The 123,638-nt window shown below is 48.0% G+C and overlaps 3 protein-coding genes and 1 pseudogene across 4 annotated transcripts; 2 read left to right on the top strand and 2 right to left on the bottom strand.

The window, feature by feature from the left end:
• Positions 1-4,728: 4,728 nt before the first annotated feature.
• Positions 4,729-5,735, bottom strand: G0S2 (G0/G1 switch 2). Its single transcript, XM_060130649.1, has 2 exons — positions 5,594-5,735; positions 4,729-5,434 (listed from the first exon to the last, which is right to left on the bottom strand). The coding sequence occupies exon 2, from the start codon at positions 5,401-5,403 to the stop codon at positions 5,092-5,094; it is 312 nt and encodes a 103-aa protein (XP_059986632.1). The 5' UTR covers positions 5,404-5,434; positions 5,594-5,735; the 3' UTR covers positions 4,729-5,091.
• Positions 5,736-30,928: 25,193 nt separating this feature from the next.
• On the top strand, positions 30,929-73,219 carry LAMB3 (laminin subunit beta 3). 2 transcript variants are annotated; one of them, XM_060130627.1, is made up of 23 exons: positions 30,929-32,876; positions 34,806-34,870; positions 35,676-35,830; positions 46,570-46,684; positions 47,209-47,282; positions 53,603-53,794; positions 54,817-54,880; positions 55,230-55,423; positions 57,308-57,428; positions 58,199-58,387; positions 59,422-59,577; positions 59,941-60,137; positions 60,445-60,556; positions 61,288-61,666; positions 62,831-62,991; positions 63,092-63,312; positions 63,594-63,791; positions 64,111-64,255; positions 67,926-68,133; positions 68,540-68,681; positions 69,058-69,234; positions 69,947-70,100; positions 72,698-73,219. In XM_060130627.1, the coding sequence occupies exons 2-23, from the start codon at positions 34,843-34,845 to the stop codon at positions 72,832-72,834; spliced, it is 3,519 nt and encodes a 1,172-aa protein (XP_059986610.1). In that variant the 5' UTR covers positions 30,929-32,876; positions 34,806-34,842; the 3' UTR covers positions 72,835-73,219. The 2 variants fall into 2 exon arrangements, with proteins under 2 accessions (XP_059986610.1, XP_059986619.1); XM_060130636.1 differs by lacking the exons at positions 30,929-32,876; positions 34,806-34,870; positions 35,676-35,830 and adding an exon at positions 40,982-41,052.
• A 2,019-nt stretch (positions 73,220-75,238) lies between these two features.
• Positions 75,239-94,320, bottom strand: CAMK1G (calcium/calmodulin dependent protein kinase IG). The gene is made up of 11 exons (XM_060142114.1): positions 94,214-94,320; positions 88,266-88,394; positions 84,551-84,625; positions 82,331-82,469; positions 81,571-81,694; positions 80,129-80,204; positions 78,946-79,058; positions 78,112-78,190; positions 76,570-76,657; positions 75,909-76,333; positions 75,239-75,329 (listed from the first exon to the last, which is right to left on the bottom strand). Exons 1-11 carry the CDS (start codon positions 94,303-94,305, stop codon positions 75,239-75,241), a joined length of 1,431 nt encoding a protein of 476 aa, XP_059998097.1. The 5' UTR covers positions 94,306-94,320.
• LOC132515760 (small ribosomal subunit protein eS25-like) lies at positions 88,725-89,125 on the top strand (annotated as a pseudogene).
• Positions 94,321-123,638: the final 29,318 nt, after the last annotated feature.

The raw sequence follows: 123,638 nt of genomic DNA, 5'->3' as shown, positions 1-123,638 counted from the left end.
ATTACTATTGCTAGCTCTGAACATGCCAGAGGCACACCAGGCAGAACCCCTGTTCCACCCTTAGCAAGCGCTCACTCTCAGATTCCTGGCTTTGCCTCAAAGGAAATAATTAAAACAAGAACTGGGTTTGGGCAGATTTTCCTTTCCCACCCAGAGAGACCAGCAACCTAATGTACTCTGTGAGGCTGCGTGTCTACGCGTTTCTTAGTTATAAACTGCTTAGGAATCATCGAGATGACTTATAGACCATTACGGTGATCACATCAGGGGGAGTGTGGAGTGGACGGCAGTGGGGAGACGGATCCACATGGGGTAGGGTCTCCACAAGTAGGGACAGTAATGCCAGCCTGATTCACACCAACTAATGATGGAGGGTCACATCCCAATTCAGAGGTTTCCATTCTTTTGGACTAAAGGCACGGATAACAATGGGTCATCAAAAAGTTTACTTTCTTCATCCATTTACTTATTGTATATTCAACAAATATTTAATGAACACCTGCTCCTTGCCAGGTCCTGGGTTAATACTTCAACTGCTGGGTTTACTCCAGAATGCTCTTTGAAAGTTTCCTGAAGTCTGTTTTCATTTTTAACTTATAATTTTGAATTTTTGTCCACTGTATCTTTAAAAGAAAGCCTTCTAGAATTGTCTTTTTTTTTTTTTTTTTTTTGCGGTACGTGGGCCTCTCACTGTTGTGGCCTCTCCCGTTGCGGAGCACAGGCTCCGGACGCGCAGGCTCAGTGGCCATGGCTCACGGGCCCAGCCGCTCCGCGGCATGTGGGATCTTCCTGGACCGGGGCACGAACCCGTGTCCCCTGCATCAGCAGGTGGACTCTCAACCACTGCGCCACCAGGGAAGCCCTAGAATTGTCTTTTGTACTGTGTTTTCTGTTTTTTTTCTTGCCCCCCTTAAAACACTTTTTTTTTCGTTTTACACAGCTGACTTATTTAAAATGTTCCTTTCTAACCCTGCTGCTTTTAAATATTTTTCTCCAGCTGAAGGATTAACAATTCACTGAACTAGCTGGTAAAGATCTAGTCCAGAAGAATAAGTACCAAATAGAATCCTAAATTATGTCAAACTTTTTTACCTGGCTTCCTGAGATTTAGGAAGAGCCTTAATTTTAACTCTTAATATGGCTCCAGATCAGGGTTTAAATTTCACTTCTTTAGGGATGCCTTCTGGTTTAGCAGATTTACAATGTAAATTGCATCTTTTCTAAAGAAAACTCTGAAAAAAAGGGTGTTTCATATAGAAGGTCGGAGAAAGGTGGGTGGAAGAGAGAGAAATGAAATTAGGGTGGACCTCAGAAAGTACTAGAGTCTTTGCGGGAGACCATGTTGGAATTAGAATTTTGTTTTTTAGACCTCAGCATACCAATCAAAGAAGCTAACTACTGACTCTTTAGATTTCTGGGGTTCCTCTTAAATGTATTAATTTATTTGGGGGTTCCTCAAATGAATTAATTTATTGATTTTGATATGTCAAAAGTTCCCCCATGTTGACGATCGTTATTCTAAACTCAGTTTTTGCGCTTTATGGAAGTAAGTGCAAGAACTGGGATTATAGTGCAACAGGAAGTAGGAGTTCTTCCAAGAGGAGTTTGCAGATTAGAAGAACCCAAGATAGACAAGAAAGGCTACTTAGTAAGAATGTGTGCCTGTGAATGGTATCTTGGGTTCCCTTTCTATGCAAAAGTTAGGAAGGGGCCATGTAATCAATGACCTGACAATCTTTGACCTCAGAATACAGACTAAAAGTGACCTTCTTTTACACCTTGGTGAGATAGATAGAGAGCGGCTCTCAACAAAGTTTTAAGGAGACCCAAAGCCAAGTTTGATCATTTACCTTTTCCTGAATTGGTCACAATCTAATGGAGCTCCAACTGTTGTCCCCTAGGACCAGCTTGGATTGGATTGTTGACTTACTGGGCCATTCCATATGGAACACTTCTTTATCTGTGTATCAGAAATAAGGCTTTTCAGTACAAAACAAAAACACATAAAATAAAACTTTACAATATAGATAAACAAAAGCAAAAAGCAAAGTGAGCAGCAGGGGATTAGCAGTTTAACGGCAAATGCAGTTATCAAATGGTATGCCTCCAATAAAAGAGTCTAATGAACTTATACAAGACCTATGTCTAATTACTCAATAGTATACCTCCCAGACAAAATGTCTAATGGCCATATACAAAGGCCTAGGTATAATTATTTACCAGAATGTACATCTGTAAACTAAAATTTCTATTTACTTTACACAAAGACTGAGATCTAATGATTTTATACAAAGACGTACTTGGTTAGAAATTTTAGAAGCCGTGAGAACTCGGTGAAACTCATCAGATTCAGACTATAGTTGAGACTGACTTATCTGGCAGCAGATCTGAAGGACAAATAGAGTCTGAACACAAGGAACCCGGTAAGTATATCTTTTGGTTTTGGGAAAGCAGGAAGTTCAGAGTTTGGTGTACTTTCCTGGTCATAGGTGGGCTGATATCTGTAGAAGCATATTTATTTGTTGATTGGTTGGCACTCTGAAATATATTTATGGGGTTGAGTCACTTCATGGTTAAATGACCCTTAGAAGTGAGGGAATGTTACTGATTGGTTGGCTTGTAAAAGTGTGTTACCTGAGGAGAGTTGTGATTGATTGAGCCAATGGGTTTAAAACTGGTTCTGGTTACCACGATTACACAACAATCAAACTTTTCCTAAGAAAGTGTGAAACTTTTAAATGTTCTCACAGTTGATACCTAGTATCTGTTTTCACTAGAAAGTAGTACAAGTTCACATCTGATCACCTCCATAAAACAACTGGGACAAAAATGTCCATTACTGCGTGATCCAGTATGAGACCCAGACTGAATGTCCTGTAGGAATTCAGAGAAGTGAAAAGATCAGTGAGGACAGAAAAGATTTCTATAGCTTGGATTTGATTGGGTTGGGTAGTTTGTACACGTATAGGTAAAAGGCATACCCTTCGAAACTAAAATACACAGGCATTTCCTATATATTTAGGCAAATATGTAAAATATATATAGTTTTACATATAGGCAAACCAAAAAATATAGGCATTACCTTCTAAACCAAAAATTGGAGTACATGATTTGATATACAGTTTGACAAGAGGCAGAATATTTGAAATTATCCCTCTCTTGGAGAATCTGAGGTCTATGGCTTCAGAAGGTGTGGCGATTGTGGATGGACGGGCATTCAGGTGGGAAGAGTAATGTGAAAAAAGGTGTGAAAGACCAGAAGGGACTAGGAAGATCCTGGGTTCATGCGGAACATCAGGTGGGAGGGCTGAGATGCAAGCAGATCATGGAGACACTGGAAAACCTGGACAGGGGTCTTAGGCGCTGACATTTTTGAGGGAGGAGCAGCAGGATGAAAGAAGGTCACAGTCCCCAGTCTGGCAGGGATGTTTTGGGGTGAATGTGCTAGAGAGTGCAGGAGGCGGTTTGAGAAGCTGACAGCTGGATCAGAGGGTGGCTGCATAGGTGGAAGAATAATAGACATAATAGGAGAGGCACTTGGGAAAGAAAACTGAAGAATAAGATGGGGTGAATTCCTGAGAAGTTTTTTGGTCATTTAAGGTGAGGTTATGTCACCTTAATATAGGGTCGAGTTTCCCATTTTGGTAACTGCGAGATCAGTGGTTCCACTGATATTCTTCTTTTCCTTTAAATACATGTCTTTTCCCTTGATTAATCTCACCCCATTCCGACGGCTCTCTTGTCTGGAGTGATAAGGATAGGTATCAGACAGAGATGGCACTAGATCAGGGCCAGGAACACTGGGTAGGATTTGAGTTGGCAGAAATAAAATGGAAGGGCGTGTGTGAGGGAAGAGGGTGGTGGTGGAGAGCGAGTCTGGTCGGAGGCGAGGGCACGAGCCTTGCTATGTTTGGCAAAAATGCATAGCCATGGATGGAGAGAGGGAAATGTCTGTACCCGGTTAGGGCAGGAGACGTATTAAAATCACTAGGGGAGTGGCATCAGGCCTATGCCCCTAACTACTTCTTTAAGAGCCATTGTTTAAAATTCCCTATGCTGAGCCCCATAGAGCCACTGGACTAGCTATTACCACAGAGCAAGTTCTGTCCCTGGAGGAAGATGACTCAGGACTGTGACAACCGGTCTTTTCCCCTCCTAGCCTAGAACTTCTTACTGTGATTCAGTTTGTGAGGAGAAGGGCTTGGTAGAGCTAGACATCCAATTAAATGTTCTTGGGAGATTGCCTTCCCTCTTTTCCTACCAGCTAGCTAGTTTCCTCCCTCCCTCCACCCCTCCTTCCCCCTCACTGTCCCCACCCCCCTCCACTAAAATACAGTTAGGAAGAAAGAGGTATCAACCACGAGACCCTCTGGTGCACAGGTCTGAGATGGCAAACAGGCTTTGCGCCCTGGAATTAATCAGTATCGCTCATTCACTTACTCTAGCCCAGAAGTTGATTTATCGTCTGATCTTAAAATGCTGAGTCTGGTGGGACTTAGAAAAGTTTCTCTCTTGCCACTCCTCACACAAAGCAAAAACAAATCCTTAACAGACTTATAAGCATGTAACATCAATATGAGTCCAGAGCCCTGAAGCAAGTGTTGCCTGACCTTCAGGAAACTGCTCTCTCCGCTGGGCTCACGTTAAGAAGACCCCCTCCGCCAAAATGCCCGCCCTCCCTGCTGCCCACCCCAGAAAACCGTGCCCCTTAGGAATCAGATGCTGAGATATAATTACAAAACGTTTTTTATTTCAAAATGCAAAATGGTGGTCACTGTAATAATAATAACAATAACAACAATAATAATATAAAAAGCATTTCTCCTCCGTTCACCCTAGTGCAAAATGCTGGATGCAGTCAGATAGCTGGAAGGTTTTGGACATGTCATCTTTCTGCAGTGCTGCACAGCAGCAAAACTCAATCCCAAACGCCTTTTGGTGGATCCACGTGGTAGTTCAGTTCTAAAATCAGTAGCTTCTCGTCAGTCCAAACAGCACGAGACGCCCACTCGAGCCCGACCCTCGCGCTCTGCCTCACTCTCCTCTCCCTGTGTGTCTCTCTCCCCCTCCCTCCGCCGGCCCCCAAGGTTCCTACGAGGCGTGCAGCCGGTTGGTCGTGGCTCGGCAGCCCTGGACGGCCTCCAGCTGCTTGCTTTTCTCCAGCAGGGCCCGCGCCCGGAGGGCCTTTCGCTCCCGGGCGGCCTGCAGCTCGGCCACCGCTGCCTCCCGCTCCCGCTCCCGCTCGGCGGCCGTGAAGGGGCTGCACAAGGTCTCCATCAGGCCGAGCACGGCGCCGAAGAGAGCCAGCGCGCCGCCCAGCACGTACAGCCTCACTAGACTCCGTCTGGGCTTCTGCGCCATCAGCTCCTTGGCCAGAGGAATCAGCTCCTGGACAGTTTCCATCTCGGCTCCGGGCTCTCGGGGTGGGAGTGATCTGCGGGAGAAGCGGAGCAGAAAAGGGGGCTTTTAAGCCACCGAAAGACGGATGCATCCTCCCGAGCAGCCCTCACTCGGCTCTCTCGGGGTAGGCCTGCAGAGAGGGGAGCCAACCCGGGACTCCGCGCCCCGCCGCGCTCTTCCCCGCCGGACTCACCTAGGGGCGTCGAGCGAGCAGCAGGCAGCGCAAGCCGGGTGGGCGGTCACGGTGTGCGTGGGTCCCGCGGCTCTGCGTTCTCCTCCTCCTCCTCCGCCTCCTTCTCCCCTTCCTCGGTAGCCGCGGGTCTTCCGGATGGAGATTCCGCAACTGACACCTGGTCAGCGCCCCGGGGCCACTTATATGTTTTTCTCCGAGCCCCGCCTCCTGGGCTCTTTGGGCTGGTGCCAGTGCTGCACCGGCCAGAGAGTGGAGGGGGCGGGAAGAGGAGGGTGGAGGAGGAGCGGGGCAAGGACCCTGGGGGAGTCAGCCACGAGACGTGCACGTCGCGCCGGCTGTGTGAGCCCGGGGTGCGGGGGAGGGCGGGCCTGGATGTACAAGGGTGAGGACCCAGAGCCCAGGGAGGTATCCACGTCCATTTCTGACCTCTTTCTTTCTTTTTCTTTTTTTTTTGGTACGCTGGCCTCTCACTGTTGTGGCCTCTCCCGTTGCGGAGCACAGGCTCCGGATGCGCAGGCTCAGCGGCCATGGCTCACGCGCCCAGCCGCTCTGTGGCATGTGGGATCTTCCCAGACCGGGGCACGAATCCGTGTCCCCTGCATCGGCAGGCGGACTCTCAACCACTGCGCCACCAGGGAAGCCCCTGACCTCTTTCCTAATCGTGTGGGTGGGTGCTTCCCTCGTCCGGGGCAGCCTGGAAGGACCCCTTATAAGGACACCTGGGGTTCTACCAAACTGAAAAATTAGTTTTTATTCAGGAGGTTTGTCGTCTTCCCACACGTATAGGGATCCGAGGTAGAAGGCAAGGGGGAGGGATCCGGGTAATGATCAGAACGGGTCTCCAGGCTCTGCATAATGCACTTTGTGCTTATACTGTTTATTTCTGGTCTGACTGGTTTTATTCATAGGTGCTTGCATCGCTAGGGTCACTTGATAGATAACTATTCATTGAGGGCGCCCTTTATGCACAGATGGGGCGTGTGTGTGTGTGTGTGTGTGTGTGTGTGTGTGTGATGTCAGTCTCTGTGCCTGTAGGTGTTTGTATCTGTACTTTTGTGTATCAGGCAACTGCCGTTAAAATTGTCCCCACTCCCACTTGAGAAGTGAAGTTGGGGGCTAGGGAGAGGTGAACATGGAAGGGGGGCCGTTGGTAAAAGTTTGTCTCCTGGTCTGAACTGCAAATATTTCATACTTTCCTCAATAATTATATGCCACTTCCCTGTATCTGGGGGGGCAACGCCACCGTACCAGCTCCACTTAGCATAGAAACAGTTTAGGGACAGAAGAGTGAGAGTAGGCAGCTTGGGTAAGAAGCTGAAGAGTAGAGAGTACTCTAGGAAGCATGAGGAGGGTAGGGTTGATTTCAACTAGGATTAAACTTCATCACCTTTGCGGCGGGTGTTCTGGTTTAGCTTTGGTTATCCATACACAAGAGTTAGTTAGCAAGTAGGGGAAAGGAGAGACCTTGGGCTAAAAGCGCTTCAAGCAGAGAAAGGGAGAGGGCAAAGAGAGGAGGGGGAAATTGGACTGGCCAGAAAAATTGCAAAAGTCAGTGATGCAATCTTGCAACAGCAAAGTCGGTCAGGCTGAGCCTTGCGGGGAGGGACCAGGAACGGCTGTTGCAGGGCTCACGTATTGGGTCCTTGGAAATTTTAACAGTAATCTTTCTTTGGGGTCTGAGGCAATTTCCTAGACAATTCATTTTAAAAAGGCAACAGTTACGTCTACCCTTCACCTTGGCTATTAGTAGTTCAGTTAGTAGGATTTGTGTGTGCACATTGGGCAAGGATACCTAAAGAACTTATTTGAAATTCTACATTTTAATACGTACACAAGCAGTCAAGGTGACAAAGGGCCAAAGAGGGATGATTCCTGGAGGCTTGTGTCCCCTGCTTATTTATTCTTTTCACCTCGTGAGGCAGGAAAATTCTGTAACAAGGGGGGATGAATATCAGTCTTGGCATTTTCTTTGAACCTTCCTTATAATTTTGGAGAAGCCTCTAATAACCGGCGGAAATGATCTGTGAGCTTACCCAAGATCTGTATGAGTTTCAAATACTACGGCTTCTGAATGAGCGTATGCTGTACACCTTAATACCAGGGCTTTCACGTGATTTCTGCTCTGACGGTGAGTCAGCCCTTTGGAGCTTTGGACCCAAAACTCCGAAATGGACTGTTCAGTGAGCATTTCTAGTATTTCTGTAACTCAAAGACGCAAACTGCACGCCTCCCGACGTCAGCAGACTGTAATGTATATGGGGTTCCCCTTTCTTGTGATTTGCTGCGGTACAGCACGTCACCATCTCAGATGGGTTCTCCTCTGTCCCTCTCTGATAATCCGACTTTGTCCACCGCCCCAGGCCCTACCAGCTTGCTGGCCAGGGCTGGGCGGAGAGGGTGGCCAGTGCCATGGACTGGGGTCACTGGTGGATTTGGTGTTCCTTGTTTAGGTGGTAGCTGCAGCTGAGTGTGAGATGGTGGGAATAGAAGGCTGAGGAATCCAGGGTCACCACATGCCTAGAAATTTCTGACACAGCTCCTCTGTCTGGGTAGGAAAGAGTACCCAGTTCCTAGGGTAGCAGTTTGGCGAGGGCTTGGGAAACTAAGCACGTGATTTGACTGCGCTGTTGTCTCTTTAGAGATGTAAAGCCTTGTGTTGCATCATGCGTGTCAGACATAGGGTATAGCGGTCAAGGTCATACCAGTTGTAGGGTGACCAGCCATCCCAGTTTGCCTAGGGCTGAGGGGTTTCTCCAAGATACGGGACTTACAGTGCCGAAACTGGAACTGTTCCGGGCAAACTGGAGCCTGAGTCTGTCCCAACGTTAATTCCTGCCATTTCTAGGAAAGCAGGATTGGTCAGTTTAAAATTTGTTTATTTTGCTTGCCAAATCCCTTTCTCCCAAACATTAAAACATTCAGAAGTATCAGCAGAAGAAGCAATCACAAAGGGGCAACATATGGTCCGAGCAGTCAGTTCAGAAGAGGGATAGAGCTATCCCAACAACCGTGCTTAGGGGTTTGAAGGAACAGGGGACAGACGGCTTTTGGATGGTTGGTTGTGTATGAGCCTCAATTATAGTATTATTATTTTGTTACTAGCTTGCTGCCTATCAAAGTCACTGCCCAATTCCTGAGGTTCCAGGAGGCTAGAGCATGGGGATCATCACAGGAGATATGATAAAACTATTTGTGTATATTATACTCCAGTTTTTTCAGTCCTTGAGTTACTTTCATTTCATGTAAATTAGTTTTGGAGAGAAGGTTCTTATCTCTGAAATATCAATGGATGATTTTAAAATCTACATGGCTAACCTAATTTATCTTCCTCTGATCTTGTACATTAGAGTTCTAGTGTCCTGACATTTCTGTGTGGATATCCTGCTTTTAACACAAGCCTGCCGCACTTGAAACAAGACTCCCCACTTTCTCTGTACTCTTCCAAACTGAGTCACCTTCTCAATATTCTTATTTCTAGCGGTGGCATCTACATTTTGCCTGTTCTCTGGGTTTGAAATATTGTGACATTTTCTTTTAGAGGTCTTCCCTGACCTGTTTATCACACCATTCCCTGCCCAATGCCCTGCTTTATTTTCCTTCCTAGCACTTCGTACCTGGCTTTACATTGATGTAATTATTGGTTTGCTTTTGTGTTGTCTTCCACACCCACGTGAAGCTAACCTTTATGAGGGCCAGAGTTTTGTTTTATTCTTCACTGTGTCCCCAGGACCCAGTATAATCCTTGGCACATAGCAGGTCCTTAATAGGTAACTATGGGACTAATGAATGTCTTCCCCATTGGACTGGCAGGGGATAGACTATGTTTATTAAGTTTGCATGCAGTCAGACTTTCAGTGGATACTCGAGAAGCATTCAGGGTTTATTTGTTTTTGTTTTTTTTGGACAGTTTTTTTTTGTTTTTGTCTTTAGTCCTTTTGTCTCTAATCCATCTCAAACACTACCACCAAATAAATCTCCCTAAAATTAAATTTTTATTCTTTTTTTTTTTTTGTGGTATGCGGGCCTCTCACTGTTGTGGCCTCTCCCGTTGCGGAGCACAGGCTCTGGACGCGCAGGCTCAGCGGCCATGGCTCACGGGCCCAGCCGCTCCGCGGCATGTGGAATCTTCCTGGACCGGGGTACGAACCCGTGTCCCCTGCATCGGCAGGCGGACTCTCAACCACTGCGCCACCAGGGAAGCCCTAAATTTTTATTCTTAATTGCCTTTTTCAAAGCCCGGATGATTTCTCATTGCCCACGTGACGAACTTTTGGATTCTGCACGTTAAATTTACTTGATCAATATTCTTGGATCCGAGACCTCTATCATCTGATCTTCCCTACTCATCTAACTTCAGATACTACTATTCTCCAACAAGAATCCTTTGTTTCACAGATGGGTTTCATACAGCCCAAGAAACCATTCCTTCTCATTGCTGCCGCCTCACCTTTGCTCCCCCTCTTCCTCCTACCCGAAAAGCTCTTCTCTTCTACTCTGTCTTCCTCCTTTCAGGTCCTGTGCTCCAAGAAGCCCCCGCTGCCTGTGCCGGCACACTCTGCTCTGCCCTTTCTGCGAATTGCAGCTGGCTTTGTGGCTGGGACCGCACAGGTTGACACTGCATTATGTATTGTTTTATACAGCGCTCTCATTGTGTCCTGTGCGCTTGCCCTGTCTCTGCAGAAGACCAGGTCTTTGTACCTTTCACGGTGCTAACGTAAAATAGGGGTCCAGTCAATGCGAATGACATTGACCTAAAAGTCAGAACTGGGATCATGATTACAAAATGGTCAGTTAAGACTCTCTTGGGAGGTTATTTTAGGCACAGTGGCTTGTCCTTGGCTCAGAGCCTTGGGCTTGAAATTGCCCAAGACCTGGCAACTTGGCTCGATCCTCTCCACTCTGGCTCCCTCACCTTTTACTTCCATTCCCAACTTCGTGTCTGACATTGCAGTGACTGGCTTACCCTTTGGAATCCCTCCTACCTGCCCCCGCGACCCCAGCGCCTTGACAAATCAATACCAAGGGATAGACCCTTCACAGACATTTTGCTTTTGTCCCTCACAGCTTCTGGCCAAGCAGAGACACTAGCTGCTGGAGCAGGCAGCATGGGCTGGGAGCAGTGGCGCCCTGCTGCCCACATAGCACAAGCCCAGTACTGTCCTTCACAGGTTTGAATCAGTGCAAGGAACTTCCTTCAAGCTCAGGTGCTAGCTGGACTTAAGAGTATGGGGCTCTGGAGTCAAACACACTTGGGTTCCTTCAAGTCCTGGTTCCTCTTGCCGGGGTCTGACCTTGGATGAGTGACTTAACTTCTCTAGCCTCCATTTCCTTATCTGTAAAGTGAGGATGATGCTAACACCAACTAAGGGGTGTGGTGAATACTGAGCTAGGGCACTATGAAGGGCTTAGTGGTCTGGTACCAATGAAGCAGTTGGTTCAGTTATTATTTGGTTATGCTTCAGTTGTCTTTGCTTTCTGCTCCATGTCAGCAATTCCCGTGGTCCTTTATCCTAGCCCGAGACATTTGCATTCCCTAGGTGGTATAGGCAGCAATAAGGTCCAGAGCCTTTGTTGAAGCCAGCTGTGTGTCTGATACTGTGTCATGTATAGCTATAAAAAAAGCAGAATACAAAGTTCTCCTTGCCCTCAAGTAGCTCATAGTCAAATAGAGGACACAAACATTAAATAAGTTATGACAATATATTGAATACTAGGATAAGCACAATCATAGAACTGTATACCAGGTAAACAAATAGAATGAGAAGTGTATTGATTCAATTTGGGGAGGAGGTGGTCAAAGAAGGCCTAAGAGTGGATGTCTGAGCAGCTTAGGGTATTAAAGGATGGATAGTGTTCACTGATTCTGGGAGGGAAAGGAGGTGTTCAGGGTTGGGGATTCAGGAATGAGAGAGGACTTCACACGAAAAGGGGAGGATGCATGAGAGTACACTGCATGGTCCAAGAGAAGTTAGGCAAGATTGGTGTTAGAGCATAAAGGATGGGTTTGGGGAAATGGCAGGAAATAGTATGCAGGAGGCAGGTGTTTAATCCTAACTATCAATTTGTCTTATATTGAATTGATTATCCTGTAGGCAATGGGAAACACTGATGAATTTTAGGCAGCAAAAGAGTTCAACAAGGTTACCATTTTAAGTAGATAACTATGGTAGAGTGAAGAATACATGAGAATGGAGCAAGCTAGAGGCAGCGAGTGGGGCATTGTTAGAATAATTCAGGCAGGAAGCGGTGAGGGAGTGGACCAAGACAGAGGCAGTGGGGACAGAGGGAAAGATCTGAGTGATAAATTATAGGTGAAACTGGCAGACTGTGGAAGAGAGAGGAGTTGGAGGTAACTCCCAGGCTTGGAGAAGAGAAGAGGAAAAACACATTTGGTGAGGAAGAGAATGAGTTCCATTTTGAATGTATTAAGTTTGGGCTGTTTATGGGACATACAGGCAATGATGGTCAGCAGAGAGTTGTATGTAAACCATGAATCTGGAGCTCTGGAGAGAGGGTAGGTCTGGAGTTGAAGATTTGAGAGGTTTCAGTGAGTTGGGGATGGGTGAGATCTTGGGAATGGGAGAGATCACCCATGAAGGGACAGAGAGAAGAGGGAAAGGTTGAAAGTCTGGAGATTGAGGAAACTTTGATGCTTGCATAAGGCTGGTAGTGAAGCAGAGCAATAGGTCTTATTTCCTAAATCAGCTTCCAGAGTAGTTCAGTTCTAGGGGTATGTATCACAAAATCTGATTTTCTCCCTTCATATCCAGAATCTAGGTCAGAAGCCCTCTTGTGATAAAGTACTCTTTTCTTTCCTTTCTTTCTTCTTTCTTTCTTTCTTTCTTTCTATCTTTCTTTCTCTTCCTTCCTTCCTTCCTTCTTCCTCCCTTCATTTTTTCTTTCTTTTTTCTTTTTTTTTTTTAGTAAAGCCAATACTTTATTCACATTTCCTTAGTTTTTGCCTAATTTCATTTTTCTGTTCCAGGGTCCCATGAGAATATCACAATACATTTAGTCATTATATGTCTTCAGGCTCCTCTAAACCGCGACAGTTCCTCAAACTTTCCTTGTTTCCACTGACCTTGACAGTGTTGAGAGTACTGGGCAGGTATTTTGTAGAATGTCCTTCAATTTGGGTTTGTCTGATGTTTTTCTCATGGCTAGACTGGGGTTACGGGTTTGGGGGAGGAAGATCACAAAGGTAAGATGACATTCCCATCACAGCATATCAAGGGTACATGACATCAATGTGACTTATCACTGTTGACATTGACCTTCAGGCTCAGGTAGTGATTGTCAGGTTTCTCCAGTGTACTCCTTAAAAGGAAGTCACTGTGTATGGCTCACATTTCGGGGGCAGAGAGTTATGTTCCATCTCCTGGAGGGGAGAGTATCTACATTATTTGGGATTCTTCTGTCAGGTTTGTCTATTCTCCCCCATTTAAAAGGACTCTTTTCTAGTGTGGTAGGCAGAATTCTAAGATGGCCCAAAGATTCCTGCCCCTGGTGAACAAGCCCTGTAAAATCCCCAGGACCTGTGAATATGATTGGATAGGCACTCCCATGATTCGGTTATGTTACATGGCACAGCTAATTTTAAGAAAGGGAGATTATCCAGGTGGACCTGATCTATCATGTGAGCCCTTAAAAGGAATTGGGCTGTTCTTGAAGAAGAAATTCAAAGTGTGAGAGGGATTCAAAGTGAGGGAGAATCTCCCTTGTTAACTTTGAAGATGGAGGAGGCAATGTGGCAAGAAATGTGGGTGGCCTCCCAGAGTGGCTCCCAGCTAACAACCAGTGAGAAAATGGGTTGTCTGTCCTACAACCATGAGGAACTAAGTTATCCTGCAACTACGTCAACTTGAAAGAAGACCCTGAGCTCCAGATGAGATTGTAGCCCCCTGGATATTAGCCTTGGGAGACCCTGAGCTGCTGTGCCCAGACTTCTGACTTACAGAAGTGAAAGCCTATAATTGAATATTGTTTTAAGCTACTAAGTTTGTGGTAATTTGCTATGCAATAATAGACAACTAATACAAGCAGTATGCTTGGAGCTCCTGCTGGGATGCCAGGAGAAAACCCAATCAAAACTTGATGAGGATTGGGGAAGACTCCCCGGGATGAGGAGAATCTGGCTTTGATTCTGTGGTCCATCCTCATAAGCACTTCTTTGAAGACACCTTGTCCTTCCTTGTCCTTCTCTGTTTCTTTCATGTTTACCCAGAAAGACTTAACTGTGGTAGAGTCAGCTGTCTGCTCTATATCAATCAACACCCAAGAAATTGGAGAAATTTGTCAAACTAGGCTGCCTGCTTATTTTCTATAAATTTAAGATCACAAATCTCAAATGAACAGTTAGCTATAACTTATGTTTTCCCAGTCAGTTATTTTTATTATTCTCTAAAAAGACTTTTCCACACTTTCTCCCCACCTCTTAAACAGGCTGTATCCTCTTCTTCCCTGATACCTCCTGCCCTGGTAAGATAGAAGGAATCAGCCGGGAGCTACTTCATTTTTCAACCACCAAATCTATCTGCATCAGTACCCACACTCTCTACCTTCTGTCACGTTACCAGGGAGGAAGCATCCTCCGTTCTTTCTATATAGAGGTGCCCCTAAATCTCATCCTGACTTCTCTATTTAAGGTCTTGGGAATGTACACAAAACTTAGGTTGCTTTGGGTTGCAAGTAAGAATCTAATTCAAAATGATTTAACAATAAGACAAGTATATTATTTCACAAGACAGGGTTTCCAGGATTAATTCAGTAGTGTAACATTATTAAAAAGCAAACAAACCTGGTTCTTTCCATCTTCCTAGTCTGATATCTTCAGCATCTTGTGGAGATTGCCACAGTCTGGCTCACATGATGTTTCTAAGATAGCTGCCACTGTTCTAGGCATTGCATTCAATATGATAACATCTGGTGAAAGGAGAGAGACTGTTTTTCTTTTTTTCTTTTATCAGCAAAGAAACCTTTCTTAGAATCTTCCTAGAGACTTCCTTTCATTGGCCAGAAGTGCATTAAATTCCCATCCCTAAGACTACTTATGAAGGAAAGGATAACCTTCATGAACTTGGACCAGTGGTTCTCAAAGATTCTTCCTGGGACCAGAGCAGTAACGTTACCTGAGAACTTGTGAGAAAAGCAAATTCTTGAGCCCTACTCCAAGCCTACTGAATCAGAAATTCTGGATGCAGGACTAGTTGTGTTTTTAAAAGTGCTGTAGGTCATTCTGACACATGCTAAAGTTTGAGAACCACTGGCTAAGGCTAATCTTTGAACTGGGGAAAGGACAACAGCCCTGAAGACTTGAGAAACACTGGGGATCTTTAAGCAAGGAGGAAGGTGGGTAGGGATTTTGGATAGGAAGTCAACTTCCTGCCAGATCCTTCCTCTTTCCTGAATAATCATTTTCTCCTTTATTATAGTATCCCTCAGCATACAAGCATACTCTAATATCTGTGTCTTAAAAAACCTAGTCCATGACCCCAAATCACTATCCTGCTGCTGCCAGCATTCTTTGCTCCTCTTCATAACTGAAACTGTGTATTAACAGTTGTCTACAATCACTGTATTTATTTCTTCATCAACCATTCATTCTTTTACCCACTCCCATCTGGCTCCCATTAGCACCACCCCAACAAAATCCAATGGGATGCTTATTAAATGAACTGAATTTTAGTATTCAACAGATAGAACCATTTCTTCCTTCTAGAAACACTTTTTTTCTTTTTGCTTCAGGGACACTGCACTCTCTTGTTTTTCATTGTACTGCATTATTTTATTCTTCTAAGCTCTTCTTCATTACACCTTTCTCCTCTATCAATCAGTGGTTCTCAGCCTTGAATGTCCATTAGAATAACTGGGGAGCTTTTAAAGTTTCTGAAGACCAGGCTGCACTCTAGACCAATTAAATCAGAAATCTCTCCAAGCAGGACCCAGGCATTAGTAATATTTAAAGCTCTAAAGGTGATTCCAATGTTCAGCCAAGATTGAGAATCATTGCCCTTAATATTGGGGTACCCTAGAGCCCTACCAACATTATTTTCTTAGATCAGTGGTTCTCAGCTCTGGCTCCACTTTAGAATCATCCTGGGAACTTTAAAAAACTACCGTTGCCTGGGAGTTCCCCAAGATGAATTGATTCTGAATCCCTGGGTTGATTCTAATGTGTAGCCAGAATTGTGAACCACTTCATAGATGATTTCCTATAGTTCCATGGATTGAGACTCAGTACTTTCCTATAGAACTTTCTGCAATGATGGAAATGTTCTGTATCTGCGCTGTCCAAGATGGTAGCCACTAGCTTCTTGTGGCTGTTGAGCACTTGAAATGTGACTAGAGTGTCTAATAAACTGAATGTGTACTTTTATTTAATTAATCTAAATTTAAATTAAATAACCTTATAAGTGTGGCTAATGTCTAGCATATTGGACAGCACAGCACTATATGTTAATGACTCTGAAATTTATTCCTCTCTCCTGAGCTCCAGGATTACATATTAAGCTGTCTAATAGGTATCTCTTCTTGGATATCTAATAGAGTGTCTTTAAGTTAATACATAAAAATGAAATTCCTGATTTTCTTCTTCAAAATTTGTTCCTCTTCTAGTCTTCCCAATCTTGGTAAAATGTTACCACTTCAATTGCTAAAGTCCCAAACATGGAAACCATCCTTTATTCCCTTCTTTCCTCATCTTTGTCAGCCAATTTTCAGCAAGTCCCATTTGTTCTACTTCCAAATATACAATTTGACTCTGTCTTTTCACCTCCAGCACCTCCAACCTGGGCCAAGCTGCCATTATCGCTCACATAGAGCAGCCAAAGCTAGAAGTCATTGCATCCTTAATACATGCTTTCTAAGACCGTTGTATGTATTAGCTTGTTAATCCTACAAATAACTCTGCAGAGTAGGTAAACTACTGTCCCCATTTTGCTTAAGTAATGTGCTTTGGATCGCACAGCTAGTCAGTGGCAGAAATGGGATTCAAAACTAGATTGTCTGATTCTAGGGTCCATATTCTTCACCATTCACTTTTCTGTCTCTCTGACTGTCTATAAGGCCCCATGTCAGTGGTTTTTCATCCTGGCTGCAAGTTGGAATCATCCAAGGAACTTTAAAAAATACCAGTTTCACAACCCCACCTCAGACCAGTTAATTCTCTTGGGGTCAGACCTGGGCATCAGAAATTTAAAAAAAAAAATCAGGGAATCCTACATAACCAGTGTTTAAAACCACTCCCTGTCTGAGACCAGGCCCCTGCCCACATGTCCCACCCATTTCAGCTCCCACCTCAATCATACTGTTCCTGTCCCTTCTTCCTACCTGTAGAAGAAGCTAAGCTCTTTCCTGCCACAGGACCTTTGCACTTGCTCATTCTTTGCCTGGAACCCCCTTTTCAGGTATCTCCTAGGACTTGAGTAAGCCTTCAGAGGTTCTAATCCCTGAAAATATTGAATGCTGTAAATCATAAAGATCAGAGCAGAAATAAATGAAGTAGAAATGAAGAAAACAATAGCAAAGATCAATAAAACTAAAAGCTGATTCCTAGAGAAGATAAACAAAATTGATAAACCTTTAGCCAGGCTCATCAAGAAAAAAAGGGAGAGGACTCAAATCAGTAAAATTAGAAATTAGAACAGAGAAGTTACAACTGACATCATAGAAATACAAAAGATCATAAGAGACTACTACAAGCAACTATATGCCAATAAAATGGGCAACCTGGATGAAATGGACAAATTCTTAGAAAAGTACAACCTTCCAAGACTGAACAAAGAAGAAATAGAAAATATGAACAGACCAATCACAAGTAATGAAATTGAAACTGTGATTAAAAATCTTCCAACAAACAAAAGTCCATGACCAGATGGTTTCATAGGTGAATTCTATCAAACATTTAGAGAAAAGCAAACACCTTCTCAAACTCTTCCAAAAAATTGCAGAGGGTGGAACACTCCCAGACTCATTCTACGAGGTTACCATCACCATGATACCAAAACCAGACAAAGATATTACAAAAAAAGAAAATTACAGGCCAATATCACTGATGAACATAGATGCAAAAATCCTCAACAAAATACTGGCAAACAGAATCTAACAACACATTAAAAGGATCATACACCATGATCAAGTGGGATTTATTCCAGGGATGCAAGGATTCTTCAATATACGCAAACCAATCAATGTGATACACCATACTAATAAAGAATAAAAACCATCTGATCATCTCAGTAGATGCAGAAAAAGCTTTTGACAAAATTCAACACCCATTTATGATAAAAACTCTCCAGAAAGTGGGCATAGAGGGAACTTACCTCAGCATAATAAAGGCCATATATGACAAACCCACAGCACGCATTATTCTCAGTGGTGAATAACTGAAAGCATTTCCTCTAAGATCAGGAACAAGACAAGGGTGTCCACTCTCGCACTGTTATTCAACATAGTTTTAGAAGTCCTAGCCATGGCAATTAGAGAAGAAAAATAAAAGGAATCCAAATTGGAAAAGAAGAAGTAAAACTGTCACTGTTTGCAGATGACATGATACTATACATAGAGAATCCTAAAGACGCCACCAGAAAACTACTAGAGCTGATAAATGAATTTGGTAAAGTTGCAGGATACAAAATTAATACACAGAAATCTCTTGCATTCCTGTATATTAATAAAGAAAGGGCAGAAAGAGAAATTAAGGAAAAAATCCCACTTACCATTGCAACAAAAAGAATAAAATACCTAGGAATAAACCTATCTAAGGAGGCAAAAGACCTGTACTCAGAAAACTATAAAACACTGATGAAAGAAATCAAAGATGACATAAACAGATGGAGAGATATACCATGTTCTTGGATTGGAAGAATCAATATTGTGAAAATGACTGTACTACCCAAAGCAATCTACAGATTCAGTGCAATCCCTATCAAACTACCAATGGCATTTTGCACAGAATTAGAACAAAATTTTTACAATTTGTGTGGAGACACAAAAGACCCCGAATAGCCAAAGCAATCTTGAGAAAGAAAAACAGAGCTGGAGGAATCAGGCTCCTTGACTTCAGACTATACTACAAAGTGACAGTAATCAAGACAGTATGGTACTGGCACAAAAAACAGAAATATAGATAAATGGAACAGAATAGAAAGCCCAGAGATAAACCCACATACCTATGGTCACCTAATCTATGACAAAGGAGGCAAAAATATACAATGGAGAAAAGACAGCCTCTTCAATAAGTGATGCTGGGAAAACTGGACAGCTACATGTAAAAGAATGAAATTAGAACACTCCCTAATACCATACACAAAAATAAACTCAAAATGGATTAAAGACCTAAATGTAAGACCAGACACTATAAAACTCTCAGAGGAAAACATAGGCAGAACACTCTTTGACATAAACCACAGCAACATCTTTTTTGACCCACCTCCTAGAGTAATGGAAACAAAAACAAAAATAAACAAATGGGACCTAATTAAACTTAAAAGCTTTTGCACAGCAAAGGAGACCATAAGACGAAAAGACAACCCTCAGAATGTGAGAAAATATTTGCAAATGAAGCAACTGACAAAGGATTAAACTCCAAAATATACAAGCAGCTCATACAGCTCAATATCAGAAAAAACAAACAACCCAATCCAAAAATGGGCAGAAAACCTAAATAGACATTTCTCCAAAGAAGATGTACAGATGGCCAACAAACACATAAAAAGATGCTCAATATCACTAATTATTAGAGAAATGCAAATCAAAACTATAATGACGTACCACCTCACACCGGTCAGAATGGCCATCATCAAAAAATCTACAAACAATAAATGCTGGAGAGGGTGTGGAGAAAAGGGAACCCTCTTGCACTCTAGGTAAGAATGTAAATTGAGCAGCCACTATGGAGAACAGTATGGAGGTTCCTTAAAAAACTAAAAATAGAACTACCATATGACCCAGCAACCCCATTACTGGGCAAAACCATAATTCAAAAAAACACATGCACCCCAATGTTCATAGCAGCATTATTTACAATAGCCAGGACATGGAAGCAACCTAAATGTCCATTGACAGAGGAATGGATAAAGAAGATGTGGTGTATATATATATATATATATATATATATATATATATATATATACAATGGAATATTACTCAGCCATAAAAAGGAATGAAATTGGATCATTTTTCGAGACGTGGATGGACCTAGAGAGTGTCATACAGAGTGAAGTAAGTCAGAAAGAAAAAAGCAAATATCATATAATAACGCATATATGTGGAATCTAGAAAAATGGTATAGATGATCTTAGTTGCAAAGCAGAAATAGAGACACAGACGTAGAGAGCAAATGTATGGATACCAAGGGGGAAAGGGGTGGGGTGGGAGAATTTGGGAGACTGGGATTGACACATATATATTATTGATACTATGTATAAAATGATGGGATCCCACTGATGGCATCATGCTGTATAGCACAGGGAACTCACCTAGTGCCCTGTGGTAACCTAAATGGGAGGGAAGTCCAAAAGGGAGGGGATATCTGTATGTGTATGGCTGATTCATTTTATTGTGCAATGGAGGCTAACACAGAATTGTAAAGCAACCATACTCAGTAGAAGTTAATTAAAAAAAAAAAGATTGAATGCTCTAATCTGCCCTAGTAAATCAAAATAAAAACGGTATTAAACTTTAAAATATGTGTAAGGGAGGGTTTCCCTGGTGGCGCAGTGGTTGAGAGTCCGCCTGCGAATGCAGGGGAGACGAGTTCGTATCCCGGTCCGGGAAGATCCCACATGCCGCGGAGTGGCTGGGCCCGTGAGCCATGGCTGCTGAGCCTGCATGTCTGGAGTCTGTGCTACGCAACGGGAGAGGCCACAACAGTGAGAGGCCCGCGTACCGCAAAAAATAAATAAATAAAATAAAATAAAATAAAATAAAATAAAATATGTGTAAGGGAGACATACAGTATTCTAATTCTGCCCAAGGTGTCTATTGCAATGTCTTTAAAAATATATTAGATATAAAATTTTTCAGAAGAAATTTTGTTGCCTCTCCTTTGCTGGTGCCTTAAATACATGTTTAGGCTGCCTTGTAATGTTCAGCCCTAAATCTCTCAGGCTTATCCCAAGGGTCACATCCTCAGAGAGAATTCTCTTACCCATCCTTTCTGAAGTGGTACTCCCAACATCCTGAGACCCCCATCTATCATGTCATCCTGGTTTTTAAAAATATTTCATAAAAATCATTGAAAGCTGTAATTGTCAGAGTTAGTTTCTAGTTTACTTCTTTATTGTTTGTCTCCTCCATAAAGGCAGGGTCTATCTAGTCTGTTTTGTTTGCTGCTGTATATTTTTGTCCTAACCTAGCACAATGCCTGGTATAAAATATATGTTCAGTAATTATTTCTGAAATGAAAGAGTGAATGAATGCAGGCTGATGTATGACAAGTAGCAGTGAGTAGATTAAGTGTAAGGTAGATGGGCCAGCTTGGGTTGTTACCCTGTATACGGCTATCTTCATGGGGTGAGATGGGAGAAGTGAGTTCACAGAAAGGGAGTTCTCCTGACTGGTTGCTCCCCAGGAGGGAGGACCCTGGTTCCAGCAACCTGGGGAAGGCTTAGAGCTAAGGAGGGAGATGGCAGCAGGAACAGGCTATGATGCTGGATGGATTCTGGAGACAGCGGGAGCTAGTATTTATTGTTAGGTTGTAATTTCCCTGTGTCACCTTCAAACTTTCAGTAAAATTTCTCAAGCTCAGCAGTTATGTCTTTTGTTCTTAGGAGAATGGAGAAAGGATCATACATTTGTGTTTGGGGCCAAAATAGGCTGGAGAGATCAGGACAGCATGGGGAAATGGTAAAAAGGGAGCTAGGATTGTTTGAGGACAAGCAATTACTGGAATGAATTTGCATTATCTGTTAGCATCTCCTTAGAATCCTCGGAATTACGGTTATTCACATAATAGAGGAAAGAGTGACTTGGATGGCTAAAGAACTTGAGGTCACTCTGGTTGCATAATTAATGAATTATTTGGCAATTATGTGTTTAATGTCTGTGTTCCATGAGACAGTAGTCTCCCTCTGGACAGGGATGTATGTGTCTGACTTGTTTACTACTAGGTCAGTGGATGCCTGGCATTGAGTGGGTGCTCAGTAAATATTTATTTTGTGAATGAATGGTTCGGGATGTTTTTGAGTTTCTTGGTCAGCAGTCAGAAGGGTTTGCTGAGATGTGAGGAGAAACTGGAAGAAAAGCCCAGGCTCTGAGGATGACGACCGGGCAGAAGCTGTGGGTGGAGGGGTGTCAATGTGCAGGCTGATTTGCTGGGAGGATTCAGACCTAAGCTCGGGCCTCAAGGACAACTGGAGGGAGAACAGGTCCTGTCAGAGACCCAGGCAGAAAGGCCAGAAAAGCAGCAGACCAGATACACAGAGGGGTGTAAATGAGAGAAGCCCCTCTCAGTGCTCATGCCAGCTCCTGGGACACTGCTGATGCCCAATAAATGGACTTAGACAAGCAGATACACCTAGACCCATTTGGCTGTGGGACAGAGTTCTTAGTGTACCAGACTTGGCCCTCATTGGCCAAGGGTTGGGATGGGCCTGAAACTCCTAGCAGGACACATTTTCATTGGCAGCACAAGGACAGGCAAGGACCGAAAGACCTTTTGCTACATATCTCCCGATTATCTGGGAGTGACCAAGAGTCCTTGAGTCATGTTTAGGAAATCTTGCTTCCCAAGACTCTCTCTCCGTTTGTGCCCTCCTCTCCCCTGGACCCACATTTACACCTTTCCTCACCTCTCAGGCTTCTAAAAGCTTGGGCTTGAACATCTTGAGGACCTGGATCCGTGACTGATCCCACAAGTATTTCAGTTCCAAACACCAGAAGTACAGACAGTTTGATTTCTGGCCTTTCTGTCCCCAAGTACCAGCCATTGTGGATGCGACTGGGAGCACAGCCTTGGAAGTCTGCTCATCAGGGGATCAACTCATCATGAATTTTCTCAGGTTCTAATTCTTAAGGGAAAAAAAGGTATTTCTTTTTCTGGATGATTTTCTGTCTATGTTGTCTTGAGAGGGAGTTATAGGTATCAGCTCATGGTTGTGCAGTATCAACTCATGGCATCATATACTTTGAACACTTTTTGGTAGATTTCTCCTTGCCCCAAGGATTCATACTAATAAATCAATATGTGTTCATTGAGCACTTAACTCTGTGCAGACAGTCGGTGATGCACTCATTAGCAGATAAAAAGAGTGGCCAAGGGTTGCCCCTGTCCTCAAGGAGTTTGCAATCCAGGTTTGGGAGCAAATCACAAAATAACTAAATGTTGAATAGCTGTAAGTATGTAAATTTGAGGTAGAAGGGATCTACAAGACAGAACAGAACTGGTTGCTACTTGAATTGTATCGGTGAGGTCTGCTGATGGAGTTTGGGAAGAATTTACAGAAAATAACAGAGAAGCCATCACCTATCCAGTAATCTGATCTGAGTCTTGGATTTAGCATTTGGCCAAGTACGCAAGGGTGGAAAGGGTGGTGTAGACAGTCAGAGCCAGATGAATGAAGCCTAAGTGTGGTCAAGGGAATGAAACGGCAGGATCAGAGCACTTGTGCGAAGCGGGGCTGTGTGAATTAGGGCCAAAAAGACAGCCTTTTTTTCAGCAGAACTCCAAGAGCCTGGCTGTGGACTCTGGACTTTAACCCAGAGATGACGGAGAGTGTATAGGTCAAAGTACTTGCCAAATCCAACTTTGTAAATGGAGTGCTTAGCCAAAATTTACAAGACGAAACGCAATAGGAAAAAGTGCAAAGGCTTGTGTGTCCTGTGTGTGTGCATTTGTGAGTATACGCATGTCAAGAATAGCACAAATTCAAGACGCCACCGACCTATTTTAATGGCATTTGACTTGAAAAAGATAGAGGTATTAATGTATCTATAAACTCAGTATGAGTCCTTGATGTGATCTGGCTGGCAAAAGCCTCCTGCACATCATGCTGCAGCGGTAGGAGCAGAGTCATACTCTTTTCTTCCCCCAAGTCCTCGAAGAGGACTACTGTGCTGAGGTGAGCCAATACCCATACAGGAGCTTCCTGAGCTCTTTCCCGTGAGAGAGTTTTATTCTCATGTGCTATTTCCACCCAGGTTTTTCTTGGGCTCAGGGCCAACTTCACTTTCTCAGATCACTGTGCATCTGCGCTCAAAGTTTACTGAGCCACTTGAGATGACACCTTCAAAAGTTGTCAGGGTGAAAAAGTATCGATGTACAACCAGGTGACCAAGTATTTGTCTGGGACTGAAGAGTGTCCTGGGAAGTGGAACTTTCAGGGCTAAAGCGAGAAAAGCCCCAGTGAACTAGGCTGGTTTGTCACCTTACGACATACCAGAATCTTCTCATTGAAGATTTGCTCTCACCACCAGTGGTTTTTCTCTTAAAGACTGGAGTGGTGTATATGTCTCATAGATATTTACCGTCTGGGTACAACCTACAGAGATCTCACTGTGTTTAAGGTTTTCCATGAGGCAATCTTGTGATGCTTTAGGCTTTGCAAATCTAAAACATTCACTATGGGCATTTTTCCTACCAGTATCCTTGAGCAGTCATATTCTACACATTATCCTATCATGAAATTTTTTTTAAATGAAAAACAAATTCTCTCAATTTTGGGAGGCCAAATGTTGTAGTGGAAAGAGCATGGATTTTGGAAGCTTAAAGATCTGCTGTTGAATTCTGGTTTCACCATATACTAGTTGTGGTGGACAGTGCTATGTGTTCACAAAGTCCTACTTCATTTTCCTCTTTTGGGCATGTAGGAAGGTCACTTAGGAGCCCTCTGAGTAGATCTGCCCAGTAGGTTGTAAGCAGCATGACTGTGAACCCTGGAGTAACTGGGGAGAGTTCCTCCGTGCCCCTATAACCTTGCTGCCGAGGCCACTAAGACCATGTGTCCTGGCTGGTGCAGATGCAGGATGGCGGAAGTCCCTGAGGGACTGCATGGAACAGAGGACCTCTTCCCTCACCATTGTTCTGCATCATACTCTGTGCAAGCAACAAATAATCATTTGTCAGTTGTGTTAAGCTGCTGAGATTTTGCGGTTAGTTTATTACTGCAGCATAGCCTAGCCTAACTTGACTAAAACGCTAGTTCTGTGTCTTCATCACTTCAGGCTGCTCTAACAAAATACCATGGTTGGGTGGCTTAAGCAACAAGACATTCATTTTCACAGCTCTGAAGGCTAGAATTCCAAGATCAAGGTTCCAGTAGTTTGGGTTCCTGGTGAGAACTGGCTTCTTGACTTGCAGATCACTGCCTTCTGACTGCGTTCTCAACATGGTGGAGACAGAGTCCTGGTGTCTCTTCCTCTTCTTATAAGGGCACTAATTCCATTATGAGGGTTCTACCTACATGACCTCATCTAAACCTGATTATCTCCCAAGGCCCCCACCTCCTAAGACCATCACAGTAGGTGTTAGAGCTTCAGCATATGAATTTCTGAGGGTCCATATTCAGTCAGTAACACTCGGAAACCTTGAACAAGTTATCAAATAATGCTGAGGCTGCAAAAAAGTTATAATAATGAGTCCTTTCAAAGAGCCACCTTAAAGGGCTGCTGTGATGCTTAAATGAGATATTGTAGATGTGGTGTTTAGAGTGATGCCTTACTTTCTTACACATTTACTGAGGAACTGTGTTAAGTGCTTTCTTGACATAAACCTAACAGCCCCAATAAGCAATACTTCTTAAGAAGGGGAAACCACACCTTACAAAATCTACAATGATGTAGAAAACTTGTAGAACTCTGGGGCAGTCTGTGGGTTTAGTGGACAGGTTCAGGACAAAGGAGGGAGCAAAGAGAAGAAAGATTAATCACTTGTAGGTGGACAAAAATCACTCTCCTCCTCCTGAAACTTTTTGCTTTATTTATACTGATTATTCTAGCAAAATATCCTCATTGTGGAAGATGAGAACACACAGAGGAATATAAAGAGATGGGAAATGTAGCATTTTGGATATTCTCTCCCTGTCCTCTCTCTATTATTTTTTCTTTTTCTTTAAATTGAAGTATAATTGATTTACAATATTGTGTTAAGTTTCTGGCGTACAGCAAAGTGTATATACATATATATACATACCTATATATATACATATATATTTATATTCTGTTTTTGACTCTTTTCCACTATAGTTTATTACAAGATATCGAATATAGTTCCCTGTGCTATTAAGTAAATTCTTGTTGTTTTTCTATTTTATATATAGTAGTGTGCATGTGTTAATCCCATACTCTCAAATTATCACTCCCCCTTCCTTCCCCTTTGGTAACCATAAGTTTGTTTTCTATGTCTGTGAGTCTGTTTCTGTTTGGTAAATAACTTCATTTGTCCTATTTTTTAGATTCCACATATGAGTGACATCATATAATATTTGTCTTTCTCTGTCTGACTCACTTCACTTAGTATGATAATCTCCGAGTCCATCCACGTTGCTGCAAATGGCAATATTTCATTCTTTTTTTTATGGCTGAGTAATATTCCATTGTATATACATATGACATCTTCTTTATCCATTCATTTGTTGATGGACACGAGTATTATTTTGTCTTTAGAGTTAAGTAGATTTTATGCACGTTTGTTTTCATATTTTTTTCCCCCAGAAAACCATATCTCGTAAACATTTGCCCAGGCTATTAAAACCTCTTTATCAGTATTTTAGATCCGAAGAGGGTCCATTTTGAATGACGTTTTAAAGGGAAGGAATTAGATTAGATAAGGTCTCATCACCCTTGTCTGATAGAACATAGACCGGAATTTAATCCGTGTAAGCAGAAGCCCCTGGGAAAGAAAGCACCTTTTCTCTATAGCCCTCAGACTTGCCGGGCAATTGCCCCGAGGTAAGTAACAAACTGCTGTCCAGACCAGCTTTGACTCCTCTCTTTATCAGGGGTTGGACTCTTGGTTTTGTTAACTCTTGGAGGCCATAAAACAATACGTCTGTCATGCTTCAGCTTGCTCCTCTGCCCTCTGTCCTCCGTAAACACCCCACACCCCGTCTTTCCCTGTCTAGGTAGGCCGGAAGCACCACGCTGCTCTCAAGGAGCTTAGCTCGTCTGGCCCGCCGAGTGCCCCCTCTTCCCTTCTCGTCCAGATCACTGCTCTTCAGGAATTTGCAGCCCTAAGGAGCTGACTGGGGCCTCCCTGGGGGAGATGGAGGGGGGCAGCCCAGGTTGGCCCACTGCCTGGTAAGTGAGTTGTGAGACATCTGGGTGGAACGGTATTTGCTTTCTGTTAAGCACAGCTGCAAAGACTGCTGCTCACGCCCCAACGCCTGTGTGTGTGACGCACACGTGGTGACAGACATTTTATAGAGCACGTTTCTATCCAGGTACCTGGCTGAGAGTTACCTATGCATTGTCCCCTTTGATCTTTACACGGATCCATGAGGTAGACTGTTATTACTCCCATTGGAGTAGTAGCAACGCAAGTAGCTTTGGCTGTGCTAAGTCATGTGGCTGGTGAGTACAGAACCAAGACTTGCACCTTCATCTCCCTCACTCTAAAGTCTAGGCTTTTAACTGCTGTCCTAAACTACCACCCCTGAGAGCAGAGCATCTTAAAGCTGGAGGGGGCTTCAGGGGAGGTTTAAAAGCATTTTCAATATCCCTGTCCCTCTGCCATCCAATTAAATCTCTGGCTGGGGCCTGGCCTAAGATATTGTAAGTTCTGCAAGTAATTCTGAGGGCAGCTTGGGTTGAGAACCAGTAAAATCCAGCACCTTTATTTACAAATGATGTAACTGTGGCTCAGTGGGGGGTTCTCCCAAGTTTATGCTTCTATTGAGAAACAGAGCTGGAGCTAGGTCTTGGATTTCAGAGCTGTTCAAGTCCATAGAGACCCGATGTGGCCACACACATTGCAGGGAGGTGCTGCTTCAAGGCTGTTAGGTGGGGTTGATTCCAGGCAAGAAGCCAGACTCACCCATGCTTCTCCCTCAAACCACAGGAGGCTCATTTCTCCATACTCAGCCCTCAAATGCCAATTTGAACATTAGGAAATTGAGTGGCCCTTTTAGGGATGATATTTGGAAGTTTAAAGTCCCGTGAGGCAACCCTCCGCTAGCACGGGGAGCAGACCACCCACCCCCCGACCTCCGCTGCCAGGTCCCTCTCAGGCATTCCCAGATGCTCCTGACCTCACCTGTGGCCACAAGTTGCCCCCTTCAGGTGTGTGTCTCTCTCCTCTCAGGCAACATGGCCAGCTCCACATGGCAAATCTGTGGCCAGAGGTTACAGAGGTTGGACTTGGGTCCCAAGAAGCTAGTTCCCAGAGGCAATGGTAGAGAGGGGGTGTGGTCTGAGCCAGCCTGTCCCCCCGGAAGGTCGGGGATTTGGGAGGGCAGTGAAAGTGGCAGAATGGTCAAGATATTCCTCCCTCTTTTCTGGGGAGCCACGAGCCAGCGTTAGTTCCCCTCAGGAGGGAGGTGACATTTGGAGGTGCACCCTAGGACCTAAGAGATAGAAGAAACTGGGGCCCCTGACCCAGAAGCCTGACCTCTGGGGAGGGGATCCCCTTCCTTCGGTGAAGGGGAAGTTGTGTCATCCTGTTCAATCTTTTTTGTTTAATCTTGTCAGCTCTCCGTGATGTTTTTCTGGTCACCTCCCCTGTCTTCCTACCCCTTGTAGGTTGCTCACATCCTCACTCAGAGCAGCTTCCTGTTGGTATGAGGGGGAAACCCTGCTGGTACGTATGTGCTGGAGTCTCTGAGAAGGGGCATCTGGAGGCCAGCACCGTCTGCATCCATCTCCATCTCCAACACAAAAGAGGTTGTCTACGTGGAAACAAACAGGAAGGCACCGAATGCTGTCTGTTCTGGATGTTTCTATAGCATCAGTGTCTCCCCAGGAGTCTCCAGTCGACATTCGTGCTCCAAAAACACCCTTTTGCAGTTGCTGGGTCTTGATTAGGTTTGGGAAACATAAAATTCAGAGTCTGGTGGACTCTGGTCAAGGATTACCAAGGGTGGAGGCAGGGAGTTTAGGCCATCTTAGGCCCAAAGTAATGGTTAAGAACTTAAGTGCCAAGCAAACTGGTCTGGGTTCAAATGACCATGTATTAGCTGGGACCAAGTTCTTGAAAGTGTGCCTCATTTTCCTAATCTGCAAAGGAAGGATAATTAAGCGTCTACTGCACAGAGATGTAGTGAGTATTAAATGAGGTAATATGTATAAAGGTCTTAGAACAGTGCCTGGCACACTGCGAGCTCTCCAGAGAATGTTAGCTGTGCTTAGTTTAGGCTGACTGCCTGATTTCTCCCAGACCTCAGACCCAGGCTGATGTGCACCGCTGTCAGTTGGATGGACATTCAGGATGGGAAGGGGAGGGTCGGGGGAGACAGACTCTATGGAATAGAGTCATCCCATGATGGCAGCCCAGGCTCCCGTTGTCTTTCTCCTGGCCCCCACCCGAGGCTGGGCTCCCGCCTGAGCTCATAAAGCCCCACCTTCTCTCTCTGGTGCTCGGAGAGGTGCACAAAGAGTGACCGCTTGTCTGGGCAGCCGAGCGGTTGTGCAGAAGGGGAGACACGCCAGCTTTAGTCACGTGACAAATCCCCAGAACCCTTCCTGGAGCCCACCCAGTCCCACAGACAAGGACTCAGCCATGACTCACTGGATCTGGGTGATGCCCAAGCCTTAGTCACCCAGCGCCCCTTCCTCCAACACCTGGGATTTGGCATCCACAGCCTGGACCAGGTTCTCTTATCCTAACTTCTCAACCTCTCTCCTCCTTTCCACCCTCCTTCCCTCCTTTCTTTTCTCCCTATCTCTTGATCTCTCGTTGATCAGATCTTGGCTGATTTCCCTGGCAACATGGATGGTTTGAGCCTGAGAGATGGGTAATGGAGATGGTAGCTTCTCAGGCCACCCCCCCTCCCCCCGTCAGAGATATTGTGAGGGACAACGGACAAGCAGGCAGAGAGGGAGACTGCCTGCACTGACATGGTGCATTTCTGTAATCTGGGGGTAGGTGTCTCCAAAGAGACCTTCCCCACCCCGCCCTCTGCAGCTGACTGATGCAGGAATTTCCACTATTAGTCATCCATTCTGGTGAGCAAAAGCCCAGACTGTGCCCTTTGAGAATGCAACTGTACCTACAGGGCATGAGGAACTCTTTAAATTATATCAATGATTTCCACAGTGTGTGAATCCATTCATTCCACAAGTATTGAGCACCTCCTATGAGCCGGACACTATTTCTAGGTACTCGGAAAATAGTAGTGAACAAAATGGACAAAAATCTCTGCCTTCTGGGGCATTACATTCCAGTGGGGGGAGAGAAAATAAACATGATAAATAGATAAATTGTATAGTTGGTTAGAAATTGGTAAGTATTGCAAAACAAAACAACTCATCCATAATGTAGGGTAGGTGGGGTTGGGAATGCTAGGGGTGGGGGACAGGGAGGGGCAGGGAAGTTTGTTGTCATTTTAAATAGGGTGGTCAGAGTGGGCCTCCTTGAGAGGGTAGCATTTGAAAAAAGAGTTCAAAGAGGTAAGAGAAGTAGGCTTGCCAATGTGGGGGAAGAGCATTCCAGGCAGAGAGAGCAGCTGGGGCAAAAGGCTTAACTCAGAAGCAACCTGGTAATTTGGAGGCAGAACAAGGAGGCCATGTGGCTGGAGGGAGAGGATTTGGGGGGGAGAGTAGTGGTAGAGGTGAAGAAACGGGCAGTGTCAGATCACATGGGGCCTCAAGACTCTGACTGAAATGGGAGCTGGTGCAGGGTTCTGAGCAGGGGAGTGACAAGACCTGGTTGTGTGACTAGACAGTTAGGAGTTAGGGGGCTGTTGCAGAAGCCTGGGGTAGACGGGCTCAGGCCAGGAGGATGGAAGTGGATTCAGGTTGCCTTTGGAAAGGGGAGCTGACAGAATTGCCAGATGGATTGATGTAGGTACGAGAGGAACGAGGGTCAAGGAGGGCCACATTCCTGAGCACCACTTTCCTTGTTCTAACAAGCCAAGGCTCGGAGAGAAATGAGAGTGCAGAGCTCTGGAACAGGATGGCGGGCAGTGGGAGAGGAAGGGGGCACGCAGGGGATGGTGTTGGAGCAATGCTCCCACCTTGCCTTTAGCCAGGTCCTACTCTAGCCAGGTCCTACTTTAGCCAGGTCCTACTCTAGCTTCTGTCTCTACATTAGGCTTCTTGTCTCTGAAGTTCAAACCCTGTGCCTGGGGCCCTGCAGTCCTGGGGGGACTAGATTCCCACTGGGGAGTGCTTAGTGTCCTGAGGAGTGGGCTGGCTGGGCCCTCCTTGAGGTCTGCAGAAACAAAGTCCTGGACTTGGCCGGGAACGCGGGGGTGGGGTGACGAGCCCACACAGAGCAATTGCCTTTCCCTCTACGAAGCCAAACTGCTCTGGGATCTGCCCCAGCCTGTGAAGTCTGAGATAGCTATTTACCTGGGCTCCTGGCCTCATAATGGGAGAGGAGGAGGGGGGTTTAAAGGGCCCAGCCTCCCATCGCACTCCCGCCCCACCTGTCTGAGGATGTGGCATCGCAACGGCTGCTTCTTCTACTGAGTTAACTATTCATGAGTTCTTTGTCACATCCTCTTCCTGGTGGTGGGCAGAGGATGGACAGCCCCATGAGGGGCAAGCTTCCTGGAAGCCTTGCGTTCAGGGAGTTGGGGAGTTGGAGAGAAAGAGAATAGATGGGTGGGCTCAAAGCTCGAGGGTGTGAGCAGTAACCTTTCCCTGTGGGGGACTGGAGGGGTGTGTGTCTGTGTTCTTACTGCAGAAGCAGGGCCCAGGAGGGCCAGCTACTGATCCTGGCTCATTAGGCCACATTTCACTGGAATGTTTACAGGGGTCAAGACACGAACATTTAATGGAATGTCCGTTTGCATCCAAACAACTTATTGCCCATTTGCTAATTATAGTATTTTTCCTGCCCATCTAAACTTCTTGGGCTACATTAGAATCTGAGGGTTAGAAATACCCAGGTTACCGTTTAATCCACAAAATCCTACGTTTCCCCCTTAAGCGTTCTCAAACCAGTTTCTTGGACTTAACCCTTCAATTGTAGAGAATTTCCTGCTGAGGAGACACTGACAGGCTGGACTGGCTCGTTAAGAGTCTCCTTTAAATGGAAACTTTGAGGCAATAATGTCCAAACAAGGCCAGTGTAGGCTCTCTGGGGCCAAGATCTGAAATGGGTGACCTTCCAGATGTCTCTAAAAGCCCTCTGACCCTAACCTGGGGGGAAGACTGTCCTCCAAGACCAACCCCTTGATATGGGCCATTTACAGAAGCTCTCAGCCCAAAGCCGTAAGCCAGGAGCACGCCCAGGGTCCTACAAAGGAAGCTGTGTTCTCAGGCCTGGCAGGAGGTCAGGGGAAGTTGGTCCAATTATACCTCAGCCTTCCTTTCCATCCCTTAGGAGGGTCAGGTCTGTTTTCTGGCCCTCCAGGCAGGCATTCTTGCCCAGGGTGGGAGGGGCTAGGAGGGCAGCCCTTCCTGAGCTGAGAGCCATGACTCACAGGTAGTTACCTGTCCTTGGGCTCCCTGCCAAGGCTGCGAGGGAGCCTGAAGGGAGATATTTAGAGTTCATTCCTGTTTATTCCTCTTAAGCTTTTTCTTGGGTGAGTTGGGCTTTGACCTCTTCCTGATGAACCATAGCGTTTTAATCCCCCAAGAAGCAGGGATTTTCCATTTTTTTGTTTTCCCTTGGGAGGGGTCTGGTGCTTTCCAGGGTCCTGGATGTTTGCATCTTCTTCCCTTCCAGCTCAGTGACCGGTCTGGGGCTATGACACCTTATAGAGAAGCCCTGATCGTTGTGTTCTCTGCTTGGTCTTCTGTCCAGGGTGGTCCAGGACACCAGAGGAGGCTGACCTCTACGGGCCTTGGGAAAGTACCAAGTGCAGTGCCTGTCACAAATGCCAGTGTCCTTCCCCGACCCCCCACCCCTCCGCCAGGAATCCTGGTCTCCAAAGATCACTAACATTGCCCCCACAAGGCACCCACAGGCAGGCGGGTGCTGCCCAGCTTGCTGTGAGGCCTCTGGGACCGACCCCCCTGCCCAGTCCTGTCTGGGGGTGAGGGTGAGGGCGCACGACTACAGATGGGCGTGCCAGCTGCCGGATTCCTGAGTCCCGCCCTGCAGTGGGTGGCGCCCAGCCAGGACGTCTCCAGAGGTGAGGCCGTTGTTTAAAACCTAGGAGCCAGGAGAGGGGACTCCCACATTCAAGGCGCGCTCTCGGAGAGGCGATCTGGAGAAAGAACCGCGGCAGCACGGAGTGAGGTACGTTACCTGCCTTCACCTGCCTGGTGGGGGCTGGATGCGGGACAAGGGTTGTGTATCTGGGTGCCTGGGGCCTGGTTGCAGGGCCTGATTCATTCCTCTTCCTGGGAACTCAGCTGAGCCAGCTAAGATCGAAAGGCTAGGTTTAATGTCTGCCACTGTTTGGATTTCTTTTTCACAACTGATAAGCATCTCAGTGACTTAGAAGAAAGCAGGTTCAGAGCTGGGGCTGAACACAAAGAGACAAGGAGAGGGTGGGCTGGCCCCACTAGAGCTCTTCTAAGGTCTGCCCAGAATGCCTAGTTCTGGGTGTGGGTGTGGTTCCAGCCCCTGGATGGGAGAGCAGAGATAGCGCTGGAGGAAGCCAGAAGATGGGTCTCCCTCTTAGGCCCCAATTGGCTGTGTGACCTCAGGCCACCTGTCTCTTCCCTGGGCCCCTGACTCCTCTGGTAGGGGATTGGAAGGAAAGATTTTGAAGTGTTAGGATATGGGATTTAAAGATGTAGGAGTGTCCCTGGTCCCCCCTTGCCCCTGCCTTTCCAACCCCCCATCCTTCCATCCCAGCCAGAGGAGTTTTGGGGCGTCATTGGAGCAGAGTGAGCATCTGATCCAAGGTAGAGGTGGGCGCTGCATGAACAGGGTGGGGCATTTGCCTCTAGGACCCTTTGAGTATCCACCCCTAGCCTCCTTCAGAATCCTTGTTCTGTGGCCTCCCAACCCCCATGTCTCCTGTACAGCCCCAGCCCATCACTGGAGACATTTTGGGTTGCTTCCAGTTCAGATGAAATCCTCACTCACTTTTTTTTTTTTAAATTTTCTTTTTTAAAGTTTTTATTAGAGTATAGTTGCTTTATAATGTTGTGTTAGTTTCTACTGTAGAGCAAAGTGAATCAGCTATCCGTATACATATATCACCTCATTTTTGGATTTCCTTCCCATTTAGGTCACCACAGAGCACTGAGTAGAGTTCCCTGTGCTATTAGTTATCTATTTTATACATAGTCTCAATAGTGTATATATGTGTATATATGTCAATCCCAATCTCCCAGTTCATCCCACCACACCCCTTTCCCCTTGGTATCCATACGTTTGTTCTCTACATCTGTGTCTCTATTTCTGCTCTGTAAATAAATCGTCTATACCAGTGTTTTCAGATTGCACATATATGCGTTAATACGTGATATTTGTTTTTCTCTTTCTGACTTACTTCACTCTGTATGACAGTCTCTAGGTCCAACCACGTCTCTACAAATGACCCAATTTTGTTCCTTTTTATGGCTGAGTAATATTCCATTGTGTATATGTGCCACATCTTCTTTATCCATTCCTCTGCTTACCCAATTTTAAAGACTGCTAGGCCTGCCTTTCCATCATTTCCATCATGCTCAGCCCAGAGATGTGGCCACCACAGCCTCACTCTTGGGGTGGCTCTGTGTGGTACCAAAGACCATGCCAATAGCAGGAGAGGGCTCAGCTCTAGGTCCTCAGCCTCTTTGACCCACTCATCGTTGCGCCTGTAGGTGGTCCAGGCCCTGAGAAAGGACACTTCTCTTTCCTGGGGAGGCATCAAGGCCCCGGACTTCTCCTGCAAAGGGTCCAGCTCTTTCCTGCTCCCCACGTTGTCCTTCTGACCATGTGGGGTAGGGCAGTGTCAATCCTCCTCCTCTCTATTTCAGAGGGGGAAGCTGGAGTCAGGGAGGGGGTGGCGTTATCCCAGGGCACCCTGGGATTCACATGCCAGCTGGGACGGGGGCCAGGTCTCTGGCATTTTCCAAGTTTTTGGCTACAGATGCACCTGCTGCTCAGAAGTGTCCTAGGTCAAGACCCTAGGTAAAGGCTTCTGAGAAAACATGAGTCCAGAAACAGAAAAGGGCTGGTGCACCCTAGGGATGTGCATGGTTTCACCCAGGCTCCTTTGCTCTGTTCCAGGTGAGGTCCTGGGTGGGGATCATCCCATTGACTGAAGATGAGGCCGCTCCTTCTCCTGTATTTTGGTAAGTATCCCTTCCCATCCTTCCAGGTGCTTTCATATACCAGGGAGGGGACAGCCATGGGTAGGAGGACGGTCTACCACAGTGTGAGCATCACCGGTCACCCTGGGGCCTTTGGGTTTGGGACACTTGTCTACCGGGATGTCCATGAGGTTTCTCTGTCCTGGGGGCCTTTGAAGAAGATGATTTGAGAGGCTCCCAAATGTCTTCTTGCTACCTGAGGGTGGTTTGTGGCTCCCCCAGTGCCCTGCATGGTTTATTTCCCATCCTGTCACTCTCAAGCTGGTCCCAGAGCCATCAGGGCTTGAGTTCTTGATGCTCAGTGAATTGCAGCTGGGTACTCCCAAAGCATGGCAGGGTCACCTTTACAGATAAAGGAGCAGACAGAACGCAGGTATCTCCCAGTGCTCCACAAACAGCCAGCAGCCAGCGCTACTCTGGGCTGTTGACAGAGGCCACGCTGCAGGTGAGAAGAGTTGTGGGCCATATCCTGGTGGCTGAGCGTGTGACTGCAGCTCTGTTCTAGAAAGCCACATGTGGATGCTACATTTCAGGATCATCCGGGCTTTTTAGTTGTCAGTGTTTCTCCTTTCTATTTAGATTGGGGGCTACAGGCTATAAAATCAGCTTTTTTAGCAAACAGCATCAGGATTGCGATTATTCCCACAACCAGCAGGTGGGAGCATGAAGAAGGTGGAGAAGAGGGTCTATTCTTGCCGATCGACGTCGGCTTCCCGGAGGCACACTGGGGTGGCCGGCTAGACCCTCTTCTCTCTAGGCTGCACCCCTGTACCCCCTGTGATTTCAGTCTTGCCCAGCGTCCTGTGTGCCCAGGAAGCCTGCTCCCGTGGGGCCTGCTATCCACCCGTTGGGGACCTGCTCATTGGGAGGACCCGGTTTCTCCGAGCTTCATCTACCTGTGGCCTGGCCAAGCCTGAGACCTACTGCACCCAGTATGGAGAGGTAGGCTCTTCCTCCATGGCTTCCGGGGGCTGGAAGAAGGCGAGCTGGGGCGGGGGTGGGGAAGCCTGCCATCTGTTCACTGAATACTTAGAGTGGACTTGCTATCAGCTTAGATCCACGCGCTGTGGGGAGTGCAAGAAAAGCATTAAGACCGGATCTCTGCCTCTAAGGAATTTTCACCTTTGTTGGGCAAGAGAAAATGTACTCAGAACTAGCGGAATAGCTCCTTTCTCTCTTTTGCTTGATAAAGCTGGAGTTTTTCTCAGCCCTTGGGCCTGGGCAGGACAGTTTTCCAAGTCTCGGGAATAAGCAATCAGATAGATGGGGATCCTTTAGGTGTGTGGAGTGTAAGGCGCCATCTTTGGTGGACAGCGTCAAGGCTGGTGGAGCACAGAGGCTGGGATGTGTGCAAGGCTTGTGTTCTTGCTGAAGGGGGAACCGAGCTGTGCCATGGCCCCTCCCTTGCTGCCATCTCTTTGGCTAGTGTTGGGGAAAGGGTGTGGCTGGAGCTACCGAATGATTATAGGCTGGAGTTTATCCTTCTATGTTTTGCAGTCATCACGTATGACTTACCTCTCAGCCTCTGCATGTTTGGTCCACATGTTTCACCACTCCCGGAGAAGTGGGAGACGTTTTTTTTGTAGAATTTTTTTTAATTAAAAAAAATTTTTTTGAAGTATAGTTGACTTACAATGTTGTATTAGTTTCAGGTGTATAGCAAGGTGATTGAGTTATATTCTTTTTAAGATTCTTTTCCATTGTAGGTTATTATAAGACATTGAACATAGTTCCCTGTGTTATACAGTAGGTCCTTGTTGGTTATCTGTTTTATATATAGCAGTGTGTATCTGTTAATCCCAACCTCCTAATTTATCCCTCCCCCTCCTGCGCTGGGGAAATATTCAAATTAAAGGGCACAGATCAGTGAGACAAACAAGGAAGTGACTTGAGGTTAGCAAGGAGGTTCAGTGGCTCAGCTGATAGGAAACGAGCTGAGCAAATCCAGGCACTGGAACTCTTTGACCTACGTCAATTATCATCACCCGTTTAGGCAACTGATTTTTTTCAAAGATCCATTGTGATTCTTCTTCTACTTTGCCTCTGGACCTTTCTGGTAGGAACTTTGGTTTTCTTTTCTTTTCCCTTCAACAAGGTTGGGGTCTTTCCTTGCTCCTTGTGTTTACCAAGGTGGAAATCACTCAGTGTTTTCTTGTTTCCCAGCTGCCTGTCTCATTTGGCCATTTTTCTGCCCTCAAAACACAGGTTTGGACAAAGGGAAGAGTGAGGGAATGGTTTTCCCTTGAGCCTCTGCTTCTCTTGGGGTAATAAGACAGAGAGAGAAAGGGAGTGAGAGAGATTAATGGCCATGAAGGAGGCTTGGGTTGTCTGTGGTTTCCTCCTTCTGGGTCCTTGTCCTCAGGACCATGAAGATGGTATCTGATCCCATCTCTGGCCTCACTGTCCTTCCAGTCCCCAGTGTCCTTTTGGTCACTTTTTAATCATAGGTGGTACTGCATAGTGGCTTTGGAGGTGCTGAGCAGAGATGGCTGTGGTTTCTGCATCTCACCCACTTGGATGTGGGAAAGCCCATTTGACAGCGTTGGGTAAGATGGCCAGCATCAGGCGAGTCCTCCCTGTGAGCCCAGATTACTCCACAAGCATCAGGAGACCTGGCAGTATTGAATTTCTAGGCAACAGAATGGTTTTAGTTGCTGCCTTCCCACACATACTCCAATCTTGTGCCACTGAGCCATGTCTAAAATTTTCAGGGAGTCCTCTGCTGATTCCCTTCCTTGGGCTGATCCGTCTTCTGGGATGGGAAGCAAGGAGAGATCATACACATCCCCTGTGTTGGGATGTTCCTCGGCCACAGCCCTGTCTGGACAGCCTCTTTCCCTCTAGGCTGGGCTTTTGGCTTCATCCTGACCTGCCCTCTGCCTCTCTCAAATGCCCCAGGGAGCCAACTGCTTCCCTTGCTCTTAAGCAGCCCCTTGAGAGAAAAACTGGGTGCTTGCAAAAGAGAAGTCTAGACTTTTGAAACCATGGGGATGGATAAATCTCAGCTATTTTGGTGCTGTGAAAGTTGAGAAGCATTGGTTCTTTTCTTCCTTTTTCTATGAGGGGGAATAAATCCATGTAACCTCTTGGAAGAGTGGAGGATAGGGCATCTTGAGTGCAGTGTGTAGCCCCAGGTCTGCCACTAACTTGTGGTGCGATCTTGGGCAAAATATTACCCCTCTCTAAGTCTTGCTTTCCTCTTCCATGAATGAGTGTTAGAGAAATGGTCTTTAGGGTCGCTCTTTGCTCCAATTTTCGTTGGGAATGAGCTGCCTGCTGAGACCCAACTTCTCTCCCCCACCTGTCTCCTCTCTGCCTTTTCTGATTTCTCTTTCCTTCTCCCTTCCCCACCTAACCACCTAGAGGCCACTGGTTGCCAACAGTGAAGACACACGCTAAAGGCACAGATACCCCTCTGTACAGGTGTACCCTGAACCCTCACTTGGTGCAGGGGCAGCTGTGTGATGAAAATTAGGAATCCAGATTTAACTCTGATGAGTTCCAATTTCAGTTTTTAAGTTTATTTTATTATTAAATGATATTATAGTAACTATAACTTATTAAGCACATATTATATGTCTCAGGCACTATACTAAGAGTTTTATATAAATTATCTCAATTAATTTTCACAATACTCCATCAGGTGGCTCTTATTATCCCTGTGAGCTATTGGGAAAGTTTGGGTGTGTGCTGGGACCCCCAAACTTCTGATGGAAACACATAGGTATTGAGTTTTCTCAGTAGTTAGAGATGGGGGTGCAGTGGCCAGCCTCAGCTGGAAGGGAAGGTGGCATGGTGCAGAGCTGCATTCCTAGGGCCTGCCCCTTCAGTCCCCCTGTATCCCTGTCTACCAGCTCCCACCTCCACATACATACCTTCCTTAAGTCATAGCCTCTGGTTACTGCCTCTGTTCTATTTTCATGCAGGGGTGACATGGTGAGCCCTGAGCCCAGTAAAAATCACCCAACACCTGTTGCCTGCCTGCCTACTGGTATGGCATGAATGTAAGTGCATTAGGGATTTATGACTCTTGGACATTTTAGCATTGCTCGCTGCCCCCTGCCAACCCTGAAGAAACTCAGGAGCAGTGGGGACTCCTTCCTGTTCCAAAATTGTCTCTCCCAGCTCCTGATCTCAGAGTGTGGCTCCTTTCTCGTGGGTCAATCTTAGCCTGTTAGTATGTCACCTCTTCTGCCTAATTTTGTCTCACTGGCTCAATCCTATTGGCCTTGAGGGCCGGCTTCTATGGGTTTTGGGTCCATATTGCAGCCTTGACAATGGACATACGACTCGGCCAGCTTTGCCTTGTGCGCCCACCCCAACCCAGCTTTGCCCTTCTGGGCCTACCTGCCTTGACTACCCGTTAACTGTCCAGGCTTGAACCCAGGCTGGACTTTATCAAAATGGCCCGAGGCTGCAGTCCCACCCTGTCCCCTGGCTCTCTCTCTTCCAGCTCCTAGGTAACCTCTGAGTAAACTCACTGCACCGTTTTTTCCCTAAAACCCAAGGCATGAATGAAAATGTCTGTGATGTCTCCCTACCCTCATTCTCGTCTGTGCTTCCTCTGAGCCTTAGTTCTTCATTTGAAAAATAGGAATAATGACAGCACCCACTTCAAACAGTTGTTGTGAGGACTGTATAAAGGAAGAAGCCAAGTGACCACTGGGCTGGTGTCTGGAAGATGCTAAATGTCCCATCCCCCTCTCCCCACCTCCCGGGGACCTGTGTCCGCATGCAGGGGCCTCCGCATCTGTGAATCATGCTCCTGAGCTCTTCTTCCTGGATCAGGACACACACTCGCATACTTATTGATTTTTTTGTTTTTTGTGGTACGCGGGCCTCTCACTGCTGTGGCCTCTCCTGTTGCGGAGCACAGGCTCCGGACGCGCAGGCTCAGCGGCCATGGTTCACGGGCCCAGCTGCTCCGCGGCATGTGGGATCTTCCCGGACCGGGGCACGAACCTGTGTCCCCCGCATCGCCAGGTGGACTCTCAACCACTGCGCCACCAGGGAAGCCCTCGCATACTTATTGAAATCAAACTGCCCTTGGGCCAGCCCACTTTCTGCTTCCAAGGTGACCGCTGCCCATCTGATTTGCAGTGGGCTGCTGGGAAATCTGGAAGTGATCATGGTTAATGAAGTCACCCGACTGGGGGTAAAGACTCTCTAGGTCTTGTCCTGGCTCTGACACTTAAAATAGGAACGTGACCTCAAGAAGGTCATGGTTTCTGTCTAGACCACCATTTCCCCATTCATGAAATGAAGGAGTTGGGTTAGTCAGCCTTTGTTTGTTCAGCTCTAACATCTCTGCCAACTTCTGGCTGGGCTGTATGTGACCCTGAGGGTTGGCCATTGTCTCTGTCAGGTGGGTGCTGGCAGAGGCTGAGCCATGACCTTCAGTCATCTCTGGGCTGGTGCACGCTCCCTGGGAACCAGTGGGTTTCGCCAGGAAGTTTTCCAGCCCTGATTTCTGCTCCTGACAATGTCTTCTCCAATGTTGTGTCTGTTCCCTTAAATGCTTTATTTATCTCCCACTCCCTCCCTTTCTGGGGAAAAACTTAATTACCCAGCTGCCTTCATAACAGTCTTACACAGTGCATTCCTCAGGTTAATTAGCTGTGTAAACCAAACAGCTGTCATTTTTATCTCTTGGAAACAAGCTAAGGAGCAGTAGCCAGTTGACGTCCCCTCCTCCACACACACACACGTGCACACACACACACAGACATGCACAGAAGCACACTCACACCCACAGGCACACACCCCGACAACCACTGCCTTTCTGTGTTTGAAAGTCATCTGTTTTCTTGACGTTTAGCATGGCTAATGTGTAGGCAGAGGATGTGACGATGTGAGGATGTGTTTATATCCATCCTGAGGTCCTTGTCCTCCGCTCACAGAGGACTTTGAGCCTGTCTCTGACCAGAATATCTGCCCTCCTATTTCCCAGAAGTTCTTAGCATGTATGAAACTTTCAAAGCTCCTACCATTGGGGATTTATTCTTTTGGATGAAGCATCGTTGAGCTCTTTGTTTAAAATGCAGACACCCTTGGGGAAGGCATCTTGTTAATCTATCATCATTTATATTTCAGGAAGGGTTTGCTTATCAGAAAATTAGCTGTGGCTTTTGCAAAGGGCCCTAAGAGAATAAGACCCAGAATGAGTAAGTTTTGAGGGGATAGAAGAAAAGGGACACTTAGAGAAAGAGTTGGATCAGAGGGAAGCAAAACTTGGGCTGTGAAATGTGAGATTTTTGGGTCCTGGTTGTTATGGGTTGGGGATTGTGGCTTGTGGGGTTAAAAGAGGGAAGAGAGTGGAAAAGTGAGATGGAAACCTGGAAACAAATGTGAGTGGCCTCATGACTTTGCTGGCCTGGCTTCTCACCCCCTTGCTCCTTGGGTCAATTTCCTAGAAGCTCTCTGGGTAGTGTCTTGCAGACCTACCTTGCTTCTTTGCTCTCAGGGGCTATAGGAATCATTGTCACTGGTAGAGCTTTCAGAGGTGCAGGAATGCAAACCATCTCTCTGCAATCAGGTCTAGGGGGATAATTCTGTTTCTGTAGAAGTCTGGGCTGAGGTTGAGGCTGCCCTTACTAGGGGAGAAGAGAGGGAACATCCTGAAAACCAACTCTAGACCCTGCAATTTCCCATGGTTGCCTCGTGACCTCTGTGTCTCTTGAAGCAGAATACGATGAGAAGGTTTGGAGGCAGAGAGCCTGGGAGAGGAATCCCTCCTTCTTCTCTTCCTAGCCCTGTGGATTTGGACACATTTCTCAGCTTCTCTAAGACTTGCTTTCCTAATCTGTCAGATGAGGATACCCACCATTTAATATAATATACCTACCTCAGAGATTTTAGAAGCATAAAATGAGATAATGTATGTATAGTGCTCAGGACAGAGCCTGGTGCAGTGTAATTTTGGGGTGTGTGGCATTCATCATCTCTGTCATCAACTTTAGAATTGAGCTATCTAAATTTAGTTTAGATGGAGACGAGGGCTCTGTTGAGTTAAGGCTTTGGTCAAGATGTGACTTCAGGACAGTGCCTTCTAGCACTGGGGACCTCCTCCCACCTGGCACCGTAACAGGTCTCGATTTTTAAAATTCCCTGGCAATATCCACTGACATAGAAATGGTAAGGCTTGTGGATCATAGTGGGGTCTAATGGAGGCCTTGCTGACCAAGGTCTGAGGGTCCCCTCTTCCCCTGCCCACTTTGCTGGGAAGAATGTTTCTCTAGTACAGTGTTGGGCCAATGTCTTATTTTTCTCTTGCTTCTTTTGCATTCTTGTTTGGAGTGTGTTTAACCTCTGAGCAGATAAGCTGGAGTGGGGGAGAATTGTAATAGCACGTTAAAGCAAGAAGGAGCTTCGTTATCTCATCCCCCCCCTGCATTTTACCAATGAGGAAGGTGAAGCAGAGGGAATGCCCTTCTTGTAGGCAGCTGCATTTTTTTCTTTTTTTGGCGCTGGCTTTCTTTTGGCCCTGGCTGGCAGCCATGACCCTGACTACAGCTCCTTAGATAGACACAGGCAGTCTCTGACTTGCTTGTGGGAGGGAGTTGGACCACGTATAACCAGAGCCTGTTTTCCTATTTTCCCCCAGAATTAGCTCCATGTTCTGCAAAAGCACAGAGCTTTGATTTGCATTGCTTTCCCTTTTCCACCCTCTCCATTGTGATTCGGGCTCCCACTGGCTCTTGCTCTCTCCTTTGCCCCTGCCATAGCTCTCTGGGAGGGTTTGTCTTCCGGCCAGACGGCTGAGCTTCTAGAAAGCTCCAGGATAAGGGAAAAGGCCCAGTCTTTCCAGACTGAGGGGAACAGGAGCCAAACTGGCTGGAAGCCTGACAGGCTGAATTGATAACAATGCTGTGTCTCTGAAGTAGCACAGCCAGGGGGATGCTGGCCAAGTGACCCCAGAGAGAGAGGCAGCTGCAGCTGGGAGAGACAGAGGAATGTAACACATATGAAAGGAGGAGCCTCATGTTGAGAACCACACACACACACACACACACACACACACACACACACACACACACACATACTTTTATACACATACTACCTATAGACATACAAGAATAAAAAGGAAGGGAAACTGAGGCCCAGAGAAGAGAGGGAAGAAATTGGCAGATTGCCTTCATGTGGGCTTCTCCCATAAGCCACCCTATTTCAGGCCTCCATCCCTCTAGCTGGTTGACACGCAGAGCTCCTTAAAATACCTGTCCCAAGCCTTATGGCTTAGCCTGTTTCTGAGGATTGAGATAATCCCTCCTCTAGCTATGTTACTGTGATAAGTGGCACGTAGATGTTAAGCTCATGAGGCCATCTGATCCCTCCATCATTGTCTGAGCACGTGGAAGGCAGGTGGAGAAGGCGTGGGATACCCCTGACTGGCTGTGAAGACAAGGTGCAGGCAGGGTAACAAGCCCACGCTGAGTACCCTGGGCCTTTTTAGTTTGTTTTGCTTTACAATAATGCCTGAATATAAAAGTTAATATATATCCAAGGCATCAAAGTTTAAAATTATTTAAAAAAGAACAAAGAAAAAAAGTTACCCATAATGCCATTTCCCAGAGATATTAGGTTAAAACTGTATGCAGCTGCCATTTTTGTTGGTCAAGATGGCTGAATGTCAGCCATTTCATTTGGTTCAACCTAAGATATTGGTGTATTTCCTTCCACATATTTTCTATTCCTTCAAGAATATATATTTGTGATCATGACATGTATACAAGCTTATGCCCAACTTTTTTTCAGAGAACATGATATTTTTTTTCGTAAAACATTATAATGTAAACATTTCCCCCATGCAATGAAAATCTTTCTCTCAACAGTCTTTTTAATGGTACGTAATATTGCATCATTTGGGAATATCAACGGCATTTCCCCAGTCCCAGGTTGAGCTGTTCTAGCTCCTGTGTCCCATGGCCCAAGGGAAGAAACTGGGCCTTGTTTCTGGCATTCTCTTGGCCAGGGAACAGGCTGGGATCAGTTCCCAACAGAGCAGGGGGGTCTCCGGTGACAGGTCGCCGGAAGGCAGCTGGCCCTCGTCTCTCTGCAGGACGTGCTGAGTGCAGATGGAGGATGGGCAGTGGAAAAGTTTGCCTCTGAGAGGCTGGCCAGAATGGGGAGAAGGGCATGCTTGCTGCCAGGGACCAAAATAGGATTCTAGAGGAGACTCAGATTCCAGCAAGAGGTGTCTTTTGCCCAGACAGGATTATTTTAAGTGCTCAGGTATTTATTTTAGCCACTGACACATCTGCAGTCTCCGAGTTAACTGAACTAGGTTAGCCTGACAAGCCAGCTTTCTTCCCAGAATGCTTTCTCTGTCTGAGGCTCTGCCATGGTCAGCCTCAGGGTCAGACCAAGCCCTTTGGGTGAGACAGAGATTGTCACCCTTTACCGTGTTTCCCACAATGTCTGTGCATCCAGGTGGTTTCCTAGTGGAAATGAGAGGATGACAGAGAAGGAGGGAGGGAGAGAGAAAGAGAAGAGCAAGGAAGGGGTGGGGATGGGAGGGGAGGAGGAGAAGAAGAGAAAGATGTAAGGAGGGATCCTGTCTGGTGCTGGCGCTGGCTATCAATCAACAGGAAAGTCACATAGCCTCTTGGAACCTCAGCTTTCTCACATGTGAAATGGGAATAATATTACCACGTACGGTGGTTGTGAGGCTTAAATAGGTTATTGCACTGAAACCCCTGATACAGTACCTGGCACACGGTAAGTGCGCCAATCACTTAATACTGATGTTTGTCACCTCCTCACTCCCTCGCCCCGCCTTTTAAACTCCCAGGAAGGGAGAGTCTAGTAATAATGTAAATGAAAATGCCAGCTTTTACTGAGCATTTACTATTCATTCAAAAAGTATTTATAGAGGGCCTACTAAGTGCTGGGCACTTTGCTAAGCACTGGGATACAGCATAAAGGAAAGTAAGTTCTGCCCTCTTGGAGTCTACATTCTAACAGGGGGAGGCAGACAGTAAACAAACACTGTGAGCAAATAAATTGACAGTAAAAGAACAATACGCCAAGTGGGGATAGTACTATGGAGAAAAATGTAGCAGGGCAAGGGATGGACAGTGGGTGCTGTTTTATATAAGGCATATGTGCCAGCCATTATAAGAACATTGAACATCCCCCCAATATTGTCTTTTTATATTTCATAATCATTTTTCATTCTTTTTCACATTATTTTCCATTATAGTTTATTACAAGAGATTGACTAGAGTTCCCTGTGCTGTACAGCAGGACCTTGTTTACCTAGTTTACATAGAGTAGTTTGTATCTGCTAATCCCAAACTCCTAATTTATCCCTTCCCCTCCTTCCCCTCTGGTAACCATAAATCTGTTTTCTATGTCTGAGTCTGTTTCTGTTTCGTAAGTAAGTTCATTTATATCACACCAAAAATTATTGTTTAATAAAGCACTTTGGGACATGACAAGGACACCTCCAAGTACCAGGAAGGGTGACAATCCTCTTGTTTTGCAGATTGGAGGTGGGAGCTGGAAAGGAGTGGGAAGCAGAGGCTCACAGAGCCAGGACTCCTGACTCCCCTCCTGCATCCTCCACTGTTCCAGGGTTTGCCAACAGCGCAGGGGGAAGAGTGGTGTCGGGTGAGGAGTTTCTATAACTCAAGGCACAGACTCAGCCTGTTAACTCAATCCCTCTGGGACTGAGCTGTCAGCTTCACCAGTTCGGCAGACATCACTCGTTCTGAACATTGGCTTCCTTAGCTTAGTGCCTTCCCTGGACAGGGCAGAGGTTCAGGGGCTAGAAGGCCTCAGAGAAGGCTGCCTGAGCTTTCCCCTGGTTCTGGTGGGTGGAGGCTTCGGGGAACACAGAGGCAGGAGGTGTGGGGAGGTACACTGGTCCTTATGCAAAGGAACTCACAGGTCAGGGAGGTTCTCGTCCAAGCCTTGCTTTTACATGTGGGTCAATTGGGAGCCCTCTGAACAGTATTCTTTCTCCTGGGCACAAGGTTTGGGACCATGGTTACTCAGGGAAAATAGGTTTGATGTGTGTTGCATGAGGGACCTCGGGTAAGGTCATGGTGTCTCTGTGAGGTGTGCACGTGTGCACACGTGCACACACATTTGCACACGTATGTACAAACTGAAAGAACAAGGGCCATGTTCTCTGGCTGTATTCTTCTTCTTGGTCATCTCTGCCCTGCTCTGGAGCCCATGGGGTTCAGTTTTTTCCCTTGTTCTTTTCTTCTGTCCCCTCTTCCTAATCCTTAGAAACTTGACTTTCCCCAGGCTGCCAGAATTAAGTGAGATGAGCTATAAAACTCTCTAGCCTACACATAGCACATAGCAGATGTTAAATTAATGTGAGCTTCTCTTTCTTTCTTCTTTTTGCTCTTGGCACCCTTTTCAAATTTCTCTTTGGGGCAATGTCACATACGAAAATTATTTTTTCTCTACCATCGCATACCACTTTCCCAATTACAACCTCTATTTACTATTTACTTAGCTATGTTTTGGGGGGACCCAAAGGACGTAAATGAAAAGATGAACAGTAGTCTTGTTTTGAGAGGTTGATCCTTCCAAGTGTATTAATGAAATCAATGGATCCCCAAGGGTAGCATTTCCATGGAGAGAATGTTCTGGGCTCTCAGGATACAAGGGGGGAATTCTCACTGGCCCTACCTCTTAGTCTCTGGCATCTCTTTGTCCCACAGTGGCAGATGAAATGCTGCAAGTGTGACTCCAGGTTGCCTCACAATTACAACAGTCACCGAGTGGAGAATGTGGTCTCGTCCTCGGGCCCCATGCGCTGGTGGCAGTCACAGAATGGTAAGGACCTGCCACAGCCTCCAGGGGCCTAAACATGTGGAGGCTCCCACAGGATGGGGAGGGTGCGCAGGAGCCCTTTGGGGTTCCCAGGGCTTTCTTATTGTAGTGGGACGTGGGTGGTTGACAATCAGAACCTTCTCTCTTTGTATTTGAGGTCTTTCAGATGCTGTAGGTAGAAGAATTTATTGGAGGTTAATGAAAGGGTCAGAAGAGAGAGAAATGCCTTAATTTCATTCTACTTAGTCACAGTGGGCTTGCTGATGGAACTGAGCTTTGCAAACAGATTTGTGTTGAACAGAGGAGTTGAAACTCTTTAAGGTTTTAAGGGCATCAAGTGATGGTGGGAAGGAAATTTGGCCAAGAAGAGATAGGATCTAGAATAGGTGATATTAAGTAGAAACATACTGGTACCCCTCTTCTCGGAGAGGGAAATTGGAAAATCAAGATTAGAGAGTTTCTGATTTCCTAGAGCCTGGGAAGGTAGAAATCCTCTGCTCTAAAGTTTCTACGTTTTGTCTTTCCAGATGTGAGCCCTGTCTCTCTGCAGCTGGACCTAGACAGGAAATTCCAGCTTCACGACATCATGATGGATTTTAAGGTGTGCTTCCTGGGCATGGCAGTGGTTAGGAGAGGGGGACTCTGGGCTGTGTGGGCGTGGACTCATGGGGAGCACAGGGTCCTTGTCTCCTCAGGCTGGAGGTGATGGTACCACATGCTGGAAGGGCCTCCCTTCCCCAGGCTGAGGTGACACTTACCCTGAGCCTGTATCATGGTGACAGCAGAGGTACCACTTCTGGGAGAACAGTGACGCCTCCACATTCCCTGTCTTGGCTGTGTAGTGCTTATATATCCTCTCCCTCTTTGCATCCCCCACCCTTAGCCCATCTAATGTATTCAGCTCTGCCAAGACCAATTGTACAAAGCCTGTCCACTTATTATACAGTTGTGTTTTCTTGGTATACTCTGTTTTAATAACTTTGCTGATGAGATTGAGTTTAACAGACAGCCAAGAACTGGCCCATCCACATATAAGATGTGCTTTTGGAGCAATCTGCTCATTCAGTGCTATCACTTTTCAGACTCTGCTTTTAGACTAGCCTTTGGAGATGTGCCTTTTGGAGGGAACATTTTCATTCATTACCGACAGGACTTTTTTTTTTTCCTTTTCCTTTTCCTAATATCCTATGTGACTGAGGAAGTTGCTCTAAGAACATTGCCTCAAGAATAGGTCAAAAGTATTTTGAGACATTCTAGTGCCATTTGAACAAATGCTCAGTCTCTAACAGTGACAACTTCTAAGGGAAGTATTCATTTGGATACTGGTAGTCTCATTGCTTTGTCATCACTCACCCATTCATTTATTTGTCCATTCTTGCTACACACATATTGAACACTGATTATATGCTGTTATAAAAGATGTCTAAAACTAGATCACGATCCTCTAGTTGCTTTGGTATATGTAGGGAAGATAAAGAACCAGTAGCAAGACAGTGGGATGTGTGCTCTGATGTTGGTAAGAAGAGGTGCTAGAGAGCCCAGGAGGGGGACCTCCAGCTTGATCTGTCTTTGGGGGAGTGGATCAGAGAATACACCCAGGGGAAGATGACACTTCCTAGGCCAGTAATATCCAGGTGAAGGGTAAGTTCATTCCAGGCAAAGAGAACAGCAAAGTGCAAAGGCCAGGAGGCAAGAGGCAAGAAGGTATATAATTGGGGGAAGGGGACAAAGGAACGCACGTAGGGGCTGGTGGGGCAAATATGTATACGGTAGTGAGAGGTAGGGATGTGGAAGGCTACAAACTGATGAGAGATGAGTTTACAGATGTAAATGGGGAGGGAGGAAAGTAGGTGAAAGATTCATCTATTCATTCAACAGATGTACTAACTGCCTACTATGTGCTAGATGCTGGGGGTACACTGTGAACAAGATAGACAAGGTGGGGGAATTCCCTGGTGGTCCAGTGGTTAGGACTCTGTGCTTCCGCTGCACCACTGCAGAGGGCACCTGTTCAATCTCTGGTTGGGGAACTAAGATCCCGCAAGCTGTGCAGTGTGGCCAAGAAAAAAAAAACAGATAGACAAGGGGGTCTATGGTTTACTGTAGTGGTTCTCAAGCAGGGGATATTTTGCAGTTTATAGGAAAAATTTTGGTTGTCACAGCTGTCAGTATGCTATTGACATTTAGTGGAGAAGAGGTCAGGGATGCCGCGTAGCATCCTAAAATGATGAGCACTGACCCCATGGCAAGGAATTATTCACCTCCAAATATTAACAGTGTCAAGTTTGGGAAACCCTGGTCTGGTAGGAGGAAAATAAAAAGCAGGAAACCGACAAATAAATAATTGGAAATTGTGTGACATTTACGAAGGAAACAAATGAGATCCTGGAATAGGAAATGATGGGGTGGGGTGGGCAGAGTGTGGGCAGAAGAATGCACGTTAGATAGGTATAAAATGATCTCTGTGAGGAAGTGACATTTAAGCTGAGAAGAAAAGATGTGGAGGAACCCACGAGGGGGAGGAGTATTCCAAGCAGAAGAAACAACATGAACAAAGGCTCTGGAGAGGGAATGTGACTGAGGGCTTGAGGAGATGGAGGTGCACAGTGACATGAGATGGGGTGAGGGAGCAGGGCCCAAGAGCATGGCCTCTTCAGCCATGGTCAGGAGTTCAGATTTATTCAAGAACAGTGGGCAGAAATTTTGTATCCTTCAACCTTACCAAATTCATTGATTAGTTCTAGTAGTTTTATGGTGGCAACTTTAAGATTATCTACGTATAGTATCATGTCATCTGCAAACAATGACAGTTTTACTTCTTCTTTTCCAATTTGCATTCCTTTATTTCTTTTTCTTCTCTGATTGTTGTGGCTAAGACTTCCAAAACTATGTTGAATAAGAGTTGTGAGAGTTGACATCCTTGTCTTGTTCCTGATCTTAGAGGAAATGCTTTCAGCTTGTCACCATTGAGTATGATGCTTGCAGTGGGTTTGTCATATATGGCCTTTATTATGTTGAGGCAGGTTCCCTCTGTGCCTATTTTCTGTAGAGTGTTTATCATAAATGGGTGTTGAATTTTGTCAAAAGCTTTTTCTACATCTATTGAGGAAATACTCCCATTTACCATTGCAACAAAAGGAATAAAATACCTAGGAATAAACCTGTCTAAGGAGGTGAAAGACTTGTGCTCAGAAACCTATAAAACACTGATGAAAGAAATCGAAGATGACACAAACAGATGGAGAAATAAACCATGTTCTTGGATTGGAAGAATCAGTATTGTGAAAATGACTGTACTACCCAAAGCAATCTACAGATTCAATGCAATTCCTATCAAACTACCAATAGCATTTTTCACAGAATTAGAACAAAAAGTCTTACAGTTCGTATGGAAACACAAAAGACCCTTAATAGTCAAAACAATCTTGAGAAAGAAAAATGGAGTTTGAGGAATCAGGCTCCCCAACTTCAAACTATACCACAAAGCTACAGTAATCAAGACAGTATGGTACAAAAACAGAAAAAGCTACAGTAATCAAGACAGTATGTTACAAAAACAGAAATATAGATCAATGGTACAGGATGGAATGCCCAGAGATAAACCCACGTACATATAGTCACCTAATTTACAACAAAGGAGGCAAGAACATACAATACAGAAAAGACAGCCTCTTCAATAAGTGGTGCTGGGAAAACTGGACAGCTACATGTAAAAGAATGAAATTAGAACACTACCTAACACCATACACAAAAACAAACTCCAAATGGATTAAAGACCTAAATGTAAGACCAGACACTATATAACTCTTAGAGGAAAACATAGGAAAAACACTCTGACATAAACTACAGCAAGATCCTTTTTGACCCACCTCCTAGAGTAATGGAAATAAAAACAAAAATAAATAAATAGGACTTAATTAAACTTAAAAGCTTTTGCACAGCAAAGGAGACCATAAACAGGACAAAAAGACAACCCTCAAAATGGGAGAAAATATTTGCAAATGAAACAACAGGCAAAGGATTAATCTCCAAAATATATAAACAGCTCATGGTGCTCAATATCAAAAAATAAACAATCTAATTAAAAAATTGGTGGAAGGCCTAAAAAGACATTTTTCCAAAGAAGATATACAGATTGCCAACAAACACATGAAAGGATGCTCAACATCACTAATCATTAGAGAAATGCAAATCAAAACTACAATGAGGTATCACCTCACACTGGTCAGAAAGGCCATTATCAAAAAATCTAGAAACAATAAATGCTGCAAAGGGTGTAGTGAAAAGGGAACCCTCCTGCACTGTTGGTGGGAATGTAAATTGATACAGCCACTATGGAAAAACAGTATGGAGGTTCCTTAGAAAACTAAAAATAGAACTACCATATGATCCAGCAATCCCACTACTGGGCATATACCCTGAGAAAACCATAATTCCAAAAGAGACATGTACCACAATGTTCATAGCAGCACTATTTACAATTGCCAGGACATGGAAGCAACCTAAGTGTCCATCGACAGATGAATGGATAAAGAAGATGTGACGCATATATACAATGGAATATTACTCGGCCATAAAAAGAAATGAAACTGAGTTATTTGTAGTGAGATGGATGGACCTGGAGAGTGTCATACAGAGTGAAGTAAGTCAGAAAGAGAAAAAAAAATACTGTATGCTAACGCATATATATGGAACCTAATAAAACAGTACTGATGAACCTAGTTGCAGGGCAGAAATAATGATGTAGACATAGAGAATGGACTTGAGGACACAGGGTGGGAGGGGGAAGGAAGCTGGGGTGAAGTGAGAGTAGCATCGACATATATACGCTACCGAATGTAAAACAGCTCGTGGGAAGCAGCAGCATAGCACAGGGAGATCCGCTTGGTGCTTTGCGGTGACCTAGAGGGGTAGGTTAGGGAGGATGGGAGGGAGGTTCAAGAGGGAGGGGATATGGGGACATATGTATATATATGGCTGATTCACCTTGGTGTACAATAGAAACTAACATAGTATTGTGAAGCAATTATACTCCAGTAAAGATCTATTAAAAAAAAAATAGTGGGCAGAGGACTTGAATAGGTAATTCTTTAAAGAAGACATACAAAGGGCCAACAGGTACATGAACAGATGCTCAACATCATTAACCATCAGGGAAATGCAAGTCAAAACCACAATGAGATGTCATTTCACACCTGTCAGAATAGCCATCATCAAAAAGGTAAGGAATTCCCTGGTAGCCTAGTGGTTAGGCTTCTGGGCTTTCACTGCTGTGGCCTGGTTTCAGTCCCTGGTTGGGAAACATCCTGCAAGTCCCATGGTGCGGCCAAAGAAAAAAAGATGAGATAAGTGTTGGTGAAGGTGTGGAGAAAAGAGAATACTTGTGCACCATTAGAGGGAATGTAAATTGGTGCAGCCACTACGGAAAACAGTATGAAGTTTCCTCAGAAAGTTAAAAAAATAAATCTACCATATGATCCAGCAATCCTACTTCTGGGTGTATATTGGAAGGAAATGGAATCACTTTTTCAAAGAGATGTCTGTAACTCCCGTGTTCATTGCAATGTTATTCACAATAGCCAAGATATGAAAACAATGTAAGTGTCAGTCAGTGGATGAATGGATAAAGAAGATGTCACACACACACACACACACACACACACACACACACACACACACACACAGAGGAATATTCAGTCATGAAAAAAGAAGGAAATCCTGCCTCTTGGGACAACATGAATGGACTTTGAGGGCATTCTGCTAAGTGAAATGAGACAGACAGAAAGACAAATACTGCATGTCTTCACTTATATACACAATCTTAAAAAGCTGAACTCATCAACATAGAGAAAAGGATGGTGGTTGCCAGGGGCTGGAGGGAGGGGGAAATGGGCGGATGTTGATCAAAGGATATAAACTTCCAGGTTTATAAGATGAATAAGTTCTACAGATCTAATGTATGGCGTGGTGACTATAATTAATAATACTGTACTAGACACCTGAAAGCTGTTAAATGACACACAGAAAGGTCATTATGTAAGCGGATAGAAGTGTTAGCTAACCTTATTGCAGTAATCATTTTGTAATATATATGTGTATCAAGTCATCACATTTGATACCCCTGGGGAAAAAAAAATAGTGGAAAGTCACTGGAAGGTTTTTAGTGGAGGGAGGGGAGTCATGGCTCACTTTACATTTTAGAAAGAAAGTTCTCTCTGTGTGGAGGTTGGCTTATGAACCCAAGGAAGTGTTCCAGGCTGGGACCTGTCAGCATGAAAACAACATTTAAAGCCATGAGAAATGGATGAAATCACTGAGAGAGGAAGTAGGGACATGACAGTATGTCATGCTAAGGGGCTTGCATTTTATCTTTAGGCCAGCGCAGACCCGTGGAAGGGTCTCATGCAGGGAGTGATGTGATCAGATAACCCTGTGGGTGAAGTGGGGAGCGTGGCTTGGAGAGCCTGGACGAAAGCTGGGCTTGAGTTCCAGGCTGTTGTAGGAACCCAGGCTCAGTGCAACTGGGACCTGAACTATGGCCACGGCCACGCGAGGAAAAAGAGGAGGGACAGAATTGGGAGCTAGAGGTGATAAAAAATGGTTGGCTGTGGGAAGTGCAGTGGGAGAATTTTCTGGCCTGGCCACCTGGGTGGTGGGCTGAGCTAGGGATCATGCCTCCTGGAATGCAGATCTGCCTTCTATCACTTTCCACGGCTCCCCTGGGGAAAACCCGCTGGGGCCGGTGGTTTGTTAGGAGAATTGGACCCGGGTACCCCTGAGCCCACTTGTCCCATGCAGCCCCCTTTCTGCCTCCTCACTGTGGTTCTCAGGGGCCACCAGCACCTCTTTAAGAGCCTCTTTCTGTGATCGCGTCCCCACCGCGGTGTCACTCAGGCCCCAACCCTGTGTGTGTCTCTGCAGGGGCCCATGCCTGCTGGCATGCTGGTCGAGCGCTCCTCGGACTCCGGCAAGACCTGGCAGGTGTACCAATACCTAGCTGCCGACTGCACGTCTGCCTTCCCCCGGGTCCGCCAGGGCCAGCCTCAGAGCTGGCAGGATGCTCGGTGCCAGCGTCTGCCCCAGAGGCCTAACAGGCGCCTGGATGGGGCCAAGGTAGGCAGAGGGACCCTGAAAATGTAGGCACGGGGAGAGGTCTCTCCCATCCCATCGCTACATGGTCACCAGGCTTTGGAGAATCTATGAGAACCACCCCCTTCCCCAGGCAGTGAGCCTTGCTGTCTTTCCTGAGCTCCCCAATAATGATCCCTCTGGGCACGTCTTTGCTGCACATCCGCTTTGCTGCCCAGGAAGGATATTTCAGAAACACACTGAGTGTATTGCATAACCCAACCCAGCTCTCTCCTTGAATCCTCCCACCTGGGGTCAAATCCTTTCATTTCTTTCATCACTGCTCCCTCGCTCCCACCCTCAGGGGCTGTATTTTGTCTCCTTTCTCTGGCTGAGGCTCAGGGGAGCCCTCAGAGCTGCTCGGAGCGCTGCCTTTCCTGTAGGCAGTGCGTCTCTTTCCTTCCCTGCAACAACTCCTCCTTGGTTATTGCCGTATCTAGATCCACGTAACCACATGCCCCAGACCACACGTCAGAACACAGGACTTTTCCCTGATTTGTGGGAGGTTGATGTGAAAACTCTTCCTGGGATATGCAGCTGAAGTCACATCCAATGAGTGTTTTTTTTTAATCAAGTAAGAACGGCATAGTTGAGATTGGGGTTGTCTAGAGTGTGGCGGTCAGCACGTCCATGCATCCTTGGCTCTGGACCCTCTCACTCATCCTGGGTCTTTGGAAAATTAGTATCCCCTAAACCCTCATAATGTCTATTATATATCTTACTGTAACTTCTGACCCAAGGAAATCAGGAAATTCTTGGGATAGCTCTATTTTCAACTGGAGAGGAGAGGTTGTACACACACACACACACACACACTCATCTAAGGCCCAGTGATCATCTCCCTCCCCCAGAGTGATTGGCAGACCTCACATCCATGGTCATCTCAGGCTCCAGGTAAGAAAGACCTTAGTATGAGAAGGTCAGGGCATTGAATGGAAAGGAGGACCTCTGGGCTTGGGCCACAGTTCACCTCTTCCTCAGGTCTTCCATTTCCCCTCTCTCTGCAGGTCCAACTTAACCTTATGGATTTAGCCTCTGGGATCCCAGCAACTCAAAGTCAAAAAATTCAAGGTCAGTGTGGCTACTCCTCTAGCCTGTGGGACTGTGGATGGGGAACAAAACATGGTTGCAACCCAGATCATGGACATTTCCTTGTCTTTTCTACCTCTGTCAACATGGTTGGATTGAACCCTTGCCCTGCTCAGCCCATAGGGGTATTGTGGTGGCCTCAGAGGCTCAAAAGGCCTGAGCCAGGGTGGACTGGGTCTTTTCTGTCGTGGGAAGGTTGAGGAAGATGGAATGGTGCGACCAGAATTCCTTTCCTTCTCATCCTGCCCTAGGAGTCTCTATTTGCCTCTAACTTCCCGTTCTTTATTTTCCCATCTCTACCCCCTCCCTCCTTGTTGTTTGTCCCCCTCAGAGCTGGGGGCGATCACAAACTTGAGAGTCAACTTCACCAGGCTGGCCCCTGTGCCCCAGAGGGGCTATCACCCTCCCAGCGCCTACTATGCCGTTTCCCAGCTGCGTCTGCAGGGGAGCTGTTTCTGTCACGGCCATGCTGACCGCTGTGCCCCCAATTCCAGAGCCCCTGCCAGCCCCTCCACCACTGTGCAGGTGACAGCCCAGGGAGGGGGAAAGGAGAGGGGAGGGGCAAGACCCGGGCAGACTGACGCGTCTTTGGCTTCTATAAAGGAGGGAGGGCACTAAATCTAAGACTCGAGTACTTAATATTTTAGCAATGGTGAAAATGATTCTAAATGATTATCATTTCAAAGGTCAGATTTTGCAGCACTTCTTTGGACCTGCTTTATGGTTTGAAATTATTTTTATTCAGTAACATAGAAGTATATGTAAGTATAAGCATACATATAAGTAGAAGTATAAGCATGGGTGTTCGTGGGGAAACTTAAGGCATTGATTTTCAGCACTGGCTGCACATTGTAATTTCCCAGGGAGCTAAAAGACATCACCCAGACCCACACCTTCATACACTCTGATTTTATTATTGTTATTTAAAGCCCCGGGTGATTCTAACATCCTGCCAGGGTTGTTCTGACATCCTGCCATAGAGCCACTGGTTTGGGGACTGTAAAGTCCCATGTAGAGGGGAGATATGGGGCAGGGTGAGAGAACAGAGTCTAACACAGATGCTAAGTCCACCCCAGAGCTGTTGAGTCAGATGCATCAGGCACGGAAGAGAGAAACTCCAGCTTAAGAAGCAACCCAGGGGATTTTGCTGTGAAACCAAACTTGAGAATCATCAGTAGAGGAGAGAGAGTCTAGGACCAAGAAGCAGAGGGAGCTGTCATTTCACTTTTCTGGGGTTTCGGTTCTTCTGTTAACAGATGGGACTATGATATTTGCCCCAGTGATAGAGGCGCACGATGAAATCATGTAAAGCGACCCTTGAGGGAAATACAGGTGACATGAGCATCGGGCAGCTTTATCCTTTCCACTTCTGGGCCAGCGCTTGCCCTAGGCTACAGAGGAAGGCAGAGGGAGACCAGTGCCAGAGATGTGTCATCCATTAGGGTCCATAAACAAAAGACCAGAACACAGGCTGAGCAGGATTCTGGCCTATGAGGATGTAGAGGAGGGCAACGGCCTGCCCAGCCCCGGTGGTTCTCAAATCTGGCTGCACAATGGAATCACCACTTTATAAAGTACCGATGGCTGGGCCTCGTCCCTGAGATTGGATTGAATTGGGCCTGGGCATTGGTGTGTTTTAAAAAGCTCCCCAGATAATTCTGAAGTGCGTTCAGAGTTGAAATCCATGGAATTAGAGAGACAAGGCAAGCCAGGTGAAGGACATGCCGTTCTAGCTGGCAGGATTTTGCTGGTGAATAGATAGTGAGGGGACTTCTAGTCAGGAAGAAAAACGTCCGTACAGGCCAAAAGGTGGAGAGAAGTAGGGCTTGTCCTGGGAGCGGCTAGTTCAGCTCAGCTGTGCTGTTAGGAGTGAGTAGGGGATGAGGATGGAGCAAACACAATATAAGTCCTAGATGCCAGCCTGCCGGTGGTGAGCTTAATATGGAAGACAATTAGCACGCAATTGCTATTCTATTTTTATACCTTAATGAGTCTAGGAACAATTCAGCATTGCAGTCTTATTAGCCAAACAACTGCAGTCATAGATTGTTGGAATGTACATCTCCAGGGGGCCCACAAGCTTCTAGAATCACAGTTTACCAACAAGGCTGTCTAAGCACTTTACAGGTGCTGTTTTGGACTGGGCAGCATGGGGATGGCCAAATGCAAGGGCTGAGCTTTTAAAAACCTATATGGAGGAGGAGTGCAGGTGTGCATGCATGCACACACACACACACACACACACACACAGACCACACAAGCCGGCATCTGGGAGTGTCATAGGAGCTGAGTGAAGGCTGGAGGAGCTGGGGTCTGAGCTGGACCCTGGGGACAGAGCGGAGAGGGCAAGTCCATCGCTGGGACGCTCCTGTGATAATTATTCATGGTAACCTATGGCCCCTCTCCTAGGTCCATGGGGTCTGCGTCTGCCAGCACAACACCGCCGGCCCCAACTGTGAACACTGTGCACCCTTCTACAACGACAAGCCCTGGAAACCCGCAGATGACCAGGACCCCCACGAATGCCAAAGTATGAGCCTGGGATCCCCCACCTCCCCTGCAGCAGCTGGTTGGGGTGCTGGCCCATCGGGGACACGAGGAGAATCTAGTCTTTATTATTTAAATCTAAACCTAATTGCATTCTGTAATTTACGCTCTCCTTGCTCTTTGGGGAAAGAGGGTATTTGAGAAAGCGTTTGAGTTGCATCTTCCCGCCGCTCCTGGCTCTTCTCCTCAGCCAGGCCTGGAGGGACCACGATTTGGTCCATGCTTCTGATGCCACGTGCCTTTCGTGCTAACCACAGGTCCTCCTACTTCTGGCCTATCCAGTGTAGGACATACGTGGTTCCCTGTTGTCATTCTTTCTACTTCAGATGTTCCTCCAGTGTTGAAATCCATGGAATTAGATTCCTGGAGGCCGGGCCCTTCCCTGCATAAATGAGGGCAACAAAGATCCCAGCCCAGAGAAGGGCAGTGACCCAGCAGGAGACCCAGCAGGTGGCAGTGGGGGAGGGTTGACATGGGACCATGCAAAGGGCTCTCTCTTTGGCTCAACATGGGTATTATTCTTGGGTCAGTCCCCACACTGGGAGTCAAGAGGCCTGAGTTCCCTGTTTTCCTTTCTTACTGGCTATATAACCTGAAATAAATTACAAAAGCCTCCCTGGGCCTCAGTTGCCCTGTTTCCCAGACCTGAGCATCTTGCAGAGTTGCTGGGGATGCCAGTGAGTCAGTGTGGAACGTGCTTTGTACACGGCAACGGTGCTGCTCAAATGTCAGCCCTAGTAATCCCTTTTGCAGGGTGTGACTGCAACGGACACTCAGAGACATGTCACTTCGACCCAGCCGTGTTTGCCGCCAGCCAGGGGACACATGGAGGTGTGTGTGACAACTGCCAACACCACACTGAGGGCAAGAACTGTGAGCGGTGTCAGCTGCACTATTTCCGGAACCGGCGTCCTGGTGCTCCCATTCAGGAGACCTGCATCCGTGAGTAGGGGCTCCAGGGACCCAAGGCAGCATAGGTCTGTTAATCCCCATCTGTTCTGGGCTCAACAGAGCACACGTTCCTAAGGACATACAGGCCCTCAGGAAGCGTGAAGACTTGGTTGTGTGTCAGGACTTGTGGGTAATTGTTTTTAACTTAGCTGTGCCCTTCTAAGCAAGTCAGTGTGGTTTGCTCCTTATTTTTCTGCTTCCTCCAACATTAAGGACCCCTCCATGGCAGGGGTTATTCTTATATCCTTGGGCCCTAGCACAAGGACAGACAAATAACTGATGCTCCAGGAATGTTTATTCAATGAACATGTAAGTCACCCAGGAGTGACTTAACACATCACAAGGGCCAGTGAGTTCATATGGGAGAGAGCAAAGAGATAGAAGCACTCCGATCCGGGTGGGGTTCATCAGGTAAGACTTCCTAGGTGAAGGAAGAGTCTTCGTTTTGAAAGCCATGAAAGGGGCTTGGGTTTTGGGGTGGGAGAAAGTTGGTTCACTTCCTGTTGATATTTATCTATTTATGGAAAGAGTGAGAAAGTCTTGAGTTTGACTTGTTTCCAGCACTTGCTTGCTGTGTGACCTTGCGTATGTTCTTTGAACATCTCTGAGCCTCAGTCTCCTCATCTGTGCAATGGGGATGAGCATCCTCACCTCTCAGGATTATCGTGAGGATGACATAAGGTGACAGGCAAGAGTGCCCAGCTCCGTGCTGGCCACAGAGTAGCCATTCAGTAAATAATGCCAACCACAACTTTTATAGTGCTTAACATGTGCCAAGCACTGTTCCGTCTGCTTTACACTTACTCATTGATTCCTCATAAGAAGCCTATGAGTGTTGTATAATTACCCCCATTTTATAGGTGAGAAAGCTGAGGCACAGAGGGATTCAATAACTCAACTAAGGTGGTAAGGTTGTAAGTCAGGAAGTGGTGGAACAAGGATTTGAACCAGGAAGCCTGGCTTCTCGAATGTGCTCTCTGCTTTTCTTCTTTGTCCCTCCTGCCGTGGCTGCCTTTGTCTCTCAGCCTGTGAGTGTGATCCGGATGGGGCAGTGCCAGGAGCGCCCTGTGACCCAGTGACCGGGCAGTGTGTGTGCAAGGAGCAAGTGCAGGGGGAACGCTGTGACCTGTGCAAGCCGGGATTTACAGGACTCACCTATGCCAACCCGCAGGGCTGCCACCGTGAGTAGGGGGCCCAGCCTGCCGTGGCGTGGGGCAGGCGCCTGGGGCCACCAGATCTGTGACTGGCCCTACTCACTGAGCTGCGTGTCGGGTGCTTTGCCACTGGCTTCCAGCAGGTGACAGCACAGGCCTGACGTGGAAGGTGGGACAGGGTCCTCCTGAGGGAGGGCAGGCAGGTGGCCAAGCAGCCAGTTGTGGGGACTGGTGGGAAAGTGCGGTGGCCTTATGAGTCAGCCAGGTTATCTGGAGGGAACGGCCCTACTTGTTCTTTTCCCAGGCTGTGCCCCTCCCTGGTGCACGTCCTCTGGGGGTAAGATTTTGGTGGCCCGGTCCCCGAGCTCAGCAGCCCTCCCTCCCGTGCAGGCTGTGACTGCAGCGTCCTGGGTGCCCGGCGGGACATGCCGTGTGATGAGGAGAGTGGACGCTGCCTGTGTCTGCCCCACGTGGTGGGCCCCAAATGTGACCAGTGCGCTCGCTACCACTGGAAGCTGGCCAGCGGCCGGGGCTGTGAGCCATGTGCCTGCGACCCGCACAACTCCCTCAGCCCCCAGTGCAACCAGGTACATGGCGGGGTAGAGCATGGGCCCCTCAGCAAGGGAGGGCTCCCGCCCACCAGCCTCTGTCTCCCCTCCGCACTGCCCTTCTGGGTCTTTCCAAAGTCAGACTGGGCTGCTTCTGTCCGCCTTCCCCTGGGGAGGCCACCAAATGTCCCTCCGTCCGTGGCTCGCAGCCTTTGGCAATGCCACATTCGCACACCTTCTGCAGGGCCGTCCTGGGCTTTGACTGCAGAGCTTGTGTCCTCGTGGGAGCCCTTGCTTTGGGGTGCACTGGGGAGTTCTGCCCCCTGACCGGTCTCTCCCCGCACAGTTCACAGGGCAGTGCCCCTGTCAGGAAGGTTTTGGTGGCCTGACCTGCAATGCTGCAGCCATCCGCCAGTGTCCTGACAAGACCTACGGAGATGCAGCTATGGGATGCCGAGGTGTGCTCACTGAGTGGGGACGCGGAGGACATGGGGGGGTGTGCTCGGGTGGGCTCGTGGTGGGGACACGTGGGTCTGTGGTGGGGGAGGGCATCCCGTACTGGTCCACGCGGGGTGGGCCCTGGCAACCCATAGGAGCGCTCGCTCCCCACCGCTGCCCCGGGGCTGACACCAGGCCATCCCCATGTCCCTATGTGCGCATGACAGGAGGGCTGCTTTGCTTCCTGCTCCCCTGAGAAACCATTTCCCAGAAGCCATCTGCAGGAAACGTCCTCCTCTCCCTCTTCATAGGTGGAGAAAGTGAGTCCTGAGGGGGAGTCAGTTTGACGAGTAGTGACAAGGGCACGCAGACCCAAGTCTGTTCTCAGCTCTGTGACCTCGGGAGGAGTTGCTCCCCCTCTTCAGGCCTCAGTTTCCTCATCTGGGCAAGGGGCACACTGCCTCAGACGCTTCATCTGTGCGAATGGGAAAACGAGCGTGTTAACTCTGCCACAGAGTGTGTGGTGAGGGTCAGAAGCGTTAGCGGGTGCCTGGTGAGGCTCAGAACAGTGCCTGCCACGTCGGAGGTGCTACGTAAGGGCTTGCTGTCGTTACCATGATTTCATTCTGGCCTTGACTGTCTTATGCTAAGTGTGAAAGACCCTGAGGTCAGACCTCCTCTTCGGGCTTTCCCCACAAACACCTGATCTTCCTGACCCCCAGGCCTCTGACCATCATTTCTCCCCCCTTAGCCTGTGACTGTGACTTCCGGGGAACGGAGGGACCAGGCTGCGATAAGGCCTCGGGCCGCTGTCTCTGCCGCCCTGGCTCGACCGGGCCACGCTGCGACCAGTGCCAGCGAGGCTACTGTGACCACTACCCGGTGTGTGTGGCCTGCCACCCCTGCTTCCAGACCTACGACACCGGCCTCCGGGAACGGGCCCTCCGCCTCAGCAGCCTCCGTAATGCCACCACCAGCCTGTGGCCTGGGCCGGGCCTGGAGGACCGCGGCCTGGCGTCCCGGATGCTGGACACGAAGAACAAGCTGGAGCAGATCCAAGCCATCCTCGGCGGCGCCTCGGTCACGGAGCAAGAGGTGGCCCAGGTGGCCAATGCCATCGTCTCCATCAGGTCATTCCCTCTCCCTGCCGAGCCACGTGGGTCCACATAGGGGCACACTGGTCCTTCCTTACATGGGTTACAGCCCTTTACCGTCTACCGAGGCTTCTCACAGGCGCCTCTCTTTTCACTGTCACGACAGTCCTGGGAGGTTGGCGTGGTGGGTGTTACTCCTTGCATTTTGCAGATGAGGAAACAGGCACAGATAGGTGACATGATAGAGTCACGTGGCCACCGAGGGGCAGAGCGGGGCAGCGGGAGCACAGGCACGAGCCCAAGTCCTGAGTTCTTTCAAGTGCCCGGTGCCGCCCGTGGGAGAGTCAGCTCTGCATTAGTCAGCCTTGTGGAGGGCATCTGAGAGGCAGGGCTCTAAAAATAACTTGCGTTTGCCTTTGGAATGGGAGCAGTCCCACCCACGGTCTCCTCCCACCAGCCGAGGTGCCTTCTCAGTGAGGTTTCCTTCTGAAGTTTTCATGAGTTTGCTTTCCCTGAGCACTTGCTGACTGTGAGGGCCTGAGCCATCTAGGTGTGCCATTGACCTTGGTCTCAGCACTGAGTAGGGAGTCCGCAGGCGGTTGGTAGGCTGGGTGTGCAGGCCTGGTGGGGCTTTCCAGAAGGACGGTCCGTGCTGAGCAAAGCCCGGCCATGGAGTACGCGAGGCTGGTGGAGGGAATGGTGGTGGGTGGAGCTGCAAAGGCCCTGGGAGGGAGGAACGTCTGGAAGCTCAGCCCTGGTGGGTCAGGGCAGGTGACCCCCTTCAGGTGGAGACCACCAGTGGGCTGCAGCTACGGGAGCTCTGTGGGGAGGTGTGGGCTGCAGAAGAGAGACTCGGGAGCCTGGGGTACAGGTGGTGGCTGATGTCGGCCTGTAGGCAGCAGAGGAGGGGGAGGGGCTCGGGGGGTGCTCCTCGTGGAAGCCGACGTTGGGAGGCGGAGGAAAGCCGGGACTGTTAGGGTCACACACGCCAAGGAGGGATCTGCCCGCACAGGGGTGGAGGGAGGTTGTGCTAGCTTTTGCCCAGCAGGATCCTCTCCAGCCTGCGGAGCCTCCCTTCTGTGGCTTTTACCGACGGCGTCTCTTTTTCCTGACTCAGTAGCGATTTCTCCGAGGGGATGGCTGGCTCTAGGGAGGAAGCCCCCTTCCTGTATTTTAGTGGAAGCTTCTCTCCCACTTCAGGCAGACTCTCCAGGGCCTGCAGGTGGATCTGCCCCTAGAGGAGGAGACCTTGTCCCTCCCGGGAGACCTGGAGAATCTGGACAGAAGCTTCAATCGCCTCCTCGTTATGTATCAGAGCAAGAGGGAGCAGTATGAAAAAATAAGCAGTGCCGATCCTTCAGGTGAGGAGGGGTACACAGACGCCACGCCGGGCCAGGCTTCATCTCCGTCTCCAGGCCTCCGGGTCCAGGGCCAGCTTGGTTCCCTCTCCTCTTCCCACAGGAGCCTTCCGGATGCTGACCGCGGCCCACCAGCGGTCATCCCAGGCTGCTCAGCAGGTCGCGGATAGCTCCCGCTCGCTGCTGCAGCTCAGGGACAGCCGGAGAGAGGCGGAGAGGCTGGAGCAGCAGCTGGGAGGAGCAGGAGGGGCCGGCGGCCCCCAGCTCGCGGCCCTGAGGCTGCAGATGGCTTCCTTGCCTGATCTGACACCCGCCGCCAACAAGGTGACTCCTGTCATGGAGCCCCACTTCCAGAGGCCCCCCGCCCCAGCTTGTCACTCACCGACTGTTGCTCCGCATTCCCCCCTGGGGCCACGTGGACCTCCCACACCCCCCCATCCCGACCCTTGACCCCGCATAGTGTGTTCAGCAGTTACCAAGGAAACACGTTTCTGGTGCCCAAGTTGCCGTGGAGATGTCTGGCTGCTTGTTTCCCAGGTGTGGGAGGGGAGTGATCACTGAGGAGGCTTGGGGACCCCCTCTGATGCCCCCCCATCTCTCCACAGCTCTGTGGGGGCCCCAGGGAGATGGCTTGCACCCCGGGAGCATGCCCTGGGGAGCTGTGTCCCCGAGACAACGGCACGGCCTGTGGCTCCCACTGCAGGGGTGCTCTCCCCAGGGCAGGTGGGGCCTTCCGGACGGCAGGGCAGGTGGCCGAGCAGCTGCGGGGCTTCAACGCCCAGCTCCAGCAGACCAGGCAGATGGTAGGTGTGGCTGAGGTGGGGTGGGCCCGTGGTGGAGGAGGCAGAGGGGACAGAGCCCCTAAGCGAGTCAGAGCTCCCATTCTGCAGCCAGGAGTCGAAAGCCCAGAGATGTCGGGTGACTTTCCCGTGGCCCTACAGCAAGTGAGAGAGAGAGTTTGAGGCCAGTGTTTTTACATCATCTCTTCTGGGGCGAAACTGAGCTAGTTACAAAAGTTTCCTAGGGAGATCTTGGGTAGCAGGTGCCGCCAGAATCCTCGGGGGCTGCCGAGAGGCCCTCTTGGGGCTTTAACCACTGCTGACCCATAGCGTGTGTCAGCAGATCAGGGCAGCCGAGGAAGCCACCTTGCAGGTGCAGTCAGATGCTCAGAGTCTGGAGATGCAGGTGAGCACCAGCCGCGCCCAGATGGAGGAAGACGTCACACGCACGCGGCTCCTCATTCAGCAGGTCCGGGACTTCCTCTCAGGTGAGCTGGTCTTCACCTTTCCCCGGGCTGATGTTTCGACTTCCGCCTGTCCTCAGTGCCCCATTCCCTGTCCCTCATCTCACTTGTCAGTCAGCTACTTCCTTCCCTGGTCTCCATGCCCCCTGGACCAGCCCCCATCACTCACCTGGATGGCTGCAGGGCCTCTAGGTGACCCCCCACCTCCTTCCTGCCCCCTCATAGCCCGTTCTCAGCAGAACAGTCTGAAACATCTTTGAAAAATGTATAAGCGGGGTCACATCCCACTCATGCCTAAAATCCTTCACTGGCTTTCCCTTGCTCTTGGGATAAGCTCTCAGCTCCTTACCATGGCCTCTGTTACCTCCTGGGTATGGCCTGTATCCTCTCCGCTTTGCTCACAAACCGTCTTTGAACAGGCCAGGCTCTTGCCAGCCTCAGAGGCTCTTGCTGTTCCTCTGCCTGGGATGCTCTCTCTAAGGCTGCTGATTCTTGCCCTCCAGGTCTGAGTTTAAATATCTCCCTCGGGGGGCCTTTTCTGACCACCCCCTCTGGTCATCCCCCTCCCCCATATTCCCCTCTGGAGTCTGACCTTCACTGCTGTACTCCGAGCCTGTGGTTGTTGAGCTCACCTGTCTACAAGTGTAATGTTTGTCTCCCAACTGGACTCTAAACTCCGAGAGGGCAGGGATGGCTGTCTGTCTTATTCACTGTGTCCCTGGCACTTAGCATAAGTCCAGGCCCAGAAAAGCATCCAATGTTGATTGATTGAATAAGTGAACCCGATCTCCTCCCTTGCCACCTGGGGAGTGGGAAGGTCCCTGGACAGGACTCAGGGAATCTGTGGGACTTTGGGCAAGTTGTTTTCCTCTTTGCCTCATCTTTTCGCTTCTGCCAACAGGGATGATAGTATTTTACAAGTTTATTCCGGGTGTCAAGCAACGACATAAAATGTGTTTTGACAAATTAAAGATGCCCTAGGAGTATGAACTGAGATTATTAAATTTCTGGTCCCTGCCAGGGAATGTGCTTGGCTGGGAGCCCAGTTAACAGGAGCTGACGGCCTGGTGTAATGACAGTCGTTCTTCCTGCTACTATTGCAGTGGTTCTGGTTCAAGAGGCCAGAGCCCCCTCTGGGGTGCAGGTGGCGGGTTGGAGAGAAGCAGGGACAGGCCAGAGTTTGGGGATGGGACTCACAAATAAGGAAGACCTTCCCTGAGTGAAGCTGCGTAAGGCAGGCTAGGTGGCCCCCCATCCTGCATCAACCCCAGCTAGGGGGTGGTGGGATAGGAAGCCTGTCCTTGGGGTGCAGTCTGGGCTCCAATGAATGGTCAGGGAGTGGCCGGGCTGCGGGCTCCCTGCTGTCCCCTCAGTTTGTGTCTTGTATCTCAGGTTGAGTCCTTGGACAGGATGAGGGGCAGAGAGAAGGAGCAGGGCCTGAGAGAGGCCTGGCCCCTGGGAGGGACCTGGGACAATTCTTACAGTCTCCATGGCTGTGGATTCTAAGGTCCAGAGTCCCGCTGCAGGAAGCATGGGTACCAGCTGCTGTGGGCGCACAGGGTCACAGCGAGGGCGGGAGACTGGAAGGCCAGTGGAGGAGGGAGGGGACACCATCTTTCTCAGGTCACCAGAGGAAGTGACAAAGATAATAGGTCAGGTTTCCTGAGTTCTTACTAAGTGCTGGGCACTGTTCTAAGTGCTTGACATTATTTAATCCCGACTGCCTACCACTTTGCATGTGAGGACTCCAGATACAGGGAGGTTAAGAAACCTGCCTAGAAGCATCCAGCTTGGAGGGAGTACGGGTAGGGTTCACCTCACTCCGGAGTCCACACTCTAGATTATTGCGTTACGAGATGGACCACCTCCCAGCGCCCCACCACCCATCTTGCTTCTTTGCCTTCTCTAATGTTTGTCCTCTCCCTGCATTGTCTCCCCTGCCCTGCCCCACCCCTCCCGACCTGGCTAATTCCTACACACCCTCTAAGGATCCCCTGGGTATCTCATTCTCCAGGAAGCTTTCCTGGACCTGTCAGACTGGGTTAGGAGCCCCTGTAACAGCCGTCCTAGCACCCTGAGCTTACCCCCGTCGCTCAGGGTTGTGCTTCCTTGCCCCACTAGATTTCGAGCTCCATGAGGGCAAGGACCAAGTCCAATCTGACCTGCAGTCTCAGCTCCCCACATCCTGCAGCTCGGAGCAGTGAATGTTTGCTGAGCCCACCCTGAGACTCAGAAGCCCATGAAATTGAATGTAACTCAGACCAAGCCCACGGGTGCAGCTGAAGTGAGGCAGAAAAAGGAAGGGCAGGTGCTAGGTGAGGGTGTGCTTGCCGTAAGAGGCTTTCTAGGGAAGGCACATATAAGCCGCGTTGAGAGTAGGACTCTGGGTTAGGTGAGAGGTTGGCGGGCTCTATGGGGAGGTCCCTGTGAAAGCTCGTAATTGGGGAAAAGGCCACTTCATTAAACTCAGCCACAATTATGCCTTGAGCTCCTGCAGTGTGCTGCCCTGGCCCCAAAAGGACATGGCAATAAAGAGGCATGGTTTCCACCTTCCAGGAATGTCCTTCCACCTGGCATGAGGAGGGGACTGGGTCTAGGACCTCTGTAGCCAGCTGGTGAGGAAACTTTGATTGCAGAGTAAGGCTGGGTGGGCCCCAGAGGAGTTAAGTGCTAGGGCAAACTATCTGGGTGGGCGGGTGCCCCCTTCCCTACCATGTCAGTACCAGTAGAATCTGTAAAAGTGACCATGGGGAGGAGATGCCATCTCTGCACTTCTGACCTTACTCTCTGACCCAGAGTTGGATTGTGAAATTCCTGCTACATTGATTTTTTCATATCATCCCTTGAGGTTGGGCATCGTGATTCCCATTTCACGGATCAGGAAACTGAGCTCAATGAAGCCAGTTGACTTGTCCCAGTTTGCTTGAATAGTAAAGAGGAGGCCTGAGACTGGAGCCCCTTCAATCATTCATTCAATGTACAAACAGAGTGCCTCCAAGCGCCATGCACTGTGCTAGGGGCTGGGCCATAGCTGTGGATGAAAGCCAGTCCCCGTCCTCACGTTGTTTACATTCTAGTGGGGAAATGACAGAAAACCCAATAAATGAGTTAAGCGTCCAGCACGTGGGTGGCGATAAATGTTAGGGAGGAAGATAAAGCTGAGAAGGAGGGTAAGGAGTGTTGGCAGAGGGTAGAGCTTGCGATCCTAGATTGGATGGCCTGGGCTGGCCCCTCTCAGAAGGTGACATGTGAGCAAAGCCCAGGTCATCTTGATCTGCCTTTGCAAAAGCGAGCACTCTGCCCCAGAGGAGGGGCACGTGGAAGGGTTCTTATTGCCAAGGAAGCAGTTCCAACCCCTGGCTGGTCTCCCCACTTCAGGGCTGATTATATCTGTGCTCCAGGCATTGTTCAGTACCAGCTGCCTGGTACCACCTCCTTCTCCCCAGCCTGCAGCTTCCTGTGGTGCCACTTAGTTGCCACAGCTGTGCCGACAGCCATCCTCCCGCGGCAGCGAGCCCGGAAATTCTCAGAGCAGGGCGCCTGAGTGTGCCTGGGAGGGAGCCGCAGCTCCTTGGGCAGCCCGGGCAGAGATGGCATGGAGGTGCTGCCCACGGGTGTTGTCAGCCTGGAGAGGCCTCTGATCTTTGGGGAGGTGGCTGAGCTCCCCCATTCCAATGGATGGTTTGTCTTCCAGACCCTGACACTGACATAGCCACCATCCAGGAGGTCAGTGAGGCCGTGCTGGCCCTGTGGCTGCCCACAGACTCTGCCACGGTCCTGCGGAAGATGAATGAGATCCAGGCCATCGCAGCCAGGCTCCCCAACGTGGACCTGGTGCTTTCTCAGACCAAGCAGGACATCGCTCGGGCTCGCAGGCTCCAGGCGGAGGCTGAGCAGGCCAGGTGTGGCCCTGGGCCCTGAACTTCTCCCAGGATCGGGCTGGGGTTTTGCCCCTCAACTCTGTTGCTGGAAGCGAGAGAGGAACGTCTGCAAGTCAGAGGGGTGCCGAGGGCTGGGAGACGGGAGGAGGTGCTTACTGTGGTGGGGAATGGTGAAGCGATATACAGCATCCAGCCGAAACTTTATTCGGCACAGCCCCGTCTTCCTTATTGGAAACCGTCCCCAGAGGCTGCCTCAGACAACCTGCTTGGTGAGGTCCTGGGGTGGAAAAGCTACTGAGTTAATACTTGGCTTCTTATCTTGGCTGGAAATGATATTCTCTGGACTGGGGAGTGAGTTGGATCCCACGTCTCTTCATTCACTGTGCACCCATTCCACCCTCCCCCCCCTCCATTCCCCCGGCCCCAGGAGCCGAGCCCACACAGTGGAGGGCCAGGTGGAGGATGTGCTGGGGAACCTGCGACAGGGCACGCTGGCACTGCAGGAGGCCCAGGACACCATGCAAGGCACCCGCCGCTCCCTTCAGCTTATCCAAGACAGGGTTGCTGAGGTAGGCATTATGGCTTCCTTCCCCCACTTGTGGGAATGAACATTCAGACTCAGGCGCAAGGCACAGAAGATGCCAGGAAGTGATCCGGGTGGAAACTGAGCTGGGGCCCTGAAGAAGGGAGCCTATGAGCCTTGAGCCTGGCTTCGAGCCTTTGGTTTTCTGCTCTCATGGCTGCTGCAGGAGTGGGTGGGGTTGGTCAGCTAAGCTGGAGAACTGGGAGGCCTGGATGCCGGGGGCACATAGAGGATTGGGATAGTGGCGATAGTGATGTCCTGCTTGTAGAGAGTTTTTGTGGCCTGATGAGTTGGAGGAGAGAAGAATGAAGGTCACTGCCTATGAGACCCACCCCAAACTCCGGGTCTCTTTTTCCACAAAGATTCAGCAGGTGCTGGGGCCAGCGGAAAGACTGATGACCAGCCTGATGGAGCAGCTGGGTGGCTTCCGAGCACGGATGGAGGAGCTCGGCCGCTGGGCGAGGCAGCAGTGGGCACAGGCCGCCCAGGCCCAGCAGCTGGCGGAGGAGGCCAGCAAGCAGGCACTGGGTGCCCAGGAGGTACCTAGAGGGCAGAGTTAGCCCAAGCAAGCATGGCCGGCGGGAGCAGGACAGGACTCTGTACACTTCATAAGACCATGGGCTCCAAAGCACTTCGAGTACCAGTTATTCTGAAATATCCAGCGGGGCCTTCAGGATTAAGGCGCACCTGGCCAGGCACCTGAATTCTCCCTCTGGATGCCTTTGGTGGAGCTGGTTCAGGGATGCTGGAAACAGTCAGTCCGCTCCCTCTCCTCTCACAGATGAAGTGGTGACTCTGTCCAGACCTAAAGCTCATCTACAAAGGAGGTCTCTTGACACCTGATCCAGAGCTTGTCCCCTGTCATGGTTATCCAGCCCAGACAGAAACTCTTGACTTAGCCCAACCTGAGCCCCATCACTGTCAGAATTAGATCAGAGAGAAGGTCGAAGAGCCAGTTTCAGTGTCTCCAGGGTACCGGTGGTCCCGGTACAATGGCCAAGCTGCCAAGCATACTATTAGGTGACGACTGTGTACCTGGCCCTGCACTGGCACTGTAGATGAAGGGAGGGGAAGTACAGAAGTTAAGGTATGGCTTGTGGCCCAGGGGCTTTTATAGGCAGAATCAACCCAGTGGGGATATTAGGAGGCACCTCATCTCTGTGTGCTGATTTGGGTTACATCAGGTCCTTTAGCCAAAGGTCTTTAGGACTTGGGATGATGATGATGTGGAGACTGTTCTTCCTTTTTCAGGGATTTGAGAGAATAAAGCAAAAGTATGCTGAGTTGAAGGACCGGCTGGGTCGGAGCCCCACGCTGGGAGAGCAGGGCAGCCAGATCTTAAGCATCAAGATGGAGGCGGAGGAACTGTTTGGGGAAACCATGGAGATGATGGACAAGATGAAAGGTGAGGGAGTGGTCCAGGGGCTTTGACTTCAGGGCATCCCTGAAGGCTGCTCCCAACCCAGGATTTCTGAGGCCTAATGTTTGGAGCTAGCAGTGCTAAGGCAGTGAGATCAATAGGGATTTCCTGAGCACCTAGTAAGTACAAGGCATATAATGTGGCTTTGAGGCGTGTGGACATGTTCACAAAGACTAGGCCTGCCCTCAAGAGGCTCGCGATCCATTTTTTCCTATTGGCCACCAGCTTCATGAAACTATTTAATAGCACAAAGAGGACTGTGATAAAAGCCCGAGTAACAGAAGCTCTAGGGGCTCAGAGGATAAATAACGTCAGAGGGAAATGTTCAGGGAAGGTAATGTTCAAAAAAGATAAGATTTGAGGTGGGCCTGGGAGGATGTATAAGCCTTGAAGAGGCTGTGAGGAGGAGAAGGGACATCAAGACATGTTCTGAGGATGGAGGCGGGATCACCCAACTGGAGAGGAGGGTTGATGAGGAGAGAACAGGTGGGAGAGAAGTAGCACGGAGCCAGTGTGGCTGGTCCACGTGGCCGGCCCCGATGCCAGGAGGAGGTGGGTAGACTCAGCCCTGGAGGCAGTAGGAAACCATCCAAGGGTTTTGAATACGGCAAACCATAATGAAAGAAGCTTTCGAAAGGGTTCTGAGGTTCCTCGGAAAGGAGAACAGAGATTTTCAGGCTCAGTCTCTGAGATGTGATGATGGGGTCACTGCCCTGTGAATGACAAAACCAGAGACTCTTTGAATTTTAGAGAAAGCTTTGGACAAAAATCTGTTTGGCTAGCTAGATGGACACTATGGAGAAAGGCGGGCTGGCAAGTTGACAGTGGTTGTGGCCGGCCACAACTGAAGGGGGAGGCGAGAGGAGCTGACCTAGATGGAGGAGTCCAGGGCTGGGTCAGTGCACGCCCTGGCCCTGTCCATCAGTGTCTTGTATGAAGATAAAGAATTTGCTAATCAGATCTGTGGATGACAGGTAGTTAATGCACTAGATAACAGAACCAGCATTCTAAGGCAGTCTCAGAAGTCTAAAAGGATGGGCTGAAACTAACAGGATAAAATTAAATAAGGAGAAAAATTCCCTCTCACTCTGGCCTTGTTTGGACCTAAACTCACAAGTATAGCTCAGGTGAGGTCTGGCTTCTCAGTGGATAATGTAGCTAAACACTTTATAACTGGTTAGTGATAAACACGTATGAGTTGTTACTCACCCGAAAAAGACCCAAGAGTTTTGAGTAACTGTAAGCTTGATATAAGTCAGAAGTGCCTTTGCTCCTGCCAAAAGAGCTAACAAATTCAAATCAGCCAAGACAAAGGGAGTAATGGCTCAAGGATGATATTAAGAATATTTAGTAACTGGTGTGTCCTGCACCTACCAGCCAGAAAGGCTCAGGTTGTAGCACTGGAGCAAGCATTTACCTGCTTGCAGGAATTTACCTTTAATTGCAGGGTTATGGGGAGGAGCATGCTTAAGGAGCCTTTGGGAATGGGGGTCGGGGAACAGAACAGCAACTGTAAAAATTTCAGTGTTTTATTAACCCATAGGTCCATGTGGGTACCCACTGGCTGAATGTCAGTCTGTTAATAACCCTGTTACACTCTGCTGATCTCCCAGGTGAGATCGAGTTCAATGGAGGCTACTACAGCTTCAAAAGGGATATTGACGAACCCACACACTTGAGAGGGAGGGTGGCCAGGGTTGGGATGTAGGGAAGGCCTGGTGATTATATCAGATGGGGAGTGGATGAAGGAGCTAGGGCAGTTTCATCTGGGGAAGATGGGGCCTCAGACATGTGAAGGACTGCCATGTAGGAAACAGAAAGAATAGATTCCGACACCCCAGGAGACAGACCTGGGACAATTGGGTGGCAGCATGATATGCTCAGATTCTGGCTTAACGAGAAGACTTTTTAACAAGCAGAACTGCCTGAAGTTGGAGCCTTGTGAGACAGTGCCCCCTGGCCCTGTTCCTGGAAAGTTCAGGCTGAGGCTGGGTACCAGCTCTCATGAATGTGGTACAGGGGGCTCCTGCCTAGGATGACAGGGGGGACAGGCTGGACTCGATCACTTTGGAGTCCCTCATATCCTCCACACATAATCTGGTGGTGGTATGTGGAATGGACTGAAGGAGGAGGACTAGACTTATCTGGAGTGGCATTTTTGGGGAGAGACAATGGGGAGGAATTCTGGTCACCCAGCTCTTTTGCCCTGGTGCCCACCTGAGGAAGCATTGGTGGGATGGCAGCCGTCTGGGTCCAACATAGCGGGTTTCTTATCTTGGTGCCGGTGGCCTCCCTCATCAGCCTGGGACAACTCTGCCTAGAGCAGAGGAGAAGAGTAGGGGCAGAGGATCCTTGGGGTAAGGGCTTCCTGGGTCTGGCCCCTGCCATGTTTCTCTAAGAGTGGGATGGGGGCTGGAGAGGCCTGAGGCTGGAGAGAGCTGCCTTAGGGGCCAGACTCCCTCAAGGTGGAGGTGATTTCTCTCGCAGATGCTGCGTCCAGGTGGGAGGAGAAGGAAGGGTTGGGAGTCTTCAGGTGTCTCACCAGCTCGTCTTCCTCCCCCTGGTGTTCCATCTGCCCTCAGACATGGAGTCGGAGCTGCTTCGGGGGAGCCAGGCCATCACGCTTCGCTTGGCGGACCTGACGGGGCTGGAGAAGCACGTGGAGCAGATCCGGAACCACATCAATGGGCGCGTGCTCTACTACGCCACCTGCAAGTGACGCGCCAGCGTCCAGCCTGTGGCCCTGCTCATCTGCCCTCTTTGCTTCTGGGGGCCAGGCCGACTTGGAATACTGTCCAGCTGCAGGAAAATTTTATGCAACCTAAAACACAGCCCGGACCACCCTGGTGTGCAGTTGTTAGGATTACTCTGGGCTGCAGCTGAGCCTGGGCTGATGGGACAACTACCGCTGAGGGACAGACATGGTGGAGGCGGGCCACATCCTTGTAACCAGGAGCTCTCAAGTGGAGGGCGCTTGGCCGGGCAGTGTCCTTGCCCTTCATTCTCCGTTGAGGCTGAATCCTGGACCAACACAGAAACATAACTAAAAATGATGTACAAGTGAAAAGCCCAATAAAAATCTATAGAAAGGAGCCTGGAGTTTCAAAGAGGGGAAATAGTCTGTCTCCCTGTGAAGTAAACATTTCTCATTTGTTTCTGTCTCCCATCTGGGGTTCCTGGGTACTCCTCTGTTCAAGCCCGAGGCCTGGTGGTGGGTGAAGAATAGGTTGCCCCCACTCTGCTCAGTCTAGCGACTCATCACCCAGACTTAGGGACACGGGGCCCCTTTGCTCCAGCAACTGATGGATTCTATACTTGAGAGACCAGAGGAGGCGTTTTCACCTCTGAACAACTATACAGTTTCTCGTTTACAGAAGAAAATGTAGAAATCCAGAGACGGGAAGCAAGCTGTTCAAAATCACACAGCTCCTTGAGGCAGAACTAAGACCAGACCCTGTGTCTCTAGAGATCTCAGAAAGAAGCTGTAAATGGATGTGTGTGTGTGTGTGTGTGTGTGTGTGTGTGTGTGTGTGTGCTGAAAATATGGAAATGGCACGAACGTTTGGTGCTAACTGTGGCCCGGACGCTGTGCTAGCATTTTATCTACATGAACTTCTTGGTCTTCATTGATCAGAGTAATTACTTATTGAGCTCTACGCTAGATACATCATCTGCACTATCTCATGATGTAGGTGGCACTGTTGTCCCCAAGTGAGGAAACCAAGGCACAAAAGGTTCAGTGACTCCCCCAAGGTCACAGATGTGGCAGGCAGGGCAGAGCTAGGCCTCAAACCCAAGTTCATCTATTACAGGCATTAGGAGGATGGCTGCTCGGGCTGGACTGTCTGGGTTCCGGTGGCACCTCCGCCAAAGGGTTGTTCTGAGAAGGAAATGAGTTGATGCGTGTAGCTCATGTCACTAGGTGCCTGGCCCACTGTGTGTCCCCCGACCACTCCTACCGTCGCTAGGTCCTACCTGACCTCAAGCTCTCTGTGCATTTTCCGCTCCAGGAGGCCCAGAAGCCCCTGAGCTGCTTCTGACTTAGAGAGGAACCAAAAGAAGCCTCATAGAAAAAAATATGTTCATTTTATTCAGCACAACACAGAGCCTGAAGCTGGAGGGAGAGGGAGACCAGAAAACTGGGAAGGGACAAGAACAATGTGTCTGATTTTCAGGGAGAGAGAGTGGAGCAGAGCCAGGATTTGAATTACGCGCTGAAAGAACAGTCAGCTTCCAATTTTCACTTAATTGAGTGTGTGTGTAGAGGGCATCCGGCCAGGATAATAATTCCTGACGGTACCTTGCCTTGGGTTTCTTTCTTTTTCATCTTGGAGGGTGTGGTCCTGCTTTTGGATGGGGGCAGGGAGAGGTGGATCAGAAGAGTGCTGGGCGTAGGCTGGCCAGGTTTGGACCTAATCCTGGAGTTAGGATTTGAACTTGGAGAGCTCACAAGCAGACCACGAAGCTGCCTGTCATTCATGCAGATGCGCAGGCCACTCCGTTAACGAGCCCATTCTGGCTACGAGGACGGAGGCTGGAGAGGCAAGATCCAGGGTGTGCTGAGCGGGGAGTCTGGGTCGATGCTCCATAGGGCTTTGCTCGGAGATGGTGACACAGCTTGGCCAGCCCATTAAGCTTTTCAGGACAAACGACACAGACCTGGGTGAGCGCTATCTACGGACACTCTGCAGAGCCACGGCACGTAGGGTTGGGGGCACGGAGCAGGCAGGCCAGGGGGACCTGGAAGCCTCGGGCGCCGCTCCGCCCGCCCACAGCTTCGGTGAGGCCTCCACGCTTGGGGACTCACTCCTGGGCCTTCTGTGAGGGTCTGTCCCAGGTGGCAGCTGTCTGCTGCTTCTGATCAGGCCTTGCTCGGCTTGCTCTCCCTTCTTCCCACTGCAGCGTAGACTCCAGGTTTGGAAAGGCAGAGAAGAGGTGAATAGCTATCTCTCCTGCAGAAGAAGGGGGTTCAGGGTGGGGGGGTGCTGTCGCCTCTGGTACCCCTCGGACCCCATCACTGAGACTCTGTGACTGCGATTTCCCCCTGAGCCCACGGCCCTGGCCCTCCTCCCTCTAGTTCCCTCACCTGAAAATTGTAGTGACATAGACACAGGCCCCTGGGATCACATAATGAGACAGACTCCAGTCTGCCCCACCCGGCAGTGGGAGCTGCCGCTGGCCTTAACTGGCACCATGACCTCCGATTTGAAGTTCCTGGAAAGGAAATGGAGCGGCCGGCTATGATGGAGTATTTGAGGAGGAAGGAGAGCCGGGATAACTCTCTGTGCCTGTGGCTGCCACTCAGCCCTCCCTTTATGAGGTTCAGAAAGTACGAGCCTTTATAGAAAAGATGAATGAGATAACCAAGCCCCCAGTGTCCCCCGCAAAACACAGAGGCCCTGGAAACTCAAGGAATCTAACGCCCACCACTCACATCTACCCAGCTTTCTGCAGGCATTTATAATCCCTGTTGCCTCACTAAACTTTGACAGTACCTCTGTGGGGCAGGCTGAGCAGGTATGATCCAATCAACCCATTTTACAGATGAGCAAACTAGAAACAGAGATATGGATTGAAAAGACAGTGGCCACACAGCTGGTGAGGGGAGCGGACAGGACTGGAGGCATTTCCCTTGACCCCCTCCTCCCCCCACATCCAGAGCTCTTCTACCCTACAGAGCTGCCCCCAAATGGGAGAGGCTCTTTGGTCAATTTCTTTCAGCTCCATTGCCTGAGTTCTTTCAGACCCAGGCTGAGCAGGGCTAGGCCTTGGGCTTTGGCTGAAAATACATACTGTTTTCTGTTGGCCTTTTTGAGGAGTGTGGGCTCAGAGCAGTAGGAGGACTTCCCTTTGGTCCCGACGCTCAGGCAGCTGGAGCAGCAACTGCAGGGCCCGACGGCCAGGGGCCCCTGCTGCATGGGCACAAGGCTGCTGCTGATGCGGAGGGAGCCGTGGATCAGGCAGTTGAGGGACTTTCCCCCAGGGGCGGTGGGCTGGGGGCCGTGTTGGCAGGGCAGCCGGGCCAGGGCAGGGAGGGCCATACTCTGGTCCAGGGCGGGTGCCTCGGTGATGGTGAACTCAGGGGAGCTGGGTCTTGAGGCTTCAGACGCTTGAGTGATGGGTGGCCCGTGCTCCACCTCCGGGCGGACACCTGGGCTGTGCAGGTTCATGTGTAGCTTCCTCATGTGGTGGACCACGGCTGCTGCGTTGAAGGCTTGCTGAGGAGATACGAGACCAGTCTCTGGCCGTCTCCATCCTCAGAGGGCCGTGAGGCTTAAGCTTTCCCTTTGCCCTGGGACCTCTTGAAACCGATGTGTGCACTTCTCATTTCAGAGAGGGCTCAGGGAACTCCAGGGTCTGCCGGGAGACTCCAAGGAAAGCCCCTCCCCCAGCTGCCCCAGCCCAGCCTCCAGGGCCTAGACAGCCTGCCCGCCTCCTGGAGAAGACCACTCACCCTCCACTTGCTCTTGGCAAAGTTCTTCTGGATCTGGAGGCTGACTGACGGGTAGATGTCCCGGTGGAGAGCTGTGTTTCCGTTAATCCTGTGGACGTGGAGGGGACTCCTGGCTAGTGGTGGTTACAGGGACTCAGCCAGGGGTTGGGCAGGGGGCTGGGCATGCAGGTCCAGGGTAAACTGAGTGGACTGCCTCAGGACAAGGACAGCCGGAGCTATGAAGCGGCTGGAGGCAGGGCTCCTCTTTCCGCCGTAGGGGGCCTATAGGGGGCCTATGCTTTAGAAACTTGCTTTAGAGCTGGGTGGGCAACCTATAGCCTGTGGGCCAAATCTACTCATTGCCTGCTTTTGTAAATAAGATCTTGCTGGGACACAGACGCGCCCGTTCATTCAGCTATGGGCTATGCTGCTTCCGAGCTGCAAAGGGCAGATTAAGTGGTTGCCATGGAGACGATACTGGCCAGCAAAGCCTAAAATATTTCCTATCTGGCACTTTATAGAAAAAGAGTTTACTGACCCCATCCCCCCACCCCATGTCAGAGGGCGTTTGGGCTGTCACCATCCTTTGGCTCAAAACTTTGCTCAGAACCCACCTTCTCCTTCCTCAGTAAAGCCACCCAATACAGGCTGCCCTTTTCTTGTCCCCTCAGCCTGTTATTCATCCATCTCTTAAGTGTCCCTCAGACACTTGCCACGTACATAATACTTTCTAGGTACTTAGGGACCCAGAGAAGTAACAGACGTGACCCTGATCGCTAGGGGCTTACAGTGTAGGTTTGAAGCCTTGTTTCATGCCATGAACTAGAGTAATTCATGGTGAGCTGTGTAATGGATAAGGAAAGACGGGAGGTCTGTCCAGATTGCAGGAGACAGGGCTTTAGAGAAGGACAAAAACTGCTCTGGAGCCTGAAGAATGCTACATCGATTGCAGGGCATTCGATGTGGTGAGAATGGTATGATCCAAGGTGTAATTTGGGAAAAACTTGGTCTGGAAGGCGGGCAGGGCAGGGAGAGCAATATAGCTATTAGGCCTTTCTGGAATACAGAAGGTACGCTGGGAATCCTGAGAAATGAAGTTGGAGGTAACGGGTCAGGCCAGATTAGGGAAAACCTAGGCTTGCTGTGGTGGCAGTTGGGGAGCTTGTAAATTTTCCAGCAGGGGTGTAGCATGAAAAAAGAAGTGTTTCAAGACTTTATTTACCTGATTTACCAATTGGTTGCTTTGTGATTGTTCTCAGCGCACCTTGCATGGAACAGACTTTGATCCCAGAGTGAAATGATGCTCTTAAGGACAGGGCAAAGTTACCTGTCTAGCTGTATCTGCCTCCTGAACTTGACTAGACGACCCAGCTGCCACCATTGGGTCAGAATCCACTTACTTAAATGCTATTTTCTTCTCTAGCTGGATCTGGTATGTGCCCTTTGGATGTCAAACAGTAAACAGCTAGGGCAAGCAGACTCCAGGGAAACACACTGTGAACGAGTCAGCATTTGCGGAACAACAGGTGAGGGTCTAGAGCCCATCCCCCGTTCCTCACTCACCAGGGGTGCCTCAAGGCCTTCTCACAGGTGTACCGCTCATTCGGGTCCTTCTCCAGCAAGTGGCAAATAAAATCCTTGGCTGGGGGAGCAATCAAAGATACAACAGATAAGGACCAGATTTCATGACTGATGGAAATTCACTTCCAGGCTGGTGGGTGGCACTGAAAGCTTTAGCTCATCTTCCAAAGAGGCAATTTTAAGAGTCTTGAAAGAGAGAAAAAACCAAACCACCTAACAACAACCCACCACAAACCACCAGAAAGGCTCTATGCAGCCGTGTCACCCACCCAACACTGGAGGTACATCTCTGGGCACGAGGCACCAACGTGCCTGATGCCATGCGGGTGCACGTTTGCACCAGTCAGGGGTCAGCACTGCACATGGGCACACGTGTGAATGCTAGCTTATCCCAGCTCTGATCCCCACTTAATGGACCCAACAACAAACACTGATAACCTTCCCACACACAGACATTGCAGACGCCTGATCTTGATACGTGAAAGGCAAAACTTGGCCTTGCTTTTGCCACTCCTGCCTGGAACACTCCCTTGTGCCTGGCTCTGCCCTCCTGGCCCCTCATCTGAACAACCTCCTCCACTGTTACAGGCATACTGCGGTTCTGCCTCCAGGAAAACAAAAGCATTAACCTGAGATGCGAATCACTTACTTGGCCTTTGACCCAGATGAAGATTTCTCCACTTTCCTTGGAGCCTGTTCTGTTAGATTCCCCAGGGACCGTCAAGAGCCAGGACTGGCATCCTTTGTTAAGCTCTTGTCTCTTGGCAGCCTCTGCCTTGAGCCTGTTATTTTGTCCTTCACACTGGCTGGTCTTACCTGACTCAGAAATGTCATCCCAGAACGGAGACTCAAACTCATAGTAGCCCTCCTTGATTTTCTCAAAAAGCTTAGACTCAGTGTCTTCATAGAAGGGGGGATACCCACACAGCCTGCAGTGGAATAGGAAGGTACATGCTGCTGAACGACCCCATCCTCCCTGGGCCAACCTCTCCCCTCTGTCCAGCCTCCCACTATATACACAGGCAGGCAACATAAAGGTCCCCACCAGCAGTGTGACCAGGACATGGGTCTGCCTCTGATTCAGGAATGATGCAGGTTCTGTCAAGTGTTTATGCAGGAGTCAAAGCTTGGAACAGGCCACCCTGAAAGGCCTCTTTGATCATTGTATCCCCCAAACCCTCACCGCCTCTCCACATACTTCCCCTGACTCTCAGATGATATATAAACTATTTTTAAGAAGGATGGTAGAAATGTCCACTTGAATGTAAGTTTCATGAGGGATTTTTTAGGCTCCTTTGTTCGCCATTCTTCAGTAATTAAACCACTGATTGGCACAGAGCAGACAGTCAGTGAATATTTGTTGAGTAGATGAATGACGAGAAGCATTATTCAACGTAAGCTGAGGAAATAGAGAAATGCATCCACACTAAGGAGTAAATGACTAATCACAGGTTATTTTCCTAAGAGCAGAGTTTGCTATAGGTGAGAAGGGGTGCTGGGGAAGAGGCGGTGAGCAGGTTTGGAAGGGAGAGCCTGAGAACGTGTGGAGAGGAGCAGTGACTGGGTTCGGGTTCTTCCAGGCCATCATTTTGCCTTGGGCTGACGTTGCCAGGAGACAAATCTGAGATGTGAACGTTTTGCCCACTTGGCTTCTAAGCTTAGCTTGGCTTCTCCCTCTTTTATTGCTCATTCCACAGAGTGGGACTCAATGCATTTATATACAGTAAATGGGGGTGGGGTGCTTAAAGAGGGAGTGCCATGTGGCTGAACGGTGGGTTCACACTGAGCTCTGTTTTTATAACCTGGTGGAGATCAGGACAAGAGCCTTTGGAGCTGTGTGCGTAAGTGTGTGTGTGTGCGCGCGTGTGTGCGTGCGTGTGTACATGCACGTGCTTTGGAGGTGGATGCTACTCAAGGAGCTGAGATGGGGAGGAGAGAAGAAAGGGTGAGCAGGCTCTGAGATTCCTCAGGAACTGAGCCAATGCCAGCTTCTACTCACAATATGTAAGTGATGACTCCAATGGACCAGCAATCCACAGCCTTGCTGTAGGGTTTCTGGGCCAACACTTCCGGAGCTGCAGCAAACCAAAGGCAGAGTCAAAGCTGAGCAGGGGCAAGAGAGAAGGCTGAGGGGTGAGGGACAAGTGTCAGGACGCAGCTTAGCGAAGAGGACTAGGGTAGCGCCTGGGATAGTGTTGTTTTTTAAGACTGAAAATTCCCCTAGGGCAGGGATTGTGTCTTTCCCAGCAGACTAAATTTTCCTCCGTCAGACTGAAAGTTCCCATGACAGGGCCTATGACTCCCCCATCAGACTGGGGATCTCCAGGGCTATGTTTTCCCCATTAGACTGAGTACTCGCTGGAGGCAGGGCTTATATCTCCCCACTCAGGTGGGGGACCCCCCAGTACAGGGACCTTGTGTCTCCTTGCAGACAGGGAAATCTGCAAGGTAAAGGCTGTCTCTCCCACTAGACTGGGATCTCCCTGAAAGCAGAAGTCCCATTAATTGAGGACTTCCATTGAGTAGTAACTGTCCCATCAGTCTCTGTTACCTTCTGAGGGCAAGGCTTAGTCTACCCCATCAGATCAAGAGCTCCATGAGGGAATGGGCCATGTCTTCCCCTGATTGGGAGCTCTAAGGCAGTAGTGAGCTGCTGTCTGCATTTATCCCAGATACCAGGGATTTGTATCCAATGGACTCAATATGTGCTGGTAAGTGACCAACCTCTCTTTTAGGGAGAGAGAAGCTTCCCTCTGTTGAGTCAGGGTTCTTCTTCCCACTCCCAGCCCCAATCAGGTGATGAGTGGTTAAGAGGAAGGGGCAGTAGTGGATGCTCTGAGTTTTGGCTTTCTCCCTCCTAGATCCCATGAATGCTCTCTCCTGGTACCCTGCCTGCTCTCACCTTTTGGGGGGCCCTGGAAGCCTATAGGGCTCTTAGGCAGGATGCCCCACTTCTGCCAGTTTCCTAGGGTATTTTCTTGGGTGTATATTTGGGGACCCATACTTGAGTTCCTCAGATTCAAACACAACACTGTGCCTCCAGGATACCACCAGTTGGGGGGCTGAGGTCTTCTCCAGACTGGGAGAAAGTAGAAGGAGGTCTAGTGGCCAACCTCTCAGCAATTTACTGATCTCTGGGTTTGTGATCTTTTCTCTGTCCCTGGTCTAGATAAAGGCAGGGAGTCTGTCTGCAAAAGTGAGAGCAAAAGTATAGACAGGAGGAGTGGGAAGACTCAGGGGTAGGATGTCTTTGAAGATGTAGGATTTGTGAGCAGGAGGGTCCAGATGGATTGGCTGGCCCTAAACCTCATAAGTGACTGTACTACCAGGATCACCCCTGAAATTGAACCCTGTCTCCTTACAACAATCCTTCTTCATGAATAACATCCATGTGGTGGAGTGTAGCCAACTGGTCAACCTCCCTTCTGTTCCTAGACTCACCCACGTAGCCTGGGGTCCCACAGGCAGTGGACATGACACCATTCTGCTCCATCTTGGAGAGGCCAAAGTCTGTGATCATGATCTTAGAATTCTCCTCAGGGGTGAGGTACAGCAGGTTTTCAGGCTATGGGAGAAGAGAAATATCATGTAATGCAGGATATAATCACATGAAACAAGCATCACTTTCCTTCCCCTGAGGGAAGGAAATTTCTTAGGGAGCTGCATCCTGTGCTTCTGACTTCAAAGCCAGACTAATCTCCCTCCATTCTTCCTTCCTTCTTCCTATCGGACCTTCAACCCCTCTAACCCAGCACCTTGAGTTTTGGTTTTGGCCCTGACTTTGCTTAGCTTTATAACTATTAATGTACTAACCCTTCCCTCTTCTCATCTCTAACTACCCTAAGACTGTTTTGCTTGTTGAGGAAACCAACCCTTAGTTTATTTTCTCTGATCTCGCTAAAGTCTGGTAGGTGTCTGTTGCAATGTTGACTTTCAATAAGTATTTATTAAATTTGACTGTGGCTAAATTCAAGAAATGTATGGATTATTTTGGTAACCTAGTAGGGTGAGGCCTAGTGAAAAGTTCAGGAAAAGGCTGAGGTGCAAATGAACAATGATTGTTGTCACCCAAGATTTGTTTTAGAATCTGAGGGCTGAGCTAGTCTAGCCCTCTCGTTTTACAGAGCTTAGACTTCCCATGACTCATGTAGCTTCCTAAAGGGTCATTCCCTGTTTCCCATTGAGGGCCCCGCCTTGGCACCTTTAAGTCTCTGTGGACGATGCCATTCTCGTGGAGGTATTTCACTGCTGACAACACTTGCTGGATCACCAGGCTGGCATCCTTCTCTGTGTAGACACCCCGTTCCAGAATCCGGTCAAAGAGCTCCCCACCAGAAACACTGTGGGCACAGGGGCAAGTGCAGGAATCCAGTACTTATTTCAGGTCAAAGGGACATGAATTCATTTGTTCTGTAGCCCTGGGGACACAGCTGTGGTGGAAGTACCACAAGGCAAGTACCCACAGACTATGATTTGAGGGGTGCAGGGAGAACTACTCCAACCTCAGAACACATTCTTTGGATACCTGGAATGATATCACTAGGGAGTCATTTATTTGGGTCAACTATTGACCTCTCCCTGAAAAGTTTTTTTTTAAATGCAAAATGCCTCTGGTTAGGGTTTTGCAAGAAGCCAATAATCAACTAACACACCATTGTAAATCAACTATACGTCAAAAAAAAGGAAGCCAATAATTGCTTCCTGTGGACACGTTTCTTAGCTGCCTTCTTTCCTGGCCTAGGACACAGGAAGCCATGATGCAAGGGAGAGGTGAAGCTGAAATCAGACAAAGTAGAAAAGAGAAGTGCAGATGAGGCTAACTGGGCTTATGCCAGGATTTCTTTCTTCATTTTGGAAAGTTGAGCTACCTAAAGCTGAAATTATGAGGTAGAGTCATATAGTGACTCTAATAGTAATAGTGTTTTTAGGCTCACATGGTATGGTATCTGAGGATTCAGAGGAGCTTTAAGGTCAGGTCCAACCCCCATGTCTTGAACGTTCTCTCCACTATTTTTGCCAAGTTTTCTAGACAGTACTGGAACACACCAGTGGCAGAGAACTCACTCCCTCCTAAGACAGACTGTTTTAGTTTTTGTCACTTTCTTCTATTTCTATATATTATGATGCAACCTGATTCCCTGTAGTTGCTGCAAGTGACACTGGTTGTGAATATACACACGTGACAGCACCATGCAGCAATAAGGAAGTAGAATCTCTCTAATCAAAAGGCACACCAGCCTACTACTTTTGTTTCTGTCCTGAAGCGCTGGGCTCTGCTATGGGAGCCAGGGGCCCATGAGAAAGATACTCTTTGTACACAGGTATGAATTCCTGACTCAGACTGGTCTGGGTCCTGGAGCTTGTGCTCTAGGAGGCTTGACGTACTTTGGTGACATCTAAACCTGCCCACCTTCCTACCTGGATGACTGTGTGCTAATTCTGTTGACTTGGCCTCATGAAGGTGCCACATGGTCCCTGCTTACTTGTGAGAGCTGCTCTGGGCCCCTCCAAGCTCACTCCCTTGACTGCTTGCTACCACCGTTCACTGGGCCTCAGGTGAGCCCAGGAGTGAACAGCCTGAGTCAGCTCATTAAAATTTCTGAGGAATCAACCTATCAGTCAAAAACATTGCATCCAGCTGTGCTGAGATTGTCGGGTGATGTGTGTGTGAGTGTGAGTGTGTACTTTATACACAGAAGCATCTCTGAGCCTAAGGCTGAGCCTTCAGGAGCACTGACCCACCCTAAAGCAGTCACGCTCAGGCATAGCTCTTATTTGGATATGACAGTGACATGGACACCTTTCTGATGAGGTACCATTTCTGTCCTACCCATGGGCACACGCACAATACCAGCTTATTGTTAATACTGGGTGCCTCTCTTTTGAGAAAGTCATTCTTTTTATTGAATTGATATCTCTCTACCTGTGGCTTCTACTCTCACGGTAATTTCACCCTGGAGGATGTTAAAATATTTAATGCCCAGTTAAGAGGACATGGACTGACTGGTCAAAATGGACTCAAGCTATGGTGCCAGAGAAGGGTTCTGGAGGCCTCCTGCTATGTCAGGCATTACCCCTTCAATTGTAGGGTTGTGGGGAAGTCCAGAAAGTTGGGGGTATAAGGAAGCAGGGAAGGATGGACAGGTTAGGGCCACAGCTATTTGCTGACTGGTAGGAAATATTTTAACAAGTGGTAAGGTTACACTGGTACATACCAACTCCATCATCAGCCCTAGTTTTACCCCTCGGTCCACTCAGGACAAATCCATGACCAGAAGGAACTCTTGGCATTTCAGGGTCTCTTGCACTAATTCTTGATTTGTCTTTTAATCACCATCTTTCCCTCATCACCGACCAACCTCTTCTAGTCCTCTAAAGCCCCGCAAGACATGTGTGGAGAAGCAGGTCACCTTCTACTTACAGCTGCATGACCAGGTAGTAGTGAGTGGTGCTCTCATAGATGTCCTCCAAGGTCACGATGTTTTCATGCTTGATCCTGAGGAAGAGTAAGGGTAATGGAGAAAGACATATGGTTCAGGTTGTCCAGACAAAGAACGCAGATCTAGCCCAGCTGGACTTTAATTTCTTTCAGAGACTATTGTTGACAATGTTTAGGAAGATAGGGTCCTTGTGAAGCCTTCCTAATAAGTAGGCAGTCACAAAGAAATTCCAGAGAAAAGATTCCCAGAATGGTGTTCAGTTCATATTTTTGAATGGGTAATTGATCCTCGTGCCTTCAGGGAACAAATACTTCATTGTTACTCCAGGAATCTCTTTAAACTTTACCAAAAGAGAAAGTTAAAAGAACTGAGGGAGGCTAGGGGAGCATCGATCACTAGGTTATTCTACAAAATGGGTATCCAGGTCTCCTTCAGAAACATCGCATGAAGTGTGATCCCTCAACAGGTGGGATTTTGGTTAGTTAAGCCTCCTCATGGGTAACCACGGAGGAAGTGCTGCAGAATTATTGTTCCAGGATATTGTGAGAAGTAAGACAGATGCTCATTTTGAGGGTCAGTTCGGTGGGATGCCTTAGATCAGTGATTCTTAAGCAAGCAGGGGCTCTTTTGTCCCTGAGGGGATCTTTGACAATATCTAGTGACATTTTTGACTGTCATGATGGGGGAGGGGGGAAGTGTTCCTGGCATTTAGTGGGTAGAGACAGGAATGTTGCTAAACATCCTACAATGCTCAGGAGAGCCCTCAACACAACAAAGAATTAGCTGGTTTAACATGTCAAGAGCAAAGTAAGAGAGTAGCACTGACATATATACACTACCGAATGCAAAATAGATAGCTAGTGGGAAGCAGCCGCATAGCACAGGGAGATCAGCTCGGTGCTTTGTGACCACCTAGAGGGGTGGGATAGGGAGGGTGGGAGGGAGACGCAAGAGGGAGGAGATATGGGGATACATGTATACATATAGCTGATTCACTTTGTTGTACAGAGGAAACTAACCAACATTGAAAAACAGTTATACCCCAATAAAGATATTAAAAAAAAAAATGTCAATAGCACTGAGGTCAAGAAACCTTGCCCTAGATTACCTTTGTCTGGGATTACTCAGAGGCTGAGGCAAGCAGAATTATCATATTAGCTGCGGGGCTGGTTTCTAGGCAGCATCTCTTTGCATGCCCATCCAGGAGGAAAGTCTCTAAGAAGTTTTACTCAAGGCTGTGCAGCACAAGGGTTAACTTAGACTCGGAGTCAGCTGGACCTGAGTTCAGGTCTGACTCAGGCACTTACTAGCTGGGTAACCTTGGCTGGTTTACTCAGATCTTCTAAGCCTCACTTTCCTTGTCTGTAAAGTACATCTTTCCCATAGAATTATATCAGGATGAAAAGAGATAAGACGTGTAAAATGCTTAGTACAGTGCCTGGGGAAATAGAAAACACATAATCAATAGTAGCTAGCATCTTTAAGATATTAAAAAAAATACAGACCCCATGCAGTGGCTACATGATGGATTCAACTACATTTATAATCTGACGATGCTAACAGTAATTTATCGATGATTTACTCACTGAACAAATATTTATTGAGCACCTGTGCCGTTAGGGACTGGTGATACAATGCAATGATAAGAAAGACCACCTTCGTCCTTGCTCTCAATGAGTTTACAGTCTCTACCCTAATCTCCCTGAAGCCCAGACTTACATCTCTAACATCCTACCAGACACCTACCTCTATGTAGAGATAGGTGGATATTTATTTATATTCAATATATTGCAACCAATTTCTATTTCCTCTCAGCCTACACATCCTTTTCATTTGCTATCCCAAGTAATGATATGACTGTCCACATAACAGCTCAATCTCAGGGTCTTTTTTTTTTTCTTAAATTATACATATATATTTTATTTACACTTTAATATGTTTCATGATAAACAATTTTTTTTCCGTCTTAACCATTTTTTAAGTGTACAGTTCAGCGGTATCAAATACGTTCACATCGTTGTGCAAAAATCACCTCTGTCCATCCCCATAACTATTATCATCTTGTGAAACTGAAGCACTATGCCCATTAAACAATAACTCCCCGTTATTCCTTGTCCCCAGCCCCTGGTAACCACCTGTCTACTTTCTGTCTTTATGATTTTGATTATTCTAAGTACCTCATATAAGTGGGATCATACAGTATGTATCTTTTTCTGACTGGCTAATTTCATTTAACATAATGTCCCCAAAGTTCATCCATGTTGCAAACAAACTGCAGAATCTCCTTCCTTTTTAAGACTGAACAATATTCCATTGCATGTACATCCACATTTTGCTTATCCGTCCATCCACTGATGGACACTTGAGTTGCTTCCATGGTTTAGTTATTACGAATAATGCTGCTATGAACGTGGGTGTACAAATATCTCTTTGAGATCCTACTTTCTCAGGGTCTTTTTAATGTTTTTCTTTTTTACACTCCTACCAGCCAACCCCCAAACCTAATCACCTCTCTCTCTGAAAAATTTCTTGAACCCAGTCTTCTTGCCACCACGTGATCTTGCCACTACCTTTACTTGCGTCCTCATCCCTTGCCTTGATTATTGAGAAAGTCTGGCAATTGGTCTCCTGTCCTCTAGGCTGGCATCCTCCAATCCATCCTCCACCACCATGCTTAAGAGGGATGGCTCTAAAATATAAATCCGATCATGGGACTTTTGACTTAAAATCCTTTGATGACTTTTCTTTGCCCACAGAATAAAGTCAACATTCTTTATCACAGCATCTAAGACCCTTTATTATCAGATTCCACTTGACCATTTTAGTTTCATCTCCTGTCCCTTGACGGTACTCACTCTCAGTTCAGGGGCTTCCAGTTTTAACTCTCCCCTAACATCCCTTGCCTGTCCATGATTCTGTGTTAAAGTTTACGCTACTCTTGGCCAGACTTCCCTTTCTGTACTGCCCCTCCTGCCTCCACAAAATTCTACTCATCCATCAAGGTCTGTCTTCTTTGAAAATGTACCTGAAACACATACTCGTGAAAACACACATATAGGCAACCTGCATCTCTGTCTCCTCTGAACTCTGCCTTTTGCTGTGTGGCTCACATCCAATGGGACTGGTGCTACTCATGGGCACCTTTGACTCTGTTCACAAAATGCGAGCTCCTGAGGGTAAGGAATTTTGTTGGTTTCATCCTTGTGGTCTTGATGCCGAGTAAACTTTTGGTTCACCATAGGGGTTCCACAAGGGCTTGTTTCATGAGTCCCACTCTATAAACAGTTGACGATATGTTAGTGTCAGCTCCCTCATGATAGTTGGGGTGCTGAACCTGCATTTGCTTTGGAAGAAACTGAGGCTCATTTCCAAATCTTGTGCTGCTTCCTTAATTATTGATTCTTCCTGGTGTTGGCCTTCAATTGATTTTTGGTCCTTTGAGCTAACTACCCTGTGGTTTACGTACACAAACCAACTCTGCTATCAGTTGATCACTAGTTAATTTGCTGAAAAAAAAAAAAAGAAAATCAGCTGTCTGGCTAATATAGCTGATGGATCAAACTGACCCATTAGCTCAATCGAAGGGAGTAATACCTTTGGGTGTGGAAATTCAGCCCCAGTCCTTCTCGAAGGTAATTTGTGAAGGAAATGTTGTGATCCCACGGTTGCACTCGACCAACCCTAGGACCCACTCACTTTTTCAACACAGCGATCTCATTCTCCAGGCTGCTGTCCCGGAAGGCAGGTGACTTTTTGATGCACTTCAGGGCAAAGAGCTTCCCAGTTACCCTTTGCTTCACCAGGAAAACTTCTGAAAAAGCTCCTCTGAGTAGAAGACACCAAGAGATAAAAATTATTACTGGCCGGTAGAGAGCATTGCTGGAGGCAAAATGGGTAGATGAAAGAAGGTGGGACTGGTAAGTCATTTCATTGTCATCGTGGGCACCCCGAGGAGCCGTATCCATGGCAGACCCCATCTGACATGGCCTTGTGTTCTTTCTTTCACCTGTCACGTGGGAAAGAAAAGATTCTATTACAGACTCAGGGACTAGGCGGCTGCCCTTGCCCAGTTCCATAATTTGATAATGGTTCCCCTCCACTTGGCAAACCCATTAAAGAGAGGCCACTGCTGATCTTAGCGAGGCGGCAGTGATAGCTCTTGCTCTCCCGGCTTCACTATGCTGCCCATGGACAGCAAGAAGAAGAAAGATGCTGGAAAGTCGGCCAAGAAAGACAGAGGCCCAGTGAACAAATCTGGGGGCAAGGCCAAAAAGAAGAAGTGGTCCAAAGGCAAAGTTCGGGACAAGCTCGATAACCTAGTCTTGTTTGACAAAGCGACATATGAGAAACTCCGTAAAGAAGTTCCCAACTGGAAGCTTATAAACCCCAGCTGTGGTCTCTGAGAGACTGAAGCTTCCTGGTTCCCTGGCCAGGGCAGCCCTTCAGGAGCTCCTTAGTAAAGGATTTTTAAGCTGCTTTCAAAGCATAGAGCTCAAGTAATTTACACCAGAAACACCAAGGGTTGAGATGCCCCAGCTGCTGGTGAAAATGCATGAACAGGTCCCACCAACTGTACACTTTGAAAAATAAAACTTTATTAAATCAAAAGAAAAGAGAGGCCACTGCAGAGTCAATTTACTTGGCTTCTCCCAATGTGGTGTGCTGTGTGGTCACTGTGTGGCAGTTGGAAGTAGCACTGGGAGACAGGGCTCTGACAGTGAGAGAAAAAAGACTCTTGTATCTGTTTTAGATACCGATGATTGCCCTGAACCAATGATTAGCGGCAAGGGAGGTGAGCATCCTCTCGCTCAGTAGGATCTGTGAGGACAAAATGGAACTCAGCAGCTCTGGGCAGGCTGTCTGAAGACAGAAACGATGGAACCCAATGGAAACACAGGGTAGGATTCCGAATTGCAGGTTTCTTGGTTCAAGGGGGTCCTCTGGAGACAAGGCCATAACAGCAGTTAGCAAATATTGGATGCTGGAGCCTGATGGCCCACGTTAGAACCTCAGCTTTTTGGGTAACAAGTCACTTAACTTGCGTATGCACAGTTTCTTCATCTGAAAAGTGAGAATGTCAATAGTAGCTGATTCATAAGGTTGTTTAGAAGAGTACCTGAGTTATAGACATAAGTGCATAAAAGTTTTCCTGAGATCTAGTAAACTACATGTGCTAGATACCATTATTCTTATTAGTACTATTATTATTTGAATACCAGTAGAGAGAACACCTGATTGTCACAAGAGGCGATAGAGTTTAGGTGAGGAAATAGCTGAGCCATCCTCTCCCCTGCCATCTGGGGATTCTAGCATGAAGCCCCAACAGCAATCAGGCTTGTGTAAGGACATTCACAATCTGCATTAGAAAATACTTGGTGTTTCCTGTTTCCCCCAGCTGCACTTGGAACTGAGTTAATTAGAGCCTTCAGAGCTTGCTCTATTCATTCATTCATTCATTCACTCATCCCTCTAATCAAGATTTATTGAGCACCTACCGAATCTTAGACACTAGAGATAAAAAGGGAAGTGTTTCTGCTCTCAAGGAGCCTGTAAATTAGTGAAGAGCACAGACAAATGAGCAATTAACATTCACTTTGAAAAATGTTATTAAGCATTACATGAATACTTGTTGAGCTGACAGAACCTCTCCGTGTTAGGCACTGGGATTCGTATTGGTCTAGCTTAGAATCTAGCGTGAGAGACACAGATCAGCGGGAAGTATTATGAGACCACAGAAAATGCACACTTAAGACAGGGCCTCTGCTATGGTTGGGCGGTTACACACTGTACAATTCCAGCAGACGCCATCACCTTGGAGCCACTGTACCTTTTCATACTATAATTAGAAGAACATTTTCGCTCTGGACAGCAAGCTAGAGAAAAGGGCGCTTTTCCCTAATGTGTCCAAACTGACCACTTGGGATGGAGAAGAAGCACATCATTTGTGGCTCTCTGACTTAAGAACACACTGAGCTCAGTTTTAAGGGATCAGTGAGAGTTAGCCTAGGGAAAAAACAAGTTGGAAGTGATGTTTCAGGTGGGCGTGGGGAAGAAGCATGAGAAAAAGCCTAGAGGTGCAAAACAGCAGGGAGAGGCAGGGCTGCCTCGGGTAATCCAGCCTCTTTTGCTAGAGTGTGAGGCGGGGAACGAGGGGAGACAAATTGGATAGGCACCTGGTCCTGTGCCTGGCAGCATATGGAAGATAGTCAGTGTTTGTGTGATGGATGGATGGATAGATGGGTGGATGGGTGGATGGGTGGATGGATGGGTAGGAAGTTTGGACTGGGATTATCTGTGTGTTCTACTCATCTTGAGACCCCACTTTCCCTATTGTAAAAGGAGAGTTGAACCACACGGCCTTAAAGATTCCTTCCACCTGTGATGTTCTTGGGTCCACCTTCAGATTTCTCCCCTTTCACCTGTATCTTTAGAACCACACATGGATGGTCCCCTGATTTCAAAGCTGATACCCACTCTGGGTCCACTTGTAAAATGAGATCAAACCTTCCTGGGGGACCCTGCAGTTTGTGGTATCTCCTAGGGTTGTGCAATGTTGTGGTAATTACTGCTCTTTGGGCTCAGGCAGCCTTGCATTGTGTGTGTGTGTGGGGGTGGGAGGTGTGGTGTGTGTGCATGTGTGTGGGTGTGTGTGTGTGGCAGGGGCAGGGGAGAGAGATTAGAAGACTTAATTGTGCCATTTGTCAGACTGGGGAGCAGAGAGCTAGTTTTGAGTGGCCAAGGTTGCTTGGGTCAGAAGGCGAGATGGGCAGAGGCTTCAGAGCCAGGAGCAAACGCTTGCCGCAATAGATCTTGATTCGCGTTTCCTGCTCTGAATAGCTCTCTGCTCTTGCTGGGAGCCTGGGTGATGGAGAGGAAGGGAGGAACCAAGAAGAAAAATCTCTTCCTTGGCAGTGAAACGAGGAGGCCTGGGACTTGGGTGATGTACCTTCTGTAATGGACAAGTTTTGCCCAGTGTCCCTACAGCTACCCAGGGCCCCGGAATTGTGGGTGGCATCTGGGCAAATTTCACAAAAGCCTGTTTTCCCTGGTAGGTTGTTCCAGAGGAGCTGAGGACTAGAGGAAAGGGGCCTTTTTCATGGGATTCTGGTGCTTCCTGAACAGGGGAATCAGCTCTGTCTAGCTGCCCCCTCTGTGGAGAGCACCTCACCTGGGTAACTTTGTGGGGTCTGCAGCCTGGGGCTGCCTGTCCCCATCCTGAGCACCACAGAGGTGACTTCTTCTTAGCTTTTGTTCAGCCTTAGCTGCTGCAACAGCTGTGACTTGCCCTGTCTTGTCCACCTGCTTCCCTCAAATTAGTGCTGGGCTGGGTACATTAGAGCCACCAGCAACATTTAAAATACAGATGCCTGGGACTTCCCTGGTGGCGCAGTGGTTAAGAATCCGCCTGCCAATGCAGGGGATACAGATTCGATCCCTGGTCCAGGAAGATCCCACATGCTGCGGAGCAACTAAACCCGTGCGCCACAACTACTGAGCCTGTGCTCTAGAGTCCGCAAGCCACAACTACTGAACCCACGTGCCACAACTACTGAAGCCCACACGCCTAGAGCCCGTGCTCCGCAATAAGAGAAGCCACTGTAATAAGAAGCATGCGCACTGCAACGAAGAGTAGCCCCTGCTCACCGCAACTAGAGAAAGCCTGCATGCAGTAATGAAGACACAACACAGCCATAAATAAATAAATAAATAAATAAATAAATAAATATATATTTATAGATGCCTGGCCACTGGGTCCTAGCCCCTTAAATTTCAGCTTAGTAGTCTGGGACCAGGAACTTGTATTTTTCAAAAATTCCCTAGACTAAGATGATTTTAGGGAATTATTCATTTTCTTGAGTGTGACAATGATATTTGTGAACATAGAAGAAAATGCCCTCATTCTTAGGCAGGGCCGACAGAGGACTCAGAGGTGATGTGTCATGATGTTTCAAGTTGTTTACAAATAGATCAATGCAGTGTGTGTGAGTGTGTGTTTGTGTGTATGTAAAACAAATTAGTAAAATGTTAACCACTATTGAATTTAGGTGGTGGGTATATCGGAGTTCACTGTACTATTATTTCACCTTTTCTTTTTTTTTTTTTTTGTGGTACATGGGCCTCTCACTGTTGTGGCCTTTCCCGGACGCGCAGGCTCCGGACGCGCAGGCTCAGCGGCCATGGCTCACGGGCCCAGCCGCTCCGCGGCATGTGGGAACTTCCCGGACCGGGGCACGAACCCATGTCTCCTGCATCGGTAGGCGGACTCTCAACCACTGTGCCACCAGGGAAGCCCTCACCTTTTCTTTACTTAAACATTTTCACAGTTAAAAGTTAGAGGCATAAGCTCCCCAGGGGGCTCCAATGTCCTCCTGGGTTTAGAAGCTGCTTGGCAGCCCTCACTGAACTCTGTAAGGGTGGCATGTGCTGCCACTCAGAATCCTATAGCACAAATCTGAGCACTTGGTGAGTACGCTCTTGTCAACCTGGGCTTATTTCTCTCTCCTTCTCTGGATTTTTGGGCTGCTTAGCAAATCATTTCAGATTCACTCATGAGCATTGTCTCTCTCTCCTGCCCCAAATCCCCTCTCTAGCCACCCGCAACTTTACAATGGCCCTCCATGGAGGGTGGAGGCTCTGATGACCATGGCGGCCGCTGAGATCCTCCTGTGTGTGGAGTGTCACCCTTGCCTGGGATGGGAGGGCTCAGAGGTCTTCTCTCAGGGCCGAGCTGACTCCTTTACGGCTGCAGAGAGAGTGTAGGCAGCTGTCGCTGCCTGAGGTCACTGCCTCCTAGCCAGGCGGAGGGAGCTAAACTTAGCCAATTTGGCTAAAGGGAAAGCTGGCTTGAGTGGACAGCCCACTAAGGGCCCCTCATGTCCCCAGCCCAATTAGCCCAGACTAACTGGCTGACCAGCTTGGGTTCTGAGGCCTTGGGAGCCGGTGGCCTGGAGTGGGTGCCAGCCTGTGTCAGAGGCTGTGACCTCTCGGAGGAGGGGTGGGATTAAGTGGAGAGTCAGTTCCAGACAGGCTGTCTCTGCTCCACCAGCCATGTAATCATTGTCAAGGGGGAAGGAACAGACACCCCAGAGGCTGGTAGGAGTTTGGCTACAGTGTGACTTTATTTTTCCAACATGGTACTTAAATATGGAGCAGGAAGGATGGTGGTGGTGGGAGCCGATTCAGGTGTGTGTAACCCATCCACTCTCCAGGCCTCAGAAGCTCCTTTTTCTGTCTATAGCAGACAGTGGGTTTGACCTGTTCACTGCAGGGGGGAAATGAGGAAGCTGGGTGAGGAGGCCCAGGAAGGTTCTAGAGTCACTGAGTCTCCAGAGATGCTCCAGAACTCCTCTTTCCTGCAACCAGGGCAGGACTCACAAGTTGTCACAGATCTGGAAGCAGGGCGGGGGCCTCTGGGATGAAGGAGGCAGAACCCTGGGGAAAGGGCTGGATTGTCCTCTGTATTACCCCAAGGTGCCTTTCCCTAATCTACCGCCTGAAGCCCCTACTCTATTCCCTGAGAGCTACTGAGATAGTGTTACAGCAGCCTCAGCCCAGTTTATCATTCTCTGCTGGCCCAGAATGACTCTTTTCCGACTCCCCACAGCAGGCAGCCCGGCCACCCTATCCTCAGCCCCAGGACTCACGATCCCAGCACTTCCATGAAGATGAATGTTTTCCGGATGTTGGTGGTCTGTTTCTTCCAGGAACTGCAGTCATCTTCTTCCTTCCGACCCATTGCCTCCAGAGTTGAAGCTTCTGCGGATGCTTGGTTTGAGGAAGGGAAGAAAGGGTCTGATCAGATAATTCCTCCAATCGGATGAGAACAAGTTGTAAAAAGAATCTAAAATACATCCTGCATGTAACAACTGGAAGGAAGGACTGGAAGCAAAACCTGGGTAATTGGCAAAAATAAGACTTATTCTCTCCACTTGCTTTTTTTTTTAATTTTTTTTTTTTTTTTTGCGGTACGCGGGCCTCTCGCTGTTGTGGCCTCTCCCGTTGCAGAGCACAGACTCCAGACGCACAGGCTCAGCGGCCATGGCTCACGGGCCCAGCCGCTACGCGGCATGTGGGATCTTCCAGGACCGGGGCACGAACCCGCGTCCCCTGCATTGGCAGGCGGACTCTCAACCACTGCACCACCAGGGAAGCCCTCCATTTGCTTTTTAAACTACCAAGACAAATTTTATTGACCGTCTACTGCATGCCCATTGTACTTGCCCCATGCTCATGGAGTTTAGAGTCTAGTAGTGGAAAATCAACTTTATACAAACATACGTAAGCGCGATAAGACATACACGAATGATTAACATGGGACTATCCACCTTGAAGGCATCTGGGCTGTTTCTTAAGATACCAAGTAATAGCCCAAGTATTTATTCAGACTACCGGGTCAGCCGCCCTTCTTTCTATTATCACAGCTCTGATGCCACCTCCGGTCATTACTGTTCTTAACTTATGGGTTGAATGAATGAAAATTAGATGAATGAGCATTGTGTTTCCTCTGCAATTCCCACCACATTTAGCACAGTGCTGGAAAAACAGTTATTCATTAAAATCTGGGTTGAATTGTGTCCTGAGCGTACATGAGTTCTCTCAATACCATATTTATTCAACAGTCAACACCTATGATGTGCCAGGGGCTGTACATATATGTACCCTGACTGTATCCCTCTAAATAATACCTTCGGTAAACTCTCCCTGTCGATCAATGTACGTCATCTGTTTCCTGTTGGGACCCTGACTGATGTAATGAGAAATGGAGAACCAGAGAAGTGGTCTTAGCTTCTAGTGAGGTAGATAGAGCAGATCTCAAATCTTTTATAAGGATGATTCAGAATGATTATCTGAAGATCAGATAATCTAGCCAAGGTTATAGAGCTAATTGTTTACAGTCTAGATTTCTTAGTCAAGACTAGGAACAGAAGCTATGCATCCCTCACTGTATCACACTGCATTCTAGCCCCCGACATCTAGTTCTAGTGTCTTAATTAATGTTTTTCAATACGTTTTTAGACAAATGAGTTCCTGTTACATTTCATTGCAAGGTAAAATTACTTATGGTACTTAGTGTGTAACCCGGTGGTCAGGTGAAGACCACGGATGATGGCTCTGCCTTCCTAGGGCCGGGAGGCTGGAGGGGTCAGGAAGCGAACAAGTCAGCTAACATGTATACAGTGACAAAGTGTGGGTAGATCATAAAAGAACAAAACCCGAGCTTGTTAGAGGGATAATCAGGAAGGGTCTTATTTAGATGAAGGTCAGGGGAGGACTTACGTCATAAAATAGGTTCTGTGATACAGGGGGAAACCTTTTCTGCCTTTAAGTGACAACTGTGAGGCTTAAGACCCTGGAAAGAAGAAGAATGTGACACAAGGATGGTCCTTGCTAGGAGGAAGAGGTGTGGAAAGACTGACGATTTTGGCCCAAGTGGATCCTGAGAAGGAGATGGGGAGACAGACGGTGTAGTTGTCAGAAACACATGTCTTGTTTTCACCTTCTTGTAGTAAACGTCCATCTAGGAATGGGGGAGATTGGTGACATGGATGGATGGGCTCCCCAGGACTCTGCTGGTGGGAGACCCTAAGCCTTGGGGGAACTCTGACCCCAACACATTTAACAGTCATCACGGGACAGGCCCAGATGGGGGAGGTGAGTGAGTCAGTGTCACATGACCTGCAGGGTCAGAAGTTCCTCAGGGCCTGTCGGGGCTGGACCCACGGCTGACCAAACTCCATGCTCAGTGGCCTCATGTTGTTAGCTTGGAATTGACCACAGTGGGAGTATTTACACCATGGGAACAGGCAAACGCTACCATCAGGGCTTCTCCTTCACTCCCCGCCCCATCCCCCAAGAACCAGACGTTAAACGTTTACCGGCTCACCTCTGCCCACGGCCCTGGTGAGGGGATATAGAGTTGCTAGGGCTCCTGTCAACCAGGGTCCAGAAGAAGAGACAGCTACAATCAGGGCTTCTCACGTGGAAGCAAATGTCTGGAATCAGGCCTTTAGTGGAGGATGTCGGCCTGATGCCCCAGGGGCCAGATGGGACCAGGCACACCTCAGAGGTGGCTAGTCAGCCTCTGTGAGTTCTCAGGGATCTGAGGTCCCTGATAAGTAGGGGGCCCTCTTCTGCCCTGCCACAAACAGGTCAAGTTAGTACCTTATAACACAAAAGGCTAACTTGAAAATAGAACAGGAGGAGAAAAGACCATCTCAAGGCTGTGTTTTCCTGAAAGATACTGGATCAACCAAATGAGACTCTTTATTAAACCTGAGATGCTATAATGGACAAGTTCAAACGTAAAGTTGCCCTTTGTACCGTTTTTGCTGCCTGGTAGGGTGGGCATTCATGGGGAAGATTTTATAGGAAATAAAGAAGCTACATCTTCTTTGTACATTTTAGTCTAGGGTGTAAATGTGCAACCTGGCTATATAATAATTGGTGGCTGTTATTATGAAAAGCACATGTGGGAAATGTTAAGCATTCTTTAGCATTCGATACAGCTGAACGTAGACCTGGTGTACCCTTGTATCTCCAGGCCCATTTGTTGATTTGTTCCTCTTGGCAGGATGGCAGCCCACAGGGACCAGAGCAGTTCAGGGCACAGGCAGGGGCCAGAGGAGGACTCGCCGGGCATACAATGGCGGGCTGATCTTAAACTTCGAGGGCACGGTCTACAAGGTGAAGACAAATGAACCCTGACTGGCAGAGATTCCTTTGGGGAAGATGAAATATTGGAACAGAGGGCTATCTTTAGCCAGATACTATTCTGCAGATCCTTAGCCCCAAATCTAGCAGCTTCCACTTATCAGAGCTGTGCTTGGACCAATTGCTTCTTACTGTATAGACACAGGGCAGCTGAGAAGTCTTGAAGGATGTAGGGGACGAGGGCCAGGGGCTGGACCTTAAAAGGAGCCTATCAACAGGATTAGTTTGTGTGACTCCCTCTCTGTCTCTCCACAGAACAACTGGGCTGTAGATGCCCCTTTTCCAGGTAAAGAGCCAATCAAGGGCCTTCTTTCCAGCACAGGTCCATCAGTGGGGCGTGCATCACTCCCCCTTCTGAAGCCTCCGTGGATTGATGGGTCCACTTTCCAGGAAGCAGCACCACCACATTAGCAGATCTGTACTCACTGTTCCTTCTTTCCCATTGCTCTTAAATAGCTTAAAAACATAGTATTCTTAGCCTAAGCTTGGCTATAAGAAAACATCTTTCCCGCCCACCCCTCCTCCCATACACTCAGCCCTAACAATTTAGTTCCATCTTCAGAGACGCATGGAAAGCTCAGGGACCCTGATCTGAAACTCCACTTCATTCCCACCCCTCCTTGACCTTGGAGAAACCTCAGGGCCCCGGTGCCCTGTGTGCTGGGGGTCTAACTGTGGGCTCTGAGATGGGGGGCAGGGGTGTTCTATTGCTGCATCCTGCTTCTTTCCCTGAAAATCCTCCATCTCCTCTCTCGACTTCTGTAATTGAGGCCCTTTCAGAGAAAAAGAAAAATTCCGAGAAGGTTGACACTCCAATATTGCTCTCACTTGGTTCTAAAGTAACCCCCACAGGGCAACACCAGGCTCCTAGTTCCTGCTCTGTTGTATGGTCTTCCATATGACAGATGACCTTCCTGATCTCTTGGGAAAAAATTCCATAGCTGGGGAGGAGACTACAGAGGGAAAAGTTATTCCTAAAGGGCAGGCGGCATAGTCTTGAGGTGGACGCTACCCCTGAGTGTGGCGCTTTCTGAGCTTCTGGGAACAGGTGGGTGGCATCCAGCCTGCCTATTTATGAGTTGCTGCGGAGAGATGCTCAGGCTGTGAGCCCAGGAGGCAGGCACGCTTCACATGCTTCTTTCACGGAGCGTTGCTGTCCTTCTCTCCTTCCCAGGCTCCAGCTGGTCACAGGGGCAGCAACTAGCCCCAGGCAGAACCCGAAGGCACGTGACATTTATCTTCCGGGGTCTCCTTGTTGCCATCACCATATTACGTAGGTACCAAGTCATGTTATGACCCCACCCTGCCCAGGACCCTCTCTCTGGACACTCACTCCTGCCTGCCCTGGTCCACATGGCCTCTTTAGCCAAAGGTTACTATCTTGAGTCGTAGCCACTTAAGACTCTGCTCTGAGGTGCTTTTAAAAAATTAATCAACAGGGCTAATTGCTTCAGAGTGTCACCCCACCTGATGAGACGTCCCAGAATCTCGGGGGCACCATGTTTGAATCCAGAGGCATTCAGTTCAGTCCGATCCAATGTATGTTTCCCAAACCCATAGTAGATTCTTAAGCTGGATACGAGTAAACTAGAGGAGATGGACACATGGAAGGGGAGAATCTTCGAGTAGCATCCCTGCAGCCTACAACTCCAGATAATGGCTCTCAACTCTGCCTATGGGAAGAGCCTTCTCCAGTGCTCTCACTTGAGGCTTCTGAGCAAGGAGGCATGAATGACTTGGAGGCATGGTGGGCAAGCCTCAGAGCCTTCCTGCAGGACCAGGTGTGGCTCCTTTACTGACCCCAGAGGAATTTGCCCACCCTAAGACCACTTCTGGGGTTCTCCATTCCTTGAGAGCATGACTCAGAAAGGACTGTGTGTCTTGGGAGGGAGGTTATCAGTTGTCTTATAAGCACATAAGAATGTGCTCTCTGTCTCCAGGTTGGGACACACAGAATCATGGCAATATATAAATTGTTTGGTTATAAAGGGGCCTGAAGACTAAAGCTGGGACATTCTCTTTCCTGGGTCTGGCCTGACACAGTTTCGGGGACTCTGGCCTATATTGGACTTCTCATCATCCTCTGGGTTGAGAGGCACACTGGAAAGAGGTCAAATTCTGCCTCCAGTCTTGGCTCGGCACCAAGAAGTGTGCGGCCCCAGGCAGATCACTGTACATCTCTGGGCTTCCATCTTTCTCCTTAGTAAAAAGAGGAGAATGGACTAGATTAGGGTTCCTTGACATTTGTTTTTAGAATATTAGTCCTAGGAGACTCTCTGTAAGCAAAGCAGATTTGCTGACTGCCCCTTCTTGGAGATTCATGTTCCGTGTTAGCTTATTAAAGGCTCTGGGGGCTGTTAATGACACCTGCTTCATGCTCTTTAACCTAGAGTGTCCCTCGACTTTACTAGACTGTAACTGTAAATTCTTTCCTTTTGCAACACTTACTAGCACCCAGAGAATCTATGGTTGCTCAGAGCCTGCTGGGGAAAGTGGGGACCGGGCCAGCTCTGATGTTCTGTGATTGTATAAATGAGCAATAGATGAAATTTCCAGCAGCCTGCTGTCATCACTCCCAGCCCTGCTCTCCTCCTGGTGCACAGGCACGTGGCTGGGTCTGTGTGTGCCATCGGAACCTACTTCCAATTCATAGGCTGCAGCTGAAGTGGCTGGTCAGCTTGCCAGAGCTCGGGCTCTGGACCTGAAAAGCTCCTGAAGACTTCTGGCTGGACAGACCCTCCCAGGAACACCGGCTCCATCTCCGGCCCTCCCCCTAGTCTGACATCTCCAAGGCCAACTGTGCATGCCAGTTTCTGTTCCCAAAATCACTGAGGAAGGTCATTTTTCAATTGCCTCCTGCAGTTTATTTCAGGCTCAAACCCACATTTAAGTTTAATCAAACCCTGCTGCAGTGACAAGCCAGAATTCTGTGCTGCTTTGTTTGGTGGCTGAGGGGTTGACACGTAAGAGTCGCTGGAGAGAGCTGGGTGTGTTACTTATTCTTAATGCGCTCATTTTCCTCATCTGCTGAATGGGACTAATGATCCCTGCCCTGTTTATTTCCCAGGATTCCTGGGGGCTTCCAGTGCATCCACAGGCATGAAAGCATTCTGTAACCTCTAAAGTGCTGTGCAGTGAGCCCACTTTATAGGCACGTGGATTAAACACTGAGCAGAGAGAGGGGAAACAAACAGTTTAAATAGGGGTGAGCACACAGCAGGAGACGTGAATCTGCTGTTTCCTCAGCTGGTCTCGGCTCCCACATGCCTCTCAAGTGTGACCCGCATCTCACTCTGATTCTAAAGTGTTTGAAGACGTATCATTTTTCATACATGTAGCCCTGAAATGCAAACCAACTACTTTATCAACCAAGAAGGCAGAGATCTGTTGGAGCACAGAGTTAACACTGCCTGGGTTGGGTTTCTCCATGGGCTGGTCTCCACTGGGGTACCTTTCTAAGCAGGGTTCGAGAGTCATAGGTGTAACTGTGTGTCCGCCACACGCTGCCTTTAAGACCCACTCGCACGCAAGAGGCTCACTGTTCTGCGCCCCCTGGAAGGTGAGAGGAGGGACCTCCACCCGGGGAGACGGAACAGGAGGAAGGACGGGCTGAGCTCAGAACGGCTGTGGCAAGAGCCACAAGAAGCTCTGAGTTCCCAGCCTCCCCCTCCCCCTCCCCCGCTCCAGGACACGGGTGTGACGGTCGTCCACAACCCGTGCAGCTCCCTGGCACCATCACCAGCTTGCTTTCCACGGGGGTAGATGCTCACCCCCAGTCCCCTCGCCCTCGACCGTGGCCATGCACCAGCACTTGTAGGGCTGGCACGCAGCCCGTTTGGAGAGAGCTGCCCCCCCACCCCCATTCATGCTGCAGCCCATTCACTCCGCTGCCTCTGGCAGGCTGCGGCTGGGCCCCGTCACTCAGGGATATCAGTTTAGTCCTGGCCGCGTGTACGTGCGTGACTGGGGCACAGGGGGTCAGGGAGGTGCTGGTCTCTCGGAAGGAGATTCTTTGTAGTCGCAGCCAGAATTGCAGAATTGCTCCCAGGCCCTAAGGTATTCGCTGCCCCAGACTGATCACTTGGGTGATCCCCGTGCTGGGCGCTTTACCTGCCATTATCTCGTTTAATGTCTTTCAAGGTAGGTATCGGGTATCGTTAACCCCATTTTATAGTTGAGGTACTGATGGGTAGAAATATTAAGAAAAATGCCCCAAATCAAACAGATAGCAAGTGACAGAGCCGGGCATGAGCCCCAGTCCATCAGACCCCAACAGCATTCTCCCTGTCCCCCACCATGTAACCTGTCGCCTCTTTCCTGCGGGTGGTTGTTGGAATTTCACTTACCTCCGCCCTCATCCTTAGGATGCTCTCCTGTAATCCCACCAACCAACTGATTCCCCCTGGAACGCATGGCTGGCTCGGATGATCTGGGGAAGGTTGGATCCCGGGAACACTCAGATTTCTCAACACTGACTCTGGGGCTGGCCATCTGTCTCTTGCCTAAGTGGCTTCTGGCTCCAGCTCAAACCTTTTCTCACTCTAACCTTGAGCTTCTTTCCCAAAGTTTTGCCCTATCTTTCTAAAGAGTGCTCTTAATACACATAAAAACACCCACACTCACACCTGCACCGTAGCTATCTGTAATATCACGGAAAGGTCACCGACTAGGTCAGAAGATCTGGGTTCAAATGCTATTGTCATCAAATGGATTTCACCAGTACCCAGCTTTGCCTTGTAGAGTCTCAGTGGAACCACTCTTTGCCCCACCAGTCCAATGGGCTTGTCTTAAAGATGATTAATTAAAAGCACATTACTCACTGTAGAGTGTGGTTCCCATATCAGGTATTACTAAGCACTTTGTATTATGGCCTATTGGGTCTTGTCTTTGGCCCTAGTTAAGCTTAAGTCAGTAGGACTGCCAGGGGCTGGGCTGTCTCCAGCCTCTGATCTGGGAAAGATCATCTCCCCACCCAAGATGGAACCTGCTTGACTCTCTTGACCCTTCTCAGAGATTTTCCTCCTCATCAACTGATCTGGCTCCAGAGCAAGCAGCTGGCCAGCCACGCACTGCTGCTAGAACAGCAGCGAGAGCCCCGGCAGCCGTCCCCGGGAGCCTCAGGGTTAATGTTTGTGCGTCAAAGTTACGTGGAAAGAAGGGGCCACGGTGCAGATGGGGGTGGTGATGAGTCCAGACCTCCTTTTACCATTTTTACCTGAGAACTGAACTGGGGAAGTTTAAAGACAGAAGGGAGAGAGACTTGCCCCTGAGGAAGGTGACTGACAGCGGTGTCCCTGCTGAGTTCTGCATCCTAACGCAGCGGGGGAGAGGAGCGGGCTCTGGGCCACAGACCCTGCCAGGAGGCACTGAGGCTGGTCTGCCTGCCTTGGGTCTGCAGAGCCACTGACTGCTTACAAACCTCCTTTTTGCCCACTGACTCTCCTAATCTTCACAACAACCTAGACAGGTAGGGAGAACCAGAACAGGGCATTGCCCCATTTGACAGATGGGGTCTGATAGGTTAAGAAATGAAGGCTGAGCAGGAGGGAGGGGTGCAAGGGCACTGGAGGTCCTGACACCCTGCAGATGGACAGCCCCTCCCAGGAACAGAGCCCAGAGGGCTGTCCCTAAATGCAAGCAGGCAAGGCAGGAGGGTCACATACAGATATTTTGCTCCCTTTTCTTTGCCCAGGAGTGCGAAAGGTTCCCACTCAAGCCAACCCTGAAGTGATGGCCAGATAATCTCCGCAGAGGTCCTACCCGGACACCCATTCAGACTTATCTTCCAAGGCAGCTACAACTTCCCCTTGATACCTCGAGAGTCAGGCAAGACAGGAACTGGGGCTGAAATAAACACCCAAGTTGCTTGCAAGAGTGGCTCTTCAAACCCACTCTCTTGGTGCCACGAGCCTCCCGCTAAACAAAGAAACCTCCTCAAACCAAATAAAGAAGCAGGTTCATCTTACCTAGGGAATCCGAGAGAACGGTGCCCGTGGCCCTCCCACTCCAGCTCCTACAGGTCTGTGAGGATTAGCTTGCTCCAGCGCTTCAACAATAAACCGAATTAAAGGGGAGGAATGCAGGGGTTTTCTTTCCTAGGACTGTAACCAGGCAGCCTTAAAGGGGAGGAAAAGTAGCTAGGGCGGCTTGCATCTCTCCTTCCTTTCCTCTGCCTTTCCTTCCCTCTGAGCAGATCCAGAAAAATCCTTTTGCAAAGGGGCCCTTTTATGCTGTGTGTGTGTGTGTGTGTGTGTGTGTGTGTGTGTGTGATTGTATTTGCATGGAGGTGTGTGATGGAGAGAGGGAAAACATAAAAGGCAAAAACAAAACATCAAATTGAAGGTTTCCATTGGCCTGAATGGGGTGATAATAGAAAATCAGAGACTGCCTGCCTCCGTTTCCCTCTTAACCACTCAGTTGCTGGTGTATGTTGTTTAAAATACCTTCCTGAGCAATAGGATATCTATACTGGCTGAAAGCAGAGACTACAGAACCCTCAGTGTCTTATAAAATGGGAGAAGCACTTGGATATCCCTCGGGGAGCCCAATGCTGCATGGTTTCACCCCTCTCACCTGTTTCTAGAAGCAAAGCATTCTGATCCCCAAATCTACCATCCTCTTCTCAGTTCTAACCCATTGGACCCCAGGAGACCATTCCCCTCCTTCTGGAAGCTCTTAGCTTTTAAATTGTGCCTTTCCATTTTTTTTTAAATTTTATTTATTTATTTTTGGCTGTGTTGGGTCTTCTTTTCTGTGCGAGGGCTTTCTCTAGCTGTGGCAAGCGGGGCCACTCTTCATCGCGGTGCGCGGGCCTCTCACTGTCGCGACCTCTCTTGTTGCGGAGCACAGGCTCTGGACGCGCAGGCTCAGCAGTTGTGGCTCACGGGCCTAGTTGCTCCGCGGCATGTGGGATCTTCCCAGACTAGGGCTCGAACCCATGTCCCCTGCATTGGCAGGCAGATTCTCAACAACTGCGCTACCAGGGAAGCCCCTGCCTTTCCATTTTTCATCGTTTGTGTTTTTTTGAATAAACAACACATTCATGTGGGTCAGAAATCAGAACTCTATTGAAAGTCATACATAGAGGTGTCTCACTCCATCCACTCCCCACCCACCCCTTCCCCCTACCCTGCCCTCTACAGGTGGCCACTTTTATTACTTTCTTGTGTATCTCTCCAGTATTTCATGCAGAAACAAACAAAATAATATATATATTCCCTGGCCCCCTTTCTTACACAAAAGACAGTAAGTAAATGCTGCCGCTTTTATATTTTCATCTCTACAATCTTAATTCAGGCCCCTCGTCTCTTCTCTTGGGTACTATTGTAATAAACTAGACTAGACTCTAATTGGTTCCTGGGTGAGGTAGTCCCCTGGGATAGTTAAGTGAGGCTTTGGAGAAGACTTCTAGGCTGGACTCCTGGGCTGTCTTTTAACTGGGTGTCTGGCCTTGGATAAGTGGCTTAACCTCTTTGTGCCTCAGTTTTCTCAATCTGTCCAATGGGATAATCACTGAATTTATTTCACACACTAGTGGAGTGGAGCGAGACGGAAGGCAAATTGCCTAGAACAATGACTGGCACTTGGTAGGTAGTCAGTAAATGTGAGTTACTATTATTCTCTCTCCAACTTTCATTTTTTGCTAGAATCATCACAATAAGAAAATTGCCTCCACCTCAAAAATATCCATTCCCTACAGAATAAAATCCAAACACTTCATCCCATCATTGAAGACATTACAGGATCTGGTACAAAAGTATCCTCCCTCCCCTGAGTCCCTCCATCCACCCAGCTGATATTCCAGCCATATCACAGGAGACACTGATTGCCAACATGCCACTTATTTCCAAAGCTCCTGACCTTTGCTTAGGCTGATCTATCAGTGTAGAATGCCCTTTCCTCATTCTCTGCCTATGGAAATGCTATAGATTTTAAAAGTTCACATCAAATACCATCTCATCCATGAAGCCTTCCATGATTTCTTCACTCTGTTAGAAATAATCACTCCTTCCCCTGTGCTGTTCTCAAAACTCTCTGTCTACAACTCTCCTCAGTTCTTAATCTTTTTCTGCCTTGAATTCTAGTTTGTGTTTCCACTGCTGTCTCCCTTTTTGAATTGAGAGTGCTTAAGGCAATGATTTTCGCCTCTATTCCTGCCCTCTTGTCTCCCTTTCCCTAATCTTCCTCCTGTGTCCAGCACAGGGTAGGCACTCAGCCAATGTTTAGTGATGAACCAGATAGGTTCCACCAGAAGTGGAAGGGACTCTTAGAGTCCAATAAATAAGAAATGATTTGTTCATGGCTGGTATACATAGTAAGTACTCAATAAATGCTAACTCATTAGTATTGATAACAAGAATAATAACATATTTTTGTTATGGGTCTAACATCTTGTTTATTGCTTAGATTCTCTAGGTATAGCATCCCTGACCTGACAAGCAGCTGTTCTCTTCCTGTTTAGACGCAGGAACTGGGGAGTTTATCACAGCCTGAAAAGGTCAAGTAAGGCCCATGGACATCAACAAATGTTAGAGAGTTTATCTCCATAGGGAGTTGAATTCCCCCTCTCTGAAGTCGCCCCCAACACATGTGTATGTACACTCATTCCTTAAATATTTATCAAGCACGGACTATGTACTAGGGGTTGAGGATAGAAGCCAGGCTCAGACTCAACACTCAGAGAACTTCTATTGTCCAAGTGCAAGGAATAAATCAGTTCTGTACTCTGTAATTCAGAATGTGTTACTTTGTGATGCAGAGTACTTTGTATTCTGTTACAAGTTTGAATTGGGCAAGGAACTGTCTGTGAGCTCCAACCCACCAGCAGCCTCTTCCCTCCTCCCCCTTCCCTCCCATCCACCGGCACACTGCTGGTCTTGGCGAGCCACAGTGCCGGGAATGAATTCTCGGCCGTGGACACAGAAGTAGGTTCAGCAGATGTTGGGTGGTATGGGAGAAAGTGTTGCCTCTTTATGCTGAATTCAGAAGGTGGATGTTTTTGCAGGTACTGACTGGGTCATACGCCAGACATCAGAGACCGGAGTGGGGCACATCCACTGCTCCGGTATTGATACAGGTGACTAGAAAATGTTTCCCAAGGAGGTGGAAGAGAGCTTTTGTCTTGATAACACATGCACACTCGTGCACACACATGCATGCGCACATACACCCCTGTGCTTGCATTTTGGCTTGGTTCAGATTCTTGTAATGACCGTTTCGTTATGTTTTCTCCAATCAAAAATTCAACCAAATATTTATTACACATAAACTAAAACACAGAGAACAATCGGAGATCAATTAATAGCTAAATAGGATGCTATTAACTCATGTTGTCACCAGAGATGAGGCCATGTGGAGCCGGCTGTGGGCTGGAGATGTCAGGAAAGGTTTCATGGAAAAGTTTCATGGGAGTCAGCCTGAGCCTTAAGGATGAGTAGGACCAGATATGGGAGGTGTGGTGGGTGGGATGGGATTAGGAAAAACACAGAGCTTGGAACATACAAGGTGTGCGCTGGATACGACGACCTGCAATGCAGTGAGAGATTAGAGTGTCTAGTATTGAAGCAGCGAGGGCTTTGGACTTACCCTCCAAGGCAGTAGAGTGTCATTGCAAGTTCTTAAGCAAGGATGTTGATGGGAACCCAGTGGTGATGTGCCTGACGCTGGGAAAATCGGAGACTGGAAAATCAGCAGACGAGCCTTGCAGTCACTGAGACCTGAGGGGGTGAGGGCTGGCTGGAACCAAGAGGGAGCAGGGGTAGAGAGAAGAAGGGAGCAGCCTGAAGGGGGTGCCATTGCCCATCAGCTTCCTCCTTTCACCCCAAAATGATTGGTGTGGGTCTGAGCTTATCAAGCTATTATTTAGTTCACAGGTGATGCTGGCAAAAGGAGAAGTGGCTAAGTGTACTCACCAGGTCCTTACCTCTGCTGCTCCCGTGTGGTCACACTTATCCCCCAAATAAACAAAATAAGGGGGTCTTCCTGTGGTTGGGGTAAGGAGAGAAAAGGGAGGTGCACTCATGAGGACAGAGCAAGCCTTTCTCTGTCAAAGAGCACATTCTTGCCTCCCCTTGGTCTGTGCTTTTATTTTATTTAATTTTTTTTTTGGCGGTACTCGGGTCTCTCACTGTTGCAGGCTCTCCCGTTGCAGAGCACAGGCTCCGGACGCGCAGGCTCACGGGCCCAGCCGCTCCGCGGCATGTGGGATCTTCCCGGACCGGGACACGAACCCGCGTCCCCTGCATCGGCAGGCGGACTCTCAACCACTGCGCCACCAGGGAAGCCTGGAAGCCCTGTCTTTTACATTTAATTAGATCTCAGATTGAGCTTTCTGGATAGGAAATGACAAGACATAATGAGGTGCCAGGGTGGAAAACGGAAGGGAAAACAATATCCATTCATTCATTCATGCAACAAATATTTGTGAGCACCTACTCTGTCCTGGGCAGTAAGCTGGGCTCTGAGCATACAGTAGTAAACGCAATAGGCACAGTCTCTGTCCTGATGGGCCTTGTGCTCTAGCAGTATTGTCAGATTTTAAACAAATACAGATCATTACAGTTGTGATAAATACTATGAACAGTTTAGGGCTTTAAGAAAGCATGTGATAAGGGGATCTTACTAGCCCCAAGGAAGTGACTTTCAAACTGGAATCAGAAGAAAGGAGAATTAGCTACAAGAACAGTTGGAGACACCAAAGAACGGCAAGTGTAAAGGTCCTGGGGTGGAAAGGAGCCATACCTGTTGGAAAGACAGAGAAGTGCATTGTGGCTGGGCAGTGGAAGCTGGAGAGAGAGGATCCCCAATTGCTGCTGGTGAAGCAGGAAAAGGAGAAAATCACGCAAGGTCTTCAAAGTATGATGGGAAAGATAATGAGAGGGGGAGGGGCCACCAAGGAACAAATCCCATTGATGTCATAACACATTTCCCACTGAAGTTGGTTAATAGAGAATGGAATGGGCACAGGGAGTGAGGATGGGGGCAGAGAATGGAAATGACAGGATAGCAGAGACAGGCTAGCACAATGTAATACTTGTTACTTTAGTATTTGTTTTAAAAATAAGGCAACAGATTTCTAGTGCTTCCAGGAATAGGCATGATGTGCATTGTTCCTGCAGCCTGTGATGTGCTCATCTTTTTATTTGAAGTGAACCTGTAAAACTTCTCCTCTCCTAAGCACCCTTCCCTGCGCCCACAGGCAAAATGGACCACCCTCTCTGTTCTCCCAAAACCCGTCTCTACAATGGCTCCACCCTGCTCCATTGAGATGGAAATTGGTCTGATGCATGTCAAGGTTGCCCAGAAGTGACAAGTTCTCTAAGCATACAAACCATGTCTCAATTTACCTCTATAACCACCATATTGCCTGGCAGAGAGCATGTTCCACAAAGGTTTGCAAAATCAAGATGCTGAATAAAACCTAAAAGGAGAGTTTTCTGGTGTGTCCTGAGTTTGACACCGTTAATGGTAGGAGCAGGAATTCAGTCCATTAGTAACAGGCTACCATGGGCTACCCCTCTCCCCCACAGAATCCAGAAGAATATATAAAAGAGTTCACTTCTTCTGGTTTGCACTGCATCTTCCAACTTCTTTAGAGTCTGCAGAGTTGGGTGTTGGGTGGGCCATTCAGTCAGCGTCTCTGGCTGCTTCCCCATGGCCCCTCCGCCTAGGGAGGAAGGTAGCAGCCCATGACGCCCGAACTTTCTCTTTCTTCTCTTCTTTCCCACGATTCATCCTATGTGCTTCCTGCACATCTTCCTATCCTGCTCAGCCTCTGCCAAGGTTCAGCAAGCATTCAGCTATATCTAGCTCTACTCTGGGTGGGACCGGGGGTGGCACTGGATCTTGCAGGTTGGATGCCCGACGAGGTGAGTAGATTTTCACCTGATCCCCTCCTCTTGTGTTTGCTGTGTGTCTATGGCTAGAAGAATCTGTCACCTTTGTTGCCTTGAGTCACATTCCCAGATGAGCCCCATCTTGGTATATGCCATGTTCCAGGAAGAAATGGGGGGCAGAATAAGACTATCACCCTGGGCTTTGGATTTTTGGCTGATGATGTAGTCAGTTTCTATGTGGGTACCTGCTTCTGGTCCTCGACAGAGATTGCTGTACCTTCCTCCTCCGTGTCCATCATTACCTGCATATATTTCTGTATCCATAGCTGGCGGAATCAGTCATGACTCTCCAAGGTCACAAGTGTGACCTTGAAAGACAGTGGTGGGGGGTAAATGTGTTGGGTGGGCGCTCACGAGTATCACTTGCCTCATCCAAACTTTTGTTAAGGCTACTTACAAAGTACCTGATTGTCCAATTTGATTTTAATCTCCTTCTTCTGTTTCTTCCTAACCCTCCAGGGAATGAACAAATAAAGAGACTGGCCTATAAAGGAAAAATTATGATGGTGAGAGTTTCACTAAAGAATTTAACCCACATCACCATGTTTACAAACATATTCTCCCCAGATAGGGGTTTAGGTGCCCTAGCATTTGTCCCCATAACATTTTTTCTATCTAAACAAACTGGAATGAGTCGAAACCTCAAGGATCTTCCTGTTCTGCTCTGTCAAATTGGGCTAACAATGTCAGTGTACCTCACAAGTCTATTGGGGTCAAATGACATGAAAGGTTGTGTATGAAACATGAACGGTAATGTTGCATTTATTTCCGGTTGAAATCATGTGTCTGGCGCCGGGTCCTGCCCCCACTTGGGCAGAGTTACAAGGCTGAAGGCTGTTCTTAGCTTCTCCAGAGAGAAGATAGGCTAGCAGGGCTTCCTCAGTCCCAAGAGGGAGCTGCCACTGCCCTCTTGTGACAGCCTTCTGCCCAGACCTGGTGCCTGCGTCCACCCCTCTGGCTGATGGGGAGAACAGACCTTCTTTCTGGCAGGACCGTTTCTGACCAACCAACCCTTCCTCAAAAAAGCCTCTCCTCGAAATTCTCCATATTCGTGCTATAGGTGGTGAGTGTTACTCTTTTTTATACTATTCTAAGAACTAACAAATATTTGTCAGGGGTCTACTATGGTGGGTGGGAAGTGTGCCAGGCATGGAGGTGACCCTCCTCCCCACTCCCGCTGCCTCATCTGTCTCAGGAGGAGAAGATCTCACACCAGTCATCTGCAGGATGTCAACCTTCTGGAAACTTTCCAGGGATGATAACTGAGCCTCCCACCCTCTCCCCTTGCCCCCCAACACTGAAAGGACCCAACAGGACCACAGAGGCAGCCTGTTAATTATCTCTGTCCCCACGGTGCCCAGCGCAGAAAGGCATTCTGGAAGGATCCACCTATTGAAGAATTTGTCTACTTAATGCATAGTTGACCTTCAGAAGTGCCTCCCCTGATAGATGCTGAAATTCTGTAATATGTATACATCTCTTTGAGAGTCACAGTGAAGAGGTTAGGAATCAGACAGGAGAGCAGACTTAGGATTGAATTTGGGTGTTCTATTACTAGCAGTGTGATCCTAGGCAAGATTCTTAACATTTCTGAGTCTGTTCCTCACACGTAAAATGGGCCTAAGGGAGCACCTTCCTCAACAAGAGGGTCCTAAGAATTAAATGAGATAATGTATGTGAAGTGCTTGGGAAACGATCTGCACTCAGGAAGTGGACCCTTTGGGGGTGTGACTCAGTTTGAGACACGGCAGGGAATGATACAGAGAGTAAGACAGCTCCAGAGGGCTGGATGGAGGGGTGGAGGCAGCAGATGGGGCCGGGGAAGGGGCAGTGTCCACATGGATAGGGAGTGTGGGTACGTGTGTGCACACCTGCAATGATGTCTGGGATAGAGGATTTCCATGTACAGTGAGGTCTCAGCTTAAGATCCTAAGGTGTAGCAGTGACAGGTCCTCTCATCTCTTGGGATAACTGTCCTTTCCAGGAAGAGGAACAGTGCGGAGCTCCAGAGCACTCTAGTACCCAGGCAAGTCCAGTGCAAGCCCTGGTTATGGACTTAGTCACAAGTAGGGGGAGGGAAGTGAAAAGACCCAACCTTTCCTTAATCATGGGTTAGGGAGAGTGACAACCAGGACTCTTGAACAACTGAAATGTTAGGAGCTAAGAGCTAGACAGTATTCTGGGGACATATCCACCCCTGGTGCCCCTGGGGAAAGTAGCCACAGTGACCCTCCCACCACCCCTCCTTCCAGTGGCCCTTCCTCCACCCCTGCTGAAGGTAGGTGAACCCCTCCCCCCCATCCAAGGTTTCAGGGCGAGGAGGGCTCCTGAGGCTGCTGGCAGCATCACCACCAAAATGGTCTCATCTCCAATTGTCCCTGAGATAGAACATTTAAATAATAGAACCGATGATAAGTAGAAATCAGCAGAAATCATTTACTCCTGAGAAAGAAAACAACTGCTTGATTTAGTTACCAGATCTCCTGTCTGACAGTCCACAGTGCTGTGGTCCAAATTTGACCTTGGGAGATGCATTGAAAAAACCTTGTGGAGGGAGAGAAGGCAGGCACGAGGCCTCCAGGGCCAGGTCTGTGGGCTGAGAACAATGGCCTGCATTGGGAACAGACACACTACACTCCACGTCCAAGGCTAGTTCCTGTACCTTGTATTGGAGGCGAGTCTGCAGCACTGGGGTGGGAAACAAGCTGGCATTGACACTTCAGGTTATGCATTGTTTTGATCTCAACTTTCAGCATTGCTACCTCCCCCAACAGGTGGGAGGAAGCAGAGAGAAAATGGTCTGTCGGGGCTTTTCAGAACCCTGGGGAAAGCAACCAAGCTAAAAGATTACCAAGAGAACCAGAGATTATCTTCTTGCAGTGGTGGCAAGGCCAGCGTACTCGGTAGCACTAGAAAATTATTGACTGACCTTGGGGTGCAGAGCTCCTAGATGAGACTACTGAAAGGGTCATGTTTGGAGCTCAGACCTGCAAGATGGTGTGTTTAAGGGAGAGCGAGGGGGAGGAGGTATTTCTTCTATTCTCCTCCTGGACGAGGGCATAGCAGATACCAGGGACAAAAGGAAAGAGCAGTCCCAAAGGCAGACCCTGTTCCTTTTCCAACCTTAGGAAGCTTTGGAAGTATCAGGTCGTCATTCTGGACATTTCTCTGTAAGCTAAGGTTGACTTTATGGGAGCCTGTAACTGGCTGAGAATGGAAGGATTAAGGGCCAGACGGAGCTCAGTATCCGGAGAGGGGGCTGATGGGTAATAGCTGGTACATCATATCCCGCAAGAAGTAATGGGGTCATCGCAACAACCGTGCAGGAAACCGCAGTGGGCGGTCCGGGAGAAGGCAGTATTCTGAGACTGTCCTGCCATATACCTTCGCGTGGGCTGCCTCCCCTGCCTGGAGTGTCCTCTCCTTTTCTGATGAGATTACTCACTGTGCTTTAAAAATAGCTCACATCTTACCCCTCTACGAAATCCTCCATGACAAGGTGATTCACTCTCTCCACAGTGTCTGGCAATATCTTATTCATTTTGCCATCATTTTCAAAATTTTAAATTATTAAATTAATGTATTTTGTGAAATACTGAGCTCTTAGAGTAGATACTTGGTCTTTAAGTGCCTCGCATCTAGCAGCTAGTCATTTATTAATTCAACAAATATAAATTAGGATTCAGGGAGGCAGGCTGGTGGGTAGCATGAGGGATGAGATTTGGTGGGGGGGATGTCAGGGTGAAACCCCAAACTCAAGGTTAGCGTAGAAACAAAGGCTAGGAAGTGTCCTTGTCCCAGAGGAATTGGGGACTGGGTGGAGTTTTAATGCAGGGATCCCAGCAGAGGAATCCAGGTTGGAAATGGGATTCAGGGAGGAGAATTCATTGCAGGAATAAGGTGGGGACTGAGTCACAGAGTTGTATATTCACCCTGAGAAAGGCTGGATGCTGGCCAAGTCTCAGGAGCATTGAACAAAAGGGTCTTCTAGGCTCCTTAATGGAAGGCAGTCCTGATGTCCATGCTGGAATGGGGCTGAGTCTGCAGCTCGGGGCACAGGGTTGAAGGGGTCTGTTGTAGTTGGAGGACAGATGATGCCATGTATCAACAAGTCAACAAACCAGAGACCGGGACCATTGCTTTGTCCTCTCTTCTCCACAAAGGGCAGAGCAGGAAGCATAGCACACCTGATGGGATCTCCAGAGAATCAGCCCCATGCCACCATTAGATATTAGACATGCTCTGTGCAAAATGTGGAAATGAAACTTGCAGAGATGCAGATGCACCATCCATGCACGTACTACCTGTCCATGTTTTCCACAGAGTCTACTTCTAGTTTTAAAATTCAAGAACAGTTCTGTGGCTTTTCTCTTCCCTTGGGGAGCATCACATGGTTTCTTGATCCAGAAAAGCCTCCTGGGAGAGATTCTTTTTCTAACCCATGGATTGGAGAAGGGTGGGTTACAGCTCAGGTATGATAAACACGTCTATGGGGGGTGTTTAATCATCACGAAAACAACCAGAAAGTGAAGTGGAAAAGTCAGGTAATCTTAGGTCTTAGAATAATGACAGTTCAGGTCCTAGCAGCCCTTTGCAAATTCTCATCTCATAGAAGAGGTTTTCTTTCTAGATTTGAGTCCTTGTGGGGTGGCTTCAGATAAATCTGAGGCTCAGTTTTTTTTTTTTTAACTCTAGGATGGAGGAATAATCTTGCAATTATTGTAAGTAATCTTGTAAGTAAGTATTTGTAAGTAAGTAATCTTGACTTTGGGTTCTTAAAAGCATAGTGGATAACTCCTGTGGGGTCTACACAGCCCTCTTTCCCCTTTCTGGGTACATCCTCCCACCCCTCTTCTGCTGGGAAATGCTCATTTTCTTGTCACATGGCTCCAATGGGAGCCATCATGTCCATGTAGAACCTACCCTTGGCCACAGTTGATGGGTCAAAGGTGAGCTCTGTTTAGTTTTGTTGTCAAATGAACTTACTTCAAGTTTATTAAAAATTTTTTTTCTTTTGGATTTTCTGGGCTTTTTGGATTTTGGAATTGTAGATAAAGGGTTGTGGAATTGTAGGTAGTCGAGTCTAACCATATGTAGATCATGCATGTCTATTTTCTCTATTAGAATGTGAATTCTTTGAGGACAGGAAAGAAGACCTCCTCCAGGGATCCTACAGTCCCCTCAAGTTCAGCACATCTAATGTGAAGTCGGGAGTAGGAAGGGTCAGGGGGGAGGTGGAGCCAGAAAACTGAACATGACATGTTCTCCCCATACTGGATCCTCCACCTGTATCCTGTGTTATCCTCTCAGTCATCCAACCTGGAAGCCAGAGTCCCTCATGACCCCTCAACCTCCCTCACCCTTCCACATCCAGTAAATCTCCTAGTCTTGCTGATTTAATTTCCTAAATATTTCTTGAATTTGCCCCTTCTTCTTCATTCCTTCATGGTTTGACTTCATCATCTCTTGCCTGGATTATAATAAGAGCTCTAAATTGGTCTTATTTCCTCTAGTTTTGTCTCTCTCCCATCCCCATTCTTCACTAGCCTGGCTAAAATGATTGATCTGTAATGCAAATCTGAACATATCACTCATTTAAAATCTGCCCAGAGCTCCCCATTGCTTGCAGGATCAAATCCAAGCTACATGGCACAGTACAGATCTGGCTAAACTCCCTGCATACACCTCGTTGTTTCATGCTTCACTTTTTTGTGCTGGTGCTCTCCTTTTGCTTAGGATCCTGTATTTCTTCACCTTTAAAAGCCATCTCAGACTTCAACTGCTTGAGAAGTCTTCTTTGGATTGGGCAAAAAAAAAGTCCTGTGACACCCTATCACTCTATTTATGTGCCTTTATTACTCAGTACATGATTTTGTGTTGAAAATATTTTCTTAATGACGGTCTCACCAGCTGGACTGCAAACCCTTTGAGAACAGCGACCGTGTCATATCCATCTTTGTAGCCTTAATTCTTACTTAGTTCATGATTAGAACTTAGTAGATTCTTAAGAAATGCTGAGTGGGAGAGTGATTCTTCTGGGTTCATCTAGGAAACTGAGGAGGTGGACCTGCCAGAAGTCTATTTGCATGGATGTTGAGTAGACTCTGGAAAAGAACCTCAATATATGTCTGCTGATGGGGTTTAGATACAAGAGGCCAAGTCTTAGGAAACCAGGAGTGTTCTATAGAAGCCAGTGTGCAGGAGAGCCAAGGAACATTGTGGGAGAAGTCATTCTGAGGCAAGATGAGCCTGTTCCTGGGGAAGACACTACTTGTCCGATGGGAGGGGTATAGCCTGGTGGCAGTTACTTGAAATCACCTTTGTCTCAGTGCTAATATGTCCTCTCCAGAAGAAAAAGTGATTCTAACTAAAACAAGAAAGTGTTGCTTCAGGAAACCCTGTAAAGCATGAGGGCACAAACAGCCTCTTAACAGTGTTCTACGAAGGGGAAAGAGCCATTTCCGCCTGACTCTACTTCATTCTCAAACTGGCCATGTGCAACAGTATAGGTAGTGAGAAGGTCAGGACATTGGTGGTAGCGCATGATGGATCAGTGATGGTCATCGGGGAAGAACTGCAAGGCTCCAGAGAAAAGCAGGTGAGACCAGAGTGGCAGGTAGAGAATCCCGAGGGATCTCAGAGTAGCAGCAGAGAGACTTGCTCAAGGGAAGACATGAACCAGCCCCTGAGGATTTACAATAATACTTGGGGCAACTTTGCAGAAGGCTCTAGGTTTGATGTGAATTCAAGGGGTGGGGTGGAAGAGATAGGGTTATTACTCATTGAGATTTTCAATCTACACTGATAGGCTAGAAAGCTGAAGAAATTAACTCTAGAATCTAATTAATGAATTATTTCTTTTTCTCTTTATACCCTGGACATTGGTATCTGCATCTGGCCTGTCAGAAGGGTTGGTGGTTGTGAGAGGGTATACCCTCCTGTTATAGGTTGAATTGCATTTCCCTCAAATTCATATGTTGAAGTCCTAACCCCCCAGTAACTCAGAATGTGATCTTATTCAGAAATAGAGTCATTGCCAATGTAACTAGTCAAGATGAAGTCATTAGGATGGACACTAATCCAATACGACTGGTGCCTTTATAAAAAGGGGAAATTTGGGTACAGATATGCACACAGAAAGTGAAGATGAAGACAGAGATTGGGAGGATGCCTTTATAAGACAAGGAACACTAAAGATTGCTGGCAAACTAGCAGAAACTAGGAGAAAGGCATGGAACAGACTCTCCCTCATGGCTCCCAGAAGGGATCAACCCTACCGACACCATGATTTTGAACATATAGCCTCCAGAACTGTGAGACAGTACACTCCTGTTGTTTAAGTCCCCCAGTTTGTGGTAGTTTGTTACAGCAGCTCTAGCAAATTAATACACCTTCACAGAGATGGATAGGACTGAACTGTGGATAGGAACGTTGTGCAGCTGGGCAGTGCTGCAGTAAGGAAGTGCTGGGATCAGCATGCCTCTCACGCACACAGGCTGGAATGTGAGCTATGGAAGATCCCAAGTCTGCCTTTGTTGCTCTGTCAAAATGTGAAATCCTCAACTCCAACTTTTTCATTCTCAGTTTGGAGTCAGAGCCCAGGGGGTGTCCTTTAGGAGCTGTGTATGCAAAATTCTTTACAAGTCACAATTAGCTGACAAGTGAGTGGTTATTGCTTGTTTTTCACAGCACAATTCCCACTGCTGGTCCATCTAACTCCTGCAAGAAAGGAAAGACATGTTTCCATGTCTATGTCCACCTGTAGACTTGGTCAGAAAGAATTGCTTTAGTCACTGCTCGACAGCACTGTGTCTTGTGAATGCCAAGTACACCCCTGGGCAGGCTGAGACCCTTCACAATACAGACCTTCAATACAGAATAACAGATCTGAGCACTTAGTTAATTCCCAGTCATTTGTCTTCTCCGTCAGACCCCAGGTTGCAGACAAAAGTTTGAATTGTCAGCAGAAATTGTGACTGTTGAGTGAATATGTGGATGTGTATATCTTTCTCTCTGTCTCTGTCTCTCTGTGTGTGTGTGTGTGTGTGTGTGTGAGAGAGAGAGAGAGAGAGAGAGAGAGAGAGAGAGAGAGAGAGAGAGAGAAATGGATGGAATAACTGACCTTGGATATTTGATAGCTATCTAAACAAAATAACCAGCATTTTTAGATTGCCTTGAAAACTGTAGTGTTTCAAAATCATTGCCAGGGAGATTTTGAACTTTTATCAAGAAAAACAGGAAAAGAGAGAATTGAAAACCCCCGGGAAGAAATCTGAAATTTTGAGCCCAAAGACTGACTCCCTTTGATGCGCTAACAAGGATCATTGAATATCCTGTGTTTCGGGTTAAATAAATCCCTCTTGATGATGTAACATTCCTCCAGAAATATCACGGAGTGACCAGAGAGATACACACCAAAGCTCATGTTTTGAAGCTCTCTAAGGCACTAGACTAGCGCCCTCTGCTGGCCATTTTGGATCAGCCAGAGGCCCTTTCTGTAGCTAAGTCCTGCCCGTACCTGCTGACGACGGAAAAAACAGACTCGTTGGATTTCCGTCTCCCAACTGTATTTTTTTCTAGCTCCTCCTTTCCTAATTTCTTGTAGAGTGTGGGTCTTTGATAAGACACAGTAAAGGAACAGTTTTCATTACCATCACCCATGGCGTTTTGAGAGCCTATTACTATCAGTGGGAGAAAGGTTTATTTTTCATGTAGGTGCCCTAACCTCAAGAGGTGTTTTAGTCACTACTCACTGGGGTGGGCCCTCAGTAACGCTAAGACTTAAAACCTATTCCTATGACATTGTCAGATAAGAACCTGGCAGTAGCTCACCAGTAGTGAGAGGAGGTGCTGAGATATCAGGTGGAGGCACTGCAGCTGGACGTGTTCCTCCATAAGGAGTAGGGTCAAGGGGAGGGGCTGGGGGGGGAGATGGAGGGAGTGAGCTCAAGGAGATTCCTGGGTCCCCATTTAAGGAGGACCCGTAAGATCTGGGAAGCAATTCTATAAGAAAAGTCGAGAAATGTCTTGTCCCATCCTCCCGATTGCTGATCAACTACTATGAAGATTGTGTTCTTTTAGAGGCATGGACACTACCTGTGTGACCTTCTGGCCATTGCGGGGCATCAGTGAGGGGCCTTAAGGACTCTCTGTTGGAACTGGATCCCATTTTAAATATCTGGCTTGAGCTAATTCCTTCATAAATCAGTAGAGTTACTGGTGTGGGGTTGCTCTCTGTAGAAGTGTTTATATTTAGGATAACTAGGTCTGAACTACCAGCTTATCCAGAAACCAGGCCTTCCCACTACAGTCTCCTCTACTCTCTCTTCAAAAATAAAGTGAATTGCACAATGATGGAGCAGAGCAGTGGTTGAAAACATGGACTCTAGTGTTGGACTGGCTGGATTATAGTCCCAGCTGTGTCTCTCACTACCTGTGTGACCTGGGAAAACTGCATAACCACACATTGCTTCAGTTCCCTCATTTGTAAAATGGGAATGTAAATGGTACTTACCATTAGGGTTGTCATGAGAGATACATGAGTTAATATACAGAAAACACTTAGAACAGTTCCTGGCACATAGTAAGCACTCAGTGGTTATTGCCTATCACCATCGTCATCACCATCATCACCACCATCATCACTGCTCTATGACCAACATGTAAGAGGCTGAAGGTGTGTCCCCCATAACCACCATTCCGTTTTGACTTGGTTGCACCTGTTCCTGTGAGTGAGAAGAGATATGCTTGGGTGGCAGGGTTACAGTACAAGTGCTTCAACATCTAGTTCATCTCTCTCTCCTAGGGACATGGAAGGCTCCTACCTGGAACGTGGGCAGGGCCGTGCGAGTAGTTGAAATGTGAATGGATATGATTAGTGTCATCACTTCTGGGCTGAGACAGTTAAAAGCCCAAACGTGATTCTTCACTATCTTTTCCTTTGTCACAGCAGCTTAAGAAGGTCAGATGTTCTAGAAACTGCAGCTGAAAGATGATGGGCCGTCTGTTGACCTGGGTGCTCCAGTGACCTCATGTAACAGAGATGCACTATTCTTATTCCATATGCAGCATGAACAAGAAGTAAACTTTCATGGTGTGAAGCCACTGAGATTCAGGAGTTATTACCGCAGCACAGCCTGGCCCAGGAGTTCTATCCGGTCTGCTTATCTGGGACCATGTTAGAAATGGAAATTCTCAGGTTCCACCCCACACATACTGAATCAGAGACTGAGGGTGGGACCAGCAGACTGGGTTTTAACAACTGCCTCAGGTGAATATGACACAGGTCAAGTTTGAGAACCACTGCTCTAACTTATCTTGAATAAAACAGGTGACAAAGGCCAGGGAGAGATCCTTCTCTCTCAGCTCCCAGTTACCCAGGGACTTTGACCCCATAGGTGTCCACAGTTTGGGATGATCTATCCTGCTTTACCCCTTCCCATTGGTTGAGATATTTAAGCATCAGCTGTCTTAGAATAGTTAACATCGAACAGATCTAGCCCCAGGGTTTTTACTTGAAGTCAAAAAATCACTTGGAAATGGGTTCATGGTTGCCTTAAGAAGGTGAATGCTTTCTAATTCTTTTAGGTGTGTCTGAAACCACAGGGGTTTATTGCTCTCTTTCTCACTCTCTGGTCTATAGCCCCTCTTTTTCCCAGGGAAGACAGTCTGATGGTCCCCATTTCGCCTAGGAGGAAAATGAGGCTCTGAGTGGTCAAGTTATTTATCCATGGCACAGAGCCATAGCTTTGCACTACAGCCCTGGCGCTTGGCCTCACGCAAGCAGGTACTCAGCAAATGATTGTAGAATAATGAAGATATAAGGACATTAGCTGGCCTAATACATTGCTTAATTGTCTGAGCTCAGCTGCATCTCAGTCCTGGTACTCATCCCGGTGCCTGGGTGGGTCCCGACAGCACTAAAGAGGCATCTCGGCAAAGGGCAGGCACAAGAGGGACAATCTGATCCAGCCCTTTCTGAGCCCTTTGCAGAAGAGCTGTCCCAGAGAAGTGAGAGCCTGTGGTCAGCAGAGGGCAGTATTGTTTCAACAACCACTTTGTGGGGAGCAGGATCCTTTGGCTGGCAATACTGATGGAATTGACAGAGGCCAGAGGGTCTGGTCCACTTAAAGAGCAAAAAAAAAAAGGACACCGATATACCCACCATATTATTAGACGATTAGCATTTCCTATATAATTCAAATTTTCTCTCTGAAAATTTTCGTATTAAAATGTTAGAATAAGAAAGAGGATAAAGCTCTAAGCTGTGCCACCTCAGTCCTAGGGCTAGTGAGTAGCTCACCCATCTGGACCAGTCCCATAGCCACTGGATGTGTGCGTTGGTATCAATCTTTATTAAGCATCTTATTCTTAATATTCATCATATTCTAGCTGCTCAGAGACCTGCCCCCAAGAGCTCCCTTCCTCTCTTTCTTTCCCTGTCTTTTCTTCCTCTTTCTCTCCTTTCTCCCTCACACTCTCTCCTTTACCCCTGGTGTGAGTCTAGGTGGATGGCTGATGAGTTAGCAAGGCCAGGTACCGGGACCAAGGGGGTAGATGTGAAAGACACAAGAGATCCCTTCCCTTAAGAGTTTACAGTCTTGGCAAGACAAACCCACAGAAGCAGAACTTCGAGGAGAAAGGCAGGAGAACATTTAAATTATGTTCTCTGAGCCACAGGAAAAACACAAGTTTGAGCCTTGGATTCAGACCTTGGAAAGAGGCTCTGAACATCTTCAGGACTTCTTCATCATGAGCTTTCGAGAATGCACCTCCTCCATACCTCCAAACATCCTGCGAGGTCTTCCAAGGTAGGCTCATCCCTATATCCAAAGGAAAAAGGGACAGATTCCTTAATATGGCTGTGAGAGGGCATCTGAACTCATCCAAGAGTTGCAGATACCCCTCCCCCTAGTATTGCTATAATCCATTCTTAGGCCCACCTGAATCATTCCAAGGCTCTGTGACCCATGTATGACCTACAATTAGGTCAGGCCTCCTAGGACCACTCTAGCCAGAGGCAGGGCTTAGCCAGGTTCCAAATCAGCCTGGCTCCCCGTCCCCAAGCACTAGCTGAGACTTCTGAGAAGGATGCTGTTTCCTACTGCTCTGCTGCCAGAAGGAGACAGGATGCCCCCCGGGAACTGGGTGCTGGGAGGTGAGAGGCACCATTAGCAGCCGCGGCTGCACTGGCATTAGGAGATTAATGAGCCTCTTTGAATAACCAATGTAGCTAGAGCCAACTGTTGGCAATTAGTGAGAGCAAAGCCATTCTGTGCTTCGGGTCTGTCAGCTGGGACCCCCAAAGAAGCAGAACAGCAGGAAGGGCTAGACAGAAAGGAAGAGCTGAAATTTCACCTTCCCCCTCCTAGGCTAGTGCTCTAGCTGTAATGACCCTGAGCTAAGCCTTCCATGATCATAGCAATGTAATATAGGCCATGTTGATTTGAGACACAAGTAAGGCCATGAGGGTCTTTAAGAGGTCATCTTGTCTACTATCCTGCTGCCACTTAGGACCACAGAGCAGCACTTTTCAGAGTCGAATCTGGGTCTAGATCATCTGGGATCCCGGAAAACTTGCTCCCAGGTGATTGCCAATGTTTCTGATCCAGGGACGGCCCTTTGAGTAGCAAGGCCTATAGCAAGGGAGGGTGAGAGAGAGAACACTTACTTCATTAAGTTGAGATCTTAGTGTTTATACTTCAGTCATCATTTATTTGTTGACTCAACAGTGTCCACTCTGTGCTAGGCAGCTGGATTCACGTATAGGCACAGCAGGGGTTAAAAGTACCTGGAGTAACCAGAGCGATGTCCTGAGGCTAAAAGGAGGAGGCTGGCTCACAACAGGGTGGGCTGTTGACTCTGCAAGAGCCTGTGCCCCTCCTCCCTTCCAAGAATGCCTTCCTAAAGTTGCATAGACTGCAGCCAACAGCCAGTCAGGCAGAGGGGAGAGAGAAGTGATGCTTACGTCATCTTCTCTTTAAGAGAGAAAATGCGTCTTAAAAGCAGTGGGAGTGAGGGCCCTGAACCAAGATGGCGGAGTAGAAGGATGTGCTCTCACTCCCTCTTGCGAGAGCACCAGAATCACAGCTAGCTGCTGGACAATGATCGACAGGAGGACACTGGAACTCACCAAAGAAGATACCCCATATCCAAAGACAAAGGAGAAGCCACAATGAAATGGAAGGAGGGGCGCAATCACAGTAATATCAAATCCTGTAACTGTTGGGTGGGTGACTCACAGACTGGAGGACACTTATACCACAGAAGTTCACCCACTGGAGTGAAGGTGCTGAGCCACATGTCAGGCTTCCCAACCTGGGGGTCCGGCAACGGGAGAAGGAATTCCTAGAGAATCAGACTTTGAAGGCTAGTGGGATTTGATTGCAGGACTTCGACAGGACTAGGAGAAACAAGAGACTCCACTCTTGGAGGGCATACACAAAGTAGTGTGCACATCGGGACCCAGGGGAAGGAGCAGTGACCCCAGGGGAGACTGAACCAGACCTACCTGCTAGTGTTGGAGGGTCTGCTGCAGAGGCAGGGGGTGGCTGTGGCTCACCATGGGGACAAGGATACTGGCAGCAGAAGTTCTGGGAAGTACTCCTTGGTGTGAGCCCTCCCAGAGCCCGACATTAGCTCCTCCAGAGAGCCCAGCTAGGCTCCAGTGTTGGGTTGCCTCAGGCCAAACAACCAACAGGGAGGGAAACCAGCCCCACCCATCAGCAGTCAAGTGGATTAAAGCTTTACTGAGCTCTGCCCACCAGAGCAACAGTCAGCTCTACCCACCACCAGTCCCTCCCATTAGGAAACGTGGACAAGCCCCGTAGATAGCCTCATCCACCAGAGAGCAGACAGCAGAAGCAAGAAGAACTACAATCCTGCAGCCTGTGGAACAAAAACCACATTCACAGAAAGATAGACAAGATGAAAAAGCAGAGGGCTATATACCAGATGAAGGAACAAGATAAAACCCCAGAAAAACAACTAAATGAAGTGGAAATAGGCAACCTTCCAGAAAAAGAATTCAGAATAATGATAGTGAAGATGATCCAGGACCTTGAAAAAAGAATGGAGGCAAAGATCAAGAAGATGCAAGAAATGTTTAACAAAGACCTAGAAGAATTAAAGAACAAACAAACAGAGATGAACACTACAATAACAGAAATGAAAACTACACTAGAAGGAATCAATAGCAGAATAACTGAGGCAGAAGAACGGATAAGTGACCTGGAAGACAAAATGGTGGAATTCACGGCTGAGGAATAGAATAAAGAAAAAAGAATGAAAAGAAATGAAGACAACCTAAGAGACCTCTGGGCCAACATTAAACGCAAAAACATTCGCATTATAGGGGTCGCAGAAAGAGAAGAGAGAGAGAAAGGAACCGAGAAAATATTTGAAGAGATTATAGTCAAAAACTTCCCGAACATGGGAAAGGAAATAGCCACCCAAGTCCAGGAAA

The sequence above is a fragment of the Lagenorhynchus albirostris genome, chromosome 2, assembly GCF_949774975.1.
Source record: "Lagenorhynchus albirostris chromosome 2, mLagAlb1.1, whole genome shotgun sequence".
Taxonomy (NCBI): domain Eukaryota; kingdom Metazoa; phylum Chordata; class Mammalia; order Artiodactyla; family Delphinidae; genus Lagenorhynchus; species Lagenorhynchus albirostris.
This window is presented reverse-complemented; position numbering and strand designations above follow the sequence as displayed.

Bases quoted from the DNA above. Each gene is read 5' to 3' on its own strand.
- G0S2 (XM_060130649.1), bottom strand. From the start codon at position 5,403: ATGGAAACTGTCCAGGAGCTGATTCCTCTGGCCAAGGAGCTGATGGCG.
- LAMB3 (XM_060130627.1), top strand. From the start codon at position 34,843: ATGAGGCCGCTCCTTCTCCTGTATTTTG. The intron at 46,685-47,208 runs GTAAGGACCTGC...TTGTCTTTCCAG, and splicing joins CTGGTGGCAGTCACAGAATG to ATGTGAGCCCTGTCTCTCTG. The intron at 68,682-69,057 runs GTAGGCATTATG...TTTTCCACAAAG, and splicing joins TCCAAGACAGGGTTGCTGAG to ATTCAGCAGGTGCTGGGGCC.
- CAMK1G (XM_060142114.1), bottom strand. From the start codon at position 94,305: ATGGGTCGGAAGGAAGAAGATGACTGCAGTTCCTGGAAGAAACAGACC. The intron at 84,626-88,265 runs GTGAGTGGGTCC...ACTCTTCCTCAG, and splicing joins GAGATCGCTGTGTTGAAAAA to GATCAAGCATGAAAACATCG. The intron at 78,191-78,945 runs GTAAGACCAGCC...TTGCTCCCCCAG, and splicing joins GGATGACATTTCTGAGTCAG to CCAAGGATTTTATTTGCCAC.